The sequence below is a fragment of the Argiope bruennichi genome, chromosome 8 (assembly GCF_947563725.1).
Source record: "Argiope bruennichi chromosome 8, qqArgBrue1.1, whole genome shotgun sequence".
Taxonomy (NCBI): Eukaryota; Metazoa; Arthropoda; class Arachnida; order Araneae; family Araneidae; genus Argiope; species Argiope bruennichi.
This window is the reverse complement of record NC_079158.1, coordinates 59,320,191-59,464,369: the sequence shown is the minus strand read 5'-3', so window position 1 is coordinate 59,464,369 and position 144,179 is coordinate 59,320,191. Positions and strand designations below refer to the sequence as shown.

The window sequence follows — 144,179 nt, the reverse complement described above, 5'->3', positions numbered from 1 at the left end:
ATCGTTTAAAATAATCGGTTGAAAACAGGTTAAAAAAAACTAAAAAAACGATGTACTTAAAACTATAAGCGTATACAAAAAATATATAACTAACATAAATACAATTTAATTACAAAAACATACAACTAACCTAAAAATAATTTAAATCATCCGTTGATAATGGTTGTTATGTCAACAATCAGAACACAATGCGCATGCGTGAATTTTCAACGCCAGTTACCGTAACGCAAATGCGTGAGTTTTTCTACGTCAGTTGGGGTAACACTATATAGATTAGAAATTTTTAATTTCCTTTATTCTGTGTTATTTTAATTCAAAAGTACTTCAGAATGAATTTGAAAGATCGATTCATTAACAATGTTTAATTTTAAATGCATAAAACATTAAGAAAATAAACAGAATCGTTTGAAATAATCCGCCGAAAAATGTTAACCCTAGCCTCATTACTGTTGGGAGAAAAAAAAAACTGAAGCCTTATTCATTTGGCGGTGGGGAAAATGGAAGATTTTTTTTGGCGGGAAAGTTAGTTTTTAATTAATAATTAAAATTCTAATTAAAAATTCAAAAAAAGGGCTATCCTATCTTTTAAGTTAGATCAAACTGCACACGGTGTGCAAATTTGATTAAAATCGGTTAAGTAGTTTAGGAGTCCATCGCGGACAAACAACGCGTGACACGTAATTTATATATATATATATATATATATATATATATATATATATATATATATATATATATATATATATATATATATATATATATATATATATATATATATATATATATATATATATATATATATATATATATATATATATATATATATATATATATATATATATATATATATATATATATATATATATATGCATGTATGTATGCATGTATTCCACAATCTACAAAAATATCATGTGGTTTTAAAATTTCCAGTAAGTCCTTTGGCAATTATTATTATTTTTTACTATTAATACAATGATTTTCATTAAGAATACGAATAATAATTTTCACTAAGCAATACAGTGAAAAAGCGCAATATGCAAACCCGCAATTCGTGTCAATTCAGATTCTGTTCAAGTAACCGGAAGCTCCTTTTCGCTTTGAACCTTCAATCTAGTTTCTGCATGTATTAACTTGAAAACATTTTTTACAAACCATTTCGAAATCAATTACTTATTACTAAATTACTGGACATTTTTGCAAACGTTTATTATATTTAATAATTATTTCCTTTAAAAAACGTCTTTTTTTTATCTATGAAAGCTCTTTGCGGAAAAATGCATGCTGTTCTTCTGAAAAAAAAAAAAAAAAAACTTATTTCGCAGAGAATGAAGTGGATTGCTGTAGTTTCGGCATCTAAAAATGGCTAGCAATGTTTATAATCCAAGAGACAGACTAATAATATTTAGAATATGATCTTCTTAAAACTGTAGATATGTGTAGAATTTTAGACGACATCCATCAAAAGTAAATCTATCTATCCCTAAATGTGTAAATTAACATAATAATTCCAAGGCGCCATTTAGCTTATGGTTTTATAATAAGAAATACAAAAATATACCTTACAGATGATTGTTTGCCGATCTGTTTCTTTTTTGCTCATGCTTATGTTAAAGAGATGAATAAAAAAAACTAAAGATTAGAGCAAAGAATTTGGATGTCCAATTTTGATTTCAAAATCGTAGATCTGATGAAGTTTTAAAGCAAATACATTAAACGGTTGATTGTCTACTAGTCTGTTTATTCATTTATTTGTAAACACAATAACTAAAAGAACGTAATAAGCTATGTAAATGAAGTTTGGTACGTGTTCTTTTTACTAAATTTGTAGATCTATCTATGGTTAGAACCCAATCAATCGAAGAAAAGGTGTTAAACTGCAAACTCTATTCATTTCAGAATATAATGAAACTAAGCATAAAATATATCATGTTGTGAATGTATATGAGAAATCACGGAAAAAATTCGGTAAAATCACCCTCCCCCTTCAAAAAACAGAACAATCATCTTGAACTTTTACCAGTAAATATATTGTTACAAACCTATAATATTGCTACCCGGCAAGAATAGAGTCATCGTAAGAAAGACCGTTGTACGATCGGTCCTGTACGTGCTGAGATCAATGAACTTAGAGCTTGGCGACAGACTTGGCGAGCATTTGGCGGCTTGGCGATAAATTTGGCTAGTTTGGCGACTAAATGGATAATACCGGAAAGCTCGAGAACTTTCACGATCCATCTAGTAAGACCCGAAGTACAGCCAGGTACGCCCTGATTGGTCTGGAAGACTCTAGCCCCGCCTCCCGGAACTATAAAAGACAGGCACTCGGGAGTCGTGTGTTTTCAGAAGAAGAAGTGGTGTGGATCGTCGGAAGTCGTGTGGATAGTCAGAGGCGGTGTGTGGTGAGCAGTCGGAGTCTCCGACAAAATAAGGTATTGGAGGATTAGACAGCAAGGAAGCTGCGGAACTATAGCAATTAAATGTGCTGCGCTATTACAATTGATTAGCGATATTTGTTGTAGAAGAAAAATTTTGTAACAATATTATTTTCCAATAAAGGGGCTAACTTTCTACCACTTGCATTACCTGGTCTACGATTTATGAACCTTGAGCAAGGGAACTGGAGGGGTTGTGGGATAGGCCACAAATACCTTGCATGGCATTGGTGAACCTGATTTACGAAACATAGATCTTCGGCGAAAATCCAGAATTATCCCTGACAGGCGCCTAATGCATCGAATTCATGTTTCTGACGCCTTTTTCCAGACCGATTGAAACTAATTATGAAAAAGAATGACAATTGGTGTAACTAGCTCACATGACAGATTTCATGCATTTAAATTATTGAATTTTTAAATTAAAGCTTTTATATGCATGCGAAAGCACATGCAGATTTGGTGTTAAATTTGTTCAAAATCTAAATTTTAGATGCTTAACTTATAAGTCAAATTACATTTATCTAGCTCTTTATGTTTTGTAAGTATGTTCATTTGTACTCTGATAACCGGACATACAATCTTCCTTGGAATAGATTTCTCTCAAAATTTGATAGAAATCTTCGAATATGGGGTAAAGTTCTATATATTAAATTTCATCCGCTAGCATAAAGCATTTTTGAATTATTATGTTCGACAGACAGACAGACATGTTTCCAAAAAAAAAAAAAATGTTTTTTGGATTCGGAGAAGTATGAAAAATGGAGATTCGCCGAAACTTCGAGTTCGAATTTAGGTTTTAACAATGTTTTCTCTTTGTATATTGAATATACGAGAAATTAAAAATAAAAAAACTAAGGAGATTCGAGCCGCTAGTTTGAAGTTGTAACCGAATTTTAAATTGTAGTTTAGAATGCAGTTTGTATTTGTTTATGCATTTTAAATATACTATAATTAATGGTTATGGCAGTAATGACGTAGTATAAATATATCTGTTATATACATTTGTAAAAATTGGTAATAATTTTTTAAATGTAGTTAATATAAATTTAAAGAAGTGTAGTTATCATGAATATTATCATGCTGGTAACTATTTTTACTAGTTTATAAAATACTAAGTTCTTTCTGAATCATACTTAATGCTTCATTTAGAAATGGCCTTAATGAAAGGTCATTTTTGTATTTTCATTTTTATTAGAAACTGCAAGTCTTTTAACTCTTTAAAGGGCCATTTTTTTCTAGTCATATTATGTTAAAATATTTTTAGGCTTGAAATTAGAATAAGAAAAGGGATTCATTTAACTTATTAGATAAATTTAATTTGATTAATTAATTAATTTGGTTAATTAATAATTAAGTATCAAATCAAGACACATCATTTTGTCTGAGATAAAGAACTGAAGCATCTTAAGTTTCTGACTTACTAAAAAAATTGGTCAGAACTTATGCCAACCTACATAATTTCATAAAAAGATTGACAAATTTGGTGGGAAGCATACTTCCCACGGCCCTAGAAAGGGTTAAATATAAATTAAAGTATCACGAAATCTCAACTGCCAATAATTATTTATGGATTATAGTTTTTCAGATAAGGAGGAAAAAGTCTACGATCATACAATAACGACCAATGCTTTATTAGTCAATTGTTTAATGAGAATGCAGCATTTGTGAATACTCTGAAAACCCTTGTTTTTAATGTATAAGAATTGAAGGTAAGTTCATCAGTGATTGCAAAACTACACTGAAATTGCTTAAATGTTAATCTCAAAGCAATATTCTTTGCAATAACTGTATAACAATAAAACTTAATACTAATTTTTACTTTCTTGGATACGAAGTATAGAGAAAGAAAATCGTTAAAAAAATTCGAACCTGACATTTGGACGAATCTTTACTTTTTAGACTTACCTGAGTTCGAAAAACACGTTTTTGGAAAATGTCCGCCTGTTTGTCTGTGACAAAGGTAACTCAAAAACGCTTTGAACTAGACAAATGAAATTTGGTATATGCTCTTTACACCAAATTTACCGATTTCCATCAATTTTGTGTAAAATCTGTTTAAAGGAAGTGCGCCTGTATGGCCAAATTTTGAGCTAACGAAAAGTTAATTGTCTTTCTGTCTGTACTTTCAGAAACATGTAAATGCGATAATTTAAAAAAAAAAGCGATGACTTAAATATATCAAATCTGGTATGGGATTTTGTGGCTACAAGTGCAGTTTTATATCAAATCTTTAATTCAATCGGTTGAGAAAAACGTGTTTAAAACACTAATTCGAGTTTTGGATACAATTAACTAACTGCATGCCAAGGATTAATCGCCAAAAAATTCGCCAAAGATGACACGATAGAATCACTAAAGAAGCTGAATTCGCGTCAAAATATTTCTTAACATATTTGCTGCCACTGACGCGCTGGCGCGTCGCAGATAATATATAATTGTACCAATATTAGATGACACCTTCTCTGCTGCAGTTAAAAGATAGCAAAGAAGGGACCATCTAATTAGACAGAAGGCCCGGATATCAGGCTTGAACTGTGGCAGTGAACGTGTTAACTATTGTACGCCTATGCCATGGAAAGATTTCTCTGGCATGGCAAGTTTATTAGAGAATGTGTGTGAAGATTTTGAGGAGATTTTATATATTTGTATGTATACTTCCACTGATTTTATATATATGCAAAACATGATTTTACTTAAAGAGAAGGAGGGTTGGTTCTCTTTAACAATTTTTATTCTTCCTGATATTAAAGAAATAGTTTAAATTTTATTTATTACTAAGATTATTTTTTAAAAGCCATAACAAGCGCAGTTCAGTATACCAACTAGGAAGGCAGAAAGCCTTAACAAGAGAGAGTGAAAAAGCATTTTGAACTTATACTGCCGCAGAAGACCACATTAGTTTCGACACGTGTTCAAAAGTCACTATGGGAGAATAAAAGCTCGCGTATTTTAGAAGTTAAAATGAAAGAAAAACCGGAGTTCGAGTGAATTGGAAATAATTTTGGGGTAATAGATAATGGAAAATTATTGTAAATATATCAAATAGAAAGAAAAAAGAATTAATTTGTTTAAACGGGTTTTCAATTTTATTAGACTTATTTGCATGGTTATATAAGACTTAAATAAGTTTGTTCGAATTTCCAAGAGTGAAAATAAGCCTCTACGAAAATAAGCATATACTCTCAGTAATTCGGCTCTTCCTATTTCAATGCGTATTTCAGTGAACTTGACATGTAAACAATCGTATATTTAGAAATATCGTTTTGTTATATTTATTTTAGCTATATTTATAAAAGGAAGTATTTGTGTGTATGTTTAGATTCTCAACAAGGCTGATCGTTAGACCTAGAATTACCTAATTCAACACAAATAACTTAAAAAGGTGGAATGTGTAATTTAAAGTTATTTTATTTTTCAAATGTTAATTAGAATTTTAATAAATTAGAAATTAAGTAAAATTTTTGCATGCTTCCACCATAATTTTCAATGATATTATAGCAAATTTAATTTTTACATCAATTTAAAATTAAAAAAAAATGTTTGTTGATGTTACCTATTTAATTGCCATATAATATTCATTTTATTTTTTTTGGCAATTTTTTAAACATATTTTTTACATAATTTTCGACAGTCGTTTTCATTATCGCAATTAACTTTTAAGCCATTTTCATTGTTTCGTTAAACATTTAATGATTTTCCACTGTTATGAACTCAAGAAGAAAGATTTTGCTTATTATTTTTTGTCATGAAAATTTGAATGAGGAATTTCCAAAAGATGAATTACATTACCACAAAAGACTTCGGGTAATTTGAAATAGATCACTCAGACATTTAAGTTTTTAATAGCATTATGATGTATTATGGGATTCGACTTCATCTGGCAAATTCTTCCCTTGTTGAAAGATCATGAACATCAAATTTAAATTAACGTGAGTAGTGCAAAAATCGCTCTTATTACTTATCATCGAATGGCAGCAGTCAAATGTAAATACAGCTTCATATAATCGTTTCAGACATCTTAATTGAACAGTTCTGCAGCTGCACTTGATCCAACACTTATCTTAAGAGAACTGCAAAATATTATTCGAATTTATCCGATATAAACACGTTCAGCGTCTCCAAAAATTCCATTCAACCATATGTAAAAGTATATGTAAAAAAATGTCAGCATTATAGAAAAAGTCATCAAATTAAATTTAATCGAACGCGAAAATGGGCTTAACTGTCATCAAATGTATAATTGCTATGACTTGCCTATACAAATTGTTGTCCATATGTTCTGATCCTATTACCTAAAAAATGGGCTTTATATTAAAAAATTTAAACATTTCCTTTTTTTTACGATATTTATTTCATTTCATTCACAATTATTTTCACAATTATTTATCATCTGAATTCGATCTGAATTTATCACATTAATTATCAATCTGAATCAGTGCTACGATGAAATTCCAATAAAATTCCAATAATGCTTTTGCCAGTGTTAAAATTAAGATTAAAAAATTGCCTATATATATATATATATATATATATTTGCATTCCAGTAATTTGTAGAAGACTGATTCAATTAAATTCATGTTTCTCTCTCGTATCAAATAACACGTTACATTAAAAAAAATTTTTTTCCATGTAAATCGTTTTACTGCCTGAAAAAATCAATAATCTGGGAGAACCAGATGATTGCCAAAGACGGCTAATTATGTATAAAAAATTTAATTATAATAAAATAATCAGCATTCCCAGTAAACCAACAGGTCCTCAGGAGAGCCTAGAATTCTATAAACTTAAGCATAATTTAGAACATTTTGTAATATTTTGGGCAATAAACAAATTTTACTTTTAAACTGCATTTCTAAATGTGACTTCTACTACTAATCTAGCACTTTCATTAACCCGGCAATCCTTTGGCTGGAACTATGAACTTTGCTTTGATACTATAAATATATTATTTCGTTTCTAGTAAAATCGTAGTTTCAACGTACAAATGGAAAATTTATAAAGAAATGTGTAAAAATAATCACAAATCAGTTTTTAAGATTTTTATAAAATAAGCGTTTAAGAGTTCCCTGAGTTCGAAGAAGCACTTTTTGGAATTGCAGTTTTCTGTTTGTCGTCCTTTTGATAAATGATTTTATTTCGATAACTAAAATAGAAACAAACTAAACGATTGAAATTAGTAATGTAGACCAAAAATAAAAATTTAAACCAGACATAAATTTTAAACCAAAAACAAATTTTTGTGAAATTGCGATCAAAATTCGCCTAAGCAAATACCATTCCATTTATGTATCTACCTGTGTGTATGTGAATTGGACACCTTAAAAATATAATAAGCAAAATTAACGAAATTTGTAATGGGATATCGACGCCAAAATTATAGATGTGTTTCAAATTTTGATTATAATTGGTCAAATAAAAAAGAAAATCAAAATACATTTTCGATTCTACTCCTATTACGAATGGGATCACGAGAAATTTATCCATTGATTACAGAGCTAAATTATAATTAGATAGAATTTAGATACATTTTTTTTATTAAAATTGTAGATCGTATTAAATTTGTGATTAATTCCATCTCCTTCAATTCTAGTAAAATTGTTATCTGTCTATCATGGTATACTAGCCGCCTCTGACGACCAGCTGGTTAGTCTGGAATATTGATTGCGTTTACTTTTAATTAAATCTCTTATGTATAACTTAATATTCATCATTTCTCCAAAAAAAATATTTCTAATAATCAAATTATGACAGATATTAAAGCCGTTTTATTTTAATAGCCTTATATTTGTTTTTTACATCACATATATGAACCAAACTAAAAGACCCGACTTATATAACATCATAGGGTTATTAAAAAACTCTAACTGCCCCCAAAAAATCCAATTTCTAACTTTCGAGGCACTGTAACTTCACTTTGTTATTTGTCATGTAAATTATACAGATGCTAAACATAATCCTTCTCTCTTAGCTTTCAACAATGAAAAAAAATCATGCGATTAAACGCCAAATGAAACAATGGAAATAGTTTAAATTTCAGTGCAGCATTGTAATCTATTATTTAAAATAAGGAAAAAAAATGCCGAAATTCTAGAAGAATTTCAAATTACGCAACGTTTAAATAGGCATTATTAAAAGAAAATTTTAAAATAGTATCAAAATTAGTTTTATAAAATAATATTTTCAGATGCTATCAAAGAAAAGCGCCAAATCCCCCTTTAATGTTTAATTAATTCAAATTCTAGTTACAATTTTTTTAAAACTATCTCCAAGGTGAACATTCCAGCCTTTCCAAATATAAATATATGCCAAATTTGGTGGTTATAAGTGAAACTCTCAGTCTGTGGAGCGCCGAAACACACGCACACGCATTCATCTTAATTATTAATTGAGATAAAGATTGAGCGCCAATACCCCCCCCCCCTCATTACTCCCCTACACATTCTTATTTATAATGGTAGAAATATGCGCATGAAATCAAAAACACAAGCAGTAATATAATCTAAATTTGATGTGTGATTTTTCAGGATTGTGTTATCCAGTAGGCTTGTTAGGCTCTTTAGAGATGGATTTAGATTTTTTGCGGACCTAGGCAGTATACATTACGATTCCCTATTTCGAAGAAATGGTAAATTTATTTCACATTTCAGCACATTTTTAATGTGCTAATGATTTATTTTAGATTACTACATTTTGTGTTTTATTACTTTTAAAATACGTATTTGTTTTTTTTATATATCTATTTTGATTTATGAAAACGTTTGAACACAATATTATTAAAATAGATGCTTGGTTTTGTAAAAATTTTAATAACGGAATGCAGATAAGGAAAAATACCGAAACCTGACGAATTGTATTTGATAAATTGTTAATTTTATCCCAAGAATTTATCATTCATTGAATTTTTATTTTTTACAAACTTGTTTATTTAGCAAGTAGGAAAATAAAGTTTTTCAATCAACCAGCTTGCAACCCCCTCTCAGCCTAGCGACCTTAGACAGTTTCCTAGTTGAAACTCCATCGCTGAGGCTTTAGCCTAGGGAAGCTATTGGTTTAACAGCAGCTAAAAATTTATTTTATTAATTTTTTTAATTCTATGACAAAAATTCATTTAATTATAATTTAGATTTTTTAAAAGTGAAAATATGATTACGTTCTTCTATTAAGCCAGATTTTGTAACATAAAATAGATATGCATATAAGTTCAAAAACATTCATATAATTAGCATTCATAAGTCCCAAGTTTTACTATATGTTTGTACTATAGTATGCTAGTATTATAAGTAGAAGTTACTTGCATCATCATTGACAAAATATGTAACTGAGAACTTATATTTTATATTATAGCATTGCTTCAGGTTGTTTAATTATACTACAGAACAGTGTAATTATGCTATAGTTCTTTAATTACTTATCTAACACTCTATCATTATCCAAATGAATACAAAATGTCGACAATTTTTGACATTGTGGCTTTCAGTGCGTTAAAGAATATTGGATATTCTATTACAAATCGCTAAGTTTACTAATTTTATATTAGCCGCTTTAGTTCGCCAGCTGCTTTGCCATGAATATTGGCTAATTACATTTAATCCTTTATGCATAACTTGATGTTAATGATTACCTTAACAAAATATTAATAACATCACGTAGTGACAGCTATTAGAAAATGTTATTTTAATATAATACATCTGTTTAAATTATTGTGTACATCTTTCTAATGCTGTCCCATGACTTCATATCGGCTTAAAAAGGTAAATGTAACCAGGAAAAATGTAGCTATCCATGTAATCTTATCTTCTAGTAACACATCGTCTTTCACAGTACTGACAGTACTGTAACTTCACTTTCTTATTCCCCATTCAAAGTAAGCTGAGAAAACCATATATATATTTTTAATCTTTCAACCAACAGAAGAAACTCACACGATTGAATATTTGATTGAACAACGAAAACGGCCCACATTATGTCGCAAGAATGAAATCAATTGTTAAAAATTATGCAAAAATATTTTTTCAAAAAAAAAAAAAAATGCAGGAATTCGGGAAAAAAATTACAAAGTCTTATCTTTAAAAAGACAAATTTTTAAAAATCGGTTTTGTGCAACTATATTTTCAGGAATTATTCCGGAAAAAACACCAAAAGCTCGCTTACATTTTAATTAAAATTTCAAAGAAATCACTTCGAGGTACACAACCCACTTTCCAAAGTATATCCAGGGCAAAAATTTCGCACAAAAATGTGAACAAATTCATACTATATAATTATATTTAAAGTAATCAGTGATTTTAATAATTCAGTGGGTGCACATATTGTAGTTATAATAATATATAATCAAAACCAGCGGTAATGGTCTCCCCAAACGTTTCTCGCATCCTCTCTAATAAGCTTATTGTTCGGTAAATATCATAATCTAAATCTGTTAATAGACATTTAGCAGACGATTCCTTTTCAGACATTTTATAACTGTTACTGTTTTTATTTTGTTAAAATATTATTAAAAAGTAAAAGCAAACGATTTTTTCTTTGATAAATATATTTTGTTAATATTATTTCGTTTATTTTTTGTATAATAGCTGATGATCAGTCGTAAACCTTCTGGAATCTGGCAATGGTTGTAAAATACGCTGTTATGTTTAAAGGATAAACAAGCCGATGGAATTCTAAATTGCTTGGAGTATTATTTTAGCTTTAAGAATTTAAGATGCTCTGCAAGCTATATTTTGAAGCTTAAGAAAACGGGTAGTTTTCTAGAAAGCATGCAAAACTTATCATACCAAAGAACATTCTTACATGGCATCGGCGTACAATAATTACGAAATATTAGACTTTGGCTTGAATTTAGCATTTTTACCGAATTTATTGTGTCATCCTTGGCGAGTTATTTGTCAATCGATTCCTAGCATGTGTTAATAGTATCCAAAAATCAAATTCGTGCTTTAGATACGTTTTTCACAACCGATTGAAACAAAAATTTGATACAAAACTTCAACATTTGGCACAAAATTCCATATCAAATTGCATGAATTTAAGTCATTGTGTTTTTGAATTATCGCGTTTACATATTCCTGAAAATGCCGACCGACAGACTGTCAGTCTACAGTTGCAATTGGCTCAAAATTTGACAGATATCTACGATCTGTTAAATCTGTATACTTAATTTCATCGATTTTTCTTCGTTTTATAGTTATCATGTTTATCTTCGTTTTGTAATTATCATGTTTATTCATATTCAAACAGTCGGGCAGACGAACTTATTCTAAGCACATTTTGCTCTAAATTTGATAGAAATAAGCAAATTCGGTATAAAGACCATATACGAATTTTTAACCGTCTAGCTCAAAACGTTTTTGAGTTATCTTTGTCAAAAGAAAGACGGAAATTTTCCTGAATTATGCTCTTCGAACTCAAGGAGGTCTAACACGTGGTGATATGCCAAAATCTCGAGTTCGAATTTTTTTCACGATTCGTATACTTTCTCTATATTATGTATAGGTGAAAGTAAAAATTTAGAGAATTTTTAAGAATGCCAAATACATAAATTTTTACAAACTTATTTAATTCACAGCTAGGCTCACTGATCTACCTGTCCAATCCAGAGGCTCTAGGCAACTAGGCAGCTGCACACACGCATGCACACGCACACAACTCCTTTATCCTCCCTATTACTTTTCTTTTAAAGGTGGAGGGGCGATCTTTCCCACTGTTTGATTAAATGTGCAAGTAGTAATTTACAGTAATAAAAAAACAGAAAACATTTACCACGGATTAGAAAATAAGGGCATGCAAGGAGTGTGATAGTGACGAAGAATAAGTGAAGCATTCGAAAGAAAAGAAAACAATCGACGATGAAAGTGAGTTTTTTTCGTTGTTTTCTTGACCTAGTTGCTATTTTTATTTTTGAAACGATGAATGGAATTCTTTTTTTTAAGTGGGTTGTGCCATGAACTACGAGCAGAGTTCACTGAGTCAGATTTTTTTTTGAAAAGCGCTGATCTTAGTACGTGTTAGAAATATTCAATCCTGAAGTTTTGGAACGATTGCAAAATAAGCAATCACTTTCTGGACTGGTTTTAATCTTTCAAGCATATATGACTTACAATTTTTATTTTTAAAGTTACGGCTATTTAATTTAAATTTCAATTCAGATTAAAAAGTAGAATAAAATTTTGAAGTTGGATTACAGTATTTCAAAACTCTGCTGGTTACTGCATTTTTACTGATGAAACCCTTGAAATTAAAAATATAGAACGATCCCGTTTACAATTTTTTAGTTAAAATTTTACAAGGAAACGGGGGTGTAACAAATTGTAGTCGAAATGCAAATATTGCATACAAAAGAGTTGCTAATAATATGACAAACGATGTAAACAAATAAAGTAATTGGTCATTTCATATACAAAGTGGCAACTACAGTAGTAGCCAAATATAAAAATTTTCTATGCGCTTAGAAACAGGCAAATGCTTCAAACTGGAAAATTTTCTAAATGACATGAAGAATTATGTTTTATTAGGAGACATGTCCGTCTAGACGGACTGTTATCCGACTAAAAATATCTCAAATATGATTTCTTTGCTATGATAGGATGAATCTTTGCGAATATTCAAATCATGAACTATTTTTGCAAATTCTGAAATTACGAACTGTTCTTACGAACACTTAAATCACGCACTATTCTTTCGAAGACTCAAATCACGAACTATTCTTACAAACACTCACAATAAAATCTACACAAATCACTATAAGGGATATTTCAGACTGCTTTATTAAACGTTTTACAACTGCACTTGATTCAACGATTCGTAAATTAGTGGTACTGCAAATTTTTATGTGAAATATTCAGGAATGGGCTCACCTTGTTATCGAAAATTCCATTCAGGCAGAGGAAATAAGAAGCAAAAGAAATAAGAAACAGGCGTCAAACAGAAACTGTAATCGAGCTTGATCAAAATTAGCTTAACTATTTTCAGACGGGTAATCGCTATGCTTTACCTGTATTAATTCTAAAAATATTATCTTACAAAAATGGTTTTTGCATTCTTTAAGCCTCAGAAAATGACTTTTTTAATTATATCATTTTCATTTTATAACTTTTTCCTTTTTTTAATGATTTTTTTATATTTAATTTCATATGCAATCTGTTACAACTTTTTTTAAATGCAATGATGAAATTGAAAACTCATTCAATCGCATGCTTTTGTCAGCGTTAAAATTGAGATTAAGAAAAATTGCTTTCGTTGCACATTAACTCCGAAATACAATTTTCACTTCCGCTTTTATTTCGCAGAATAAAAGCTTTAATCTGCACTTGCTTTAATTTGCTTTAATCTGCACTAACTTTAATATTTGTAGCAGATTGATTAAAATAATATTTTTCAATTGTATCAAATAATTTGAAATTTTAAAAACATGAAGTCCGAATCTATCGTTTAACACCCTAAAACGTCAATAATATATATGAACAAGCTTGTCGCCAAAGATTATTAATTCTCTTTTATTATTAGAAGAGATATATAAGTAAAATTATTTTTGACCTTATAAATAACCTTCTAAAGTAGACGTATTTGAGAAAATATTCATTTCCCCCTATTCTTTTGCTGATCATTAAGCAGATGTGTTGTCATAGATTTTGTTTTGAGTAACCATGGTTCTACTCAGTAATGCACATGTGCACAATCGTCTGAAAACACCTGCCTTCTGAAAGAAAACAAGTATCCAAGTGGATACCGTAAACAGTGTTTATATTGCAAAAAGTAAAAATCTCTCGAAATTTCGATTCTTACCAACTGCAATCTGTTTTTTATTTCTTAACAACTGGAATAAATATTTTTAAATCACAGAATAACATAGTTTGTTTTGTGAAAGTGGACATTTGATATTGAGTAAATAGACGAAACGATTACTACCAAACCATGAGTTTACAATGACTCACTTTATATAGCAAGGTTAGAGAATGAAAAATGGATATAAATTTCTACTAATAATAAAGGAAAATCAGAGTATGTCTGTGAGTACTGATGCTCTCATGTCAAATCGTTTAACTTGGAGCTATCAAATTTGGCACAGATATGCTTTGAAGAATGAGAATGTGCAATTTAGAGAGAATTTTTTGAAATTTTTGCTAGAATTTTATTTAAAAATCAAGCGTTATTTTGTAATTTTTGACGAGAATTCTCGAAAATATTATTAAACAAAGTTTATTTTTTTAAATATAAGAAATCTATTTTTAATTGGACTAATTTAATGACCATGTATTTACTTTCTAAATTTTGATAATTAACAAAATTTTTAATTTTTTTTTACTTAACAGATTTTATTGCTGCATTGAGATTCAAATGGTTCTTTTCATTATTTCATCAACGACTTTTATTGCTCGATTTCTTTCTATTTTTGAAAGATGAAATAGTAACAATTTTACTTATTATTTATGAGACAATGACAGCTTACATGAAGAATCAGAAATTGGAAATGCATACTCCAAAAAGTCAAAACGCAATTTGAATTAGATAATACTTACACTTAAGCTTGTAATGACTCTGTGAACCCGCGAGAATAGTCTCTTTTAGGAAGGTTCAAGTACCCAATAAACAGGCATAGGTGGAAGGCTATTAAGATAACACGGCTTTAATATCCGTCGCAGCCTGATGTCTAAAAATACATATCTTAGTCATTCATGAAGATCAAATTATGCATAAGAGATTTAACTGAAAGTAAACACGACTTGCACCACAGCTAGTTGTCAAAGGCAGCTAGTAATATAACATGAAAGAGGAGAATACTTCTTTGGTTTCGTTTTGGAGACATCAGAATATTTTTTGTTATTATTTAAATCAATAAAAAATTTTAAATGATTAATAAAATATTATTAAAATCTGAAAGTCTAAAAGATTAGTTTAGAAACTTAAATTCCCAAGTTTCTTCCAAATATGGTACGACATATAACAGCAATTATGTGAAGCAATTCTTTTCAAAATAAAAACAAATAACCCTTTTGTTGAAATATACTTAATAACTTCCTTTTTCTTTTTATTTCTGTAACCATAACTCATGACTTTGAAAACAAAATTGATGTTTCTTACTTGATTATCTCACAAATAAAAATACCATTAAGAAGTGTGTCTTTTATAAAGACATTTTACACGTGGGAGACTCAATAATGATTATTTAAATGACATAATTCCATAATTGATGTCCAGTTTACCATTCATGCAAAGCTTTAATTGGCAGTTAGAAGCGGGAAAGTGCTGTTGATTTCACTAAACACATACCTCTACATATTCGTGCTAAAAACAGAATACGGCGAAGCGTTTTCATGATCATACAAGGAAGAAATTTTCTTCTGAAACTAGGTTTCTTTCATTCAGTTTCGTAAATATGAAAAAGAAAGTATTGCACTGATTAATTAAAATCAAGAAAAGGGGTCTTCCCAACACTTTCTCGCATATTCTTTAATAACGGTGTTGCCCAGGAAACCTCTTGCATGGAATTAGCGTACAATAGTTACGAAATATTAGCTTTTGGTGTGAATTAGGCGTTTTTATTGAATTTATAGGGTCAACCTTGGCGAGTTTTTTGGCGACAAATCCCTAGCATGCAGTTAATAGTACCTAAAAATCGAATTTGTATTTTAGACGCGCTTTACACAACCGATTGAAATAAAAATTTGACACAAAACTGCAATTGTAGTCACAAATTCCCATACCAAATTTGATATATTTAAGTCATTGCATCTTTGAGTTATAGCGTTTACATGTTTCTAAAAATACAGACCGACAGGCGGCCAATCCCTGTTGTTGGAGTAAATATTGGATTTGGCTCAACATTTGATAAGTGTTTAGATTACAGTTTGTCTATTTTCATTCTAATATGATAATTTTTAAATATTCAAACGATAACTCTAGGAACTATTTTATGTAAATAAAAATATTTTTGCACATTAGAAGATGAAAATTATCTATTCAATGTTGTTTGTATTCAATTTTCTAGTTTGATTATCATCTTTTTTTTCTGAATGACTCCAAATTTTAATGATGATTATAATAACTTACATCCAAATAACATTGTTTCTATTATGAACTGTCATGTAAATGAAAGCAATGAATAACAAAATATCTAGAACTATCTACCTTTGGCGAGCAGTTTGTTCGTATAAATTGTTGACTTTTTAGACAGTTAAATGATTAACATGGAATAAAATTTTTAAAAAATTTCAGCATGCTAATTGATACTGCTGAAACATATGTATTTAATTGAATCAGTCCACTGCAAATTACCGAAATACAAATTAAAAAGATAAATAAAGCAAAGGTGAAAATCCTACTTCAGAGATAATGTAAAAATGAGAATTTTTTTATATCAGTTTTAATAACGATAAAAGCATACGATTGAATGTTTTCATCAACAAGTTTCAATTTCATCATAGCATTATTTCAGAATGAAATCAAAGAAAATTTAAAAAAATAATGAAAATAAAAAAAAAAGTTCAGAAATGAAATTGATATCATTAAAAAACATTATTTGAATTTTAAGATAATGCAAAAACCATTTATGTGAGATAAGAGTTTTGAAAGTTACATGAGTTCACATAGATAAGTCATAGTGATTTCAATCTAGCGATAATTAAACATATTTTTGCACTCTATTAAACTTTGTTTGATGCTTGTTTCTGACATCTTGATTTTTTTATACGTCTTATCATCTCATTGAATGGAGTTTTTAGCCCACAACCGAGAATTTCTAGTAACATTTTGCAGCTCCATTAATTAGCTAAATGAAGCGCTGAATTCAGTGCAACTGTAAAAATTTTAACAAAGCAGGTTGAAACTTTTGTATGACATTTTGTTTACATTTGACTGCTGCCATTCGATAATAATTATTAAGAGCGATTTCTGTACTGCATATGTTTGCGTTTTATTACTTTCTCGTATACGTTATGAAGAGAAAGTATTGCAATCTAAAAAAATTCAAACTCGAGATTTTGACGGACCTCCACATTTTAGACCTTTCTGAATTCGAAAAACACATTTTTCGAAAATGTCTATCCGTTTTTCTGTGACAAAGATAACTCAAAAACGCTTTGAGCTAGACGGATGAAATTTGGTATACGATCTTTACATAGCATTTGTAGATTTTTAGCAAAGTTTGAGCAAAATCCGACCAAAGGAAGTCTGTCCTTCTATTCGAATATAAGCAAACACAATAAGTCCACATTGGAGATAGCTAGAGAAATAAAATTCAGTACACTTATTTAACATCTCTAGTGTCATCTATAAAATTTTGATAAAAATCTACATCTATAAAATTTTGAGTCAAATTCAACACAGAGTTGACCGTCTGTCGGTCTGTATTTTCATAAATTTGTAAACGTGATAACTCAAAAATAGAATGATTTTATGATATCAAATTCGGTATGCAATTTTATCACTACAAGAGTAGCTTTGTGTCAAATTTTTGTTTTAATCGGTTGGGAAAAACATTTTGGAAACACAAATTTGATTTTCGGGTACTATTAACCGCATACCAGAGATTGACTCTTGTTAAAGATCACATGATATATTCTGTAAAAATACTAAATTCACCTCAAAGATTTAAGATTCGTATTTCGTAGCTATTGTATGTCAATGCCAAGCATGGCGTTTTCCGAAATAACACTTTATTAGAGAGTATGCTAGAAAATTTTAAGGAGATCACTTCCGCTGGTCAATATAAAATGTTACATGACTGGCAACTCTCTGCTAACTGATTGTAACAATAAAAACATATTTTCATTCAACACGAAACTGTATCGTGAATGATAAAAAGAAAGTCTATTTGTTAATGTGGTTTACATTTTAGTATCGTTTTATCGTACAGTGAAGAAAATGGAATGTGTACCGTATTACTTCCTATTGAACTCCAGTTAAACACAACAAATATCATATTAATCGAATCTGGGAGGTGTTGTCCATGACTTGATTTGGTGTGGTGTGGAAATTTGGAGAGTGGAGGGGGGTGCCATCAGGTGTCATCCTCGTCATCTGACCGTGGCTCAAAATTACAAGGTACGTCTCAAAATAGCCCTAGTGTCGCTTTAAAACGGAACGTTAATGCAATTAAGCCAAACCATGACGATTAATATTAATACAGACAAAATCACAATAACATAAAATAAAGCTATAAAAACGAAATCATAAAGTTAATATTGATTTCTGGATATTTATATTTCTTCTTGAAAATTCTGCCGGCTTGTGTACGATAGAAATAGAAATAAACAACTGAAAAGGATGACACTAAAAGAAAGATAGAAAGCAGTGAGAAAGCTGATAAGTTATTAGATTTTAAATTTGATTAAAATAATTCGAATTATACTCCGAATTTTCACATTTAAAATAGATACAGATCAATAATTTAGAGGAGAGAACTTCATGCTAAATATCACTCATCTGGCTCAATGTATTATTATCGTATTCACACATACAAGGCCTGGAATTTTTATAAATATTTGAGATTCAAGCACTTTCATATATATATATATATATATATATATATATATATATATATATATATATATATATATAGAGAGAGAGAGAGAGAGAGAGAGAGAGAGAGAGAGAGAGAGAAAGAGAGAGAGAGAGAGAGAGAGAAAGAGAGAGAGCGAGAGAGAGAAGAGATTCAAACACTTCTCAGAGTTGAATGTACCAGTAATTGCAATACTTCTACGCTTTTTTCGTATTCGAGAAAATAAAAAGAAATACATGTTGGTAATGGAGCAGAAAGCCCCTTGCATCCCTTTTGCCTAGTACCCTTCTTTTATTTAATCAGTTGAGTGAACATGGATTGAATAGAGCGGAAAAATAAACAAACAAACGCAAGAATACTCTCTAGAATCTACTCTTAGCTTTTTTCTTAATTGTTGTCGGAATCGCTGATAGGGGTTGAATAGACTAAGAAACAAACAGATAAGAATACCAAAACAAAAGCCACAAATGGAAAAATGTCATTCTATAATATAATTATAAAAAAATATCTAAGAAAGGTCGACTGGAGTGACATAATTTGTAAAAGATGACATTTATTTGTAAAAGCTATCTAATGAAAAAGAATATGCACAAAAGAATGAAACGATAACAATAAATGTAAAGCGGAAAAGGTGTGAAATGGTTGGATTTCTAAAGAAACAAAATATGAACAATTAGAAATTTTTCTATGTTAGTAAATGCTACGATAGGCAGAACCCTGGAGTAATGAAGCTTGAATCAATGAATACCTGTGAGTGAATATATATATAATAATAATAATTTTCATACTGACTCATTTTAAAATCTTTAATTTCTTAATAATAGTCACAAATATTTAATTTTCTTGTCTCCTATAAAAACACCGGCTTAGGGCAATTTTCGGGAATTTCTTGCTACTTATCTATCAATATAAACTACATTGTTTTAGCCTGCACTTTTTATTTGACTTTCTCCATAATTGCTTTTGAGTGTAGTCACTTCAGAATTAGTCCAACCCTGTCTAAGCATCCGAGTAATCTGAATGATTGTCGTCGCTACAGCAAAAAGGCAAATGTTGAGTCCTGATGCCACCACCCGTAACCGTATAATACATCCCTTAAGTCCCGCCGTAGAAGTGCATCTAACTCGACCCTACAGTCAGGATAGAGAGGATCAACTGTCAAGTTTCTATCTCTATATCTGTATGTATTCTTGCTATGAAAATCATAGTCGTGTCTCAAATTTTGGTTCCACTCAGTTGGAAAAAAAATTGTTGAAATGAAACTACTTTAAAAAGTACAAAACAGTCATATGCGAATTTTGAAAAAAAATCCGCGAGAAAGTTTTGCGAGACTATTCCCATTGGTTTTTCTAACTGAAAAATGGGTTTGAATTGCGTGCTTTTAGCTTACATTACACACCCGAGGAAACAATCTACAATGAAAATCGAAAGTTCGGTTGTATAATTCTTATCCTACGTGAACGCAATTTATACATCACACACGCTACTACCTGTTACTCCATCACTGCAGACAACATTACCTGTAAAATTACCCCATTACTGAAACTGTATCGTTCTTTTTCCAATTTAAAGCACCAACACGTAATGGGGAACTAATACAAAAAGTCAGCTTTTTTCTGCACGATTGCGATAGATATTGGATTCTTGTTAATTCTGTAAATAATAGTTAAAAGTAAAAGAATACTTGTTTCGCTACTCGCTCTATTAGTCACGTGGCTTAACATACAAAAGAATTATACTAGATGTAATATATCTGCCCTTGAAGAAACTACTTCGTTACTAGGAATCGACATCGAAGCTTAATTTTTTTTTCTTTTTTTAAAACTTTGAATTAAAAAAAACATATTCAAAGGTCAAATTCAACAGACAGATTCAAAAGAGCAATATAAGAAAGATTACAATCCATGTGACTTTCAAAATAATCCATATAATTCAATATAATCTTAAATTATATGGATTATAAACGTGGAGGTACTTTCCTATATTAGTAAATGAATTATAATCTTCTTTGCGTAAATTATCAATATTTCTATAATTTTATGAATTTCAGTAGAAACCAGTGAGAATGATCCCCCCCAAAACTTCCCCACAATAAAGGTGTCACCCCGAGAACGCTCTGCATAGTATTGGTGTATAACAGCAACGAAGTATTAACTTTTGGTGTGACTTTGGCAATTTTACTGAATCTATCATGTAATTCTTGGCGAGTTTTTTGGCGATTAATCCTTGGCGTGTGGTTAATACTATCTGAAAATAAAATTTTTGTTTTAGATGCGTTTTTTCACTTGATTCAAACAAAAATTTGACCCAAAACTATACTGTTGTCACAAAATTCTATACCAAATTTTATGAATTTAAATAATTCCGTTTTTGAGTAATTACGTTTACATGTTTCTGAAAGTACAGACAGACAGACAATAAATCTCTTGCTGGATTTGGCTCAAAATTTGACAGATGTCTACACTATAGATGTTAAATATACATATCGAATTTTATACATCTAGCTCTCTTCGTTTTATATGTTTCGTGTTAACTTATATTGGAACAGACGGACAAACAGACTTCATATGAACAGATTTTGCTCAAAAGTTGTTAGAAATATACAATATTGGTGTACAAACCCGTTTACCAAATTTCATCCGTATATCTCAAAACGATTTTGAATTATCTTTGTCATAGGCAGATGGAAATTTACCAAAAATGTGTTTTTCGAACTCAAAAAGGTCTAAAACGTGGAGATTGTCAAAATTTCAAGTGACAATTACTATATTCCAACTATTCTACGTACACGAGAAAGTAAAAAAGAGAGAAAGAAATTCTAGAAACTCAAATCGTTTGCAAAAAAATAATATATTTTTTCTTTCTTTTGTAAGAAATGAACAAAAAGTTATTTTTTAAATCATCTAAAAAGTTGATCTCCATATTTTAGTGCCCTCCCCCAAGTCCAAAAATAACATTTTAATCCGATATCTGTCTGTATCTAAATATACTTAAAATTCAAAATGAAATAGACTATTGAAATTAGGTACATAATGCATTCACATCAGAATTATATATATGAATGCATTTTATGTGAAACTGTATACGTCTTTCCATCCACGCACCCATGAGCATGATAACTCAGAATCACAAAGAGCTAGATCGATGAAATTTAGTTCGAAATTTACCAATCAGAATCCTAATTTCAAAATTATTTAATGTAATTATATTTCTGCCTCTTGTCGAAGCATTCATAACGGTTATTGGGGGAGGGGCATTCTTCATTATTTTTAACCATGATCAGGTAACGAGGACGATACTTCATCCGACATCCCCTCAACAAACTTCCAAGCCAGATCAGCAAGCGGGTTGGCTCCGAGTGATTTAACATATATCAAAATTATTCATACTACATTTTTTTTTCTTTTCTGTCGAACCGAGTTTCGAAGTTGGAACTTTCTGGTCTATGATTTTCGGTGGTCAGTCCTACTTAGTCCCAAAAACCTTATTAAAATCGTAGATACCTTTTAATGATGATATAAATATATTATCTGGATGATTATTGGTATGTTTATGAAATGATGAAATGTAGTAAACGAGATACGTGGAATCTGTCAAGAGATCTTGACACAAAAATTAGTGAAAATCGAGGATAGAACTCGCCCTGCAGCTTATACTGAATTTTACGTGAGATAAATTGTATGTGGTTGTATTTAACAAGAAAAATATCATTTCCTGAAATTAACTTAATTTGTGATTTTTAACTGTCTTTAACGTGGAATATATAGTTTATGAATGGACAGAAAAGGAATTATTTATTTATTATTTGATGTACCCAGCATTTCTAGAGAATAAAATCCTTTCGTGTATACTATCTTTAAATTAAATACTATTTTTTGTATAAAATGTTATGATGTATAAAATCCTTTCATCATCTGAAATATTTTTTAATTAAAAGCAAAGTATCAATTTAACCAGACGATTTTTAAAAACCACCAATAGCTCACTTTTTCCATTAGTTAATGCTATTTATAATATTAATACTGCACATTTTGTTCACTAATTTGCAAGCATAAGCAAATTTGTTTTTATTTGAGCAATTGATTTAAGCGTAGTTTAAAAAAATAGTTAAATCCCTACTTTAAGACCAGTGAAAGTATTATCAAATTAATGAACTCATAAATTAATGAAATAATTATCAACGTATTAAAATAAAAGAGATTTAAAACCAGAGAGAGTAGTCTTTCCAAAATTTTCTCTTATACCCTTTGCTGAAGGTGTTATCCTAGAGAATACCTTGCATATCATTGGCTTACAATAGTTACGGAATATTAATCCTTGACATGAGCATTTTTAATGGATCTATCGTGTGATCCTTTGCGATTTTTTTTGGCGGTTTATCCCTGGTATGCGATCAAAAGTATACAACAATCGAATTTGGGTTTCAGGTACGTTCTTCCAAACCGATTGAAACAAAAATTTAACTCAGATCTATATTTGTAGTCACAAAACTGCATGCCAAATTTGATATGTTTATGTCCCTGCGTTTTAGAGTTATCGTAATCACGTATTTCTGAAAGTGAAGACTCACAGACGGTCAACCCTTTGTTGGATTTCGCTCAAAATTTGATATGCATCTATTCTAAAAATGTTAATACTAAATACTAACTTAGAATTTTATATTACTTTTCTGTTAGTATAACTAGTTATACTAACAGAATTTTATACTTCTAGTTCTCTTCGTTATGTAGTTTTATTCTAATAGCCGACAGACTTCATTTGTACGGCATTACTTTAAATTTAAATATAAATCTACAAATTTAATTTTAAGCGTGTATACCAAATTTCCTCCACCTAGCTTAAAATTTGAATTATCTTTGTCACAAACAGATGGAGATTTTCTAAAAATGTGTCTTTCGAATTCAGGAAAGTCTAAAACGTGGGAAATCATCAAAATCTCGAGTTCGAATTTTTTTATAATTACTATATTTTCTGTATTTGGTATACAAGAAAGTTTTTTGAAAAAATCAGCGTTGCTTTTTTTTTAATTAAGGATTCATTTTATAAATAGAATAAGTTGCTTACATATTTTGAAACTATGAAGTAACTGTTTTGAAATATTTATGTGTCATATGAATTTATCATTTTTATAAATGGTCCAATTATTTGAAAATGTTTTTCTGTACTAAACATCGGTATTTTAAATTATATGATTTTTACCTTCATCATTAGAGAGAGAAATGATAAGAGTATTTATTATATATGCCGTCTCTTGACTATTTTCTTGTCACTTCAAGAATATGTTTTTCAATTTGTCATTCATTTTAAACTACAAATTGATTTTAAATCAAATTTTTAATCTGCAAAAAGTTAGAATTCACAAAAAAAGTTAAATATTAACAGAAATTAGAATATTTAATGAACGCACAAAATTATTTTTTCCTAAAAAGAAAAAAAATTCAGGAATTTTTTTCTGTATTTTTTAATCAATTGTGCCAATACAATTGTTCGTTTAGAAAATTTAAGTCCAATGAAAAAGATGCCATTTAAAAGAAACAAAACCTTTCAAATATCCGAAGGTAATCTCAAAAATAATATACAGTATTTTAAATTTCGTTTTAAGAACCAAGTTTAAAACGCTTATATAATTTTTATTTTTTAAAACAAAAAATAAATAGATCAAAGGACTCAATCATAAACAACTCTTTCACATCACCACTCAAATAAAAAAAATTCATAACAAGGTGTAAGTCCAAGAAATAACGCACAAAATTTTCGACGCAACATTATCATTTCATCACAGTAATAAGCTCTTAAGTTCTAAAAGTCGTTCTTTTAAATGTCGCTACAGAATAGATCACGCGGTTTTTGACATATTCCCGCAGACTCAGTGAGATCAAGGTTTGCTGAACGCACATTGCACTCTGTAAACACTTTTCGTTTTCTGCATCGGTTCCCTTGAAGCAGATGTTTACTCTCGTTTTCGGAATTGTGTCAGCCACCGCCGAAAGTTCTAGAATGAAAATGAATGAACGGGTGAAGTGCGTTGCGCCCTTCGGTAACCGAAGCGACGCCCCCTCTTAAGAGTAATCGTTAAATAAAGCAGATTGCTGAAGGATGCGCAATGCGTATATATATAAAAATGCTTATAAAACACATAAAAAAAAGTGGTAATAGATTGTAGATGAAATTTCTTTTGAACTTGAATTGGACTGCAATTGATTAAAAACATATTATTTGGCTCATAAGCTAATAAATTAATTTGTAAAAAATAATAATTCTTTGAATTATAAAATAAAGTACCGTCTTTATAATATTTTACTTATGTCCCTTTCTATTTCAATACATTTACTTTATTTTTATAAAATTCATAAACATCCAGCGTTTGCTTAAATAATATTGCATACAAAAGTAGATTTTAGTCAGTTATAAATCTCTACCAATGTTAAAAAAGAATGTGTGTGTGTTGATGCTTTATAAGCCAAACCATTTGACCAAGAGTTACCAAATTTGGCACTGTATACTTTGGGCGGTAGAAGCATTCAACTCTGAGTAATTTTTTGAAAGTTTAAGTATAACTTTAATTAATTAAAATTAAGTGAGAACTTGAAGTTTTTCACAATAATTTTCGAAAATTTCATAAAAATAATTTTTATATCTTCTAAAAATTCAAAAAATTTTCTTATCAATGATACCAGTTTTGTGCCATATAATGTTTTTTGTTTTTAATTAAAATAAAAAATATATATTTTAGTATATTTTAAATAATATATTTAATTGCTGAATTGAAACTCATCGATCTTCAACTCAAATCTTTTTTAATTGACCTTTTCCCATTGTTGCTATTAATATATCCTCAAGTTTTTTTTTTTTTTTTTTTTTTTTTTAAATTTCTGATGATTAAGTTACGAAGATTTGGCCTATTTTTCCAGGCTGAATAGGCTTCAGTATAAAGCTTTCTATTGAAAAAGGCTTTGACATTTTGTTATACTTAAAATTTAATTGAAGAATCACATTTTTCAAAGGGTGCCCATTTTTAAATACTGTTTTTTCCTTTAATAACAGTGAATGCATAAAGATATTGACAGAAAATTAGTAAAATGCATTACACAATTAATAGAGAGACAAAAAAACTTCTAAAATGAGTAAATTATAAGCCTATCAAAATTTGAAGATCGGAAATTTTTGCTGAATAAATCAATAAGATCAATTTACACAAATATTTAATTGAAATTTTTAAAAATCGTTAATTGTGGCGAAACAACTAACTCCCCTCCAAGTTTTTTTTTTTTTTTTTTTTTTTTTTTTTTTTTTAAATTTCTGGTGATCAAGTTACGAAGATTTGGCCTATTTTTCCAGGCTGAATAGGCTTCAGTATAAAGATTTCTATTGAAAAAGGCTTTGACATTTTGTTATACTTAAAATTTAATTGAAGAATCAAATTTTTCAAAGGGTTCCATTTTTAAATACTGCTTTTTCCTTTAATAATGGTGAATGAATAAAGATATTGACACAAAATTAGTAAAATGCATTACACAATAGAGAGACAAAAAGCTTCTAAAATAGAGTAAATTATATGCCTATCAAAATTTAAAGATCGGAAATTTGTGCTGAATAAATCAATAAGATCAATTTACACAAAATATTTCATTGAAATTTTTAACGATCGTTCATTTTGGCAAAACATCTGACTGATAAAGACGTTGTGGTGGACTAAATTGACCTTTGGTTTTTAACTACAATTATTGAAAAAGGTACATCCAACATGCACTGTCTAGGGCTAAATCCGCCATTGCACCCATAACGCACCCTATTCATGGCTTTCATTATAACAATTTTCTTTATTTTTTGTTTACGTAAATAGAGAACGTATAGTGACTGTCAAAAAATTCAAACTCGAGATTTTGACGTATCTCCATGTTTTAGAACTCCTTGAAATAAAAAATAAATAATAAATAAAAAAAAAAACGACACATTTCTCGAAAACGTCCTTTTGTCTGCCTCTCTGTATGTGATAAAGATAACTCAGACCGCTTTGAGCTACACAGATGAAATTTGGTATGTGGTCTTTATAGCAAATGTGTAGATTTCTATTAAATTTTGAGTAAAATATGTTTAAAGAAGCTGCTTGTCCGGCTGCTCGAATGTTAGTTAATATGATAGTTACAAAACGTAGACAGCTTGATAGATAAAATTCAATACATAGATTTAACATCTATAGTGCAAATACCTGTCAAATTTTGAGCCATATCAAATCACGGGTTGACCGTCTATCAGTTTGTATTTATCCAAACATGAAAACGAGATAATTCAAAAGCGCAGTGACTTAAATATATCAAATTTGGTATGCGATTTTGTGATTACATGCCTAGTTCTTTGTCACATTCCTATTCCAATCGATTGAGAAAAATTCATCTTAAACACAAATTCGCCGACGACCGGGCATAGGGGTAGCATGTCTTCCCCGTGATTTGGGCGTCCCAGTTCGGGCATGGTTGTTCTTCTGTGAGGTGTGTGAATGTGCCGCCCTGTAAAAAGGTGGTGTGCAAGCGAATGTGATGCATGAAGTAGCTTAGCCCTAATTGGCGCATCTGAAAAAGCAAGAGATGCTCACTCGGGTTAAATCGCTGACAAATCTGTCAGCGGGCTTGTAAAGTTCCACAAGTAACAACAAAGCCGAAATTCGATTTTCGGATACTATTAACCGCATGCCAAGAATTAATCGCCAAAAATCTCGCCAAGGGTCATACGCTATAATCAGAAAAAATGCTAAATGAACGCCAAAGATTAATGTTTCTTAACTTTTGTACACCAGTGTCATGCAAGGCATTCTCTGGTATAAAACCTTTATTAGAGAGTATGTAAGAAAGTTTTGGTAAGACAGCTCCCTCTGGCTATATAATGGGCTATTGCTGATATTTTTGTGCTGAAAAAGATTCGAGTTTTAGAAATTAAAAAAAAAAATCTAATCTCTTAGTCCGTGCGGATGTTTCTGTTAGCGAAATCGGCTTGTCGGCTAAATGTTTTTGGCTGCCTATTTTCACCATCTGAAGTCCGTTATCATTTCTTTTCAAAGATTTCTCAAACCTAATGAAAATAAATGCCGGATGAGAAAGTGAAAAAGGTAGCTTGAGCAGTGAAGAGTGAGAGTGTAGCTTGAGCAGCTGATACTACATTTTATGCTAATATTACTATAAGAGTCTACAGTCACATGCTGTTGCTAATGCAAATGAATAGATTCTATCTTAAATTGCTTGAACAGTGGCAACCGCAAATTCTGTTTCTATGGCTATTAAAATATTTTAGCGCATTTCTGCTTAACTGTAGAAGGCCAGGCTGATCAATTATAATGACTCATGAAAGTTTTCATACCTTTTATGCACACTTGGATGATTTAATCAAGGATTTAATGGTTATTAATATCAAAAACAAAAGTTTTCCACGCTCAGTGAAGAGATATTTCTTTACCTGATTCATCTGTTTGATTTTTAATTTGACTTATATAACAACGAGGCAATTTTTCTTTTGCGATGTGAGAGGATTGTCACGGTGTGTTGAACTCGAGATTCTTAACCCTCTGACTGCGTAAGTTTTTAAAATCACTATTTAAATGCTATGTTTGCAAATAAGTTCAAATATTTTTTCAAACAAAGTGAACTGATACTATATGTTACAAGGTAATGATATGATATAATAAAAATCTGTAATCGTAAAAATAAACACACTAAATTGCGAAAAACGCAGAATGCAATAAAAAATGGACTGATTTCCAACCCCTCGGAAATCGTGGATTAACTTCCGGATGTAACAGGTGATTAGAGTAATAATATGGCAGTGAGATTTCTTAGTAAATGGTTATGGAAGAAAAACGGAGGGCTTACTTAAAATAGGAAAATTAATATCATTACTCTAGAGAAAAAAAATGAAGATCATTTTACATTAATAAATTTTCACAAACTGTCCAGAGTTACGACAAAGCTAAGGTGATGTCCTAGACATGCAGGAGCTGGCGATGTCATTTAGCATTCTTTGGAAGTGCTAGATCATATATTTCAATTTCCTTAAATGAGATGTTATTGCTATAGTCGATTTTTTCGAAGAAGCACTGTGAGAGTTTGTTATGGAAGTCTTGCACAGTTGTGACATTCAAGTCTTCTTGTTTATTTCTGACAAATCACGGCCTGTTGTTGATTTGCCTAACCGACACATTTTGATGTCTTTCTAATGATGTTATGTCCCACGACGGGGGGGGGACACCTTGTAACTGAGGATGAGAAGCTTCTGGTATAGTGGTTGGTTCTCACCACCCTTGTGGGTATACAAAAAGGTAGATCTTGCTCCTCCAATCGATGACGGGACGTACTTTCTTAGGGAAGGGTTGTATCGTGGCCGGTGATGACCCTTAGGACTTAAAACAGTTCCCATCAGTTTGCTGTCATTTCTGTGCCTGTCATTCAAGTTTTTTCGTGTGCCTTCTTCTGGTCAGAGTAGCTAGTTTGTGGTTCTAATGATATTATATGACTCTTGGCGGCGGTCGCTCAGGCGTGAGATTCATAAAAGATGAGAGGCCTGAGCATAGTCTTATAGATGAGTAACTTATTCTTTTGCAAGAGCTTGGATTTGAGATTAAGCATGGGATATAGTTTTTTTTTCATTACTACGAGCCAATTATCTGTTTATTCCCAGTGCATATTTTTATCCCTATGTCTATTCCAGATTATGTTATGTCTATTCCAGATATTATTAAATGAACATGGAATGGAAATTAGAATCGGTGTGTAAACAAGCCAAACTCTTTATTTCGGCAGAGGGGATGCACATTCCAAAGGTTATGTATTTACTTGGTAAATTTTATATTTTATACAACACTCAAGGAATTACCTTTATCAAACTGACCAAGATTGATCAGGTGTCAGCTAAAAATGCACGTTCCCAGTTTCTCTGAGAGCATAGCCCGCTCTCTTAGAGACAGGATGAGCTCCCAGAACAAAAAATTCGAAGGTCTGATACTAATAGATGGGCTCAGGGATTATGCAAGCTCTGAGACTGAGCCCAGAAATACAAAGAGAAATTCAAGATTATAGTTTAAAAGCATGTGCTTATTTATTTTCTAATTTCTGGGATAGCACTCATTTTTTTACACAGAAATGGGAAGGCTGAATTTTTTGATTCAAGAAAAATCTCGCCATTTTAGACTCCCCTGAGTTCAAAAAACACATTTTTGGAAAATATCCGTCTGTTTGTCTGTCTGCGAATACGATAACTCAAAAATGGTTTGAGCTAGATGGATGAAATTTGGCGACTTTATACCAAATATGCAGATATCTGTAAAATTTTGAGTAAAATCTGTTCAGAGGAAGTCCGTAAGTCCATCTGTTCGAATATAAGTTAACACGACAACAACAAAATGAAGAGAGCTAGATAGATAAAATTCGTTGCACAGATTCAACATCTATTAGGGTAGACATCTGTCAAAGTTTGATCCAAAACCGACAACGGGATGACAATTTGTCAGTCTGTACTTTCAGAAACATGCAAACGAGATAATTCAAAAACGTAATGACTTAAATATATTAAATTTAGTATGGGGTTTTATGACTACAAGTGCAGTTTTGTGTCAAATCTTTGTTTCAATCGGTTGGGAAAAACGTATCTAAAGAAAAAATTTATTTTCGGAAATTTTTAACCGCATGCTAGAGATTAATCGCCAAATAACTCGCCAAATATGACACGATAGATCCAGTAAAAATGTTAAATCGAAGTCAAAGTTGATATTTCGCAACTATTGTAAGCCAATATCATGCGAAGCGTTTTCTGGTATAACACCTTTATCAGAGAGTATGCGAGAAAGTTTTGAAGAGACCACTCCAGCTGGTTTCTTTTAATCTCAGAACAATGTAAAGAGCTAATTCTCAAATTTAAAAGACGTTCAAAGAATACTTAATAAATAATATGATTAGAAGAACATTCTAAAGAAAGATTCTCCTTTCGTCTGAAGAGTTGTTTGCAAACAGCCTTGTTTGTATAAACATTTATGACTCCACTTTTACAGTAAAGATCGTATGACCTTGGGCTTTCATCCTCACACGTTTTTAAATTACTTAACACCTTTGACACTTTATACCTTCATGTCCTTGAATTGATATGACTTTGACAGTTCAACGAATTTCTCTTCTATCCATTCTAGGAAAATAATATTTCTATACATAACAATACCGAAAAAGAAGGACGGCTTGTTACTATCCCGACAAGAAATGTCATCCTATTACTTCTACAATATCAGTACCTCTTTTCTGGAGAGCCCTCAAATCGAAAGATGCTCGTTTATCAATAATTCATAAGTAGTTTTGATTTTCGGATTATAAATGACCTTGCAGTAAGTTACACGGTAACAGGTTTTCTTCTTCTTCTTCTTTTGCAGGTAAAGCATTACATATAATGATTTTTTTTCAAGTCATGTTGTCCTTTCTGACGGTCAGTTAATGAGTATTACTTGTTAAATGTATTGATCAATCATGAATACGTGTTCACTGTTATTTGAAATGGATGCAAGCTTAAATTGGGGGTTGCAATAGAATCCTGTCAACAATATTTAAATCCTTGATATTAATTAAAATATAGTAATGGTACATGACTTATTTAAAAACCATTTTTAATTAAATATGATATTTGCTAATTAATCACAAATGATAAAATGATAACATAAATATTATAATAAAATTATAATAATAAGCATTATAAATTAAATTTTAAATAAATATTAATAATTAAAGTAATAAGAAATAAAAGTATTAAATTAAATAATATATAAGTATTATAAATTAAAATTTCGGAAAATCGTTCTATTAAAAGAAACATTAACATATTCATATATACATTCAAATGATATATTTATGTGCTTCAGAAGAAAATTATTGCGCTAGTTTTATAAGAGAACGAAAAAAAGTACCAGAATTCAGTTTATCCCATGTTGTATTTTATACCAACCATCTTTACCGATAAGCTGAACCATTGAGAATATAGTTTATGTTTAATTTCACCTATTATCATTAAAATCTCAACACAATTTAAACCTAATTAGTGTACTAATTATTTATTTTACTTTATTTTTTATTTCAGTAACTTTGCAAAATTGCAAATGTTTTTATTTGCTTACTACTCGCTGGGGGATTAGTTATATTTATTTTCAGTCAAATCGTTTAAATATTAAATACATGTCCATGATTCCATCAAAGTATGACATTAAAACTGTATTATTTTAATTGTCTTACATATGTTCTTTCCTTTGTGTACATGAAACTTTCAGATGGATTCTAGTGCCCTGACATCATAGCCCAATAAAAATCATAATTATCCTGTTCATTTACCTTCAAACTTTCACAATGTTGAGACTTCATTTGTTTATTCGCTTTATAAACGACAAGATATTAGACAGAATCATTCTTTAACATTCAGGAAAAAAAAGTTACACGATTAAATATTTAACAAAACAATGAAAATGGTTTGCATTTCAAGACAATTATATAATCTATTGTTGGAAATCAAAAATTTTTTTTAATTGCCGAAATTCGAAAAAATTAAATTAGTATCAGTGAAAAGATAATTTTTTTTTAAAATTTAAGATGTCATAAAAATAATTTTTGTATTGAAATTTTGGAAAAATGTCAAAATTTTCCTTAATTTTTAAGTAAATTTTTTTTTTTTTAAATTTCGCTCCGAGGAGCACATTTTCATTCTCCAGTACATATATATATACCGAATTTGGTAGATTTAGATCAAATAATCTGTTAGAACGTCCACGCACATACGTTCATTTTTATTATTAGTAAAGTTAAAGATACCTAGAAATTCAGCAGCATTTACATTTATACTCAGCATTATTTAAACCTATAAAATTCTATGTTGAATATTGTAATAAGTGAATGGATTGAGATTGGAACGAATAATTTATAGAATTCATATTTTTAGAAGTTCGCATTTGTATTTTTTACAAATTTATTTATTTGCAACTAGGCCCAATTTATTTACCAGGCAAAGGGTGTAGAGTCTGTGGGCACTAATCTCAGATGCAGTTTTGGAGGCAAAACATTATGTCATTTTTATAGTATTAATCAAATAAAATATTTATGTCAGCTTTTAAAAAAAATTATGATGAGAAGGCGAATTATATTAATGTTTCGCCCAATTTCCTATTTATACTTTCTAAGTCACTGACGACAGCTAGGGGTCACTGACGACAGAAAATAATATCATGTCCGAAGTGCCACTTAATCACGTTACGCTACAGCCTACCTGTGTTAATAAAATGCTGTAAAAATTATTTCTATGCGACGATTCCCATTTTTTTTTATTGTTCTATTATACTCCAGCAGTTGAGATGCGGCCTGTAGTTCGATATATTAGAGAACTTTGGCCACTTTCTAAAAGCCGATTCTATTAAAAAGGAGAAAAAATATAACCACCAATTACGCTTGCTAAGTAAGTGATGATAAGTAGGGGGACAAAAAATTATATTCTCCTTTACTTACTCCCGCTACGCCACTGATAAGAATTGCTTCAATTAAAATGCACTTTTTAGAAATATACTATTGTTAGTTGATTTAATAATTTTGCACATGAAAAATAAACTTGGAAGCGTATCATTTTTTTTTTAATATTTTACTTAGGAGACAGATTAGATTATTAAATAGCAACTGACCAAAGGCCCCGCAATTTTAAGATGCTTCGAGATTTTTTTTTCAGTATTTTCAAGGCAATTTTATATTATGCTTTTATTTGATATTTACGCGAGTAGTGTACTCATTTTTATTTAAATTAAAAACAAGAACTGTTTTGAGTATAGAACTTAATTCTCAGAATTTTTTTCTTTTTTCATATTTCCAAATTTGTCAACAGATAATTTTTCTCTAATTTACTTGCAAGTTAAGGACCTTCGTAAACTTTGTGTTAGATTATTTGAAATGTATAAAAAAGGTTTTGTAATTTTTTTACTAATAGCAATTTTTTGCTTAAAATTATTTTTAAATATAAAACCAAAAAGAAATTATATGTAATATAATGTAAACAACTCTTCTGAAGGCGACGCTCAATTAAATCTTTTATTATTTCAATTTATCATAGTATTTATTATTTTTATAAAAAAAAAACTGTTTAACGAAGGTTGAATTACAATATGTGAAAAACATCTGGTTTTGTAAATTGAGTGAAAGTAAAGAGGAGTTCTTGCAGAAGAATCCCATGAGTGCATTTGGTTCAATGTGAAAATAAACTTATGCAATTTCTATTATTGCAACCTTTTTGTTTCATTTATTTGCGTATGTATTAATTTTTTTTTTTTTTGCATTGAATGAAAGTCACATAAAAAAAACAAAACGATAATAATTCCTTGAGGATTTAGAAACAAGAATCTGCAATTTGAGTCAATTAAATGTTTTGAAAAATTTATTTTACTTTATTTTATGTAATTTAGATTTTTAATTTTTTTTTTTGTCTATTTTTGTTTAGAAATAAAATCTGGAAAAAGTAAGAATACTAACTCGGAATATCATTTCATTTATCATACTCGGAATATTATTTCATTCAATATCTTTTAATCTTATTTTTTATTTCCGATAGATGTCTCTAGCTCAATTGAACGGATTCCAAACAAATTGAATTACCATTTTATTTGTCATTTAATTTAATTTACTTATTTTTTTATTACTGATGCAGAAAATGAGGGCACCAATCAACAGAATTTAGTTTTCCAAATGTTATAAAACAGCGCATATTTTTTTAAATTATTATTATTATCGAAAAATAAAAATACTCCTTCGGAATAAATTAGTGTGCATGAAAATTTATTACCTGAAACAGAATTGTATTAATCGAACAATGAAACTCATTTATAATATCAATCAATATGATTTTTAACTATATTCATTTTCATGCATTTATTGATTTTATTGATTTATTTGATTATGCGCTTGCGCATAATTTTGTACAAATTTTAAAGAAAGCGGAAAGATACTCTAGATTATAGCTGCGATTTCTATATTTATAATTCTTTAAATCTTCGATCGTTATTTAAGTTCATATTTTATTCCGCAGAACTTGGCAGATAAAAAAAAGAAAAAGGGGGAAAAACCCCCATACATATTAGTATCTGCTTTTACTACTACTGATTTGAAATGTAAATATTGTTGGAAAAAGGGTAAATTAAAACAAGCTTTTTGTAGAAAAGTTCAATATAATTAAACATGAGGAGTAGTTTAAATAAATTTAAATATATTACGTAATGATTATTTATTTCAGTTGCATATTTCATGAGCAACAAAATTCCTTTGTGATTCATTTATGCTTAGACTTATGTTGTCAGTTTGTTTTGGCAACTCTACTGAACAAAACCATCATGGCTGTCTGCTTGGACCCATCAGAAAATACCGTTATTTATAAATTATTTTGTCCTAATGATGATGGGGATTATAATTTAATCAGTACGGAAGCATTAGAATTAACAGCAGAAAAGTATTTATCTCAAATTTCTGGATTTCTACGCCGTTATATTTGGCAAAATGATCCTTTTAATCTGCGAGTTGTGGATTCTTCAACAACAGGTTTTTCTTCTTCTTTTTTATAATTATTCTTTAACAAGAATACTGTTGTAATCTTATTTTATATTTTACGTGAGTATATATATATATTTTGAGATTTGTTTGAATGCCTTTTCATTTGTTGCAGGTTTCCCGCCACATTTAGAAGGAATAACATGTTACGAAGATAACGATGAAGACGAATGGTTTATTGTTTATCTTTTGTATTACCTTTCCGAGAAGAATAAGAATCTAATTATTCAGTAAGACTTGCAGAAATTCTTTCAAATTCTTTAGAATAAACTTTTATGAAGATTTAGCAATGAATAATTATATAATTTTTTTTTCTGCATTTCGCCTCTTTAGGATACAAGATGAGGATGGCGAATTCTTGCTAATAGAAGCTGCTGACCATATACCTAAATGGTTGAATCTTAAAACCAGTAAAAATAGAGTAAGCGAAAATTAAAAAAAAATATGCTTTTTATATATATATATAATCTTTATGATTCTGATAATTGCATGTTATATTTATTATTTACTAAACATTTTTTATGATTCTAATAATTGTATGTTACATTTATTGTTTACTGATCAATATTCAAAAATTGATGTTTAATTATAATTTTTATTACTAGTGGTGCTTTTTTTCTTAATTTTATTTACATAACAAAGTAATGTGCAAATAATTTTTATAGTTCTGATGAATCAATCTTGTTATGATTTTACTGCTGATAATATATCTTATACTGAATTGAAATAAAAGCTCTAACTATTTATTCTAAAGTTACATGAAGTCTATAATGAATATCTTTGAAACATAACAAACAAAAGGATATGTTGCATAATTATTATAAAAAGTCTGTAGTTTAATTTTTAAAATTCATAATTATAGTTAATAATTATTTTTATATTTTGTAAATAGTTATTTAAAAATGATTTTTTTTTTAAATCCTCATGACTTTTTCTATAAGTATCCATGATTTTGTATCTATCAGTACTTCATCATACATGAATGAAAATAATTGAATACTAATGCTAATTTAGATCTGAAGATAGCTATTATTCTTGGAAGTTAGGATGACTGAACTTTTCAAATATATTTTAGACAGGATATTAATTGTTCCCTTCTTTTGAATTTCTTATTGATGCAAGCAATTGTATTATTTATAAAAGAAAATACGGCTCCTGTCAGATCCAGAATTGATGCAATTCACCTTGGATCAGTTTCAAATCATTATTTAAAAGTAAAAGCAATGGTATCTGATAAGGATGCTGCATGTCAAAAAAAAAAAAAAAAAATTTCAGGCATTGTTTTTTTTGTTTTTTTTTAATGTTGTGATATGTTTTTGCAAGTTTTTTTTTTATGATAATATAAATCTTGACATTGCTCATTTGATGTGTGCTGATATTTGTAAATGATACTCTTGATTATGCACTTTTTTATAAAACTGTTGAAATACACTTCAATTAATGAGAGTATTCTAAAACTATGAATTGTGACTTTGAATTTGGTTGTAAAACTGTAAAAACTTCTGTAAGATTATATGGAGTCAACAAAAGAAAATAAAAAAAAAAAGAAAGTCATCTTCAGCAGCAAAATTCCTTCAAAAATTTCTAAGTTTATAAATTTAAATAATTTTGTTTATCAGAAATAGTGCTTAGTTTTTTTATTTTATGCACTTACTTATTTGCACATTGGGTCTCGAAAATATTTTTTTTGCAGATTGGGTTACAGAATAAATTTGAAATCAAAATGTAGTCTCAAAGTTTTCTGTAAATAGGTAAAGCATAGTAGAATTTAATTTCCTGCTTTGAAATCACAAAGTAATTTAATTTTTCTTTGTTCATGAAGAAAATATCTAAAAATTAAAATCTTATCAAGATTCTTTATTGTATTTATATGTAGAATGATTGTTAAATTCATTTTAAATCCTTTAAATTCAAAATGGTGTGTCATGTAGCCAGAAAAATGGTCAAGAAATACCTATTGTAAATTGATTATCCTAAAGTTATAAAGATAAGATTGCATCCCTATTGGTAAAATAAGGAAATTACAAAAAGTAACAAAAATTAAAAGGCGATTGATTAGAAACTACATTTAGAAAAGTGTTTGCTATACCATAATAAAACATGAGAAAAGGTTTCATAGTGCTATAGATAAAATCGGCTTAGATATATTACAATTAAAATAATGAACTTTTTGCGACTTGAAAAGTGTTAATCCTTAAGTTGAAAAAAAAATCTATTTTCTGGTATTATCGTAACAAATTTTAAGTTACAGTAAAATGAAATTTTAGCAGTGAAAAATAAACATATTGTAGCATGCATATTTTTAATTAGACTCTGGCTAATCTCCAGTATTTTTTATAATTCCTTATTTTACTGCTAGCAGCACTGTTACCTGTATCAAAAGATTTAATATAGTCACCTTGCTACAAGTAAGTACACATTACTTCTTTAACTATATGAGACACTGTTTTGAAATTAAAAGATTTAAAAGGACTTGACCAATCACTATGTATATTCTTAAATTGTGTAATATGTAAATAAATGTATATTCTCATTGTGAAATATTTTACCAATACTCTGGGTATTCTTAAGCAATTAATGTGGAATATTTTATCCTGTTATTGTCTTAAGCTAGATTAGTTTTAGAAAGGACTTGATAATAGTAAAGCAGATAATAGCAAATAATTATGCCCGGTGTTATGACATGATGTTAAAAATCTTAACTTTTTCCAATTCCTTGGTTCAAATCATTTTTATTCAGCTATAAACAGTTTTCTTCTTATTCACTAATGATACATTTTGAAACAAGAAATGTTGTGTATTTTTTCTAAATATTATAATAAAAGTGTTAAAATCCATAAATATAATAATGAATCAAATGAATTCTTCCAGGTTTTTATTCATCAGGGAGCACTTCATATAATCCCAAAAGCCTGGACCCCTAATGACGCGATTCAGTTACCAAAAGGTGTTCCTTCACTTTCAACTGCAGTCTCATTTGTTCGTCAGTTTCCTTCCATTACAAAAGCCTCCTCATCTGTGCAAGAGATGATAAGAGATCGAATTAAAGAGTAAGCAGTTTTTGTGTTAATTAATCAAACTGATATAGTTCTTTATGCCTATCCATTACAGTATGTATAATAATTGTCTAATGTTAAAAATTTAATTTATATTTGTATTATTCTTTGCAGATAATATGAAATTTTTTGTTTTTATTTGGAAAACTTCAGTCACATATATTTTTCAAAAACGTGATGCCATTTTCTTTTTCATTTTGCAACTACTGGTCATGTTATCTAATTGGAAATAGGCAAATTTTAAAGACTTCAATAATAAACTTTTTCATTTTAGGATCATCTTGTTCCTTGTGATGACACGATAATAGTACTCTAAAATTTATTTTTATTCATTTCTGTTCAGTTGTTTATTTCCTAATCATTTTTAAAGTACCTAATCATTTTTAAGTTAATCCTCACTTAACAAGCATTTCACATAACAAATAAAATAAAATATAAAAAAATTGTCTTACTTAGTGAGTAATGTTTTGCACAATAAGAGGCAAAGAGATGCTGCGACGTTACATGTTGGATTGCCTGTATCAGTTTATGTTGAATGCTTCTTGAAGAGAAACCTCATATTTACATGGAAGAAGTTTTTGCTGGATAGCACTGTCGACTGCAACTCCAAGGAATTTGAGCAAATGCATATGGAGCTTGAATCAGTGGTACTGTGTGTCTGGCAAAGATTATGGGATTAGAGGCAGATGGTCTTCACCAGATACGCAATACCACTGACTTTAGAATGACATTGATGAGCTGATGGAAGAGCGTAGGCAGAAGAACTAATGGAGCTGCATTCTACCTCAGATAAGTTTGCCTGGGAGAGGAAGAATTAATGGATACAATAGAGCAACAGCCTTTCAGTGAAGTAAAGGAAATGCTGAAAACATGGGAAATCGTTGCATTGTAAATTAAGAAGCATCATCTTGATAAGACAGTAGCTATGTGTGCTACAAACTCGTTTAACAATTATACTGTGTCTCATTTATGACAAATTTTGAAGTGTAGCCAAAAACAAATATCATTAGACAATTTTCTTGTAAAGAAAAGCGTGCATCTTAAATAATTTATTTTATTGTAAATTTGTGTGAATATTTTTTATTGTAGTGGAATGCATTGTCCTATTTTACATGGATTCCTATGGGAAAAAAAAATGTTTTAATTAATCAGTGTTTCACATTACAAGTAAGATTCATGAATAATTTGTACTTGTTAAGCAAAGTTATTAAGTTACCAGGAACATAAAAAAAACTCAGATAAAGTTATTGCATCGTAGAATAGAAGTTAACTAATTTCTTTTAAATTTGTGTTCATTTCTTTTTGTCTTCTGTCAATTATAAGATATTTTATAATGTATCTTTTAGTTTAAGTAGTGTTTTTTGGCTTTTTTACAATGTGAAGCCAAAGATCTGCTATTTTAAAATTGTTTAAGCAAGGAAAATGACAGTGTGAAATCATTAGTTAGCTTAATGTGTCTTGGCAAATGGTGTCTGGTGTATTCTGTTATTTCAAAGAGTTTGGCAATGATGGCCGGCTTCCAGGAAATGAATGAAAGCGTACATTAAACACTTTTAATAGCTGTAAGGCCATCAAAAAGTGATTCAATGAAATCCGAGAGTTTCCATGAGAAAGATCACTCGTGAAATGGGAATAAGTGACCGATCAATGTGACGAATAGCAAAAACGGAGCTTGGACAAGCCTTAGAAGTTCCAAAAAGTTCAGTTTCTCACTGAAGAAAACAAACTCATGATGACTCCAAAGATGCAGAAAACTTTTGAGATGGGCTGCAAGTCAGTGCTGGGAGAGATTCTTTTTCACTAATGAGAAGCTCATTACCATCCAATGAGTTCATAACACCCAGATTGATAGGATCTGGTCTGTAGATGCTCCAGGCACCTCAGCAATTGTTGAACATCGTCAACATCCGAAGTTGGCCATGGTCTACGGCAGAATTTGTGCAAGTGGCATAACACCTCTGGATTTGGGGAATGAGAACTTTAAAATAAAGTGTACTGGCGGGACATTTTAGAAACTATTGTACTTCTGTGTACTAAAAAGCACTTCGGCTATATTAACTGGATTTTCAAAAAGATTCTCACCAGTTCACAAGGCCCAAAACAAACAAACAAACAAACAAAAAACACAAGAGTGGTGCATGGCACATTTTCTCGACATGATATCATTTGGAGAGTGGGCACAAAACTTGATGAATCTCAGTTCCATGGGTTACAGTGTGTGGCCCATTTCGGAGTCTAGAGTTTGCACTAATCCACACAAAAGTTTGGAATTTTAAAGCAATAGCTTCGGTGGGAATGAGATAAATTAAAAAGTAGAAGACTTGTGGCCCATTGCTGGAAATTTCAATAAGCATTTGCGTCTCTACATCGCTGCAAAAGGCGGACACTTTGCAGGCGGCGGTAATTAAATTTATTTATCAGTAAATCTCTACTCTTATTATTATTTGTTATATTTTTTTATTTATTAATTTTTAATAAAGTTATATTAAAAATTGTTTGTTGCCACACCCTGTAGGATTATTTATTTCATAAAACAGAAAGTAATCTTTTTTGATTATAAAATTTGAATATTTGGTACTTTGTTTCAATTATATGAAAGCATTCACTGTTTTTGTATTATGTGCTTTTGTTTTAAATTCACCCATTGTGGGCCAATGAAGGTGATAAGAAATTTTCTGAATATATCCTATTGAATTTTTCCTTATGGGACTCTATTAGAAAAAGATTTCTTATCTCATGGACTGGTAGAGATCTTTTGAAATTTGTCTTTCCTTTTTTAAGTAATTCTGTACTGAAATTTTACTGCTGATGTTTTCATCTAGCTCTTTAAATGGATTTTAATATAGTTGAATTATTATTGTATTAATAAAATAATGACATAATAAATTTGTATTCTGAATACGAATATGGGATTTTTTTTTTATTGCAATGCTGTAATTATGCTACAATGAATATGTAAATGTATTATTATATTATTTTTAAATGGAAAAGAATGGTATTGACATTCTTTTGGTGATGTAGACCTAAATGGGTAACATAATGTTAAAGCACTCTGCAACTTGTACACAACAGATCGTGCCGTATTTAGATAGTCTGGTGTTAGTCTACAAGTGGTGCCTGTGCTTCTCAATTGCTAAGGGTGGAGTCACTTTATATTACCACATTACTGTTCCGTAAAAGTGTATCTATTTGGTCTAGGGATTAATTTGTGCGGTTTTTAATAAAAAATTAAAGCTTTATTTCAAAAGCAAAATACATCAATACGTTATCAAAAATATTGTCCATCGCTAGCCACTACTTTTCCCCATCTTTCAGGCAATTTATGAATTCCGTGTTGAAAGAATTCCTCACTTTTTGAAGCGATCCAATCAGAGATCCATTTTTCAATATTTTCTGAAGAAGTGAACTGCTGTCCAAGCAAATCTTTATTCATGCAATCAAACAAGTAGTAGTCTGAAGGAGCAATGTCTGGTGAATACGGTGGGTGGGGTAACACTTCCCATCCGACGTTTTCCAAATATGTTTTGACTAGTTTTGCAACATGTGGTCGAGCGTTATCATGTTGAAAATAAGTTTATTATGTCTGTTATCCCATTCTGGTCGTTTTCTGGCCAGAATTTGTTTCAAATGCATCAACTGAAGTCGATAACATTTTCCATTAATAGTTTCACCAGATTTCAGAAGCTCATAGTACATCACACCTTTCATATCCCACCATATACACAGCATAACCTTTGCACAGTGAATATTTTGTTTCGGTTGTGATGGGCCTGGTTCACCCGTCATTACCCTGGCTTTTTTTCGTTTAGGATAATCATAATAAATCCATTTCTCATCACCAGTAATAATCCGATGGAAGAATCATTTATTTTTCTGTCTTTGAAGCAGCATTTCGCAAACGATTTTTCTTCTTTCAACGTCTCTTTCTTTCAATTCATATGGAACCCAATGTGACATCTTTTGAATCATTCCCATTGCTTTGAGGCGTTTGGAAACTGTTGTTTGATCAACTCCTAATGATTTTGCAAGTTCTTCCTGCGTTTGACACGAATCCTGATCGAGCAATGCTGTCAAATTTTTTTGGCTGTCCAGGTCGTTATTGGTCTTCCAAGCCGTAATCACCACTTTTAAACCGTGCAAACCACTTCTGACATGTTCGCTCAGCTAGAGCATGGTCATTATAAACTTCCACCAAAATACGATGACTTTCGGTAGCACTTTTCTTCATGTTAAAGTAATGTAGAAGAACCTCATGCAAAAACACTTTATCAGGCACAAAATTTGATATTTTCAGTTGAATAAAAATTATTGTTGTTTACGCTTAAACCAAATGGAACATACTAGGCTAGATGCGCAATAACAGTAGTTTTAAATAAATGCATGTTTGAAAAAACGAAACTATGGGACAATAAGCTAATTACGCCGTCTCTTGTAAAACCACACGAATTAATTCCTAGACCAAATAAGTATAAGGCTAGCATATATTGAAAAATGGATTACATTTGACAAAATACCATCATGCATTTTTTCTAAAAATATGTATATAAAATTTAATTTAAAAAATTGTTTATATGATGCCATACACAAAATCTTCTTAGCATCTTGAGCTTTACTTTTAATTGAAATTTGAGTATCAATAGTAGTAAATGATTTTTATAAACTGCCCAAAACTTTTTTATAATTTATGAACAACATATAAAGAATGATTCAAAATTAAATATTGTGAAGGTAAGAGAAAATTTATTCAGCAGTTTAAATATCTTTTATCATGTAAATTATTTATGTATTTTCAGTTTATTATTATTATTTTTTTATTTTTAACAGGTACCCAATGAGGATTGATGAATATAAGCATAGAGCTCATTGCTGTGTTCCATGCCCTGTTACTGCTATCTTGAAGGAAGACCCAAGCTTGTTGTCTCAGGCTGTTAAGGCATTCTACTTAAGAGATCCTATAGACTTGAAAGTATGTATAAGTCTTTTATAATTGGAGGGAAAGGGGAGTTTGTTTAGGATTTTCTAATGTTTTATTTGATTTTCAGGCCTGTCGTGCTATGAGATATTTTGCACCAGAAACTAAAGTTATGTCAGAGGTAAAAAACTTTTCTATTCCTTTTATGTACTTTCTATTGCTTGTGTATTTATAAGTGTAAAGAAATACTTACTTGTGATACATTTCTTTGAAATTTAATGTGAGAGATTCCACAAAATATTTTAAAGTTATAGTATTTAATTAACACAAAAGAATAGACAAATATGTGATTTAAATTTCTGATTCAGAAGTAGTTAGTGAATTCTTCTTACAACCTAATATACCTTCACGAGGATTTAATTAGAAGCACAAAGGGTATCAAAACAGTTCTAGATTTCATGTTTGTACCATAGTGTCTTCATAAAGGTTAAATGAAGTAAAATTTTAATTTAAAATAAATTTTTTAGTTTTTTTTTTTTTTTTGCTTTAAATCATTAATTTATGCACATGTGACAATACATATTTTCATGAGGAGTAACTAATTCTAAGGATTTTTTTCAACAATCTTCCTTTTCCTCTGGGAGGAAAAGGAAGATTGTTGAAAATCTTTTCCTTCCTTACCTATATAAAAGTCATTTGATAATAGACTTTTTATAATGATGTACATGGAACAAATTTGATTAATGCATCTCATCAATTATGTAGTTTTGAAATTGTAGAGATAGTTTGAGGGCACTATGTATTATAATTTTCTGGCTTTGATAATATTAATAATTGTATTATCATTGGTCATGTAAGAGTAATAATTTGATTAGATGTTTTATTCTACTTTTATATGGCTGAAAGGTTTTATAAGAATATTCTTTTAATTATTATCTTTAATCTAATGTTATAATTCATTTTGAATCATTTTTCGTTTTCAGTTTCAGTTGTGTAATTATTTGTGTGCAACATCTTTTTTTTAAGGTTACTTTTACACGTTGTCTGTATGCACAATTATCTAGTCAGAATTATGAACCAGATAAAATGACAGGGTGGAATTTGCCTCCAGTCAACCATCCTGATAGAAAAGCACATGAGCTCGGCATGAAATTGGTAATTATTTATTTATTGCTTGTTTTATGTATATGGGAAAGAGAGATTGCTAAATTTTATGAATATGGACTCATATTTGTATTTAAAAATAAAATGTTAAATTGAAATACATGTTCCGAAGAATATATAACTGTTTGCAGTATTAATAAATATATTTTTACGGATGCATCCGGGTTCTTTCAAGATTTGTTGGTTGATGAAGAACTGTCCTTCAGTAACAGATGACTTTTATTACACACGATGAAACGAATGCACTGAGATGACAAATATATAGCTGAGACAAACACAGGCAACACACAGCAGCACACTACAACAAACAGTAGCCTACAAGTAATAATTGATAGTTAAAACAACCACAGCACACAAAGCAGACAGATAGAATTCAGCAGGAGGAGGAAATCTGCGTAGCTTCACTCTATGGTCTCTCCAAATATCTGCAATTCTCCACTGTCTCCTCGCTTTAGCTGTATCCAACTGCCAACTCACTGCTACTTAACTGAATGCTGCACACGACTTGATGCTGCTTCTACAATAAACACCAGGACTCGGCACACAGCTCAATTCAGTAATCGCTTGAGCTCCACACAATGCTTACATTTCGCGGACTGATCCAACTATTCCGCCGTCTCTTTCCATGACTCAATATACGATTGACTTCAGTTTGTGACTGCCAAACTTTTATAATTCCTGGAGGCGGGCAGTGAAGGTTCTGGAACAGTCAGACATATCTCGGTTCTTATTAGCTCAATCACTAAAATTCTGGAAGTTTCTAGTATTATCTATTTTGTCGCCAAGCTCTGGGATTACTGACATTGCACATGATGAGCATCCAACAGAGCTGATAGAAAAATGGTCTTTCCAGCGAGTGATTGAACTAACTGCGCCGTGAAGCAAAATTATATATTTGTAACAATATATTAATCGTTATTTTAACAACCTGGAAGCATTTAAAGTGCTGATGAATTATTAGTATAATAGTGATAAATTTGCTTTTATTCAAAAGTTGTTATTTATTTCCAGCATATAAATTATTTTAGCAAGCATTTAGAAGTTAAAATACTGTTATTTTAAATGAAAACTGATTTAAAATTATGTGAAATTTATTTTTAAGTAAAATTGAAATTGATTAGAGTGGTTATAGTTTTTAAGATTTATAAATTAAATTTATAATTATCATTATGTAGATTTAGCCTTATTTTATTTAAATTTTGAATATCTTTAGTTTGGATTATCTGGATTTTTTCTGGCGCAAGAGCCATGGTTTTGTGTATGCTGTGCAAAACCAGAATTAAAGTCATATCAATGTAAAATAATAAAAACTGAGTAGTGTACAAGAATACTTAAAATTGTTAAGAAAAAGATAATTTAATCGTAATTATTATTACCTTTTTCGGTTAGTTTTCCTAGCCAAAGTTCGAAATGTACGCGAAAATGCCTACATAAACAAAAGCATAGTTTGCTTCTGTTCTTTCTTGAGAAATTGTTTCTTTTAATCTTTAAACATATTCATCTCGTAAATAATAAATTATCATAATCTCGTGCTAATTTAATATTGTCTAAGATTAAACTATTTTGATGCAATCATCTGACTAATTAGCATAAGATTTCGGTATTTCTGATTCGAGTCGTAACTACTGTGCAATATGCAAATGTAAATCTGTATGTACATGTAAAATCACGTGATCGCCATGAGATCATATAAAAGTGGATGCCAGCTTTTGTAAGGGGATATATCCGAATCCATTCTCCCGCTCTCTGGCTTGCTTTTCGCTCTAGCGACGTTTGTTTGCTACGCGTTTCAGAAATGTCTGAGAATAGACACTATAATACTTTCTGTGCTTTTAAAATTTTGTAAAGTAACTTCTTGATTTTATATTTTCTGTTGAACCTTAATGAATAAATCCCGTTGATGTTTTTAAAAGGATGTTGATCTCCAACTTTTGAATCCTTTGCATCGTAAGTAGTATTAGTATGCGATTAGATGAACTTTTAGACCACTGCGTGATATTAGAGTTTCTTCATAATTAGATGCAGCCAATGCTACTCGTCATTTCATAAGAAGAAATTTTAACAAAAATTGCAAACAATATGTGAATGAGTGGAGAAAATTTTATAGACTTTAAAAAAAGTTGAGCCTGATATGTCTTGTCAACTAAGAAAGATAATGGAATGTTAAGTTTTTGAAAAGAATTGGAAATGTTGGGTTTTGAATTTTAGACTCTCTGACATGGTGTGTTGAACCAATATTTGATAATCATAGTTCAAACACAATGGTGGTTGTTCACCCAGCAACAATTAAAGATGAGTGAATCTGGTATGCAGAATGCATGAACAAGTTAATATTGCATCTACTTTTCAGTTCAATAATGAAGGTGAAGGCTTTACATGAGGTATGATAACATGGTTGGTTAGTTAGGATTTTGTGGTGCAAGAGCCATATCTCGCTATGCCACGCCAAACATTTGGTTGAAGATAAAAAATATACAATGAAGTTCTAAAAAGTGAAAGTAAAATTTGCAAAAACTAAGTAATGTGGAGGTAAAATTGTTTCTAGTTAAATAAAATGGAAAATACCAATTTCTTTCAAGAAAGTAAAAATATTTGAATGGGGATTGATAATATGAAGTTTGTTGTTAGTTTCAAGGTCCCATTGAATCCACCATTTAGAATAAAGAAACATTTTTATGTGCTTCTCTATGTCTCTCCCAGGGATAGAAATGGTCCTTGTAATATTCATCTATTTGGTAGCTTTGTCTGCCTCCTCATTGTCTACAATTCCCACTTGAGATGGTATCTAACACAAAAAAAATAATAAAATAATGTAAAGTCAATTTGGTAAAACGATCAAGAGCCTTTAAAATCAAAGGATGGTTATGAGGATGAAAATAAAATGATTTTATAGATTGCAAAATACTTAGAGAGTCTGTATAAATAATAAACTTTTTCCTTGATCTGTCAGAAATTTCTTTTGAATATCTTTAACTTATGTACAAATCTCATATAATATATTCCTTTGAGATGTTTTATTTATTCTAATGTTATTTTCTCTTTTCTTGAATTTTTGAATAGGCATGTGGTTTCGAAATTCTTGCTTCCAATGCTGAGAAAAGAATGGAAGTTGGAAAAGATGATGCAGAATATGATTTCCGCAGTGATGTTCGATGGAAACGATTTGCAAAAAATTTGAAAGACAGAGGTTATTTTAGGGTAAGAATAAAAGTGCATATTTAATTTGATGATATTGAAAATTGAATTTAAAAGTACAATTACTTTACATGTATTAATGATTTGAAGAAAATCTGTATGAAGAATAATTTTTTTAAGTGCTTTTGCATTTTAATATTTGAGTTTGTTTTATATAGAATCTTTTATTGGATCAGTTAAATCATTTTTAATATTTCAACATTAGTTTGAAATCATAAAGAATATTTTGCAACTTTTGTTTATTTATTTATGCTTAATGATGATTTAGTCTTTGTAATATAATGAAGAAACTAAGTATTCATTTTGGACCATTTCCTTTAAATGATTTGTCTTAAACAACTTAGGCACACAACTACAATTTTGTTGATAAGATCATATGCAGAATTTCATTTTCTTGTTTTGCTTATTTGTCAAATCATTGACTGTTTATGTCCAAACTTGGATGAAGATTTTTTTTTTTTTTTTTTTTTGTCGTGTTTATGACATAGCCGAATTAAATGTATTCATGAGTTCTGATTACTGCTTCTGCAATTTGCTTGATGTTATCATCATACAGATCTATCAACGACGGCAAGACTCCCATTTCTTTCAGATTAACACTCATAGCCGGACACTCAAAGATGTGGAATGGTGTCAGCTGCGTATCTGGGCAGTTATCACTGTTCCTGTAGACTCTTCTGCCCTCTCTGTCGATCTTAATGCCTCTGCGGTGGTTGGTTCTCAGCCTAGCTATAGTTTTTGTAGTGGACCTATCTGCATTTATATTACAAATCGTGTTTTGTTGGTATTGATTTTTCTCTTAGTTTAGATTTAGCTATTGCATTTGCATCTTGGATGGAAATGTTATAGTCGTTAGGGATGACGAATATTTTAAGAGCGGTTATTACGTAACCAATATCAAAAAGTCACAAATACAAGTGATCAATACTTTTCAAAGAGGGGTGTGATTCAAATCCTTGATACGATCTTACTGGTGATATTTCGATTACAGGTTTTGGATCACGATAGAAAGTAAAATTGATACGATATCACTGAAATTTGCCAGAGCGGTGACTTCACTGGAAAGTAACAATCGATACGATCTGTCCAATGGAAGCTCTCGAAAGAAATCTGTGATTGGATTGAAAAGTGAACGGACCGGTTTTTGGAATTATCGTATCGTATCATTGAATTGCATATCACTGAAATTTATCGGAATGGTGATTTCACCGGAAAGTGCGAGGCTTCACTGGAAAGTGCGAAGTCACTGCTCCACTTTACGGGAGTGACCGATATTCGTATTTGATGATGCGCTATTCCATACAGATCATTTTTAATTGCTTGTGACATGATTGACTTTGATTACATGTATTCTGTTTACTGCTGGCGGCATCTATTGGTAGAATATAGGACTAAAGTAAACATTCTAAAGAAATGACATATATTTTTAACTCACCTTTTTCAGAAAATGGTTCACTCTAATAAATAAATTAAATAAATAGTTTTGAGAAAAAAAAATCTTAAGAAGTAAGCTGAAACAGATAAATTAATTCAATCACAGGTTACTTAAATTAGTAAATTAAGTATTAATTACAATTAATAAATTTTATATTTAATATTAAGTAATAATTTTTAATTAATAATATGATTGAAATAACAGATATTTGGAACGCATATTTAAAAATAACAATAGCAATATTATTTGTTATTCAAAAAATCGAGGATTATGCATCTCTAATAGTCGTTAATGTTGAGATTTCTGGCTTCCTTGGCTAATTTATCTGCATTTTCATTGCTTGCAATGGCAATGTGTGCAGGTATCCACTGAAGAGTACAGGTTTTGTTTAAATCCTGAAGATCATGAAGATTTGAAATGATTTCTTGGGTATAGAAGAGTCCCCTTTTAAAATTGCTTTGAAGATCTATTATTTTTTATGATTAAACCCTGTAATAAATCTTTCTTTGTAATTTTTAATTCTTTTGAATTATTGTATTCACATGTACATTGATGGACAGACATATTTCTCTTTTATATATTTCATTCAAAATTTGATAAATTCACATCTTTGGTGTAAATATCACATAGCAAATTTCATTTGTCTTACTCTTTATGTTTTCAAATTTTCAATATTATTGGCAGGCATTATTCTATAACTGAATTTTTATAGACTTGAAAAGCTCTGAAAAGAGTAGATTCTTCTAAATTTCAAAATCAATTTTTTTTTTTATTGATAACAATCTATGTATATAAAAAAAGTATAAAACTTACACAAAATATTATTTTTTGGCATATTATTTTCATATTTTTGTTATTCCTGATAGGATGAAGTAGAAGGCTCCAAGATGCATAATACACTGATGCTTAAAGCCAAAGAATTCTACTTATCATCTTTAAATCGTGGGGCAACTGCTAGTTCCGGGACACCTGCAAGTTCCTCTCCTGGCGTTCGTGTTTTGAAACTTTTGAAAACTGTCAATAATAATTATGAAGAGATGAAAGAAGCAGAAAAGTCTTTAAGGCCTCCAGATGGTATGATGTCATCAATGAATCATGTTTTAAATTTTTCATTTGTTAAAGATATGTTTTCTTTCTTACATGTTTGAATTTAACGATTTGTAAAATGGATGGGATGGGATTGTATTTAACTATTTCTAATTAACTTTATACTCACTTATGGTACTAAAATTCAGTAATTTCACGCACCTGTGTTTTTCCAGTGACATGATTTCTTAATATAAATAAAGGTCATTATAACTGTATATTTATGTTTCCCACATCTTCTAAACAATAAGATGGAATTCATCCAAATTTCGCATGCTTGTTGCTTAAAACAAGAAAAAAGAACTCTGTCAACTTTCCAGAAATGCTAAAATTAATTGAAAACTCAATTATTATTATTATTATTTTTTACAATAACAGGTATAAATCATCCCCTCAGACTATTCTTTCATCATTTTGAAATTCAAATGGCCGAGGTACTTAAAATATAAATATTAAATGTTTTAATGATACTCTTTCCAGCTCATTTGTATAAATGTAAATAAGTTTTATTAATTTGTATCTGCCTCTTGCATTTGCCTCCTTCATTCTGACTAGCATTGTTGAAAAGTAGGGTTAGAGATTTTTCTGGATTAGTACTCTTTTAATGAATTTTGTTTCAACTAAAATGTGATATGTGCATCTAGTATTAGTTTTTGTGAAAGCATTTAGTATAACCATACATTGGCTAACAGTGATGGTGCTTGTTTTGTGATCTCAAAAAAAATTATGAAAAGTAAGTTTTATTTTATTAACTGAAAGATGAATATAACTGGTGTTTTTAGTAATCATCTCTTAAACATGTCAAAATAGTAAACAAGAAATAAGGGGGAATTTAAAAGTTAATGGGAAAAATATTTGATTTAAATTTATCATTTACATTCTTATATTTGAAATGTACAATTTTAAAGCCCTTGAATTTTCTAGAAAAACCCTTTGAAAATCCTTGATTTAAAAAACAAAACAAAATAAGAATAATAATCCTGTAATGACATATTTTTTAATTGATTTTTCAACTCGTGTACTACAGTTTTGCAATTTTATGCCTCTGTTCACCAAACAATTTTTTATTATATTTAGAACCTAATTATCAATTAATTAATAGATTAAACAAATTTTAATCACCTGATAGTAAATTTAAAAAATGGATTTCAGAATTCCGTAATATATGTATATTCCATACTAGCTGACTCACCGAACTTCGTACCACCTAACAATCAATGAACAGTTCAGCTACACCATTTATAACTCAAGAACGGCTGTTCCGATTTTAATCATATTTGACTTCTTATAATAATATATGGAAAAAAAATTCAATAAAACTACAAAAATAAGTATTACAATGGCTTGTCAGAAAGACATTTGAAGATGGATAATTGGTGACTTCGTCTTTGTTTGTTACACAGTCAGTTTGTTGATTCTGAATTACGAAGTTTAAGTCATCCACATCTTTGTTCTTAGCCGCCAAAATTGCTAATTTCAACCACTTGTGATTTTTGTGGTTATCAGTAATGTTCGGGAACACTTTGTTGATGAGCTCATCTTTCGAGGAAACGAAATTCCGAGGAAATGAAATTAATCCGCTCGATTCGTCGACAGGAACACGGCTATTACTGATAGTCAACAATTGCTTGGAGAAATCTTCAGCAGATGGATCGTTCAGCAATGCAACTCTCATGTTTGTTGTCAGTTGAAGTTTTTTTCACATAGAGCCACACATTTGAAGCAAGCATTTATTTCATTGATAGCAGTCGATCTTGGAATGACTGGCAGTGTTTGGCAGAAATCGCCAGATAGTAAAATCATTGGGCCTCCAAAGTATCTCAAGTCATTGTGCAGATCTTTCAATGTCTGGTCAAGTGCTTCTAATGCACATTTGTGCGCATCGTGCATTCGTCCCATATGTTGATTTTAGATGCTACTAAAATTTTGGCCATTGCAGACTGTTTCGAAATGTTACATGTCCCTTGTTCAGAATTTTGTAGGTTTAACAGCAACTTTAACGCTGAATGAGCCGTACAGCATCCTTCCAACAATGTTGCCGCTATGCCAGAAGAAACAACTGCTACCACAATGTCCAATCTCGCAGGAACAGTGGCTAAAGCAATGATATAAGGAATGTCTTCCTAGTTCCACCAGGGGCATCCAGGAAAAATAAGCCACCATTTCCATCATTAATTGCCTTCATTAATGTTATCATACACTTCCTTCTGTTGGGGGTTCAGCAGAGGTACATTCATTTGAACTGATTGATCTAATTCATGTCGATCATATTCACGTTCCATTTCTCAATTAAACGCGTCGTTCATTCCACAATCTGGCGCTGGAATTCCTAACTTCAGTAATAAACTGCCTCACATGAGGTAACACATGTCTTCAATCAACAGCAAAGCCTGGTTATGCATCTCCTCATTTACCTCAATATCGAGGTTTCTCGAACTTACATGAATTCGATGTAAAATGTCTTCTGACATGTTATCCTTGTATGTTCCACAGGTCACGTGGATTGGATGGGAAGCATGTCGAAAGGATGATAGCAAATAATGTGTTTATCTGACTTGGAAATGCAGAAATAGTTGCTTCAGCCATTGTCGTGTTTCAAGGATTATCATTTTCAAGCAAAATGAGCTCTTGACATGAAGCACGAAATGTTGGGCACACTATACCATTAACAGTTCGTAGTGATTCGAATGATGTTGGGCCTCGAATATTCACCAGTAACAACCGCAAATAGAAGCATTCATCATTCTTCGGATGAACTCTATAAATACGGCCAAGAGCATCAGTAGAACGCACATCCGGATTACCAGGAACCGCATCCCCTTTCTTCCGACGTTGAAATTTCTTCGATGAAGCATTCCAAGTATAATAACGTGGCTTAATCTCTGAGTAAGGCAACGTTCGGGCAAATGGATCGCTTTGGCAAGTCGCAAAGAAACTCGTCAGTTTTGTCGCCAAAGGTGCTGCAGCTCATTGAGCAACAGTCGACGCGATGAAATAACCTCGTTGCCCATTCTCCAAATGTACAACAGTGGAATGATGTTCGTGAATAGGGAATGAGAATATACGTCAAATAGCCTCATTGCAGTTCACATATTGACCAACTTGATAGCTGGTAATTTCATTGGTGGTTTGGATGCCAAAAGATGCCATACCGTGGCAGTTCAAGATTAATTTTTTTTGCTTGAACTTTTATGTTATTTAATGGCTATTCTGTTATTCAAGGCTGAGACAAATCCAAAAAAAACAAAAAACAAATATTAAAATCGGTACAGCCGTCCTTGAGTTATAAATGGTGTAACTAACATGATTTACAACTTTGTTTTATATATATATAGATGAGTTCTAAATTAAAAACTAAAGATTAATGAATAATTAACTCAAAATATTTTACTTTACGATGTACAAATAAACATCTGTTTTTAAAAATTATCTTTATATATGTATATATATATATATAGCTTTGAGTGATGCTGATTTTTATCAGTGATTACATTGTTTATTTCTGTATTAAAATGTATTCTTTACAAATAAATTACTGTATCATATCAATAATATTTGAACTTTGTATTTCTCTTATTCTTGAAAGATGCAAGGGGTTAGAAGTATGTTCTGATTTTATCAAAGTATCACATTTTTTTCTGTGTTTGAAGACGGTTGATGGAAAAATTTTGCCCTGAAGTTACTTTTAGAAGATATATTTAAATGCATATTCATTTTTTCATACTGGAACTTAGTTAATTCGAATATTTTTAATTTGAATTTGTCACAAACTAGAATTTTTACTCTGGTCCCTTTAATTTCATATTAACATAAACTCTTATAATAATAAAGGAATGTATGTATTTGTTTGAGTGTTGAGCTCTACAGGCTGCACTATTTGACTTAAAGTTACCAAATCAGGTACATGTATGATTTGGAAAGTGATAATGTGCAACTGAGAACAATATTTTTGAAATTTTAATTAAGTATTAAGTAGAATTTTAGCTTTTTTTTTAACATGATACATTCTAACAATGATGCATTCTTTTGTTTATCTCCCCCCTGATATTGTGCAATGATGCAGTTTGGAATGAGGATGTTGATCAATGATAATGTATCTAAGTGACACAAGATTTCATATGCAATTACATTTTCGAAATCCAGTCAATGGTTGCTAGAGAGCTCATTTGACATTTTGTACATATAGATTGGACTGTAAAATAATTTTTTTGAAACTTCTTACAAACATAGAGAGTGTAGGAGGGCTGATGAAATTAATGATTTATCTAGAGATCATAAACTTTTGTATGAATTAAAAATTAGCGAGATCAGACCAGTGTTTGGAGCTGTGTGACTAGTACATTAGTTTTGCTTATTCTTGATAATATATTAATTTATTAAAATTGTTAAATATTATAAATCATTATCTTATCTTGTAATTTTTCTTTTGCTCATTCTTAAACCTGTTATTTGTAATTCAAATAAATTGTATTTTTACTGTCCTCATGTCAAATTTTTATTAGTAATATAGTTTTTCTTTTCTATTTCTAAAGCAAACACGTGTTTATCTTTTCAGATGACAGTTGGATGGTCATCACTCCCGAAATTTTAGATTCTATGCTGGAAAAGATGACAGCTAAACCAATGGATGCAACTACTGCTAAAACTATAACTGATGGAATAAAATCCTTTGTACACAGTTACTCAGATATTGAAGGTGTTGAGCCGCCTATCCACAACTCGAACAGCAAAAAACAAAAGATAAATTTTGATCCAGATGCTTTTAACGAAGCAGTTAGTAAAATTCTAGGTAGGAATTGTAAATCCTTTCTATAAATATACTGTTAATAATTGGGGATTTGTTTATATATACTACAAGAGTTTTTACTTCCACTTTTCAATGCATAAATTTAATCATTTATTTAACATTTGAGTGTATTATCTAAACCCAGGAACAAACTAATCTTTTTATTTGCTAGCCAAAGAACAAGAAACAGAAAATAATTTTTGTTCCTACACTTTTTAAGAGCTATTGCTCAGATAAGAATTGTATATTTTTTTCAAAAATATAGTTATAACCAAAGGTGACTAACGTATTAGTACAGCAGAACTGCAGCTGCCTTCTCTTTTTCCAATGCATAAATTTAATCACTAAATTATTTAGCTTTTGCATGTATTATCAAATCTTACAATAATCCAATCTTTCTATCCATCTATCTTCCATTGAATTGTAGGAAGAATTACTTAGAGGAATTTTCCTTTTCTATTGTCTCAGAAAAGTTTTATCCTCTGCATACTAAGATTTTCCTTGGTCTTAATTCTTTCTGTTGAGCATGGACTTATTAATGCAGTACAATCTTGTTCCCAGTAAGGTATTTTAACTAAGAAAAGTATTGCAAGTCTAGTAAAGCCACTACAGAAAAATTGTTTTTTTTTATTGTAGAAAAATGAAATTCTTTTAAATGAAATTTGAAAATAATTAATAAAGGGAAAAGAAGAAATAATTAATAAATTAAACAAAAAAAAAAAATGCATCAAAAATTATTGTAGGCAAATTTCAGTAGCCCCCCACCCTCTTTCTTTTTTCACTTTTCTTTTTGTATTCAAACAATTTTCTTACAGCATTTTATTTAGAAATGTTGAAATATCTGAAAGAATTTGCAAAATTTCAAAAACTCCAATATTATTCTGTACGATCCTATTTAAATATGGAAAGAAAATACTGTGACTTGGACTGAGAAAAAAAAGAGATGGGTAACTTCAGGGGATACAACTTTTTAAAGAATAACAAATACTACAGTTATGATGCCATATATTTATACACTGAGAATAAAATGTAGTAAGTTTGAATGCATGAAACTAATAAAAGAGAATGAGTAAATGTATTTTCTTTGGGCAGCATCAGAGTGCACATAATGATAGATATAATACCATAATATCACTTTATTTATAGAATTTCTTGTATTCTAGAATTGTCAATGTTCAATCTTGAGATTTGGAGATACCTCCACGTTTTAGAACTCTTGGAATCCATCCCCTCAAATAAAAGATTAGAATTATGTCAGTATGCCCATATATATGTGAACATGATAATGCTACAATTAAACAAGTTAGAAAAATGAAATTAAGCTAGTTATAGTAGCTTTGCTGTCCATTTAAGCCCATCCTGATTGCTCTTGTCTATATTTAAGAATGTGAACCTCATCACATGGGACAAATACACTTCAGATGTTTTCTTACCAGGATGGCAAAAAATTTCATAGACATCAATCATTAATACTGGTTGAAAATGGATTTGCTATTATCTGTTTCAAATCTGATGACATTAAACGATGTAGTGATATACCAAACACAAATTTTTGAGTGCATTTGAATATGGTGATTTAGGACAAGAAGATTTTGATAATCTAAAGTAAACAATAATCTTAACTCAATTACTTTAAGCATAATAATTATGCATTAAAATTCTAGGTATGGCTAATGCAGTAATTTAATAACGTTATGTGTGTATTTATTTAGATTTCCATATACCACACTCTGATGACGATGAATCTAGTTCATCCATGAGTGGCTATTCTGATGATGACAATGATGATGTTGTTTTAGGAGAAGGAAGAAGAGGTATTTTTTAACATCTGTTTTTTAACTTTTCATGTTTGTGAAAGAGTTATTTTTTAATCAATTTTTTTAAAACTTTCTTTCTGTTAAACTAAGTTTGAAATTTTCTGCATTATTGTATTCTTGTTGGCAATGCATGCTTTAATATTTCCAAAACCTAATTAGCAGTTATTGGATTAATTTAACTGAATTTTGAGTTTGTGTGAATATAAACACTTTGTAGTGAATTTGAGAAAAGATTGATTTCAAGATTCCATAATTTTGTATTAATTGTGATTATATATATATATTGATAACAGATATAGTTTCAAAATTATGAGTTAACAAAATTGTGATTCTAATATTAGAATATAATTATGGACTTCTATCCATATCTTTAGAATTAGTATAGTTATTGACATAAAATCTTTTTATTTTAAAAATATAATTTTTTTTTTCAGATTTCCTTTTGTCCTTTCAATTTAGAAGTAATTTTTAACAATAGATTAGCAAATTTTTAAGTTTTAATTTTGAAAATTAAAGATTAAGAATTTTTTTAATTGTAACAAACTAAATTTTGAAAGCTATCAATGATGATGGCTATTTTAAGTAACTATACATAACTTTCAGTTCATTTCGATGAAAGGATTTTCTAGTACATTAAATTTTCTGTATTTCTTCAAAAAGATTGCACTTAGAAAAGTATTAATAAATTCAAAAATACTTGCAGCTTCTTTTTATGTTTGATCTTTTGGTGGTGCAGCTTCTTTGGTGTTTGGTGCATATTGAGCATTCATTTTCTTGTATCAAACATTGCTTTCTTCACCATTTTCATTCAAGATTATGTAAAACTAGAAGCATTGTACAGTATTAAATTTTGAGCATAATAAAAGATCATTCTCAGCATTTTTATTTCTTGAGGGGTAGAGGGAATAAAAACTTCAAAAAAAATAGTCTGCCAGGGCATTATGTTTTATTAATAATCTCTTCTTTCCAATCTTATCTGGAGTCATCATTCTTATAAAAAAAATGAATATTTGTTTGTCGGCTCATAAAATGTACTGTTCGTTTCAGTATTCTGAGATGACCACTTAGCGCATTTCCGGAATTCCTCATATTTTTTTATTTTGATTTTCGCCCTATTAGATACCTTTTTGTTCAATTTTTTTCATGTGTCTGTGAATATTGTGTCATTTCTGACCGTATCATTTTAATTCAGTATGCAAGTAATCTGAGTTTATTTTTATTGTTAAATGTAAACATCCCCTCCTTTCATCCTTCCTCTCATCCCTATTTTGATTAATTAAACCCATCCTAACGCATGCTCAAAAGCGCAGAGGATTTTAGAATCCATTGTCAAACAATAATTCATAGAATGAAAATATATATAAAAAATTTCAGTGCATTAATGAAAATGTGTCTCAAAAACTATTTTTATTTAATTTATTTTTATCATTTTAAAATGCTTTAAACCTGTGCCTTGACATTTAAAGATAAACTTTCATTTTCTTGAATGTGTTTAATGTGATGGAATTTCTTTTGAAGTAACCTGTAAGATAAAAGAAATTAGGTTTAAAATCATTTGTTTAAGAAAAAAAGTATTATTTTTTTAAACCATTATTTACTTGGCTCATGGATCTGTGAATGTAATTATTAGCAGCAGAATTTTTTTTATTTATTATTACTTCTTTGTGTATATATAACTAATTACAGAATTTTAAATTGATTGTTAATGCTAAGTATTTCTAAAAATTGAAAAAAAAAAAAAAAAAAGATTAATAGTTTTTTTTTAAAACATAGTTGTGGTAAATTATATTTTATTTGAATTGTTAACTAATATTTCATCTTAATATCTATCTGATACAAAACTAATTATTAATAAGTTTAATCTTAAATCTTAGCACAATCTTAAATTTTTTATCCTTCCTTCATCCCCCCCCCCAAAATTATCAAAAATAATTTAATACTACCAATTTAATTAATTAATTTGTAACCCTAAATACTTGGAATACATAATATTTGTTTGCTAATATTAAACCATTTTACTTAATTGAAGAGTTTTGATACCTCAAAATTCAATGACAGGATCCCATTTGAAATTTGAAGAGAACCTTGGTATAAATATTACTTTAAAGGGGGGGGGGAATTAATAATTTTAAATTTGTAGTATAATAAAAATAAATTTTTAAAAATCGATCTGTTTTTAATTTTTTAATTAAAACAGATTATTGTTATAATTAATAACCTGTTTTATTTACAAACTATCACCTAATGATCTGTAATTATAGTTCAATTGATTTTTATATGCACATGCATGAAATTTTTCCTTTTGTATTCTTTAGGTAAATATAATAGACGTAGCGAAAGAGTAAAAGTTTTCAACGAGATGAATGAGTACATGGATCAAATGGATCGAGAACTTGCAAAAACCAACGTTGGTCTCAGTTTTGAAAAAAAGCTACCTCCGAAAGCTTCCGTAGAAGAAGAAGCGGTAAGTGCTTCGCTTCTTTTTTAATTAGGAACGAAATTGGTTTCTCTTCACTCAAGTGGAATTTCATTCAAATATTTGTATGCTACTTGCTAGTATACCCATTATGATTTGGGATGAAGAAAATTTCGTTTGCAATACATTTTCAGAGTAAATAAAATATTTCATACTAGCTATTACTCGCGACTTTGTTTGCATAGAAATTTTGATGTATATGCATGAAAACTGACCTATGCATCTTGCACCTCAATCAATATCTAAGCTCCGTTAATGATTAGGCCATTGTGAGTGCCATCCAGCCTATGCAGATATCTTCTGATAAAGTGTTCTTGCATTTATCCCACTGCTGGAAGGCTTTTGATAGTTCGAAAGTGCTCACTAAAATTGCAAACAGGTCATTGTGAGCAATAAGACAATGATGCCCATCGCCACCTGGTTGCATCCTATGTCCTGCAGCCCGCGGTTTAACGCCTCTAATGCATGCTTGTGTGATATTGTAAATTCGTCCCATAATATTAACTTGCACTGCTGCAAAAGGACTCCCTGGCCGCTGTTTTCAGTGATGTTGCATGTTGGGGTATCTTTGCTTGCAAGATTAAGCGGTAGTTTGAAAACAGAATGTGCCGTCCGGCCACCATTAAGCAAAGTTGCAGCAATGCCCGAGGAAACTACAGCCAGAGCTATGTTGTGGATTGGGCTATCAGAAGATTCAGTACAAACATCTTACCCTTATCACCTTTTGCATCAAGAAAGAATAATCCCACCTCCCTACTATTTACTGACCTAAAAAACAATGTACTTGAAACTATAAGCATATACGGAAAACATATAACTAACATAAATGCAATTTAATTACAAAAGCATTCAACTAACCTAAAAACAATTTATTTACATTGTGTACCTGAAATAAAACAAAACAGCAAATCGTCAGTATTTTTTTAAAATTAAGTTATTTTATTTATCGATTGAGATTGAGATAGCTACAACAATATAATACACATATTTTTTAACTTTTAATTTAAATGAAAATACAGTTGTCAACAATAAGAACAAACTGCACATGCGTGAAATTTCTAAGTCAGTTGGGGTAACGCAATGCAGATTAGAATTTTTTAATTTCCTTTATTCTGTTTTATTTTAATTTAAAAGTACTTCTGAATGAATCCGAATGATCGATTAATTAACAGTGTTTAATTTTAAATGCAACAAACACTAAGAAAATAAACAGAATCGTTTGAAATAATGGTTCGAAAATATATTAAGCCTAACCTCGTTAGCGTGGGGGGAAAAAAAGACTGTACCCTTACTCAATTGGCAGTGGGGAAATAAAAAGATTTGTGGCGAGAAAGTTATGTTTTAATTAATAAAAAATTAACCACTCAATTAACTGGAATAAATAGTAGCCTATGTCCTATTCCAAACTATAATCTATCTCTGTGCTAAATTTCATCCAATTCCGTTTAGCCATTCTGGCATGATTGACTAACAAACAGAGGTAAACAAAGAAATGTATCGCCTGTGCATACCACAGCTCTTGCTATTTGCGTGTGCACAATTTGAAGTTTTCGCACATGCGCGGATAAGTCGTTTATGCATGTGCAAACGTAGTGTGAAAATAATTGAGATCACAATTATTAAACCCCTTTTTTAATTTTGATATGATTTCAATATAATAAAATCTTTTCCAATAAATGCTGTTCAAAATTGTACAAATATCTCCAATATCAGTTTAATATTTCATGAGTTTTTTTAGTTCAAACATACAGACGCTTTCAGGAGACTTCATTTTATACTATGTATTATGTATAAATAGATAAAACTAGCTACCTTTGGCAATTAGATGATTTGTTGGGACTATTGGAAGTATTTAATTTCATTTATTTCTTATAAGCATAATTTAATGTTTATGATTCCTTCAATGAAGTATTTTCGAGCATCAAATTGCAATAGACATAAAAATCACATTTTTATGGTATTGCTGTTTTTCCCTTCACGGCACAGTGTTCCACTACATGGAGCACCTAACTTCGCTCATTTTTAAAATCGTTGAATTCAACTTTAAAAAAATTATGTTTGCAAATCATTTGAACCTTCTTTTTAAATAATAGATGACAATTTAAATGAAGTTTATCCATGATTTTGATATATGGCATGCTATGTAAAAGCCTATCTTTTTTTTTAGGAATTTTGTTGATTTTTTTCTGGTAAAAAATAATTGTTAGAAAAATAATTATAATGTTATTTTGTTGGTTGTACTTTAAACTGTTGATTCTATAACTATTGGTATATTTTTTAATTTTTCATGGAGAAAGAATACATAATGGTCCAAATGTTTCTGTTTGGTCCCTGTAAATGTCTAGTGAATATGCAAGATCAATTCTGGAAACCAGACCATAGTTACTTTTTTGCCACTTATTTTTTTTCCGCTCTTCTTTTATTATTTTAATTATACAAATACTCGTTTATTAATGAAATTATATATTTCTATACAATTGTTGAAATATTTTCTATTGTTTATTAGTTTTTTGCAATTAATTTATAAAATTAATATTGAAATAACAAAGATTAATAAAAAATTATTATTACACAATTTTATTTTATACATATGATCATCTCATTTGTCCAGAATATGTTTTCTTATTTGTTAAATTATTAATTTGGAATGTACATATATTTAAAATTATATCTTTGTTGTGTGACAAGCTTAAAAAATATGAAATTAACTTTGAAGTTTAGGTGAGAATGAAATATATTTTTCTGTATTTGATTTTAAAATATGGCATTTTAATAAGTTTTTTTTTAAACTAATTATCAGTGTATAGCAAAATTAACCAAGAAATTAACAGGTTTGAAAAGTTCGAAATAACCTGGGTGGGAGACGACAGGCCAAAAAAAGAATAACAAGAAAATATTTAAAGACAACTAATAAAATTTTCTAATTAATATATTTTCTTAAGTATATATATATATATATATATATATATATATATATATATATATATATATATATATAAAAGTTACCTAATTTGTGATGATTGAGAATTCAAACTTAAACTTAACATCTGTAATATGTTTGTTATCAAATTATATATATAAAAAAAAAAATACTTTTTAAATTTATGTAAGAAAATATTTAACTATATGAAACATATCGAAATAAGTTAAAATTCATTCGTGTAACATCAAACTGCAGGTATGTGAAAATTTGCTATGGTTAGTGCAATCAACAAATGAAAGGAAATAATATTAATCATAGGTTTATTAATAGGAAAAAATAATTTGATTAAAAGTGTAATAAAATATTAAAATAGTTAGATTTTTATATAAAATGAAAAATATTGTTGCTAATCTTAAAAGTTTGTTGAAATTATAAACAAAATTATTTAGTTATTAAATTGGTATCATTAAAAAGTTTCCTTTTTTTAAATTTAAAATGGTGTAAAAATTATATTTTTGAGTTAATATTTTTGAAAAATATTGTAGAATTCAATGCTTTTCATTCCTAAATACATAATGGACACAGAGTTCACACACTTGACGACTGATGAATTAATTGTTTGCTCCTTTCCTATTGTTTATAGTGAAAATAATTTGAGCAAGCAGATCACAAGAGATTCGTAAACACCTCAATTTTTCATTGCGTGCTCTATCTTAAAAAAAAAAAAAAATTACATAATGAATGTTACTAATAAAATCTTTGAAATTTTTTGTTAAAAATAATTTTAAGTAAACAAATAAATTAAAAGAAAATCTTCATCTTCCCTTATGATAAGTAATCTTCAATTCAATTTTCTCTCAGGTCTAAGTAATTTTCAATTTTCTCTCAACTTAAAAAACTTTTATTAAAGATTTGACGCAACTTTGTAGCCATAATTGTTACTCCCATTGTTTTTATGATACTTAAAATAAATTGTTTAAAAATCATTTACTGGAATTTGTCTATTTAATTATTTTTTCTTTTTTATATAACAACTGAAATTTATGAACATATATATAAGATTGTATTTATAAATATTCATCAGTTTCAACCCCTTCTCAAGCATAATTTCAAGTACTTTTTTATTTGTATGGCCCCCGAAGCTTTAATGCCAAGCAACCAAGATATGTATAAAGGAACTTGGAATAATGTGAAAATCACCAAGTAAAGCCAGGAATCATAAAAATAAACAAGCACGCTATTTTGCAGGTTTCGATTTAGATTAAGATTCATTACTATAATTTCCTTAGTAACGAAGTCTTTACTTGAGGTTTCCAAAATTCAATTAGAATTTTATCTAATTAGCATTTATTATTATTAAGTGTAATGATTTGGCATTTTTATTTGCATGTTAAATTGAAATTCTGTTCCTTCTTTTATAGGGTCCATCATCTGACATCAATGATGAGGATGACGGCTTCCAGCCAGTTGATGTGAATCTTACTGCTTTGAAAAATCTTTTGGAATCTTATTCCAGTCAACAAGGACTTCCTGGACCTGTTGGTAATATTTTCTCTTCCATGGGCATGGAAGTTCCAGACAATTCGGATCCTTGAATCTCCAGCCATGAGGATATCGCTTCTTTCAATTCCATTTCTTTTATACATAGAATATAGTACCTACTTTTGCACAATTTACAAATTCTTTGCGGCCATCCTATTTCTTTCTTGGCTCAGATTGAGAAATTTACAAGTGTTCTTTACTTCCAAATTTTCTGGCTGGTTTCTTTTGGGAAAGGTAGGGTATCCTCTTCAAGCAGGTCTGTATGTGTCAGCAGCTTTTACAATTAATGCATGTTAGGGGTTCCTCTCTTGTTCTCGATTAGACAATTTCTGGTGGTGTGAAATTCTCTGCATCTTGTATTTGGTAACAGTTCTTTTGCAAAGCGTGAAATTTACCCAGTTGTAGCAGATGCTGGGAGAATATTTTCTTCTAGGAGATTCAATTTATTTTTCAGGCAGGAAAAGTAGTTGAAAATATTTTGAGAGTACTAAATTTCCAATGGCAGCTGACTTTTTGTATTCTCAGCAGAGCAAAATTTTTTCAAAGCTTGTCAAAGATTCATTTTGCCAGATTGGATGCCAAAAGTCTCACCAAGAAGTTTTTTTTACTTACAGATTATAATATTTTTTTTTTTTTTTTCATATCATGATATTGGAATTCCCTTTCATAGCTATAAGTATTGTTTTGATTTATTGAGATATAGATAACTTGTTAATAGATGTGCAAATTGGAATTATTTTAATGCTTGGCTCTCATTTTAAAATGCTTATATTGTTTTTTGATAGACAGCTGTGGGGTGCAACTTTTTGTATATTAAGGTCCTAAGAAAAAATATGAAATTGAACCCTTCGATAAAAACCGAATAAATAAAAATATTTATAATGTTTCTTGTAAATACCCTAGTCAAAATGAATAGGTTCGCTCTTTTTTTTTGCAATCAGGATGTTTAAATGACTGTATATAATGCAACATTTTTCATGTTAAATTTTATTGCAGTAATAACTTAACATTTACTTTATTCAGTTACTATGTTTACTTCTGATACTATATAGAGAAAAAAAAGTGGCTAGTACAGTAGTAGCCACTTTTTATAGCACATACCTTTTATAGCACGTAACCACCTTTGTTATAGCACGTACACAAGTAGCTATAGCAGTTTTTGATCTGTGCATGTATATATATATCCTTACATATATATCCCAATATATATATCCTTACATATACCCAAATGATCAATTAACTGCAACACATTTGTGTGTGTGTGTTTAAGATCTGAGTTTATTATAACAGGAAAAGAATGAGAAGTATTATTTCACTGTTGAATTAAGTTGCAGAAATTTTATTTTAATGATAGTGCAAACATCTTTCAATTCAACTGAAGAATAAATTATCAAAATGATTGTTATTTATTTTTTCTCTATTTAATTTGTAATATAGATTAACAAAAAGTAATTCCAATTTATTCAAATGGTGCAACAAAAACTATTGCATTTTTATTTAAAAATTATCTGTATAGGTTTTGTAATTGAAAATATTTTGTTTTTTAATGTCGAGAGCTTTAATCAAATCTAGTTACATTACTCATGTAAATGCTTATGAAAAACCAAGACTGATTTTTTTAAAAATATTAACTAGTCCTTTTCAGTTATAATTCGGTTAGTATTTTTCTTAATAATGAAGATATCTATAGTCTTGTTAGTGCCAAAAAAAAAAAAAAAAAAAAAAAAGCTCAGTTTTGATGAAATTATTCCTAGTCAATGAGACATTATTACTCAGGTCTCTGAATTGATTTAATGAAATTAAAATGAGTTAATTAGATGGGGGACTAAGCTGTAATAAATCAGGCTTTCATACTGAGTGACTAAAGAAAATAAAGATCATAGAAATTTAACATTATTGTATAATACAAATGATCATTCATATAATCAAAATTATATAACAAATAATCCCCTCATAACATTTAGTTTAATTTCCTTAGACACTTTAATTTTAAAATCAAAGTTCATCCTTGAACTAATAATTAAAAAAATTAAAGGTACAAAAACCAATGACTTCATCTGTAATGCCAATATGTACTTAAATAATTTTTAGAATTAGTAGATGCATTAATTATGAACTGGTACAAATAAAACTTGTCATGTATGTTTATTGCGAACAATTTTTTTTTGTATATCATTTATTTTATATTGGTATTTGTGATATTTGACAATTTTGACGACTTTATTTTACTGTATAAGTGTTAGACTTAGTGTGTCAGTATTAGTATGTCACAATGTATCACTGTTTTCATTTTTTTAAATCTTTAGTATTCTATTTGTTTTTCTAATGAATAAAGCTATTGTGAACAAAATCTATATTGTGACTTACTTTCAAAGTGAAAATAAGTATACCTAACAGAATATTTTACAAGTTATAGAAGTTTTCTAATTAAGACTGATAATAAATAAAATGCTGTATTAGAATTAAAAAAAAAAACTCAAAATGAACTAAAAGATTAGCAAGTTATAAAAGTGAATTCAATTTAAAATTTATACAAAACAATTAACTTACAATCGAATCAATTATTATATAGAATAATTTCAAGCAGTCAGATGTTCTTAAATTTGAAATTTTTTTTTAGTACAAAATGAACATGGTGGAAAATTATATTATTACCCACTCTCACATTTTGGAGATAATGTTCCAATTTTCAGAACATTGACATTTTTAAAATGATAATTATCGAGATTAATTCCCCTTCCTAACCCCAGATGGCAAGGTTGTCTTGAAAGTTATGCAGAAAATATTTCTTGTTTTGCTTGTCAATCAAGTAGTAGACGTTCACCAGGAATGTGAGCGACGAGTAGCTCTCGAAGAAAAGCAGACCAAATTTATTTTACCGATCATCTAGAAACCCAGCGAGTTTCTCATGAAATTAGTATATAAAGAAAATAATTTTTATTGCATTTAAGATATATTCATAACTGTGATATGGAATTGCTTATCAGAAATTGTATCAAGATAAAGTGTGGTGGCTCGATGTGAATAAATGGATGACTAATAAAAAAAACTTTCCTGATTTTTCTTGCATGTAGAATCTTCTATTTTTTGCAAATAGGAGTACAAGGTATGTGCTCAAGAACAGCGTAGATATACTTTGTTAGGGAAATGTGTCCTATATTCAACAATGTTTTAAAAACTTTTATCAGAAATTTTCAATACGCTGTGCTAATAGAAATGCAGTTGAAATGGAAATATTTAATGAAGTGAATGACTTTCAGAGGGAAAACAGGGATTAAAATAAATAATTTATTGGCATCATAATTCTTCATGGGGTAATGGTGTAGTTAGTAACTGATGTTGAGGTTTATCAATCTGCATATGGCTGTCTTCTCCAGCAGAACTTTGTATGGAAGAAAACCCTTTCTCTGCAGCTTTTTGCAATTGTTCATTGGCATCATCAACAGAAAAGCCATGAGGTTTCATCTGCAATGAAATATATTGAAAACAAATATGATTTCCATTGCTACATATATGCAAATTACTTTTTATGACAATTTCAAATTATATAGTTGGAAATTAAAATGATAATTAAACATTTAATTTGCTAATAAAGATAAATGTAGATATTTCAGTGCTCTACAAGCCAGATCATTTAACCTACAGACACGGAATTTGGCACATATGTACCTTGAAGAGTAGGAATGTGCACTATTTTGCAATTTTAAAAAAATTAATTAAGCTGAATTTTGATGTTTTTTTCACGTTAACTTCCATAAATATTATTTCACAAAAATGAATTTTAAATCATTTCAAAGTTTTAAAAATTTTCCATTTTAATAGTTACGAATTTTCCCTGAATTTTGCCAATTTATTAAAAATGCCTTTTACAATCTAATTTCAAAATATATATTATATTGTTGTTCTGAAATTCAAACAGTTTTCATTGTTTCGTCAAATATTTCATCACTAATTTTTTTTTCATTGTTAAAAGCTACAGAAGAAGAATTCCGTTTGACATTTGTTTAATTTACAAGAGAAATGGAAAATGAAGTCGCAATACTGCGAAAGTTAGAAGATAGGTGAACTGCACATTTATGTTTTTAATAGCACTGCGATTTAATGGAACTGGTCTTCATTAAAAAAATTTATGTATGTAATATAAACAAAACACATGCAGCTTTAAATTTTTTAAAAATATATTACTTTTAGAGAAAACTACAGTTGTAAATTTTACAATATTTAGGGTTATTCTTAATTTAGATTGATAATTTTTAATTGTTTAAAAAGTATTCTCTGAACTAAAGTACAATTTTTTTAAAAACTTTTATGAATAAGATTTTAAACTTAAAAGCAAACGCAGAAATTATACCTACATCCTTCAAAGTTTAAGGATATTACTGTTTTCTTTGACAAATATATATGATTGGTGCATTTTTATGCATTATTCCAGATTATACATTTAGTTGACAAATGTTTTTTAAAATGTCTCTCAGTTTTTTTATATTTAGAATAGTTCAATTAGAATTTTTCAGTTAATAAGTATAGGAACGAAGCAAACAAATGTGTTTTTCAAGCAGATGAATCTTTGTGACAAAATTTTCCTCTTCACACATTTAGAATGATTTTCTACTGTGAGCCCTAGATCATGATGCTGCGTGCATTTCTGTTATATTCAAAATTCTGAGTTTTATTTTATGCATTTTTAAGGCAACATATTTGCTGTCTTCAGGAACTCTGCTCAACATTTTTATTTAAAAATAACAAATGGTAGCAGAATGTGGTTTCTGTTTTGTTAAAATTTTGTGTGAAAGACCTGTGAAAATTGAAACAAACTTTCAAAATCAATATGTTAAAATGGACAAGATAAATGTGCCAGAATTAAATGGAATAAACCATTTTAATTGGGAATCAAAATCTGTACTGCCCTGATCTTAATACTGAACTTTCTGATATCACAGATGAAATCGGAAAATCTGATGAACAGATTCTATAGATAAGATTACAAATTATCTATTAAGATATAACTTTTTCAAAAAAAAAAAAAAATTCTCAAGTAAGATAGAAATCTGTCAAGTTGATGCTGGTAATGAACTAAAAAATCAGCAAATGATTATATTGCTAGAGCTAGAGGAATAGTGACCAAGTGTCACTATCATGTATTTTAGAAAGATCATGTACTATACAGTATATGGTTTAAAAGGAAAATTTTTCAAATTGTCAGATATTCTAAAAAGTCAATGTAACAAATCAAAGGATGATTGATTAGAAATTCTCCATGAGGTAAATATATACAGTAATTTCCTAATAAATGCTTGAATTGATAATAATAATAATCACCTGCAATAATATTTTATTTAAAGAATAATGAAAATCCAGATGCAAGACATTGTTGTAGTAGCAGACAATCAAATCACATGGCTAAGGATTACTTTTATAGAAATAAAAGTGGAGAAGTAATTCATGTAAATAATAAGAGGAAAACATATCACTTTAATTAAAGAATAAAATGGTACAAATTCAGATTTTATAGCTTCTTCTTTCGTAAAAATTAGCTGCTGTCAGATGTCATGTCGTCAAGGGTAGTATGTGGTTTGAAAAAGGAAGACTTGAGATAAAATATATTTAGCAGATGCAATTAACTACGTTCCTCAATTAAGATATAATTTAATGGACAAGTATTGAAAAATTACAGCTGATAATAGCTGTCTTGTGATATCTGATGTAGATAATAAGTTAGTTTCTAAAATATATAAAAATAGCAATACATTATTTTACTTTTTTTAATCAATTTAATAGTAATTATGAAATTTCGCATAGCTTAAATAAATCCTAAGTATATGCAGAAGATGAAAGACTACATTTATGTTGTTGATATTAATGATTTTAAATATGAAAACTGTACAATAACCGGAAAAACCCATCATTATATTAACATAAGTAAAAAATTCTTTAATTGCTTTCGATTGACATGTATGGTTCTATTCAAACTGAATCATTGGGTGGTGAAAAATATTTTGTGGTGCTGATTAATGATTTTTATGGAATGTATTTTATCTTCTTCTTTAAAAAATTTAAATAAAGTATTTATTTTCTCAATTCAAAGCTTAAAATGAAAATCTAACTGATAATAGAATTAAAAAATTCACAATGACTTAAAATTTGTCAACAAGCAATTTATCTTGCTAACACACTTATATTTCATGAAAAAAACCATTCCATATCATATTGAGCTTACTTTTAAAACTTCAGTCCAAACCTATTGATTGTAAGAATCAGGTGTCCAAAGGGTAAAATACCCTTGAAATTTTGATAAATACAAAAAGATCAGGATTGGGCTTTTCATTTCTAATATTTAATAATTGATATAAAATTATCAATGTTTTTTAGAGTTATATTTTGACTTTTTGAAAGTTGAATAAATTTAAACAGCAATGTCTATTTTTTAAATATAAGAAAAATTGCTTATTAAAAGTAAACTTTCTATAATGAAATAGTTCATTATAATACTGAATATGGGAAAGATACTTAAATATGAAGAATAATGACAAATTGCTTAACATTTATGTTTAAGGTAGTAGAGAGAAATAATTTTAAATTTTGAATACAGCTGTATTTCAGAGCTTTAGAAGCAAATATTTAAGTTCATTAAAATGTACTTTTGGTTATTAGTTTTGCAGAAGCATAGCATTATAAAATTAGTAACAAGTATTAGCAAATATTAAATCTTTAACTATTGTTAGCATACTTTACAAAAATTCAGTCTACAGTGAATATTTTTAATTCTTATGAAAAAAATAATAAATGTTCAAAAATGATCAATTTACTCATGATGTATATAGAGTCAATAATTAAAATTAAATTTATTACAAATAAAAGAATACATTGCAAATGCAAAAAATCCTCCCCCCAATAAAGTAGATGATTTTAATATCCCCATTTGCAAGAAAATCTTATTTAAAATTTGATCGTTACTCTTATTCAAATAAATATAGCATTTCTAATTTCAGACAATTATATTAATTGGTTTTAAAAAATTCTAAGGAATTATAAAAAACAAGCCTACAAACAAGAGGGTTAGATAAAAAATGCAGTTACTTGTATACATTATTGACTTTTGAAATATATAACCATCTTTTAGTATTAAGCACCAAAATTACCTCACTATCTTTGGTAGGTCTTCTTACACCTTCACAAGCCTTAATTACTTGATCACAAAATTTTTCCTGTAGAGGTAAGTTTTCTGCAGTCTTGAACTTCCGGTAGTACTCAATCAAGTTTTCTGCAAGCTCTTGTCTGTGTGTTTCTGAAGAAAAGAGAAAAAAAATTAAAGGCAATTCAAAATTTTAATCCTAAAACCACAGCATTTGATTTATCTGTTTTGTTTTCTGGTTTGATCACATCTGTTGTTGCATTTTATGTAGTAATTTTTACATCACACAATTAACAGAAAAAATGCCAGCTCAAAAATATCATGTTGAAGAAGCATCTAATATTTTGAAATATGTTAAACTGAATAATCTAATAGTAGTTTTTATATAGTGCATGAATGTCATTAAATTATTCATATAATTAATAACCTTGCTATTTTTTGCATGAAACATACAAAAGGAGAGCACTACTACAAAATGGTATTTTAAACTAATTTTGAAAATTTTGCTAATTTTTTTTTTAAATGCAGATAGGGTTAGCTAATAAAAAAAAGAATAATGTGCTTAATGAAAAGCTAATTTTTAAATGGTATCCTAATGCTAATATTCTATGTTTTAAATTGTGTTAATCTAAAGTTATGAATATATCTAATGTTTTGAAATAAATGAAGAATATATAAAAAATTAATAAAAAGAAAGAAAAGAGTTATTTTCTTATAAAATTCAACTATCTATAATGAATTGTATTTTTAGCATTTAACCTTTAAAGGGCCATTTGTTTCTAGTCATATTATGTTAAAGTATTTTTAGGCTTGAAATTAGAATAAGAAAAAGGATTCATTTAGCTTATCAGATAAATTTAATTTGATTCATTAATTAATTTGGTTAATTAATAATTAAGTAACAAATCAAGACACATCATTTAGTGTAAAATAAAGAACTGAAGCATCTAAGTTTCAGACTTACTAAAAAAAATGTGTCAGAACTTATGCCAACCTACATAATTTCCTATAAAGAGTGATAAATTTGGTGGGAAGCATACTTCCCATGGCCCTAGAAAGGGTTAAATCACTTTATAATAGAATATAAATTTACACTCACAATTTAATTTTATAACTTGATGCCACCTCAATACTTTGAAATCAAAGCTTAACTTTAACAAGAACAGTTTTAAAACATTCAGTTCATCTTATTTTTATATATTATAAATACCTCGATACTATAAACAAGCCATGAAAAAAATGCGAGTCGACCAATTAAGGATGAGATAGAGGAAAAAATTGAATATTTCTACAAACAAATTAAAGGACTTTCACAAATTGCATTAATCCAAATATTTATAGAAACTGATTAATCAAATTCACTAAATAATTAAAATAAATATACTCACCAACAATGTAATTACAGGCTTTAATCATTTTTGGTGGGCTGAAAGTATATGAAACAAAATTATTTATTTCGCACAGCCTTCCAAGACTTTGATTCACTAATTTTTTACGCCCAGATGAATCTCTGAGCATTTTGTGCAGTTCTGGGGGAAAAAAAAAAAGCAAGTTAATCAATATAGCACATATTTAATATCACAAAAATCACAAGTTCAATTTCAGCTTATAATTTTATTAATGTCCTTCATAACTTTATAATAATTTATGAATATCAAAATTTATGTAAACACTTTCAACACAATATTAAAGTCAAAATTACTAATTTATTTCTGATTATTATAAATGATGCAAATATCAACCATTTCTTTTTTTTATTTATTCAGTAAAGTTTTTGAATTATTAATAGATAACAATCATTTCAGTATTAACATATGTATGAGTCTAAAAGTAAAGAAGCTGATCATTCTTGAATGCATTCAAATATTTGTAACTGAAAATACTAACCTAAAATTTCCCTGCAATGAAAAGAACTAAAAACATTAAATAAAAGGATAAAGAGTTATTACATCTTATACTTTTTAATACAGTAATTTTCCTTTGACATAAAACTGTTTCTTCAATAATTTTGAATGCAATAAAAACCATTTCCTAGATTTCGAATGAAGTTATTTAGTTGGCAAATAATGTTTGCAGTTCTGTAAACAATATGTGATAGAAAAAATGTTAATAAATATTTCACAGCTTATTTTTTAAAGTTTATAATAACGTATATAAGTTTTAATCTAATTTCCCATAGATTTTAAATCAGTACACAACCATGTATAAATGGATGGGACTGAGAACTAGCACAGTTTATATTTGAGGGTAAAATTCACCAAAGTTAGGATGCCTAGTTATTACAAGGGTTGCAAATATTTGATAACCAGGTTCAAAAATACTTGAAAACTGTTGTTCTTGTATTTAGAAATACTTATAAATACAAGCAATTATTTGTAAAAGAAAATAAGTCACATAAGAAATCCAAACTTAATACCATTTGCTTCAAATAAAATTGAAAATAGTCACAGTAAATAAGACAAGTCTTGAAGATGAAAAGATATAATAGAGAAAATATGTCATATCATTAAGAAACCATGGTTTCCTTGATTTTATTCATACGGTACTTTTGAATTAAATATGCAATTCTTCAAAAATTAGATTTTTTTACAGCTTACATTTTTAGACACAATTTATTTAAATCATACTAACATACTTGGTACAGAATATCCATGTGACATATGGAATGTCTTTCCTTTTTTGGCAAGATATGAATTATTTTAACATTATGCATACTTTCCTATATTATGAAATGCTATTTAAGCTAAATATTAAATGAAAAGAACAAAATAGGCCTTTGTCAAAATATAAGCATCTCATAAATTTACAGTTGGGAAATCAAATGCAATTAAATAGTAAGTAAAACATTTTCCAGATAAAGATTTAAACACAAAGTATGAATTCCTAATTTAAGATTAGTATTAAAAATCATATGTCATATAACGCAACATTAGAAAAGGCATTAACGGGAATACTGAATGCTTTGTAGGTTTGAAATATCAATCATTTTGTATTTTGCCACAAAAAAAACAAAAAAAAAACAACTAAACTTTTAAAAAAAAATGTATGCTTTTTATACCTTGTTGGTGAGACAAACATAAAAAAAAATAATAACAAAGGATTATTTTTATTACAAAGAAAAATACTGAAAATATAACTTTCATAATTTCCCTCTCATTTCAATCAGATCTAAAGTAGATTTTCACCGAAAACTTCAAAATAATTTTATTCTCCATAAATAACCTCATCACTGTCATCATTATTAGACTTTTATATAAGTATTAGATCCAAAGAAATCATTTTTCTAATAAATGGTTCCAGATTGAATAGCATTGCCTTTTTATTTTGTCAGCCATCTTTAATGACCAGTTATTTCTCTATCATCTATATATTTAAAATAACTGAAAAAAACAAACAAAGAATCATCTCTCCAGCCACAAGTACTCTCTTGATTATGACTATTTCCATTCCATAGGAAATTACAGTCATTAGTAGTTATAAGAATTTCTTATCACATCAATAGTGCTCATCTTGCAAGCTTCATCCATTTCTCGGAAACATTTCAAAAGTGTTACTTCATTGTACATTCTCAACAACTCGGACAGAGTTTGCTAGTTACAATCACTAAATAACATTTTAATGTACAGATTTTACAAATTTATTTTGTACAAAACTTCACAATCTCTATGTATGGCATCAAGAGTTATCTGCAACCCCCACTTCATGATATTGAAAAATTATGTTTAAATCGAACCCCCAACATCAACTGGACCGATTGCACCAATTTTCCTCCCAATCAATTGCAAGACTTTGCAAGCATACTCAAAGTTTAGAATGCTTTGTCATTATTATGCAGTCATAATTTAAAATAGTACTTTTTTTGTTTTGATAAGATACAATTCAATAAAATTAGTTGATTATATTAATACCATTAATATGGTTGCCAAAGATGGATTCTCTTAAAAATGATGGATGGTGGAAAACAAACAGCTTCTGATAAAAAATCTAGAGATCATGAAATTTCATATGAAACCACTTTTTGTAATTGATTAGATAGGATGAGCTATTGAAGATTATTGCAAAATTTTCCAGAGTGTCCTGGTGCTTTTTTAAAATTAATTTTTAAAATTTTTTTTAAATGGAAGGAGGAAAAGGGCAGGCAATTTTGGATGGTTTATGAGTTTTCATATGAAATCAAAATTATTAAAATCAGTTCCATGGTTTGGGCTGGCAAATACTGATAAAAGTTTTCTCCATACAGAAGGTATTGAGAAGTTTAATTTTTTCAGTTTCTCTCAAAAATATGGGGAGGAAGAGGATAAGTGGCCCTTAATGATAATTACAAGTCAATCTTTTTTATAAAATAAAAATTATTAAAATTGGATCAGTGGTTAGGACTGAATGACAAGCTTATTGAGTTTTCTTATTATTTTAAATAGATAGATATCTAGATAAAGAAAAATGAGCTTTATACCTTTCTTTTAATAAAAAGCTACAAGATAGAAAAAAAAAATTTACCCTTCAAAACAGCAACACAGCCATGGCACAAAAGAGCTATAAAGAATAAAAGAAAATAATTGTAATGCTGAAAACCATTCATAAATTATAACTGGATCTTTTAGATTTGTGTTATATTAAAAACATTAGATATATAAGGAATTAAAAGATTAGCTACTAATAAATGAATAGTACATTTAATATAATTACTTAGTTATACAATTTGATGATGAAAATGATTTCACATTAAGAATGTTAACAGCTCATTATAATAAAATGTATACAAAGATGAAAAATTAATTTACTATAGAAAATAAATTATAGGTGCATTAATTTATATCTCCTCAAACAAATAAAATAATCAAAGTCAACTTTTTATTACTACTTATTGTAAAAAGTAATTAATTCAATATAAAACAGAATAATTTTGTTTCATTACCAAAACTGCTCATAAAATACTGCTGCCCTTTACAGATGATTCTGTATGATATTATAAGTAATTGTGATTACAACAGAATCGTAAAATTTAAACTATATAAGCAAAAAAGCATAATCAATAAATAGATATATATTCAAAAAACTTTTTATGAATAATTTAGTTTTAAAAAGGCAAATGTCTTGTATCATGAATATTTTCCATGCTTGCTACAGATTAATTATATTTTGTGCATAAATATTAAATTATTATTATTTTTAACAATAACGCATGCTATACTTACGTTGCCCAATTTTGGCAGGTTCAGCTGTTAGGGAAATGTCGCATTTCAAGAGAAGGAAACATAGGGTTAAAAAGATGTAAAAGCGCATGTTGACTATACACCGGTGCTTTACCAACCAAGTAAACGCCCTTTAGCAAATATGCCATGCTTTATAATTGTGTCACTTTTAGACTCTTCAAACAGATAAAAGAAGACAATCGAAACAAAAGATGAAATCAGTTATACTTCACATTCAGACCTGATAACAAATAAAAACGGTTAAGAGGATTCAGATTGAGAGCATGATATGACGTTGACACTGTGTTTATCTCTTTGCTCTAACTGCATCGTGTATTCTTATGTGTTACTTCGTTCATCTCAAACATTTTCCGCAGATCCGAATCCATAAGGTGAAAGAAAGGATTTGCTTCCGATTAGATCAAGATTGTAGGCATAGCCAGAATAAAGCAGGGGCACTTGCCCCGGGTCGCCACATCAAAGGGGGGGGGGCAAATCGAATAGAAAGTTTATTTTATGTTCCTTACGAAAAATGCCATAAAAATTGCCAGAAGTAAGTTCTATGCACGTTTCTTCGTTACTGAAGGATGGAGCAGAGGGAGCTCCCAAAGAAGTTTTTGCCCCGGGCCAAATTAGGCTTAGTCGCGCCCTGATTGTAGGGATCCTGGCCTGGAACAATAAATGATTATGTATAGCTTAAATAGTACATATTGAAATAGTTTATTTGTTGTTAAATCACAAAATTCCCAATAATATTGTTATGATGTCTTTACAATTTCATGCGGCCCATGGAATATTGGTGTCGTGTACTCGCCTATGGTACACGGGTTCTTTTACTGTGATTGAAAAAAACTACTCTACTTGAAAAAATAACTATAACATTTATTTCTACGACAAGACAAGCTATTCTATATACATATTAAGTTTAAATGACTGCATTTCCGAAAGTAAACAGTTCAGTATCTTTTCAGCTGCTGATCACAACGCTGTTCCGTTTTTCAAGTTTTTCCAAGTTGTTGTTGTTTCAATCCGGAGTTGAGTTGTTACTCGCTTCGTCGAAGATTGCGGATTCACGCTACACTCCCACCTTTTGGGTTTTTCTTTTCAAGAAAACTCAAAATGTTCTTTAGTCCAAACAGTTCACAGGTCCAGCCAATTGGGAACTTGAATCTTTCGGCCGAAACGGGTTTTCATGGTATTTAGATTTAACAGAGACGTTTCGTCCGATTCTGGTAGCTCAGGATGTTCAACATATTGCTGTTGTACTGCCTCTTCTTTTTCATCTTCAACTCCAGATGCTCTCTTCTCTAGTAGATTCTCTACTGAAGGCGTTTGAACTTCAAGTGCGTAGAGACGCTGTACAGGTCTCAGAAATTCACCTTTCTTTGCTTTTACTTTCACAAGACGAACTGAACCGTCCTTACCAGGGAATATTTCTGTTATTTTCCCCAGAGACCAATTCAGACGTTTTTGATTGGTTACTTCGACAATAACCACTTCTCCCACCTTGAAATCGTGGGTTTTTATCATTTTCTTAGTTTGTTGCCTCAGCTGCCACAAGTATTCCAGTCGGAATCGATTTCTGAGATCTTCTTGCAGTTTACACCTATACAGTCGCCATTTGCAAAAATACTCAGGAGATAGTTCCAAGTGGTCAAGATCTGGAATTCCATTTTCTCTACGTTTTCTGAGGAATGGTGTTATAGGTTCCAAATCATGGTGTTCAGAAACGTAGGTAATGGGTCTTGAATTTACGATGTCTTCGCAATAGCATAGAATCACATTCAATTCTTCGTAACTCAGGCATGCTCGGCTTAGAACTTTCTTCAGAAGGTATTTTACTAGGGCAATAAGGTGCTCCCACCATCCTCCCCACCATGGAGCTGATGGTGGTATAAATTTCCAAATATTTTCCTTCTTTTTCCCTTCTTCATTTTGACTCAGCTTCATCCATCGAGGTATTTTGACCTCTGAAAGATTCTTTATACTCTTCAGCCAGTTCCAAAATAGTTTCGATAGACCTTCTGGCAGGGCATCATCCCATTTAAGTCCAAGATTCCAGGATTCTTGAAGCATAAACTTTGGAATGATGGTTACAGGAGAAGATATACCCAAAGGGTCAAATATACTCTGAGCCAAAGAAAGCAGATCTCTTTTAGTAAGAACCAGATTTTCATTTTTCGGACAGTTTATGATACAAGACAGAGTATCTTGTTTTAGGTCCCAGTTTAGACCCAATAAGGATACAGTTTGGTATTTGTCGGGTTGATCGATAATTTCAAGTGAAGCATTTGATTCCCAGCCTCGTAGATTGAATTTTCCTAAAGACATCAACGCTTGCGATTCAGCTATAAATTTATCTGCTTCATCTATATTCTTCAAACTGCAGACACAATTATCCACATAAAATGAATTCTTCAAAATTTCCGCAGTATCCAAGAGCTCTTCAGGTGCTTTTTCCAGATGGCAATTCAAAGTTGCCGCTAAAAGGGATGGACTGCAGGTGACACCAAACACAACTCTACGATGTCTGTAGATTTTCATTCCCTTGTCTTTGGTTTTCCATAAAAATCGCAGATAATCCTTGTACCTCTCTCTGATTCCGATCTGAAGAAATGCCTTCTCAATGTCCGATGCTATTCCAGCAGGAAATTTCCGGAGACGATTCAGTAGGGAAGGAACAAGTTCAATTAAATTAGGACCGCTTTCTAAGTAGGCATTCAGTGAGGGTGTACCCTTTATAAGTGCGGATGCATCGAAAACTGGCCTCACTTTCTTAGTAATGCTGTTCTCTTTAAATACAGGCCTGTGAGGGAGATAGTATACATTCAATTCCTTTTTATCTTCGATTTCTTCAATGACACCGTCAGCAATCCATTTTTTAAAGATATCTGCATATACACCAACTATCTCGGATTCTACAAGTATTTTATAAACAGAAGAAAGTTGTTTCTCGGCCATTTGTCTGTTGTCAGGGAGCCGGGATGATTCTAACACCCAAGGTAAGGCGACTTCGTACCTCCCTTCCTCATCAATCGTCAGAGTGTTTCGAAAATAATCTGAAGTACCTTGATGCATTTCAGTCTTCTTTTTCGATTCAGTAGGATCTGTAATTCCAATGGCTTCTAACTTACATAAGTCACTTATATTACAATCTTTTATAAGTAAGTTTGTCACTGTCATGCTTATAGAGTCTGAACTGCTTGGTGCTCTTCCCATAAGTGTCCAACCAAGCAAAGTCTCAGTGGCAGTTAATCCACAAGTTAAATTGAGGATTTTTCCAGTCATCAATTTTCCTGCTATGTCAGCACCAATAAGCAAATGGATTGTTGATGAAGAACAAGATGGTAAACATTCTTGATCCGTTAGATGGATTCCATTATCCTCTAGTTCCTTTGACCAAAATCCGGTTGGTATCTGACAAATTTCGGCACAGATTTTCTCTTGGTCAAATGCGTTAAAAGTGCAATGATAATTTTTGTTAAAATCACTTACAAAAATCTTGTATTCTGAATGTTTCTGAGGATTTTGCATCCCTCCAAACAAAGTATGAATAAGAGTTGTTTCTTTTAATGCAGGATACTTCATTTTCTTAGCAGCTTCTTTCGTAATATAAGATTTCTGGCTTCCAGTGTCTATGAGGGCCCTCACAGCAAAATCCTGTGTTTCTCCTCGAAGAACCACGACCAGGGTTTGTAGAAACACACTTGTAGAACATGTGGGATTGGTCAATGTATTGAACTGTCCAAAATTGATTGAACTTTCCGTTGCTTCTTGAGAGTTAGAAGACTCAACGGTCTTTCTATCAGGGCACATCACAGCATGATGTCTTTGACCACAAATTCCACAATTCACTTGGACCCTGCATAGCTTTGACACGTGACCGTTACTTAGACATCTGAAACAGCAACCTCTTTTCTTCAATCGGTTCATTTTCTCACTTAAATCCAAATTTCGAGCAACATGACATTCTTTGGATTCATGATTGTTCTTGTCACAAAATGCACACTTCAAAACAGATTTTTGGTTTCCTGAAAAAAGTCCCGCAGCTGTGGGCAAGTCTCTTTTAATCTTTATATTTTTGTTATTTTCTTTCAAAGAGAAGCCTTCCATAGCAAGAGCTATCCTGTCCTCATTTTCAACTTCGTTCTTCAAAAATTTCATCAAACTTTCCAATCGAGATTCTTTTGTGTCATCTTTTTTATCCAATCCTCTATCATTTCTCCGCCAGGCTCTTAAAACTTCTTCACTTAAACAAGACTCAACCAAGGGAAACAACATGGCCGCATACTTTGCTGTAGTAACACCAAGAGTTTCTAATGATCTCAGCTGGGTTTCAAGTCGATCATAAACAGTTGATAATTCAACATGTTTCTCTTTTAGATTAAATGCGAGTGTCAATTTTAACAATTCTCTAACGTAATATTCAACCAATAAATCATCTCTGCCGAATCTAGATTTCAGACAATCAATCGCCTTGCAATAATTTCCGGAGGTAGGGGGAAAACTTTCAACTAATTCCCTCGCTCTGGAATTCGGGATAGTTGCTTGGACTAAGTATTGAAACTTGTCGGTTTCATCGATATCGTTGTCTTCATCAATTTTTACGAATTGTCCCCAAAACGGCAGCCAATCTTTAATTTCCCCGCCAAATTTCTTCAGTTCCAAACGAGGCAGCTTGAATTTCCGCTTTTCACCGCCAACTGAAGATAATGTATCAGCGTTAACAGCGGGGTTAGTTTTTCGATCCACTAATAAACTCATCCTTTTAAAATTGAGTGAATACTCATCTGCTGAACGAGATTCTTTTTCAATATCGTCTTCATTTATGTCTTCAGACATCAACAAAAGATTCAAAATATCTTCATTTAATTGCAAAAGTTCATTATTTTTCTCGCCAAGCAGCTGGAAGGTTGCCAAACAATCTAAATCATCTGCAATGTTTACTTCCGTTTTCGCTGACTCATCTAAATGATTAAACAATCTAGTAAATGCAGATCTAACTGTTTTTCGTTTAAGCTTTAAAGCTTCCATAATTTTTCTGAAACAGTTATTCTTCAAAGTATCGACAAATTTCTAATAACAAATAATTTATCGTCAAAAAAATTCACTTGCCTTTCGAATCGTTGATTTCAAATCACAATCCTGTCGCGGACGCCATGTCGTGTACTCGCCTATGGTACACGGGTTCTTTTACTGTGATTGAAAAAAACTACTCTACTTGAAAAAATAACTATAACATTTATTTCTACGACAAGACAAGCTATTCTATATACATATTAAGTTTAAATGACTGCATTTCCGAAAGTAAACAGTTCAGTATCTTTTCAGCTGCTGATCACAACGCTGTTCCGTTTTTCAAGTTTTTCCAAGTTGTTGTTGTTTCAATCCGGAGTTGAGTTGTTACTCGCTTCGTCGAAGATTGCGGATTCACGCTACAATTGGAACACATCATGGAGCCATCGGAGATTAACGTATGCTAGTAGGGGAAAAAGGCTTTGTCTTTATTATTTCTCCCAACTTCAGCCATTTTCTTAATTATGATCGATCATTTTATTAATACTTAAAGAAATTTATAAACATTGATAATATTATGAAAATTTTGATAAATGTTCCTTTGATGTGAGCCATTATATATTATTTTTTATTCTTGTGAGTCAAGAAGAAAGTGTTTTTTTCAGAATTCGTGCCATTCCTATTGAGTAACTCTTGTAAGCCGTACACACTGGTTTTCCGAAGAAATATTTTTCAGTGTTATATAATGTTAAATCTATTTTAGTTTAAAAAAAGCACTCTGAAATTTTACTAACTTACCAGTTAATTTATGAAATTAGTTTCATAAATATACTGACTAGAGTGATAATTCAAACCTCATTAGAAGCGGTAGGTATTCTTATAATCAAGCATTAAGTTAAGTCATATTAGACTTACCCCGCCCTATTCGCAGATATACAGACATACCAAATGAACAGGAAGACACGATAGTACTGACAGGAACTATAGTTGGGCCCTAAAGGCCATCAGTGGCCACGGTATAATCCTGGAAGAGGCATGCCTTGTCATAGACAAGAGGTAACTCGATCACACGTCATTACTATCAGGATGACGAGAACCAATCACTAAACATCTCATCCCATTTTTGAGATACCAATTAATTTATGTAGGTGGATAAGTATTAAGGGTAAATGTATTTTAAAATGTTCAATGATAGATATGATAAAATGATCATGGTCATTCAATTTTTTAAAAAATTTAAAAAAAGTGCTGGCATTTTTTTAACACAAAGTAATAGAATTTCTATGAAATAAAAATAATTGACTAATTGCAAAATTTAATATACTCTACAATTTTTGTGTCAAGACTACTGGGCGGTTAAATTTAGTGATATTAATCACTTTTTAAAAAAAAGACTTGTTCAAAATTATAACCAATGCACTAGTTAATTTTAATTGTATCTTCTCTCTGATTAAATTTGGTTAAAAAAGTAACTCATAAACATTACAGCGTGTTTGTTCCTGAAAAATACAATACTTTTTACAACTCGCTAATTTTTGGGAAACAGACTTACACTACTGAGTCTTTAACCCATCCATATGTTAACTTTCCTTCATCTAGAATGTTGCACTTTTGAATAATCTTTTTCATATGCATACAGACAGAAAGACAAATAGACATTTATCTTTCTAACGAAATTTATCCAAACTTATACATAGATTATATACAGTTTCCTTAATAGGATATCGAATCTTCTAGAAAGATCTCATTTTCTTAGAGATAACACATAATTCAAGTATTTTCGAGAACCTTTTTATTCCGCCAAGATCGAGTTACTGGATATACTACGTTATGTACATGATATTAAAATTTCCATAAATTGGAATGGTAAGTAAAGTCAAAACTGTTCATATTCTATTAAGATCTCAAAGAAACATACTTCCATCGCAATATTTTCTCTATCGTTCAAAGAATGCCAATTACATAATTAATTAAAATTATTTAAATATCTATATGTAATTGTCAATTTTTGTATTTGTCTCTGGAAGAGATATTTGCAAATGTATTGTTATGAATTTGTAATACTGCTTTCTTGCAATGATAGTATCATAGCTAAAAATATAGATTTACAGATATTCTTAACGGTTGCGTCAATGACCATCGACCTTGACGGCAAAAATGAAGTTTCTTGGAAATACAAGAATTATGATGACCTCTTCTTGGCGCTATAATGTGTAGACTCTTCTACACAATTCGAGTGTCACGGAGACTATATAAGCTGATGCACTTGCACGAGCAATTCAATTTCTCACTTTCAATTCTGATCGTGCAAAGAGTTCTCAGGGTGAATTCAAAGAGTTATCATGCTGTTGCTGTTTAATAATGATTTGTTATTTGTGTAATGTGCTGTTGATTTCTGTAGGTCTGTCTATGTGTCCATTTCAGCAGTGTTCCGTGTTTTCTTGTGGAATAAAGCTTCGTTATATATTATCGAGTTTGATGGAGTTTTCATTCTCATTGTAACCTCAGATATGAGAATGAAAAGTTCTCGGCACCGGAGTGGAAAGAGAAATAGTGTGGGGTCGGCTACCTCTTATCGATGACAGGACTTGCCTTCTACGAGAGGGATTTTACCATGGTCCATGATATCCGTTAGGACTCAACCTCAGTTCCTGTAATGCTGTCGTGGCGGTAGGGTCTTTTAGATTTATCCGTGTGCCTCAGTGTGAGTAGGAGTAGTCAAATTGTGATTCGCATCGTATCTCATCGAGTGATCGTAAAAATATTCCTCAGAAAAGTATATTCAAAGAAAAATGATGACCATATATAAAAAAGCATTTATTTATCAGTTTTCACAGACATATATTTATCATCTCAAACCTGAATACAATTTAACATTACAATAATATAAAATAACAAAAACTGTAGATAAAATACAGAAATGCTGATACATATACAATAAGAGTTAATTAAAAAATCAAATACAAAATACAACATTCATTACAAAATACAATTTTCAAGCTTTCAATGAACACAATCTCTCACAATAGTGGATATCAGGTACTAATTTCATTCTTTACAAAGTTGTGAAAATCAGCTTCATTTCACTTCTTATGTGGTTGAAACAGCATTCTAAAAAATAAAATCCAAATGAATTAATTGGGGAAAACGATTATAGTTTATAATGCAATTGCTCTTTAAAAATCAAAGAAGTTTGCATTAGAATTGTGAACTGTGTTTCATAACAATTTAATTGGAAAGGTTTAAAAGAGATGAAATGTAAAAATATTTCCTATAACTATTGATAGAAATTGGTGATTTCAAATTTGCATTCGAGACTTTTATTGAAGCAAATTTGTATCACATTTATAATATACATTACCTGACCTCCGACTCCTTTACATTCGTAAATGGACAGCAAAATATTTCAGCAGTTGGTGGCCGTAATCACAAAGGAGTATCCACACCCTTCTTTAAACCCGGGCTATCTGAATGATCATCATTGCTAAAATACAAAGATGGGAATCTGTATTTATCTTAACGGCTATCACTTCCGAAGGTTCAAAACCTTGCTTAGGAGATATGTCCTGTTATTGGAGTGGAGGTATTTCGACACTACAACATTTCCTTACCCGCCAGTAAAGGGAGAGGTCACCGATCCCAGAATCTCTTTCAAGTTGTTATTAATTAGTGAACGTCGTCGCAAACGTATTATTCACACATGATAGTAATAATAGGCTTGATAAAATCGATCAGATGCGAGAACGCTATTCCAGTCAAGATCAGCCGTGGGTTTAGATTACATTAAACCTAAAAGGATGAAACGCCTCCCTGTTGATGTAATTTGGAAGATTATCACTCATTTTCTGACTCGGAAACAAAATTTTAAGTTTCATCCTAAGATCATCCTTGAGTAACTTTTAAAAACGAGGTTTTACTCTTAGTTTAAAAAATTAAAACATCATATTTAACATAAAGTCTTAAATTTAAAGTGTAATTAAATTATTCTGACAATCATAAGTAACCCAGCAGAACTTTCCTTTGCACTGTAACTGTTGTATTCAAACACAGGCAATTCAAATATGTATTTGAATTCTCACAATAGTGGGTAGTTTTCAATTTTCACTCGTTTTCACGTGGTGCTTGTCAAGTGTATCTTGCAAATTTAATTTTGAAATCCAATGCGTATTTTGCATGAAGAAAAAACAATTTTCCCCTTGACGGGGGTATACTTCCACAGTATGGTGTGTTTTGGATTTAGCTTCGTCATGTAGAAAAAAGAATCGAATAGTAGAATTTGGAAATAATGCATCATCGATACAAATGTGCAATGTTGATGTCAAGGTTCACATATCAAATTTTACTTAACTCGCTGATGTGTTTTTCTGTTATCATTTTTCCAAACACAAGAACCTTCCGAAAGATACTCGGTTAACTCGCAGATAGATTCGATTCCCTCGACTGATATAAATCTACAATTCTAGGAATAAAAAAATGTTGTCCAAATTTCATTTATCTAACTCATTTTTTAAAAATAATCTTCATGCACAGATGGAAAGCAAATAAACATTCTGTTCCTGTTTGGCGGATATCATTCGAAATTTGGTACACACATTAGATAAGTTTAGGTACAAATCTGTTTCCGTATCTGAAAGAATTTGAAATCTAGACAAATTTCTTTTGCTTAGATCATTCCATTTCTGAGTTACCTTATCAAAAGACATAGTAATTTGTTTTCACTTTCATGGTAGGCACAGTAATGATGCGAGATTGAGTTACCCTCTCTCCGATGACGGGAAGTACATCTGTGTGGGATGGTGGACAAAGAGGTCATGCTTTAATGAGGTCATTTTGAATTTACTAGATAGCCCATTTTAACTTTCGGGGTGACTCGGTCATTCAGATATCCCAGGTACTATAGCTGGGCGAAGGTAGCTGTGTTTTTGAGTAAAATGTTCACAAACAGGTCGAGAGATGCAATACAAAAATATTTTTCTGGAACTCGTAGAGTTCTCAAACAAACATGACGATTCATAGAAATCATGAAATTGAGCTTAAGATAATGATCACAATATACAAAAATATGAAAAAGTTTCGGCATCACATTACATTGTAGTCAATTTATCATGTGTCTGTAATATCACGAAAAAATGATTCCATGAATTGATGATAAAATATATATAGATGATTTACTTGGCGTTACTCGGAATTAAAATGCTTTTAAACAGAATATTTTAAATATAAAAATTAATTTTGTATACATTATAATTATACACACAATCCTTTCATTAAACCATAACACTTGGCTGACCACCCTAGTCTTTTGCCCTTGTAATCGTTTGTCGATATGAAGGATATATCAGTTCATTTAGGTGCCGTTACATGATTAATTCAAACTAACAAAAATTTTCTAGATTTCAAAAAAAAGAGGAAGATGAAATCAGATTCTTACTTGTAGCGTATTTCAAAATCGTCTGCATTAAATTTTAAAAGGATCAATAACAATTGAAGAAAAAAAAGACATTTTTATCAGAGTAAAATCAGAGTAAAGATGAATTTAAAATAATTTTCGTAAGATAAGTTGCTCCGAAGTTACTGCAAAAAATTAAGATTAATTTCTAACTAACTGAATATTTAATCAACTTTTGAAAAATTGCCTTAAAGATACGTTTGGTTGATGTCAACCTAGACGTTTAAAAAGGCTGTGCATGTTTGAGATTCGAACTCGCAACGTTAGGGTTCATAGCCGAGTAACAAAGCCACTAAACAAAAGTGTACACTCCTCTCCGGAAGTTGTTATCTGGCTTATGATGTTACCACCACAATAGTCCCCCACCAGTGAGTCGGTAGAGTTTATCGCGCTAGTTATGGCGAGCGACGAACGTGATTATCGCGCCAAGCGTTATGGCGGGCGACGACTAGCGTGTGTGAGTGGTTGCTGCCGATAGATGGAGCCACGACAGCTGAATGAAGGATGCGGTTATTCAGCACTAGGGTCACCAATGTGCATGTTTGAGATTCGAACTCGCAACGTTAGAGTTCATAGCCGAGTAACAAAGCCACTAGACAAAAGTGTATACTCCTCTCCGGAAGTTGTTATCTGGCTTATGATGTTACCACCACAAGGCTAGCATAGTAAAGCATGCATATTTTCTGTTCGTTCCAGTATTCCGAGAAGACCACTTTCCGACGATTCTATATCACTAAGGGGTGAGACACGGAAGGAGGTGGGCATTTCCGGAATTTACTTTATTGTAAAATGTAAACATCGCTTCCTTCATCTTTCCTCTCACCCCTATTTTGTAGAAAAAACTCATCCTAACGCATGTGCAAAAGCGCTGAGGGTTTTAGGATCTGTTGGTAAACAATACATAATAATAATGACTTCTATTTATATTAAGATAGTCTCTTGAATGATATAAAATAGTGTCACGTCTTACCTATTGTCGGGGAATGAATTTTAAATTCAGAGGTTTGTCAGGTACGAAGGATAACCGCATGATAGCTCCTATTTCTGGTCCGTCATATTCTACTCGAAAATTCTGGATTATCTGTAAGAAAAAATATACAAATGATATATTAAGCAGTTATAATTATTTCAAAAAATTCTGAAAGTTCTGAGCAAATTATTAATAGAATACCGATTTTGTCTAATAACCTATACCCTGGGGTATTTAAGAAATTAGATGTTTCTTAGTTATATTTCTATGAGAAAAACTGCGGGATTAAATCTTGTCATTTTTTTAAAACCAGTTCATCCAAAAAATTTAACGGAATATTTTAAGTCACAATTATCACATTGTGGTTATATGTCTACAAGGAAGCTTTTTTTTTTTTTTTTTTTTTTTTTTTTTTTTTTTTATATATTCATAAAATGAAAGAAAACAAATTTCTTTAAAAAGTTTGTATATGGCTTATTTCTTGTTCTTTCTAATTTCAAGCAGCTTGGGACATTTCAAAGTTTTGATCAAAAAAAAAACCAGAACATTTTTGAATATTTATTTTAGATCCATTTAGAAAAAGTTAACTAATTTGAAAAGTTGATTTTTGGCGGAAATATCAACCATTTTCTTTCTTTCCTAATTTTAATATTTCAGATGTTTTCCTTATAAAAAAAACGTTTTGTTTTCAATTTCATTCTTTAAGAAATTACATTCATTTTTATATTTGCATAACATATGTCTTAATACAAATTTGCTTCTCTAAATGCTATTTTCACTATTTATAAATTTTGGCGAAATCTTCGAACAAAAAAAACTTTACTCATAAATTAAAATCTAATGCATTTGTTCGAATTTGATATGATGAATTCTTAATAAGTTTTGTAATTCCTGAATTACAAAACCAGCGGAAGTGGTGTCCCCAAAACTTTCTCGCATACTTTCTAATAAAAACTTGTCATGCCAGAGAACGCCTTACATGGCACTGGCATATAATAGTTACGAAATATTTTTTTAGCGTGGATTTAGCATTTTTACTGAATCTGTCGTGTTATCTTTGGCGAGTTTTTTGGCGATTAATTCCTGGCATGCAATTAAAAGTATCCGAAAATCGAATCTGTGTTTCATACGAGTGTTTCCCAATAGATTGAAACAATAACTGGTCACAAAACTACATTTTTAATCACAAAATCTCACTTATTTTGACCCCAGATTCCGATAGGGGTAGCAATGGAAGCTACAGATGACAATTTAATACACATTTGAGTGCTTTTCTCTTCATTCATTTTCGAAGGGTATGGTAGTTTTATCTCTCCTTGTCTATTTGATGGATCTGGTCTGATAGAATATCAGATAGGACTGTTGCAGATATAGTTAGTGCTGCTTTACAGGACTTGGGTGTAATCATAGAAGAAGACAAAACGTATGAAATAGACAGGATGAAAATTAGAAGAGCAAGATCAACAAATCGAAGAGTTCTCATTAAAGACAATCGTTATACTCAGATAACCGAAAACCGAGGATTGTTTTTTGATGGGAAGAAAGACATAATTGTTCAAGAAAAGAGAGGTAGTAAGTTCTATAAAAATGTTAGTTCAGAAGTGCACGTTTCACTAATAGAGGAACCAAACTCAAAGTTTTTAAGCCATGTAACACCTAAATACGGCAGCGAAAAAAAAAAAATAGCAGACATACTGGAATTTCTTAAAGATAGAGAACACAACAAACAACTTTTGAACTTTACTGCTGTTGGGTATGATGGAACCGTTGTAAACACTGTGTATAATAATGATATGATTTCTTTGATGGAAAAGGAAATAGGAAGACCTTTACAATGGTTAATCTGTTTGTTCCATAGTTATGAGCTACCATTGCGACATCTTTTTGTCATTTAGATGGTAAAACGAAAGGACCCAATGAGTTTAAAGGCGAAATAGGTCAGCAGCTAGAAAATTGTGCTAGGTTACCTTCTTGCCAATTGAAAATAACCTTCCTCTTCTGGGAGACAAAAATGATTTAAGTACAGATCAAAAATATTTATTGGATATGAGTCTCGCTGTATCAAGTGGAAATTGCTCACTAGATTTATTTTTAAGAAATCCTGGAAAATTTGCTTACTCCAGGTGGTTGGCATTAACCAATCGCTTGCTTCAATTGTATGTGGCAACTGAAAATATTAGGACTCTGGCTGAATACATTGTGAAAGTGTATGTGCCTGTGTGGTTTAATATTAAGTTAAACTATCATGTATGTATGGTTCCAAACATCTGTTTAATCTTATCTCATATTCACGCTATCTCTCTGACGATCTCAAGAAAGTTATAGACCCGATTATTCAAAGAAATGGGTACTTTGCTGCTTCAGAAAATATCCTTTTATCCATGCTAAATGATGAACTTAAAATTCAAAGAGAACTTGGTTTGAAACGTGTTTTAAAAGCAAGAACAGAAAGTAGAGACATAGTTAGGAAGTTCAAAGTTCCAAAGATGGCGATGCAAAGCATTACATGGCCATGATCTCATGGTCTGAAAATGACGCAACTGAGCCCCCCTCCCGTATTAAAACATGTTTCCAATGATTCTCTCAAAGACTTTATACTGAAGGCATCTGAAGTTGAACCAAATAATATAGTGGACTCGGTTATCAACTTTCTCCGGCTTGCTTGTCACACGCAAGCTGTGGAAAGAGCTGTAAAACTGGTGACCGAATCGGCTCAAAATGTTTGTGGTTCAGTTGAAACAGAAGGAAACATAAAAGCAAAAACTGACTCACGTGTGAATATGTCAAAATTTAATACAAAAAAAAAACAGTTTAATGTGGCAATGAAGCAGAAGAAAAGATTTTGAACTGAAGCATTTGTAATCATTAAGGATACAAAAGTAAAAAACAAAATTTAAAATTTAATATATTTTTTTTATTAATATATGTTACAATTAAGAATTTTTCGAGTTATAGTGCTTATATATGTATTTAAAACCATCTTTTGTAACATCATATCCACGAAAAATTCATAAAATTCTTTTTATCAAAGTTTATAATTTCTCATTTTTTACAAACTTTAAGTTCTTTGCTACACCTCAAGATGTTATAGTATTGCAACCAAATTTTTAAAAAAATGTTTTTGTACCTAAAAGGCACCTTTTCCTCTCTGTTACCAAACTGAAATAAAAATAAATAAATTTAAAGGCGCATTTTAAAATTTGTCAGTTTTTTTTCAATTTTTTTTTTTTCAAATTTTAAGCTTTTTGCGGCACCTAAAGATGTCGCAATAATGCAACCAAATTTTCAATTATTCTTTATGGACATAAAATGCAACTTTTCCCCACTATTCCCAAGCAAAAATCGAAAAAAAAAATTTTTTTTTAAGGCAGTTTTTGTTCCACCCTAATGTGCAATCAGTGACTTCAATATCTTTGCAACATTGATTGTAATTTGTTTCCTATTTCAGAGAAGCTCACGACAACTCAAACGAAACAAAGGAAAAAAACCCCAAGCAATTCGATTCAAAAACGGGCTCTATCAACATACTTTTGCTGCTTCAATCTATTTAAATAGCCCTATATTCAAGCACATTTCAAGGTATCATGCATCAAATGTTTTGGATTTAAATAAATAAAAAAGTGCAAATATACCTTGAGAACACATAGATTTACTTCTTGTTCTGCTATCCTGAATCCCACGCATTTCCGGCGACCAGTGCTGAAAGGTGTCAGAGTGTAGGGATGATACTTTTTCTTTAACTTGCTGTAATCTTCGTTTAGCCATCTTTCTGGTTTGAAATTCATCGGGTCATCAAAGTGCTCTTCTTGGCGACAAATAATAGGTTGCATGCCAACGCACAGCACCTGAGGAATCACATAGAAATGTGTTGTCACAGCAAAACATGATCTAACAAAGAAAATTATGTTTCTATGATCTGTACTATCATTACGTATCACTGTTCTTAGAGAATATGGGAGTGGTATGGTGAGAAATCTAACAAGGTCGTTAACGAATAACAACGATTTATTCCACACAGGTCCCACAAAAAAGTCGAAGTGTACACAAAAACAGTGCTTGTAGAAATCAACAACATACACCCAATCAGCTAATCGTTAAACACAAAACATCGGGTTAAAAAAACTAGAGAGATCACTCTGCGATCAATACTCCAAAGAGAGAACTGACACTTCATATGACCGCTTCGCTTTTTATTTTGCCAAAAAATTTCCCCTCGCTTCTAATGCTGTTATAAAAATTTCCATATCGAATTTTTTAATAGCAGTATTGAAAACACGGTCTAGGTTCCTAATAGAAATCTCGCCATATTTTTTTTTAAATTTTTATTATTATTATTATTTATTTATTTAATTTTTTTGTATTTTCGAGAGCTTTAATTTTTCCACCAATTTTGTGACTTGATATCCAATCAAGTATATGTTAAAAACTGTAAATCTCTTTCTCTCTAAGAGGCTGAATATGAGAAAGGAAGTAGTACTACAGATTCGTAAAACAATGTGGCTTAAGAAAGCATTCATTAGTGAGACATTTTAATATCCCATGAGACAAACATAAGACATGATACCACCATGTGATCCATATCTAGTCTCCTTTTGAATAAGAGAAACATTACATAGAACAGATACTGGAGTTCTATGAAAACATATTCACAACGCAAAGAATTGAAAGAAACGCCCAAACGCTTATTATAGTCGTAGCATCACATTTGAAATAAATTGCTATTAGTAAATTCACTTGCATTTGCTTACGTTACTATAAATTATGATAAAAATAATAAATTTAAAAATGATTTCACGTATAAATATTATGACTAGAAATATAAAAGACCATAGATTTTGTTTCCCCTTTTCTCGTTTTAATGAAGCTTTTTTTTTAAAAAAAAACGACGAACAAAACATATAAAGACTTGAAACATTGTTCCGATTTCAATAAGGAATAAATAATTGAAGTGATATTTTTGTTTTTTTTTAAATTAGTTTGGGAGGCTGGTTAACTATTTTATTCCCAAGATCAAATGTATTCATGTACTTCAGAATACTAGACCTCCCGAGTTTCTCCTTAAAAGACAAGACAAATTTTGCATCTTCTCAAAAATCGCAATGACAGCGAATTAGAGTTGTTATATAAAAAAGGATTTCATTTAATTGATATCTACCAAGCATATATATATTGAGCATCCTTTAAGAATTCAGAAATAAGTTCTCTGTCCGAAACGTTCAAGTAAAATTCAAAATAAATGCAAGAGACTTATTTCAACATGAAGAAAAAAGTGAAAGTCCCAGGTATTAGAAAAGTCTGGTCGCATTAAAATAATTCATTCCTAGCAGCTCATTTCTCTGTCTCGTACACAGACTAACCAAGTTCATTATGAATTTCATACAGCAAGTAATACATAAAACATACAGCCAACTGTGACCTAATTGTGATTTCTCTCTGTTTATCTGAAAAGAGAATCAAAATCCTAAATGATTATTATCGGGCATTATGATTTGTGTATTTCTGTAAATAAAATATATCTTACATTTTTTGGTATGTGATAGCCCGATAGAGTTTTAGGCTCAGTCAGTATTCTAGCAATACTGCCCGTGGCGGGTGATAATCTGGAAAGATACAAAATGCGAGTAAGTACGTAAGTGTATTAGCATGCAAGCATGATGAAAGATATATGATTAGTTAGGAAAACATAGATGTATTATTTACTTAAATTCTTAAATAAAGTTATAAATCAAATTAATATTTATCATGTAAATGGATTAAATAAATTTCTTTTAGGTAAATGTAACAAAAATAACCTATATTTAGGGATTGTAAATGGATTTGCGCAATGTTCACAAGTAATCAATTGCAAAAAATTATTTAATTTCAATAATGAAAAAATAAATATCACTTAAAATATATTTTATATTAATCCAGTTTTATTTACTTATAGCTAGTCATGTTTGGCGACTAGCTGAGTCGACGGAGATATTGGTAATAATTACTTTTAATCAAATCGTTTAGAAAAACATGTCCACGATTCTGCCATATTGCTAGACATTGAAGCCATTCTATTTTAATACTTTTGCATATCTTCTGTTCCTTGTGTATATGAATTTTTCTAATAAGATTCATTCTTTGACATCATAATGATATTTTATTCGGTACGTCTATTTTCTGAATTTAACGTTATCATAATTTTACTTTTTTATTCGTTCTGTAAAATACGTAGTAATTAACCAGAATTCTTTTTTAGCTTTCAACAATGGAAGAAAATCCCACGATGAACTATTTAATGTAACAATGAAAACGATTTCAATTTCATTTACAACAATGAAAATATTGTGAAATATACTTAAAAATATATTTAAAAGTTAATAGGATCTAGACTAAAGGATTTAACAGAAATTAAATTGGCATCATTGAAAAGATAATTTAAAGGACTTTGGAGCAAAAATCATTTTTGTGTGGAATATTTCCGGAAGTTATCGCGGAAAACATCGAGATCTAGCTTTTATTTAATCAAAATTTTTAAAAAAATTACTCTCACATGCACCATTTAATTTCCACCATTTAATTTATATCTGTGAAAAATGTGGCAGCTCTAGGTAAAAAAGGTCTGGCTTGTAAAGCGCAAGCATGCACGAGCGTGTGCGTCCACACGCACGGACACACACACACCTTTATTATAAGTAAAGATAACAAGAATTAAGTAAAAGCAGTATTCCTTATTTTAAATGCTATTTATGTTTTTATAATGCTAAACTTAACATAAGATATAGCTATTTTGTGTTTCAATTGTTATAAAATAATATTGATTTTTTATTCCTTCTTGCCTGTATAATTATCTAATTTAAACATATATTAATAAGAAATTATCCCTTTTTTTTAAGAAATTAAAATGAATAAAGTTACCTTTGACACATAAAATAAAACAAATGCAACCACATAACCATAGCTAACTATATCTATGGAAACTGGATTGGTGTCACTCTCATAATCAATTGCTACGCAATTTCTTTTATTGGTCAACTTTAAACTGCACAAAGTATTGCCTTTTTTTTAAAGATATTAAATATTTACTTATGAATAAAAAATTTACACTAAATTAATTACAAATTAGGTAATATCTCTATTTAAATAGACTTACACGATTTTTAAAAGAAACGATCTATATGTTTATCTGAAAACACAGCATAAATTGTTGTTTAAGTGAATGTTTTCTTCCTGACATTTCACTACTATCTAGCTTCTCTGGTGGGCCAGAAAACATTCACTGTTGGCTGCGATTTTGACACTCAGGTTTAACACTATATTTGTACCATAATTTTTTTTATACGGGAATTGAAAATTCAACATAGACATAAGATAAATAACAATGTTTAAATTTTTACCTGTGGGATTCCAAGATGCAAGCTCTCAGGTACCTCACCTCATATAATGACTCAGCAGTCAGGCCTTCCGACACACCTTTTTGAATTTGTTCATAAAGTGTTTCTTGAACATCCGGATTCTTTGCCAGGTTGTACAGAGCAAATCCAATGGTATTTCCTGTCTAACAGACGAATTCATGCTTTTTAAGAATATCGTAATTCTAATTATTCATCCATTAATCTTCAAGATAAATATTTAAAAAAATTTTAAACATAATTTTTCATTTAAATTAAAACGAGGGCAGAGTTGTAAAAATCTCAGACGAATTCTTAAATGGCCCATCTAGCTCAAAGGGTGTAGGAATGTTGGGAAATTGAAACTTTTATTTCGCTATAACTTTCTTAATATTGAAGACAGAAAAATAAATCCAATTAGCCAAATGAGCGCCTCATTAAGACGAACAACTTTTGAGTTTAAAGGTTTTTGATAACTGCAATATCTTAGAAGTTAGGGGCTGAAAAAAGATTTTCAAGCTCCAATTTTGACTGTTTCTAACATCGACAATTTCTGTTGCCAGATAGTAACTTAGATGTAAAGGAATCTATCTTTGCCTTCCAGTTTGCAGAGAGGATTTTTTTATATAACAAATAATGCTGAAGTATAGAATACTTCTTTATCGATTAGAATTATTGTTATTCCAAATATATAATATTTTACATATATAAAATCTTATGTAATTGGAATAATATAAGAAATAGGTAAAATAAAGATTCCATTATATACCGTATCGATACCAGCAGAAAAAAGTTCTGTCATCAGAAGGCTGATATCTGTTGGTTTCACAGTTTTATCTTGGAAAAGACGTCTCAGAAGTTCCAGAGAGCCATCGTGCTTGTAAGCTGGATCTTGGAGTTTTATTTCCGCTTCTTTTGTGCATTTGGCAGCGAAGCTGAAAGGAATGAGAGCGATGCGAAGTATTAGAGATATTCCGATACATCATTTATTTGTAGGAAATGAATTATTTATAGCTTTATTTCTTAAAATTATAATTTTCGTTTGTATGATTACTATGCAACTTTAAAATAATTGCACTTTAAAAGAATTATGAAGATTAACAACTCATTTTAAACATAAGGTAGACTGATTCATAGCTCAATTGATACTCTACCTTCCGCAATTTTCCAAAGAGTCATGAAACAGCTGTCATCCCAATGATTTCGTTATTTTGATGAAGATATATCTTACTTGCGTCGCAATGATATATTGCGAGATATATGTTAGTCTCTGACTGAAAAAATATAAATCGTGACTGTAAAATTTCATCAGATAAGTTAGGTGGTCTTCATAGTGTTCCGTTTAAATGAAGGTACTCTAAAACTTCTTGAGGACAGGCTTTCAATTCATTGAGAATCATGTCCAAAATACTACAAAGATTTTTAGAATCATTACCAGAAAACAACAGCACCCGTGACAGTCACGGTCAAAGAATGACTTAAACACTTAGAACCATGATTAGAAGACAATAATACCTGCAACAACTACAATTAAAAGTGGTTGCGACATTTGGAATCATGGTCAGAAGACAATGACACCTGCGAAAACCATAGTCAAAAGATAACAACATTTGCGACAATCATAGTCAAAAGATGAACATGGCCCCTTGATCAACTAGATGCAAAAGATGACGATAGTTGAATTAACTACTATCAAAAAGGCAACATTTGTTAGAAATATGGTCACAAAACGACTGCGACACTTATAACTATTTCCAGAAGACAAAGAATCTGTCTGTTAATCTAATTATCTGTCAAAAGATAAGCTATTAAGAATCACAACCAGAAGATAACGACACCTTAGGCAATTATGGTTTGAAAGTAAACAATAACACCTGAGAAGACACTGACTGTTTCAAATCTCTACACCTCATAAGAGAAATTATTGATTCTTTTAGGTTTAACATACACCAAGACCACATATATCAGATTTTTAATGAAATTTTTTTCTAGATCTTGCGACTCTCCAGTCAAGAAGGAAAATGGTCATTGAAAAATTTATATAAAAAAGAGTAAGGATTTAGAAATTTTCCCAGATTTAAATTTTCAGCAATACTGAGAACATAGGGCTTTCCTATGTAATATTATGCACTAGTGGAGTTGTTAATGTATTATAAATTAATTTTGTATTTGTGATTGAAAAGTAAAAGATAAATGATATCCTTCTTCAAGAAGATAACCTAGATTTGAAGCACGCAGCTATCTATCTTTCTGTATGTCATTATTTATAAGAGGAGAAAAATTCTTTAAATATCTTTTATGTCTAATATTCAAAAACTTTTACTAAAACTTTACAATATAATCAGCAATCAAAAGATTCCTTTTGTAACAAAATTTTTGTGCTCACTTTTGGAAGAAATCTTGAGATCGGACTAGCGTCTTATAAGTAGAAGTTGGAAAAACCTTCCACCAAGGAAATTCCAGCAAACTGTCTGCCATGCTCTTCAATGTGTCTTCCGAAGCTTGGGTAAGCTGTTTGCTGAAATCTGTCTCTGCATCTGTTCCCGAGTTCAGGGACAACAAGCCAAGGCGCTTGCCAAAACATAGTAAACCTACAGCTGTAATGAAAAGACAAATTTAAGACTCATTTTTTTTATCCCATTTGTTAGCCGAAACATATAAAAGGAAATACCCTGGATACCAAAAGTTTAAGTTGAACAATAACGTTTCAAGAAATATTGATTCCATTAGTGGTTAATTTTAGGTACGGTCTTTCAGTGGCATTTGAAATAATTCATATAATAGATAAAATCATGTATCAACAATCATTGTAAAGTTAAGCAAGCAGGTGTTCGCTCTTCCTCAGGGTATAGTAATGGTTTGAGTATGTACTTTTTGCACCCGATCGAACCTGCCAGAGATGGCCCGGTCCCATGAATCGACCTTTAATTCCGTATAACGATCATTCACCTCGTTATCTAGGCAAAGTCGAGATAGTTCTATTGTGGTTAAGATTTATATTGTGTCCACTATAGGATCGAATTCAAATATATGACTAATTTTGGATTATTCACATGCTATTAGATTTGCACAAAATTCAGCAAAATGTTGCCAATGGATGAATGAATTAAGATGGATCCCCTGGGGAGAGGATATTCTAAATGTCAGTATAGTGGACCTAAAGCTTCGGAGGCTTGCTTTGGTTTGTCCTTTGACAGTCTATGGTTCATTTCTATGTCCTTACTCTGTAAAAGATTGCTTCATAATTACCCATCGATTGTACTTGATGGCTTTGGCATCATCAAGTAGGGTACAATTTGCATACATGCGAAGGTGAATACGTAAGAGAGTTGCTGACTAACTAAGCGTACTTTCACTTTCCTCGGAGTACACCTTCTAAAGAAAGTTGGACCCTAGTTGTTGATGGCCCTTATGGCTTTACATTCAATTCCTATGTAATGATTGTTCATTACCCCTATCCCCTATCTTAAGCGAAACTGAAATAAATCTGTTGTAATTGTGGTGGAATATGGTGTCTATTATATGGCCTTAAAAGATAACACTTAATTGCCATATAATATATTTATAATATTGTAAACATAATTTTGCAGATGCGAGGCTGAAAAGATAGAACTTTTGAGATTAACAATTTATTTCACCACAAGAGGCATAATTTGTACACGGGGAGACCGTTGATAAAGAGACACATCTGTTTACATCTCGACGTAAAAGCAAAATGACAAAAAAATTTCCATTTAGTAATTCTACTAAGAGATAGACTCTGATAGAAATTTCTTTGACATGTGTCGACTTAGGAAAGGGAATCTTGCATATCTTTGGAAGAAACGCGTAGATGTTAGGATTTTTATTCCTTCACTCGCAGTGAGGGAAACAAAACATTCAGCAACTTTTTTAGAGTGCGTGTTAGAAATAAATAAATAATGCGGGATTTGGTTCAGGAAATAAGATAAAATTTTAGAATAAAGTAGCAAGGCCTAATTTAAGATGAAAAACTGGAAATTAATAAAGATTAAATTGTATTAACAGATATCATTCCATACATATAGATTTACATGAAAAGTAGATTTTAAAAAATTCCATGTGGTGGAAATCTAATAATAAGACTTTACCTTCTTCAGAGAATCGATATAAAACCTTCAAAAAATCTGGCACAATTCCTTGTGCGTCTCTCTTCTGGTGAATAAAACGAATGAGATCGTCTGCTATATCAACGTGATGAGGGAAGTAAATCTTCGGAAAACCAGGATTCATAATAAACTGGATCGGTTTCCGAATTCGCCACCATTCTTCGCCATTTCTGAAAATAAAAATACGACATTGGAAGAAACAAAATAATAATAATAAATATACTAGCTGCCTTTGACAACTAGTTTGCTCATCTAGATTATTGGGTTTTAGGCTGTTAATTATTAATATAAAATGCATTTCTTTAAAAAATTTTCCTCATGTAATTTGATACGATTAAAACACATGAATTCAATTGAAGTAGTTTACTGCAAATTGCTAAGTGTATATATATTACAAAATAAAAACTGAAGTGAAAATCCTACTACTGATTTAATGATTGGTAAAAGCACGTGTTTTTATGTTTTGATGGAGAGTTTGAATTCCATCATAGCATTTAAAAGCATTGTTGGAGATAATACATGAAATTGATTTTAAAATATTATCAAAATTAAATGAAAAACTGTACGAAAATGAAATTTATATACTTAAAAAGGCAATCTTTTAAGTTTTAAGGTAACAGAAAAAGCATTTTTTAAAAATATTGTTTTAAGAGATAAGAATATCAATTTCAATAAGTCAAGTCATAAAGATTACGTCTAAACTTAAGATTAAAATATGGACGCCAAAATTGAAACATTTGGGAGCAATTTCTCGCCAAATATAATCCTGGCAATTTTTAACGCAATTTTAAAAGCCGTCAATAATTTTAAAACTCTAATATATGTGGCACAGAAATCGCTTTTATTACTTATTGCCGAATGGCAATAATCAAATGTAAATAAGTCATTATACAAACATTTCAGACTGCTCCATTGAATTTTTTTATAGCTGTATTTAGTTAATGAAACTGCAACTTAGAAATGTTTTGAATAGGATATATAAAAAATTACTCACTGAGAGGAAATAATATGCAAAGAAAACGCAAAAATATACGACCAACAAAGATTAATCGAGCATGAAAATAAGCTTAACCATTGTCAGATGAGTAACTGTTATGAATTACCAATGGAAATTGATGACTATATTTAAAAACTATTATCGCACAGAAATAGTTGTTGCATGATGCTAAAATTAAAATACTTTTTAATTATATCAATTTTATTTCTGTGCAACGGAAGATCAATTCACTCCAATTTCACACCAAAATAAAATACCAAATTCTATAAACGCATACGCAGTAAAAAAAATTACAATACAGCGTTCGGTCTTATCAAATAATAAGATGAATTTTTTTAAAAAGCAACTATGCATTCCAAATTAATATCTACCAGCTCAAGTAGTCCATATTCTGGGTGAACAAGCTGATCGCCGAATGCAATGAATACTAATAATAATTTGCTTCAATACGTTTTCATGGTTTAAAATATGAAATTTATTAATTTTTTCTTAATGATATTTAAGTCATTTTGCCAAAAATTCTAGTTTGTTAAACTGAGCAGAGTTTGGTTAGTATATTTCTATTTCTAACACGTTGTTATTAATAATTAAAAAGTTTTCGTTATCTTTACAAGTAATAGTCCGATTCATTTCAAAATGTTTGATACTTAAAATTTTAATTTTGAATCAAAGAGCTAATTAACTTTTAAAGAATCATGCAGACATACTTAAATATTTCAAGTGCCTTTAACGTTACTATATACAGTAGACTTCCGATTATCCGAGGGCGGGTTATCCACGTCTGCCGCACTAAGTTTTTTTTTGCTTCCAAGCAAAGAGAAAATGCTTCCAAAGCAAGAAGCAAACGCAAATGACCGATTTCTTCAAAAAGGTGTAGTTTTACAGTTATGCTTTTGTAATTATTAATTTTTCTGTGTATCCTTGACGCCTCTCGTAAGTACAAAGCACTTTTCTGTTTTCTGTTTAACAAAATGCATTTTAGGTTAGTTTTGAGTGATATACTAAAATATTAAGCGTTAATTAAACATTTCCTGCTGTTTGTTTTACGTTTTATTTTTCCCGTTTTAGCTTTTATCGGATTATCCGCGATTTTTGTTATCCGCGGATAAAGTGTCTCAATTACGGTATCCTATTTAGTTAGGACGGGAATGGTTAATGCCATTTGAACTTATTTGAAAATTTTACTTTCGATTTCGGAATTAATTCTATCGCGCTTAAGAAAAGGAAAGAGCTGTAATGTATTTTCTTACTTATTGGCTGTCCTTCTGTTAAGCTATAATTATAGAAGTCATTTACTTAAAATTTCATCTTGAGATTTAATAAGATGGAATATGTATTAAATGGAATTTGTCTACTATAAATTACACCGCCTACAAATTAAAAAATGTATAAACAACGGAATAAAAGTGCAAGTGGTAATCCTACTTTTGCAGAAGATATAAGAGTCTTCCTTATTGTCACCAAATAGCCGCCAAAAGCGGCGTTATTGACTCAGCATCTATTCAACGATTACTATTATATCTGTAAAACTTCCTTACCAGATGACTTATTGCTCAGGAAAGCAATATTACAAATTCGCAACAATATAATACTGAGAAAAAAAACTTACTCCGTAATCAGTCCGGCACAACTGTATACATCCTTTCTTTTCAATCTGTAATATTTCAGCGCTTCAAACAGCGGACGCTGAGGGTAATGTTCATTAACGAAAAGCTTTTTGATATCCTCGGGACGGAAAAGCAACAGCATCTTTATTCCCACGTCCAAACGGATGATCGGACCGTATTTCTGATAGAGATCTGCGTAGGCATCGTTCAACCGCTCGAAAGTATATGGACCTGGGAAGGAAAACTAACATTATTCTATTGAGTGCGCATTTAAAGTTACAAACATGAGAAATCAATGATACTAAACGTTATGCTTTTAGAAAATACTATTAATGGTAAAAAAAGTGTCAATTTATATTTAAATATCAACTAGATTAAGAGGGCATAATATAATCATGAGGAAAAGCCTACTAGCCACAGTCAATATCAGGTGAAATGTGTATGATATTTGATAAAAACAATACATTTATGAGGGTGTGATGAGTTTTAATGCATCAGTCCACTTGAATAGGTTAATCGTTTTATTTCTTGATTAACACAGATGACTATGATGATTTTTGCAAATGAGAATTCAATGACGAAGAAGGAATTTATATTACATGAAGAAGGGCATGTGATGTTGTCCATAATGATTTTCTCCACCTATGCGTGATACATTGGACATTTATTGAGGAATTCTTCCATGAAAGAACTCCAGTTGCTGCTTTCTCAGAGGACCATCTCCTTTCGAATTGCGGTCCAACTCTTCTCGGCTAACATCTCTGAACTCTGGATGTTAGCTGTCATCGAAAGAATGCAGAGCGCCCTCTCGTGGAGGGAAATTAAAACATTTATAAAATTGCATACTTTAATTAATAACTTGAGAAATAAAAAACATTTAATCTATTTATAAATTTGGAATAATAAGAAAAAAATCAGTGTCCCAGTCATTGGTTTGATTTCGTCGATCCCTCCCCCATAAGTCATCCATGGTCGCCTGCTCTCCAATTTTTTATTTTAGAGATAAATCTTAAAAACTACATCACTGTACATTCTCTTATAGGTGGTTACAAAATTTCCACTTTAATAACCATAAATATAAACACATCAATGTCATTACAGCATATTGATATATGTGCTGTAATGACATTGACTGCAGGTTTACAGACTGCAGGTTTGCCATCACAAGAAATACTGTATTGCTATGTTTTGGCGGCCTACAAATTATCTCTTCTGCCAATACCCTAACACTGATACTCCTAAAACACCTAAAAATGTCAGAAAATGCTTACCAAATCTAGAAAATAAATGCAAATGTCCAATCACAGGCAATTTTTTTGGTCCTGGAACGGAAGAAAAAGGTTTCGACTCCTCTTCAATCGCATCTGTGTTGTTACTGTCAGATGTGGTGACAACTCCGCGCATACTTTTCACAAACAAACTGTCCCATTTCAGTGCCGGTGATTTGCTTAAAAACCGGATCATGGCTGTTTTTGGAAATTCTATTTATATTCACAATTCAAACAGATCCATCTGAAAGGAAAGTAAACATAATAAATGGGAGATTAATGCTATCCATATATATATTTCAAAGTAGATAAAAAAATCGTTCATTTGAAAAATAATCATACTATTTAAAATAATTAGAAAAACCGAAGACCTTGTCCTCCAAATTCAACTAAAAGGAAAAGTTTCGTCAATTTTAATGTCATATGAAGGTTTATGATTCCTATATAAGTCACCATTGGCCAGTTATCCCCTACCAACACGCATTTTCGAAAGAAATTTTAAAAACAGTACTTACATTCTCTATAAAGATGGGGGGAAAAACCAGAAAAGAGTCCTCCAATCCTACCCTCTGCATCAATTTCTCAAATTTCTGCATCATATGAAGCTTTCTTTTGATCAATAGAAATAATCTGCATCATAAATGGGCCCCTGTCTCCCTTTATTTCCCATCAAAGAGCCTGTCCTCCAGCCCTAATCAATGGTTTAATCTCATCAATTTTAATTTCATATAAAAGCTCCTGATTTGGAAATAAATCACCACTGGTCAACCACCAACTCACATTTTCGAGAGAAATCTCAAAAAGAATTACTTACATTCTCTCTCTCTCTCTCTACATATATATATATAAAGAGAGAGAGAAAGAAAACAGAACAGAGTCCCCCAACCCTAACCTTTGCACCGCTTTCGCAAATTTCTATATCATATGAAGCTTTTGATCGATAGATACAATATAAATGAACACTTGTCTCCCTTTATCTTCCATCAAATAACCAATTCTTCAGCTCCAACCAATGGATTGAATTTACCAATTTTAATTTCATATGAAAGCGTATGATTCCTAGATAAATTAACAATGTCAACCACTAACTCTCATTTTCGATAGAAATCTTAAAAATTTTATTCACAATTTTTATAGGGTAAAAACCCCACCCTCAACCTCTGCACCAGTTTCGTCAATTTCTATTTCATAAAACAGTTTTTGACCCATAGATGCATCATAAATGGATGCATGTCTCCTTACAGTCCATTTTCTAGAGCTATTCGCAAAATTATACTTTAGCACAGACCTCAGTCTCAACAACTGGACTGATTTTTCCAATTGTTTATTTAATACCATCACTCTACATGCATATCTAATCAATCTGAATGTTCCATGTTTAATGAGCAAATATATTTTAAAATTAGATTTTTCAGTTAGTATGATAAGATATAGTTCATCAAACATCATAATCCATAAATGATATCACGAGATAGATGAATCATCTGTAGACGATCCATAGAGATATCCAAAGGCAGCTAGTAATATAATTTTTAAAAATTAAATAATTTTATAAGAATAGAAAAAAAATAGAAAAATATTTATCAAAAATATTGACATCGAAATAAAACGTGAGGCATTGATGGAAAAATTCCAAGCAAATTAGAATTTTACTCACGTTTTAAAATATAATTTGATTTTGTTTAAAATATAATATAAGATGCTTAGATATTTTTCATAGTATGATAAAAGAATTCTTCATTGTTGGTTAATTTCTTTTTAATATTCCTTTTAATACCTCAAGCTTTTATAATTTTGTTTTAACCTTCATATTTTTGATTAAAAACCTTTTCTACATTTTAGTTCATTTATAAAAACTTGAATTTAAAAACACTCATTTGCATTATTTTTCAATTTTTCAGACGATTTATCAGTTAAACGATTTATTTAAACTAAAGTTAGAATTCATATTAGTAGTGCCATCTGATAGTGAATTTGAGAAATTATTCAGTTAAGATTTATAACAGAACAAATAAAATCTTATATAAAGCAAATTATGTATTAACGAAATAAATATTTTACAAAGAAGATGAAGAACGTTGTATTCTTTATCACAAACATTAGAAATCTTAAATCAATATTTTCTCAAATTCATTTCTAGATGGCAGGACTAATATGAAACCTAACTTTAGTTAAAATAAATCGTATAAATAATCGATAATAAAATGCTGGAAATATAAAAATTTTGTATTAATATTGGAAATATGTACATAATTTTATTTTTGCAAACATGAAACGAGTGAAATTAAATAAAAGCATATAAAAGGGGAAAAAATGGCGATTTTTTAAAAATATACTTATAACGTAGTTTCAAATCCCAATAGTGTTTTTAATGCATCATTTATTTCATAACTACTATAAAATTTAACTAAATCCAATATGGATTTATTCTTGTAAGAGTTAGTTGTTTAAACTGTTTATTATTATCTATACAATAAAAAGCACAATGCTAATTGTCAATTAGCGCATAAATGTGTTGTACAAGTACAAGACGCCCCCTTCTAGATTGGCTGTTAACAATCTCAGACATGATTGCCATAGATTTACTAATGAAAGTTTTAATAGAAAATCTCCTGCGCATTGCCAGAGTGCTTAAGAAATTTTTTTAAAAAAAATACTGTTTCAAGTACATTTTAGATATAAATATACAGTAAAATTAAAAGTTTCATTTCCTTTTAATGGGAATTTATCTATAATATTCAAGAACACTAAAATTAAAACAAATAATTAAAATCGGATTAAAATCTATAGCGATCCACTAACAGAAGAAAAAAAGTGTGAGGATAAATAAAAAATAAAAATTTTGAAAGAAAATATTAGCAATAACTTCCAATGAATCGGAGTAAATATAAAATTTTAAAAATTGGAGACCTCAGCTCATTGAACTTTGCTATAATCCAGCATAAAAAATGTAAATAAAATGAGAAGTTTATGATAACATATTTAATTTTCATGCATGTTAAAGTTTAATCGCACATTGATCAATCAATTAACTTAAACATTAAAAAATGACAACAATAAAATTGCCTTTGCTTCACGACAAACCCGAAATTAGATTTGTATATCCATAATGACACAAACCAAATAGTATATTCTTAACTCTATACAGTGTTACAGATTTTGATTGCTTATTCTATTCTAGATATTAAAATGGTGTTAGAAATATTGTAATTTTACTATATTTTGGTCACAGATAAATAAGTTTTAAAAAAACTTTTAGACAGTCGATTTAACCCTTATCGTGGCAAGGTTGCTTTTTTGAAGAAAAGCAAAAAAAAAAAAAAATGTATATAGGTATGTATATATAAAAATGTGTAAGAACAAACATTTAGGCATGTGTATTTTATAATAAACATACATATTTAGGGGTACAAACATAAAAATAAAATAAGTTTAGTTTAGTTATATTAACGTTCCGTTTGAAGCAACACAAGGGCTATTTTGGGACCGACCTCGTCATTTTGAACCGCGGTCAGATGACGAGGACGACACCTGAGATGGCACCCCCCTCTCCACACCACACCAGCGGGAGGACGTTTGGTCATGACGGATTTAACGTGCAACAGACCCCCTTACACGACGGTTCTTCGGTGGAATAGGGTCTCGAACCTGAAACCCTCCGGCTCCGAGCCGAGACCTTACCACCAGGCCACCGCGGCCCATAAAAATAAAATAAAACTTATCTTAGATAAACCTGAGCGGCGCATTTTGACGGTTATTTTTCACAACTGATATAAAATTATGACAGATAAACTACTATTTTTATTTTTGAAGTATAAACAAACGTCGAGAAATGTCATGCGTTTAATAAAACTAAGTTAAAAATTATTTTATAGTGGTAGTATATTTTTATAAAGTTGTATGTATGGTATACTGTACAAAATGAACATAAGGGTTAATAAACTAGATGTTTTTAAACTGAAATGTTTGCATGCAATAGCTTTTCGAAACCTTTTTGTTTGTTTGTTTTTTTGCAGAGAATATGATGATTGAATAGAATTTTATTGCAATTTCATCCTGGTTCCTTTAGGAATTTTAACAGTTTTTACATAGATATTCGAAAGAAAAGAAAATTACTGTTAGTTTCAGAACCCTAACGTTTATTCTTCAACAGATTTAAGAGAAATTACAGCCAATAAGATTTCCTCTGAAATAGGGTAAATGCTGCAAGAGATATAGGAAGATACTTTTAATACTTCCTGATATATAAGAATATATATCAAGACTTCCTGATATATAAGTATATATATCAGGAAGTCTTGATATATATTCTGCAAAGGGTTAATATTTTCTTCCTGATATATATACTTATATATACTCACCTAATATAAAGACTTGTTTATTGTTCACCTAATATATATACTTATATATACTCACCTATATAACAAGTCTTTATATTAGGTGAGTATATATATCAGGAAGAAAATATTAACTCTTTGCATTCGAATAGTGCCTTTCACTTACCATTCAAGACGTTGCATCATTTTGGCGTTTTATTTATTTATTTTTCAGTTTTGATTATTAAAAACGCCTACAGAATGGCGAAAAGATGTAGATTAATTTTTCAAAGAAATTTGACTTAAAACAATTATGTGTATTTATTTTTGTGAGCAATAAACAAGTCTTTATATTAGGTGAGTAATTATGCATCGAATTACTTTTCCGTGTGCAAAGGGTTAATTGTATCACTACAAGTATCTACGAGTTATTTCCAAAGTGTACCTGCTGTTTATATAAGGGTCTTTCAGTCTATATATTTGTATATTCTTAAACGCGGTAACTCAGAAATCCATGGACTTACATAAATGAAATTTAATATACGATATTATTACTAAAACTGTAGTTAAGTGTGAAATTTTGCTTTAAATCAATAAAAAAAAAGTATCCATAATAGATATTTAATTTTCTCCACTAAACTACGAAGCACAAAACGCTCACGTGCGGGTCTCTGAAGATAAAAATCTGAGCAATTCGTGTAATTCTGTCCTTGATCCAATATTCACAATTTTTATTTGGAGAAGGTGAATATCCTCTTAGGGAAAATGAGAAAAAGTTTTGGATTAACTACCTTCGCTGATTAGTTATCGATAAATAAGAAATTTATTTCTTTACAAGTAGATTTATTCGATCGTACCTTACACTGGTGAATCTCTTTACTGCCGCTATTGCGTGTATTTATTACATCCAATCCATCTTTCTTTACAAAATTATTATTATTATTATTTTATTTTTATTATTATTAATTTTTATTTTATTATTATTATATATTTTAATTATTATCTTACATCTATCTTTCTTTACAAAGTTTTTATTATTATTATTATTGTTATTTTATTTTTATTATTATTAATTTTTATTTTATTGTTATTATTTATTTTAATTATTATCTTGCATCCATCTTTCTTTACAATTTTTTATTTTTATTTAAATATTTAAAAAATAAAATAAATTTTTTTATTTTAATTTTATTTTAATTTTCTTTACAAAATTCAATTTTAATTTTTTTTCTTTAAAAAAACTCTTTATATTCTTTACAAAAATAAAGAATGTAAGAAAAAATAATTTCACAAATTAATTTTTAACTTAAAATTTTTAATTGAAATTAATTAATTAGATAAGCATACAGTTTTTATCAAAATGTAATACATATATTACTTTATTAAAATAAATTTTTCAAGATTTTAAATGTGATATTGTAAATGATGCAAATAGTCAGCGTAGCATTGAAAAGATATAGCAATGCACTATATCTTTTCGTTCTTGTACGTTTCTTTTATGGAATTACGTCACCACGCACGTATCTTGCAATCCCACAACATATATATACATTAGAGAAAACTGAATTACAATTATTTACTGAATTATCAGAGAAAGCTGAATTATCAAACTCTTTCTGCGAAAGAGCGCGAAAAACATTCTTCATTCATAATCATTAATAATAATATAAATTGTTAGCATCATTTTACTGCATTTCTAAAACCACACAACCCAGTGTCTTTTCAAGCAAACAGTACTTCAAAAATACAAAAAAAAATCTTACCAACTTAGCGTCCCGAGGACCCTTTTGTTCCCCTCTTTCCCTCCCCTCAACCGATCTCGACGGCTACGCCTCAACCCGTTCTATAAGTAGATTATTACGTCATGTACTTTCAGAGCGCCATCTGTCGGCTGACCTACTTTTACTAAATGATTCATAAAACCATCTTGAATCAAATTGCCTATTGACAGAATCGGCCGCAACCCAGCTGGCCTATAGCATTTTACTTTCTTAAATAATAGAAAATATGAAATTTAATATGCTGGGTGTTTTTTTTTATCACTTTTCATATATGACATATACAAAGTATTATAATCGTCAAAAAATTGGAACTCGAGATTTTGGCTAATCCTCACATTTCCGACCACACCGAGACCGAAATTTTTTGGAATTATGCCTGCCTATGAACGCGATAACTCAATAACGCTTTGAGCCAGATGGATGAAATTTGGTACTTACAGTCTATTCAAAATTTATATATTTCTATCAGCTTTTGAAAGAAATCATTTAGAAGAAGTCTACTAGTCTTGTTATCCGAGAGCAAGACAGTTCGATATATGCAAATGTAACCAGCTAAATAGATGAAATTTGGTACGCAAGTTTAGCATCTAAAATGTATATTCTTATGAAACTTTAAAGCAAATTTATCAAAAGATTGATCGTCTTTCGGTCTTTCACATGCATGTGAACATAATGAACAAAAATAAAATGACGTAAATAAAGGAAATTTGGTATGCGATTATGTGACTATAACTATAGTTCTATGTCAAATCTTGGTTTTAATCAGCCGAAAAAAGAAGCCAAAGTGAATGTACTTGTATATTAACCGCATCCAAGCGATTAATTGCAAAAATTGCACTTTAATAAGCTCTTTTGTAATAACTATTGTAAATCACTAGCATATTGCTAACTACAGTACACTCCCGATTATCCGTGGAATCGGGTGGCGCGGCCGCCGCGGATAACAAAAATCGCGGATAATCCGAAAAATGCTAAAACCGGGTATAGCAAAAGAGAAAACAGTCATCCCAACTTTGAAAAATCGTTTTATGTACAATAAAACGTAAAATAAACAGCAGGAAATGTTTAACTAACGCTTAATATTTTAGTATATCACTCAAAACTAACCTAAAATGCATTTTGTTAATGAAGACAGAAAAGTGCTTTGTACTTACGAGAGGCGTCAAGGATACACAGAAAAATTAACACATATGTATTGTTTTAATACTGTAATGTATTATGTAATTACAAAAGCATAACTGTAAAACTACACCTTTTTGAAGAAATCAGTCATTTGTGTTTACTTCTTGCTTTGGAAGCATTTTCCCTTTGCTTGGAAGCAAATAAGAGAACTTAGTGCGGCAGGCGCGGATAATCGGGAGTCTATTGTATGCACAAAGTTATTTATTAGAGAGAGTACATGAAAATCTGAGGACAATCAATCACTGCCGCTGGTTTTTTCTCTTTTTAAACCGTGACACCGACAGATTATTTTTACCTTCTCATGTACGAAATATAGAGAAAGGATTGTAAACGGCTAAAAATTCGAACTCGAGTTTTTGAAAAATCTGGAGTTCTCATCATTTTAGATCTCCCTGAGATCCGAAAACTCATTTTTGGCATTTTTTCCACTTGTCTGTCTGTGACAAAAATAATTCAAAAATGCTTTGAGCTTGATGGAAGACATTTAGTATATGATCTTTACACCAAATTTGTAGCTTTCCATTAAATTGTGAGCAAATCCTTTGAAAGGAAGTGTGTCTGTCCAGCTATTCGAATATAAATTAACACAATAACTGCAAAACGAAGAGACTAAATGAATAAAATTCCGTTTACAAATTTAGTACTTATAGCGTAGAATATTAAAATAACCTATCACATTTTGATTTAAATCTAACAAGGGGTTGACCGCCTGTTGATTTGTACTTTCAGAAGCGTGTAAACGCAATAGCTCAAAAGAAAACAGATGACAAAAACGCATCTGTCTCTAGAATGACAAAAACACACTTAAATGTGTCAGATTTGGTATAAAATTTTGTGACTACAAGTATAGTTAATTGCAAATTTTGATTCAATCAGTTGCAAAAAAACTTGTCTGAAATATAAATTCGATTTCTGGATACTATTAATCGAATGCCAGTGATTAATCGCCAAAAGGCTCTCCAAGGATAACACGATAAATTACCGTAAATATACTTATTTCGCATCTATTATACTGTATCTTGCAAGGTGTTCCCTGTATTACCAAAGGTCTATAATTTTTGGTGGGGTTAGGAGTGGGGGTTAATACCTTCATAAGAGAGCAGGCAAGAACGTTTTAGAGAATTCACGCTACCTGGTTTAATCGCTTTACAATTGCAGCTAAGGCGGGAACCAACTTAGTTCGATAAATTTCATAAATACAAATGTTTCTTATTGATTTTGATTTAATCTCTGTATAATCAATAAAAAATGTTGTGACAAACTATAATAACGAAACATTTCATTGCTGGTCTTCCATTGTTGAAGACTAAGGAAGAAAGGTGTTTATTATCTGCACTATTTACATAAGAAATGAAAAGGTGAAATTACATTACCGAATAAAGCTTGGAATTTGAAAGAAATTATACAGGTTCTTAAATTTATAATGGCTTTACGATTTCATATCTGGATCAACTTAATTAAGAAAGGTCCATGTACTTAACAAACAGTGAAATAAAACTATTGATAAACTATTGAATACAATTATAAACACACCTTTAATATCTCTTATAATTTGGTGTTTAAAAATACCTTATTAAAGGAATCATCACTTTTATTAAACGAAATGAAAACAAATTAAGCTTAAAGATTTAATTGATATTAAACAAAACTTCATTTCTCGGCAAAAATGTTGCTGGCCAAAAGCACTAGTAGTATTACATAATTCAACAATACAATCATATAATACAATTCATTTTTATTAATCTATAACTGCTTAGTCCGCGAAATTTCTATGTGTATTGGGATGCGATTCTTACATGCCTAGTTCAAGAAAGTAATTAATTAAATTATTTAGAAGATTACTTTAACTTGTTGAAGAAAACTTAAAATTAATACCTGACTCAATGATATAATTCAATTTTACTTACTGGGGTTCCACTTCATATTTGTGTTTATGTCAGCAAAATTTATTATTATTTAAGTGAATATCTGTTTAATGTATTGATTTAATGTACAATTTTATCGATTCATCGATTATTTCATGACATTGATGTGTATTTTCTGACATAACTGAATTTACACTTCGATGTTTATAAATTTATGTTGTAAAACTTCTTATGAAAGTTGTTCAAAGGATCGCTTTAGAATGATGCTATATAAATTCTTGGCCCAAAATGCTTTAATTTAGATGCATAATATAATGGTATTATTGATTTATCTTTTTAATATATTTCACAATATATTTTGTATATTATTATATTGATAATGTCAAATGACATCAATAATTTTAAAATTAAAAAAAAATGGATTATTTGAGACATTGAAAAATATTTAATGGTAATTACATTGTTTTTTTTTGTTTTGTTTTTTTGGTTAATAACATATAGAACGCTTTTCTTCTGTATTAAACATCTACTACAATGCATATAAAAAATTAAGGATCATTTTTAGATGTATTATTATTTATTTTTATTGGGATATTTTAGATAATTTTATAACAATGAATGGAAATTCAAATCCTTATATTGCTACTGAAATAGCCGTCTTGATTTTTTTTCCCTTCGTTTTAAAAAAGTTTTCAAGAAGTTATTCAAATATCAATTTACTTTTTATAAAAGTTATGTTAATTTTAATTGTCGTGAGCTTCGATTTCGGATTAGAATCCAAAATTTCAATTAAATCACTATGAAATTAATTTAAATTCTTAAAATCTTTTCTTAATTCTAATTAATTCTTAATTGAAATTCTTTAAATCTTTTATCTTTTTAAGCGATGAATTATCAAATATCTGCAACATTGTAAAGCTTTTCATAATCCTTGAAATAAATAGGAAGGAACAAATCAATACTTTGTTTAATAATTATAAATAGGACCACTAGAATCTATTTACAATTATTAGACAAAGTAATACAGAAGTTTTGAATATTAAAGCAAAGCGAAAACAAAAAAAGCAGTAAAATTTGGAATTCTAAAATTTTAGTAGCTTACCTTTTGTAGGCAACGCGTTCTAAGACTGAATAACAAAATGGACTACCAGGAAAATATCTTTTTGTGACTAATGGATTTTGGTGATCGAAAACTAGTTTCCTAAGCCGTTCGGCTTATCGGAGTATTTCGAAAATGCTTTTAACCCTAGGAAAAGAGTGGTTGAATGTCCTTGAACTTCGAATACTGAACGCCTTCGTTTGAGTTACATTAATTAGCTTTCGTTCAGATAAAAAGCAGATCCTTTCCATTTTGGAGATACTTGAAAATTTGAAGTTTAAATTGGTTTGGATCTGCGATCTTGCTTAAGTTAATAAAAAACACGTTTTTAAAAACTGCAGATGATATTTTATATTATGTTTATTTGGACAATAGAATGAACTAGATTTTTATGAATTATAATTTTGTTGAAAAGAATAAAATAAAAACTTATATTCTAAGTATTTTGAAAATAAAAATGTTTTAAGATACTAATAAAAGATTTTTTAAATTTTGTAATTAAATGGTACATTATTTTGAAACAGCGTGACTTATGTTTAAAATTATTCGCTACTTGTGTTTTTGGAACAAATTTTTAATCATCTGTAATTGGATTCATTTATAAGATACATCGGTATAAGTGAATGAATTTTAAAATATTCAAAAAATTTATTTTATTCATGTTAATCTATCAAAATTTATAAAATTACCGATCACGTTCTTTATTTGTAATATTATTAAGATGTAATAAATAAATGTCATTAATTTGAGGTAATCACAAAATAACATCTGAAAAATCAATTCCCAAATGTTTGAAATGTTTTGGCTTGTAAAATTTTTTTCTCCTTCAATTTTAAATGATGTTTGTAAAAAACTGCTAATCCTTTTTTATTTAATTATTTTTTTATGTTTAAAAATATTGTAAGATAATGAGTCAAGGTTTAATGCAAAAATGAAAGTTGGCTAGCATTTAGCGAAGAACATGGGAATTTCTCGCCAAATACACGAATAAAACTATTAAAACAATTTTCATTATCATAGTTCCATCTGGTTTGCTAGGAAAAATATGATCGTAATTTTTGTTTGAAAGGAGGTCTATTAGGAAATGGAAACTGCTAAACGTTTGACTTTTGATTAAAAAAATACTGTAAGAATGTAAAGTTAGAAGTATATTTTATCACATAATAAATATATTTTTTTTGAAAGAATAATATACATTATTAATACACAAGAAGCAATAGAACTTCACCATGTTTCCATATTATTTCTAATCCCAGAATTTCCCCATATACGAAGCGGAAAAAAATATGGTTATTGAAATATTTATGGTAATTTCTAGAAGGTAGTTGTTGATCGAATCGAAGTGTATGGTACTAATTTAAATCTTGTTGAAAAAGAATGTGAGGAAGTTACTTTGCTTTTTCTAATAGAATACAATGGATTCCGATAAAAAAATTAATTTATCTTGTTTGTCAAAACACTGGAATAGAGCATTTATTGTGTTATATAAATTCAATTCATAATGCTGTATTTAATACTCATAGAATATCAAAACATCAAACGACGCTTAAAAGTATTTATAATCAAAATCCTACTTGTATACACATAATTCGCATAAAATAAGAAATATACCAGTAGACAGTATAAGTATGATTTTTCAAAGTTTTATGATAAATAATTTAAAATTTAATTTTCATTTTCAATTCCACATTGCAATTTATATTACTGCTATATTTATTACTTTTAAATGAATTTTCAATATGAACATTAAATTTATTATAATCAAAGCTATTCATAAAATTTTGATGGTATATCTTTTCTATATACATCGTTTTACATTAATCCCTCAAAAGGTGTATAAATGATGCTTTGTTTTTTAGATTATGGTATGCTATAAAATTTTTTATTGTAAATACGAAAATAAATTTTAATCATGTACTTTTATTTCAAGAATTATAGAAGCGAAACGATGACAAAAATCGAACCGCTGTTGAATTTTTAGCTTTTATTTACTTATCTAAAAAAATCGTTTGCAGCTAATTAAAAAAAGAAAGAAAAAGTTATACAAATATTATTCTGGGAAAAATTTTCACCCTTCTTTTTAAGCAAGAATTCGTAAAGTAAGTTCGTTCCGTAAGAACATAACTTTTTTTAATATTATTATTATCGAAGCGTGCTTAGTTTTTCTAAATTCATTATTAAGCTTGTTTCTGCTGAACAGGCAGTAATCACGTGTCCTTCAGTTCTTATAAATCAGTGGTGTTTGAGAAACTTCTGAAAGAGAATTATCAACATGTTCTGCACACAATTTGATAAACTTATTTCAGACTAATGTAAAAACTGTTTTAACTTGATAAAGTGTTTAAACTCGTATATTATCAGTAAAGTGGACTACAAGAGATGCATGATTAAAATCGTGCAAAATCCTCTACATGGCAAATCGTTGGTTCTACGACTTCCAAATTTGATATTTTCTTCTTGGATTGTAGCAGGTGCTGGCTATAAAAACGATTTTCAATATTTCATCTAGGTTTTAATTTTATTAAATTATTTAATATATTTATTAAATTAACGTTTTAATTAAATTTTTATTAAAAAATTTTAACGTTCTTTTTTTTAATAACATCTGAGCATAAAATCACGCAAAATTCCTTTTTAGTTACTTTAAAATTTTAAAAAATTAGTTTTTTTCATTACCAGTCCGATTTTGTTTCCCGTCAGTGGTCTTTCTAATTATATAAAATTCTTACTTTCTCGTAATACGTGGTATAAATAAAGTGTAGTAATCGGCAAAAAATTGGAACTTCAAATTTTAATAAACTAAATATTTTAGACCTCCGAAATAAAAAAACATTTTTGCTATTATATCCGTCTATCTGTCTATGACAGTGATAACTAAAAAATGCTTTGATCTAAACGGATGAAATTTGGTATATGGTTTTTTTACATCAAATATGTAGGTTTTTATCAAATCCATTCATAATTTGGTTCGAATAGCAGTCTATCTGTTCTGCTATTCGAATATAAGTTAACAGTATAGCTACAAAACGAAGTGAACTAGAGAGTTAAGACTCGGTTCATAGATTTAACATTTATAATATAGACACGAATCAAATTTTAAACCAAATGCATCTACGGGTTGACTGACTATCGTTATGTTTCCTCAGAAATATGTAAAAGCGATAAATCAAATACGCAATACTTTAAATATGGTGATCACTCCCGACGTTTGAAAATGTGCTTACGTTTGTTTTATTACAGTACTTTTCAGTGTTTTAGTGATATGATTTATATATTTGTACGTTGCTACGATATTATATGCACTTTTATTGTGCACTGTAGCATTGTTTTATAATTAACCTCATCGCATGCAAAGACATGTCAAGCGAGCATCATATTATTGAATTTTTAGTTTAAATCTGCAATTAAGTGAACTATTAAGTAAATTAAGATGCAAAAATGAATTGGATACTCTCCAATATTTCAAATGTCTCTTATATTATTATACGAATTAAAACAACAATAAATGTTCCAAATAGAATGTGTCATTTAATTAAGAAGTTAAATTCATAGAAAAAATGAGTAAAGAATGAATTTTTTTTTTTAAATATACAAAGATAGACTGAATAATCATACAACATTATCATTGTACAATATTTTGGGCTGAGATTCGAATTACCTCAATTTATTTATTTATTTTTTACAAAGGGAAGGAAATGGAATTTCCTACACATCTTACTAAGCGGGAAAATGAAATCATTGAATTATCGAATTTGAGTATTAATTGCACAAAATAATAAATAAAATCAAACAATCTGGGAATTATTTCGCAGATTTCGACAAAAATCATTTAAATACAAATCACATTCTCGGAAGGATTGCATCTCCTGCTGATGTGGTGCGGATGTTAGGAAAGAGTGGTGCCAGCTCTGGTGTCGTCCTCGTCATCTGATCACAGTTCAGAATTACGAAGTCCATTCCAAAATAGCTCTAGTGCTGTTTTAAAACAAGATGTTAATATAACTTTACTGAATAATAATGATAACTGAAAGATTGCATAAATAAATGTCCGCTAACTTCCGAGCTTCCAATGGCCATGTGTAAACTGTGCTTGAAAAATTTATGTTATGAATAAATTTTGACTTAAAATACAAAGAACACGTTTGGAGATATTTGACAGTTTATATTTTCGATATAAAAGGATTTGTTTCTAGATTCAGATAAACTTTATGCTTGCTCGTAGGAGTCAGTATTAGATTTCTTTTTATGTAATATTTTTAAAAGTTATTTTATCTTATAAAAATTTATTTATATTTTACAATCGAGTACATTTGATGCATACTGCACTGAAATTTTCTGCAAAACTTTTGATTATATATTTTATTTAATAGATTGCAAATGCTGTCAACTATCCGTATTTGAAGACCAGCTGGTTAGTTCATCAGAAATATTGGTTGAATTTTATTTTAATTGAATCTGTTGTGCAAAAATTGGCAAAGATTGATGTCCGTGATTTTTCAGCAAAGCATTTTGTTAAGATACAAATTGTTACAAATATTTCAGCTATGTTATTCTAGTATCCATTCCCTTTTTCTACTTTCTCGTATACGTAGTATAGAGAAAGTATAATAAACGTCGAAAAATCCAAACTCGAGATTTTGACGAAAATCCACGTTATAGAACCACTGAGTTCGAAAAACACACTTTTGGAAAATAACCGTCTGTCTGTCTTTTGTTACAAAGACAACTGAAAAAACGCTTAGAGCTAGACGGATGAAAGTCGTATTCGGTCTTTACACCAAACTTGCAGATTTCTATCAAATTTTGAATAAATTCTATTTAGAGGAAGTCTGTCTGTCCGGATGTTCGAATATAATCTCACACGATAGATACAAAACGAAGAGAGCTGGATGGATAAGATTCGGTAAGCAGCTTTAACATCAATAGTGCAGACACCTGCCAACTTTTGAGCCAAATCCAACAAAGGATTCACTGTTTGTCCATTTGTACTTTCAGAAATATATAAACGCGATTATTTGTTTTATGAAATATATAAACGCGATTTATGTTGAGAAAAAAGTGTCTAACGTACAAATTCGGTTTTTGGAAACTATTAACGCATGTCAGGGATTCATCGCCAAACAAAACTCCAAGGATTGGACGATAGATTCAGTTCCCACGCCAAAGTTACGCCAAAAGTTAATATTGTACAACTATTGTACGCCAATGCCATGTAAGGCGTTCTCTGCTACGGCAAGCTTATTAGAGAGTATCCGAGAATGTTTTGGGCGGACTACTCCCACTGGTTGTGTTCATGCAGTGGTAAAATCCTGTCGAGGTGAGAGCTGCGGTGGCCTAGGAGTAACGTCTCGGGCTTAATGTTGGGGGAGTTCAGATTCGAAATTCGTTTCCAATAAAATTTCATGATATTGACAGGACTAATGCACATTAAAGTTGATGTCGTGATAACATTTTTTTATAACAGTGATGCCGAAGTCTGGAAAGAGGGTACCAACTCAGTTGTCTTCCTCAACGTATGACTGCGATTCAAAATTACGAGGTCAATCCGAAAATAGCCCTAATACTGTGTTCAAACGAAATGTTAATATAACTATATTGAACTTCAATCCAGGTAGATTAGATAGCTGTCAAGAACCACAAGCGGCTCATTTAAAAAGATGTTATAATCCTTGTTGCGAAATAAATAAATTTGTAAAAATAACAAATTTAGTGATTTATTTTTGGAACTTGTTCAGTTATATTCAAGTATTAATATTATATTATCTATTTCATTACGTTTATTAAGCTATTAGAGTACTTATGAATACTAATTTTCTGTTTAAGTGACAGCAAGTATAAACGCAAATGCTTTGTATTCAATGAGTAGTAATAAGTAAATAAAAACATGTCTTTTATAAAATTACTAAACTAAAAAAATTACCCTAAAATAAATCATTAGCGTGATTTTATATTTAAAAAAGATATTGAAATACGAAACCGAATATTTCAGTTTATTAAAATCGGGGGCTCATATTGGACATTACCTAGGTGCCACAAAATGTCTGAATCCACCACTGTGTGCTTGAACTTTTCAAATGCAATCGAGTCTCGTGACATTATATTAACATTAAGAATTTAAGTGTCTGAGCAATCTAACTATCCTTTGTTTTGTGCAGCAAGGTAATGCAATTTCATTTTTTGATTTTTCTTATAAATCATAAATGATAAACAGAGGCTTTCTTCTTTAGCAATGAAAGAAAATCATGTGATCGGAAATTGCATGGGACGATGAAAACAATTTTAACTTCATTGTAAAAATGAGATCTGTCATTAAAAATACAGCTTATAAATACTTACGGTATCTTATTACATTCGGCAATTTTTTTAATACTGATATTTGAAACACTATTTTTTCACTTTCAAATGATATTTACAGAAAATACTTCATATATCGTAAAAAAATATTTAATAATTTAAATCTTTTTTCAAAAAATTGAGAAAAGTTAGATTTTTTATGACCAAATTTGGTATTTTTTTTCAAATCTTTTAAGTAAAAAGCAAAATGATCAGAATGATGCATCCTTTGGTATATATATATATATATATATATATATATATATATATATATATATATATATATATATATAAAATCTATGATGAAGAAAGGATTGAAGAAAAAGTTTAGAAATAATTCATAAATCATGCAAGTTACAAAATTTTTAGTAAAAAATTGAATTTTTTTTTTTGAAATTTTGGCTTTTAATTTTCAAGTTTAAAAGATGTCTGACATTATAATTACTCATTCCCGCAATTGCATTTAGGTATACAGTAATATAAATAAAATGTATGCCAAATTTCAGGCTGATGTTTTAAATAATATTTTAGTTATCATGTTTAATTTTTTTTTTCTTTTTGGAAAAACTACATTGTGAAAAAAATGGGTTTAAAGTTTTTACTTTTAATTTTCAGTAAGATAAAGAAAAGGATTTTCTTAAAACTTATTAGATTGGTAAGTTATTCCTTCTTTTTCTTAAACTAATTCGCTTTTTAAAAATTTTCAAGTTCGGATTTCTTTTTTCTGTGTTGAAATGTGCATTTATTATCATCTACTATAAAACTAGCAGCGGTAGATTTTCTTGAAAATGCATGTTAATTAGTCTGGTGATATTGTTATCAACTAATATAATATTAACTAAAACTTATAACTTTGTCATAAGTACCATTTAAATGACTTACTTTCTATGTTTATTGCTAAAATTTATCTCATTATACAGAGTGTTTTTAAACTTTATGTAAAATTTTTTGCTGGAGAAATATCAAGAAACCAAATTACATAAAGTTACAATTACAAAAAGTAAATCTTAGCTAGTAATAAGGCTAGTAATAAGATGAATGGGTGTTGCTGTTCTACAAGTCAGACTACAGTCTTAGAGCTAATAAATTTTGTCAGATATATACTTTGGAAAATAGAAATATGCACCTTGGAATGAATTTTTGGAAATTTTAACAAAATATCAATTAATTAAAAAATAAGTTAAATGTTGATGTTTTCTGTCAATAACCTCTGAAAATATTTCCGCTCAAAAATGAATTCTACCTCGTTTTAAAGTTAAAAAGAAATCTTTTCAACGATGCTAATTTAGTTACAGAACTTTTTTTTTGTCTGAATTTAATTAACTTTTAACGAATTGTTAAATATATTTCACAACAATATTTCATTGTTGTGAATGAAACCCAAATCGTTTGAAAACAATCGAGCATATGAAATCATTGTTTGATTAAAAATATGATATCGTGCTTTTCTTGCATTCTTGAAAGCTAACGAAGGATTCCGTTTTATATATATGTAGTTACAGGATGAATAAAAAAGGGAAGTTATACAATATCGCTAAATTTAGAAAGATATACCGAACATAATAGCGCTATGAAAACATGAAAATGGTCTCAATTAGAAAATACAACATTAACGAAATATGTTTAACATAATTAATATAACATTACTTTAATGCCTAATAGTTTGAAAGATTAATGGACATGAAGTTTTATCTAAATGACTGAAATTAAATTAAATATAACGTTATCTCCGGCGAACTAACTGATCACTAAAGGCGACTAGTGACAGAGAAATGAAATAGAAAAAGATAGTTAGTTATTTTAATTAAATAAAAAAAATCTTATTTATTATAATGTTTACAGTTCTGTTTTTAGCTATTAAAGTCTATTAAAACATCTTTCATTTCAGTTTTAATTATCGCAAAATGATTTAAATTGCAAATGGTTTAGAGAATGTGAGATAAAAGCCTTTAGGGAGGGGGGGGGGAAGACCTTAAAGGAATTTAAGAAAGGAATGTAGGCTTATACCTTGAGAACATTGATTTAGTTTGTAGAAGAATTTTTCTTTAATCGGTGATAATCACCATATTTTTTTTTTAACCTAAGGAACTGATATTAAAGCTAAATTTGTAATTCAATTTAAGGACGGATATTATTATTTTAATTTGGTAGTTTTTTTATAGACTGGGATACTATCTGTAAATTGCAGCATTTATGATGTGACAAATATGATTAAAAAGTGAGCAAAATGAATTAAAGCTCTTGGATAACAATCATTAAAAAAGTTTTTTTTTGAAAATTTGAATTAAATTTTTGATCACTTACTCACGCTAATATCAAATTAAAAGTAAAAGATAGTAAATTTAATTGTCTTTCCGTAAAAACATCTGAATTATTATGGCATAAAAAGTATTTTTTGCCGCTTTAAATTAATAAAAAATTAACTTTCCCCCGGCATTAAATTTATTTCGAGAATTTTTTTCCATTATTATAATAAGTTTAAAAAAATTATTTTTAAGTATATTTTTTAAAAAAATCATTTGTCTTTGATTTAGAAAACCCAAACATGCATTATAATAAAATTAAATAAATTTTCTGTGTGCCTTCATCATCACTATTAAAAGTAATTGAAAGACAGAAGAATCAATCCTATAATAAAAATCTTAACAATCATTGCTTACTGTGTTTCGAACTTGCTGTTTTGATTCACCTCCTCTCTCCATCTAACTAATGATCAAATGAATTAGTACTCAAAAAGAATTGACAAAAATAAATCAGTAAATAAAATAAAAAAATAAGTATTCGAAATTTTTGTACAAAAGATAGAACTAGTTTGTGCTTATAGGCAAAGCTCAACTTCACGTAATCAGATATTAATTTCTGCTTAATTTTGTGCGTATTTAAATCAGATAAAAAATAAACAATAAGGTATTTCTCTGTTATTATTCATAAGCCATCCTCTGAACTTCACGTTGTTTAACAAAATCACGCCAATTAGCCGTCATTATTTTTTTTTATATAAAAATTAGTTTCCAGGATACAAACATCTCTACTTTGACTGCAAAGATATTTGTTTTGTTTTTCAATTTCGATCGTCCGTTATTGTTTGATTGATTTATAAGCCAGTATAAAAAACAAAAGTAATACTTATATCTGGGTGTATATTTTTTATGAATATTATGAAACCCTTTCATGCTTAATATTTTCGAATAAATGTTGAAATTATATGTATGATCATGATAATTAAAAAGGCATATAAATCGAATTCTAAAATCTCGTAACTCGCACGACATAAAGATACTGTGCAATATTGTCAAATTAAGATTGTTGATATTCTATATTCAGTAATTTAATTCATCTTGGAAATTAGATTTTGAAGAACTTAATTTATTTAATCTTTTTTTGAATGAATATCTTGAATTGACGAGATTACAACTTTTGAAAGATTTGGAATTTAAGCAATTACATTTTAAATGTGGAGTTTTATACAATATATTAATTGTTAATTATTGTAATTGGATATTGTGGAATATATATCTGCTACTTTTAAACACATTTAGATTATATTCAGTTTTTAATTGTTGTAATGAAACATCTCATATCTTTCTCATAATTGAAAGTTTGAGTTATTATTGATTATGATATTTTCATTTTTTTTTTTTTTCTCTTTTGTTACTTAGCTACATTCAAAAGGATTTTTTAACTCTTTATTGAAATGTCTGTTCAAGACAACTAAGGTGAACCTTAAAACATTTGTGAAATTTCACTATATCTGTTCTCAGTAAGATTGGATATTATGAATACCTAAGGCACACTCTGTGTTTTCAAAAGAAGTTTATCCTGTAAAGTTAGAAATTTGGATAAGAGCTTATTTTTTTCCATGTATGTTTCTCTCTAATGTCCATCTGCTAAGGGGAGCCCTTTTATATATTTTATAATATGAATATGGGCTGTCATTTTTATTTTTTGATGAAAGTAGATGTAAAATAGTTTCAGATGTTTTTGATAAAAGAAACTCGGATGTTCTAATTTTCTGAGGTCACAAGGCTTATAGATAACAGAGGAGAGATTTGCATTTATTTTTGACGAAAGTTATTTCCTTTTTATTGCCTGTGATAAATTCTTTTGTCTTGCTTTTAATTTAGAAGCTTTAATCGATATTTAAAAAATATTTATTATGTAAATTTAAACATTATTATTTTATTTCACTATCATTTATTTAATTTTTCAAATTATTATTTAATTTTTAATTGTAATAAATATTTTCTTATCAACAGAAAGCATGTCAAGTAGATACAGAGATAGTGGATGTCCCCCTGATTGCAAGGTTTATGTTGGAGATTTAGGTAACAGTGGAACAAAGCATGAAATAGAAGATGCTTTCAGCTATTATGGGCCTCTCCGAAATGTTTGGGTTGCTAGGAATCCACCTGGATTTGCCTTTGTTGAGTTTGAGGATTCTCGTGATGCTAGGGATGCAGTTAGAGGGTTGGATGGAAAGTAAGTTCTCAAAAATATATGTTATATAAGTGCTGTACAATACTATTAATACTTTTGTTATCAATATCATCTACAAGAGAAAAGTTTATACTTATTTTAATGCAAATAATAATGAATTGAATCAGATATAGCCACGATATGGTAAAATGTTACCATGGTAAGATATCATCATGTTATTAGATACTTTGAATAATTCCAAAATTTGAATTCACATCTGAAAAACTATAGCTGGGGCAAACAAACAGTCATTTACATTATTACTGAGAATCTTTCTTTTATGAAAAAAAATGCATTATATACATGGGTACAATAAGTAATTGTACCAGATTTCAAATCCATGGTTTTCTTATTCTTTCTGATTGAATATAAAAGATCAACTGTATGCCACACTAATTATTTGTTGTTGGATTTATGCTGTTGTAACATCTGTGCATGCAATGATATGTTATTTTAAGTCCACCAGGAGAACACTTCCAGCCAAATGTCTATGTTTATGGCGGTTGCTAAAGAAACAGGTTACTTTAGGAAGAGTTAATTTACCATAGGTTGAAGTTCATTCAAGTTTCTTACATTGGCACATTTAGCACCAAATTAGCAATATTTGGTATTACTACATTTATTTTTTGGAAACAAATTCGGAATTTTAAAAATATCTTGATATTCCTGCCATATGTATATAAAGAACAACACAAATCAAATAGAGAAACTGAATAACGATTGCACAAGAAGAAAAAATATCAATTATGAAATCTAAAATAGAATCATGCATGACAAAAAAATTAATCATCTTCATTTAATTTGTTTTAATAATTAATATCACATTCTCTGTAATAAGTAAGAAGTAATCTATCTGACGAATGATCAAAGCTTCTTATTTCAAATTGATGCCAAGAAAAAAATATAATCCCTAGACTTCTGTCGAATTTCTCCTATTCGAATTGGATCGGCTGTACTGAAACCTGTTTCTATAACGCCCGCTATAAACATATACATTTGGCTGGAAGTGTTCTTGTAGTGACACACAGTACCTTTCCTATAGGTAATGTGTACACTAATATGATGCTTAGAATTTAACTCTTTTGAGGTCAATAACAGCTTTTACAAACACTTGGTATTAACTTTTAATATAACTTTAATTGTGTTTTTTTTATTAATGTCATAAAAAAGGAATGATAAAATATGTTTTACTTATACCTTAATTTATATATATTTTTTTAGTGATCTTTCTGTCATTTTTGAAACATTATTATAAAACACTTTCTTAGATTTTCAAATATTTTAAGCTATGTTAAGGATTATTTATTTTGTTTGTATTTAGTAATCCTTATGCACACAGTGTGTTTCCCTACTAAGTGATGTATTTTATTTTATTTTTATTTCTTGTTATTTTCTCAAATTTTTACCATTTTAAGCTTTCTCCCAATATGTGCAATGCTGTAGTTTTTCTGCTGCAAATTCAGCATATTAAATATATGTAATGTATTTTTTAAGTTATAAACACAATTAAACAGACTAAGTGTAGAAATAATTACACTTTAAAAAATTATTTCTGTATAGTAGCTAAATTAACTATTTTGGTAATACAGATATTGTATATGAGACTGCAATGCTATGTGCAGTTAAAAAAAATGCATTTTTTTTTAAACCAAAGTACATATATTTTGCAAAGTGAAAAGAAATTTATACATTTAAAATACAAGATCTTTTGAAAGCATAAAATTTCCTCCGATTCAGCTTTCTTTTCTGTTAGTGAAACATATATGGAATGATATAAAAGCATAATAGATTGGCTAAAATTAAACTGTCACATGTGTTTAAGTTTGTAAAATTGCTTATTCCAACTTTTAAAAAATATCAAATTTACAAAAATAAAACATCAGACTTGCTGTTCTACTTTCACTGAAACATTAGTAATAAATTTGTTCAACCATTGTTTTGAATAGTGATATTTACTACACATTTATTATGATCATTAGCCATTCTTTATCTTGCAATTATATTCTGTATTTATGATTGTCTCCTAAATTTTTAATATAAAATATTTTTAAAAAATAGTTTATTTTAATTAGATTTTTATGATTCATTTAGATTACTTTGTGGCCGAAGAGTAAGAGTTGAACTATCCACTGGACGTTCTCGAAGTTCTTTTAGAGGGCCGCCACCTCGCCCATTTCATCCAGATGATCGATGTTATGATTGTGGGGAACGAGGACATTATGCAAGAGACTGTAAACGTGTTAGCAAGAGGTAATAATGAATTCTGTGCTTTTTAATATTATAACACAATACTATTCTTTTCCTGACTGCTATGAAAAGAAATCTCTATTTTGTAATCTAGTATCGTCAAGAAGAAATCTTTTCATATTTATTATGAATGGACAATTATTTTGTAACATGAATTATAGTGAATGATTCATTTCTTTGCCAACAAGAAAGATAAAACATAGATGAAATCTTTTCATGGAGCATTAGAAGAAAACTCAGAAATGCTAAACATAAATTTTATCTGCAATAGCCATATGTGCTGTTTTATGTTGTGAATACTAAAGTATAGGGATACATTTAAATATTTTTAAAAGTAAATATTGATTCAGATTAAATTTATTTACTATTTTTTTATAGTGGGTGGAGGTTTATTTCAAAACAATTCATTTTTCCATAAAATTAAAAGATATATTTTTATGCTGTTTAAATAAAAACCAAAGCATAATTTTTAAAAGAAAAAGTATTATATTTTATCAATTTTCTAAATTTCTAATGACTTAATTGCTGTTAGAGTCCTCATTATTATACTTTTTATTTATTTCATTTTTTTTTTTTTTTTTAGAAAATCACTAAAACTACAATGCTTATTAGAATTATCCACGGGAAGCATTGTAATAATTTTTTAACCATATTTTTTAGGCTAAAACTGCTTGAATCACGTAAATTCGGCTAGATACATCCTGATGCTTCAGTAAACGATACACCGAATTGAGCGCAATCTTCGAGATCTGCTCTTCACATCAGGAACATCTAGTCGTACTGCATAGACTTCGCCGAGAAGGCCTATGAATTCTTCCTGTAATTAATGGTGAACTTCGAGATAATGTCACCGTCTCAACATTAGAGTGCCCAGTTTCTAAGCGACACTCTCGTTACAACCTGAGACATGCTTTGAGCCATCAATAGCACTTACGACTAGTGATCGACGATCTTCTCAGCATAGAACTTCAATATCTTCAGTGTCCATTTATTCCATTTGAGCTCTCAACACTGCTACTAGTTTTTCCTTGACACATTCAATGATAAGTTTTATTTGCTGAAAATTTGTAAGTAATAAAGTTTCATAATAAATCAGTAGCACTTGCAATCCAATGCACTTAGCATTGTTTGAAAAATATGTGGAATTAATTGGTATCTGAAAATTGCATATTATGATAGGAAAGCATATACGGATTTTTGTGCATAGTAAATATTTATCTTATTTTTATATATTCCCTCTGCCCAACTTTAGTTGCCTGATTTGCCATTTTCTAAAAAATTCAAAGTAGTAATCTCATTTAAAAAAAGCAATGTGTCTACTATTTATTTATTGCACAATCTTATGTGAATGTACTAAATTATAATAATTTGTTTTGTATTCCATATTAAACCTAATAAGTAATCTCTTAACTGCCGCAGATATGTATGTATTTTGTGGAATATATATACTAATTGCCACAATCATATATATATATATATATGTGTGTGTGTGTAATGATATTTCAAAATCTAATTTTAATTCTAATTAATTTCAAAGTTTTATCTTAATTTAATCCATATTAACTTCATTCCAAAATATTCTCTTATTTCCTGATCCAATTCCTCCATTTTATTTAATTAATGCAACAGAAGCTCTGTAAAATTGCTGACATCGACAAGTTCCCATACTCAGAGTAAAGGGATAAAAATTTGTTGAGATAAGACATTCTTTTAAAAGATCCCCATAATTCCCTTACCAAAATCAACACATGTAAAGAATTCCCTGTCAAAATCTCAAGAGTATAAATAAGTCGGGAAAAATATTTTCTCTCCGTTTTGTTTTACTCTTTTCTGTTTCTTGTTCTGCAGTGTGAACAGACGCTAGTCTGTTATAGCTTCTTGTACATAAATTATGCTTCCTGGGATTGAATAAAAGTGAAGTTTAAAATTCAAAGTGTCTTCTCTGTCTTCAGCCACGATTTTGCTTAGAAAAATTATGGTTACATATATATATATATATATATATATATATATATATATATATATATATATATATATATATATATATATATATATATATATATATATATATATATGCCTTTATTTGTAATTAGTTGTGAGGTATGTAGCTGTTTCCATTGCTTTGGAATGCAATAATCTGACTTTGAACAGGAATTTACCTAAGATAGGCCTTTATCTTAGAATAAGGAGTTAGAATGTTACTGTAAGGTCATTAAAGGCCATATGTGATCTCATGATACTGGGAAATGAAAGATATTTGATTACATTGGCAGATTAAAAGTTAAATGCACGAGTATGTGCATGTAGCACTTTGACACTTGATTGTTGAAGGGAGTTGACCATTTCTTTGCAAATTGTGTTTTTTGCAAATGTGCAAATCCATCATAGTTCATTAAAGTCCTTCTTAATTGACCAAAACTTATTCTTTTAATTGATGGTTGCATAAGTAATTTAAAATTCTTATACTAATATATAAATATTTTAAAATCGAAATTGACCTATTCATGACCTAATTTTCTATTTTCAATAAGAAAAGTAGATACTGTATATATACATTCAAAGGTATAAGATCAATAATCTATACCAAAATGTTCAAATTTATCTTTTCTTAATTTGGAGGAAAATGGGAAATTGGACAACTTAAGTGAAATTGGAGAGAATATTTTCATATTTTTGACCAATTTTGAAACTAATAACATCTAAAAAAATTGTCAGTAAAATTGATGTTAATATTTAGATTAATAGAAAATAAAAATTACACTTAATGTAAATTTTATATTGAATGTGTCATGGAAATAATGCTGTAAGGTAAGTTTGAAAAGAAATAGGATACTTGTTTTAAATGTAAAAACTGTGTGTTTTTCTTAAGGAATGAGAGCAGTAATTTAGATTTTGTGATGCTGTTTTATAAATTTCTCCTTAGAGGCATCGTTTTTACATTGGTTTTCTTCCTTTCTCATTGATCTAATTGAATCTCTAAACAAATTAAAAATGTTTCTGTTGAATATAGTTAGTTCTTTAATTACTTCAAAATAATTCATGGCATGTATTTTTCAGATTGAGAAAAAGAAAACATTATTAGAATATATTCTAGTTTAAGGATCTTTTATTTGATTTCTGGAATACTTTTGGAACTGCGTATGAACATTTAAAAACTGTTGTAAAGATTGTGGCTCTTAGTTCATTTATATTTTCACTATTTCTGATTGGAGGAGAGATTCTGAAAATGGTCATCGTTATTTATTGATAAAATTAGGAATGTCTTTGATGAAAAAGCTGTTTTTTTTTTCCAGTATACATCACTGAAAAATTGAATTTAAAATAAAAGCACTTTTCATGCTTCAGTTTAGTGATTTTATCATTGTGTGAAGTTACTAAGGAATGTATAAGTGGATTGATGAGTCTTTTTCTGTCTTTATTATAGTGTTGCTTTCTTTAATTTTAAGGCATAATTTTTCAGGATGAGAAATTCTGTTTCTTTTCCATTTTCATCTGTTTGCTTGTATGTATTTTGTCGCAGTTTACAGTCATACTCTTAGATATTTTCAGATATATTGTTGAGAGTTTTACATACAGCTGCTGATAAATCTATATTTATGATTATTTTATTTGTTTGAATTACTGAATTTCCATAGAGTAACATGACTTCAGGAACTCTAAGAATTTTGTGGCTGAATAGGTGTGGAGTTATTGACAGTATATTAACTGTAGATCAAGTTAATAAATTGCAATGATTTGAACTCAATAATTTGCAACTCAATAAATTGCATGATTTGGGAGGCAATTTAATTAAACAGTTATTTTTAACTTGAATAAGAATTAAAATTATAAATTACATACTTAACTTGCATTTGATACTAAAACTTAAGTAACTTTCTGATGAAAAAACATATCAAAAAATATTTCTAATGTAAAATTTTATTATGCGACACTAATAAACTCAATAAAATTACTAAATTTTAAAAAAATAAATTGTATGTTATATACCATGCAAATTATGTGATTAAAAATTTAAGAAAATAATGTAATAGTTTTATACATTTTGAGATGAATATATTCTCCATAATTGAATGTTGTTTTGTAGAAAAAAATTCTTTTATTATCTCTGCACTTTATTAGCTATTTTTGCATGCTTATCTATATTAGTTAAATCAATAGTTATTTGTTTTAATAAATCTTAAAAAATCTATAATTTCTATGTTTATTTTTTATTTTCATCTTACATTCTTTGCTTGAATGTTAGGAGCCGTCGAAGTAGATCTCGGTCTCGAGGTCGTTCTGCTAGTAGAAGCCGTTCTCCAAGCCATTCTGCAAGCCGGAGTCGCAGTATCACTCGAAGTCGCACTAGGAGCCGAAGCAAGTCTCTGTCTAGAGGAAGGTAAAATAGCTTATTTTTATTGAAAATTGCTGCTTATCAAATTTAATTACCTTTTCCCCTGCAGATTGAATTAATGTTATATTAATAAGAAAATTTTGTACTTCTGTCTTGCACGTAGCTCACCATTAATTAAGTATGTAAGTAATACAATTGAAATATTGTGAATAAGTAATGCGACTGAATGTAAATTAAAGAAATAAATTTGTGCATCATATCCCCAATTTGATTTTTAACTAGTATTATTCAAAAGCTAATCAACTAATGTCTGTTTTAATAATAAATTCCTTACTACAGTTAGTCAGCTCTTGAATTTTTTTTTTTTTTTTGTAAAACATAAACAGGGTTGCTATGCCACTGGAAAAACAGAAAAAACACAGAGAATTTAAAAATCGTCTAAAAACCCAGGAAAATGCAGGAAAATTTGAAAAATTTCATAAAATCAGGGAAAATACAGGGATTAGGGCACTTTTTTTTCCCATCTAAAAAATGCCAATTTCTATAAATTGGAAGAATAAAAGATGGTAGTCATAGCTTCTAAAAACGAAACAATTCCATTCCTGATTGTGTAATGCAGAAACTTGTCCTATTTTTCTCTCCCCTATTTTTTGCATAGATCATACCAGTTTTGATTTGCGAGATAGTTCTTTTTCCATGAGATACCAGTTTTCCGAGTTACAGCTTCTATATGCGTAAAACTTCTGTAAATGCGTGAATGAATAAAATACATTTCTCTGACTGAATTAATAACATTCAATCTGTGGAAGCAGTACAGTGGTGTTAAGTCAATCATACTTGAGTTTATTGAATGGTTTGCTTATTATTTCAGGAACTGTGAGCTTATTCATAGTAGATTAGAGAATTTTTTTTAAATAACGAGTTTCTCGAAATTTGTATTTAATATGAATTGGACGCATAAAAGAAATCAATCATGATTTTCCTGAATACAGCTGATAATTCCATGAAAAATCTGCAGAAATTTATACCCAAATGCTTGAATTGGCATAAATGAATAAATAAAAAAAGTAATTTTGTTTTGTATTGTTTTTTTGTTAAGTAATCAGTAAATGATTTGTATCTTGACAACAAAAATGTTTTATGTTTTATTTCTCCCAAGACCTTAATTTTGTGTGACTTATGGTTGTAAAACAAGAGAGGTAATATCTCCTCCTTCCCTTAATATATAAATTTTGTTTTGCTCAATTCTAGATAATAAATAATTTTTTCTTTGTATAAATATAAACCTTTTTTTAACATTCTATTTCGAATAATGTTAAATTGTTGCTTCCTTTCCTTGCTTTTTCCACTCCATAAAACCATATTCCATTATAACTGGCACATGAATGCAATATGTGCATTTCCTTGTTTCTTGAATATATGTACAGGGGGAAAGAAAAAAAAAAGCAGGGAAAATGCAGGAAATTTTTTTTCTCCAGATTTGAGTGGCAACCTTAATTAATTTAGGCCAGTTTTCTCTGAGAACATTCTAGAGAGGTTCCCCCTAACTCATATTGGAGTTAAGTCAGATTTCTTCATTAGTCTTTTAATCTACCAAAGGTGCCACTTTTCACATCACTGTAAGTCTTTTGATTTATGAATCTGATTAAATATGCTAATCGAAGTAGGATTAGAAACACCATCACATTAGAATATCAAAGTATTATTTATTCTGGTGGACCTTTAATCAGATAGTTTTTTTTCCTTATCCTATTAAGTCACAGTATGTGCAGCTTTACTTAGAATAAATACAATTATGTGCAGCAATATAACCATGATTTATATTTTGATTAAAGAGTAGAAAAATAGTAATAAAGTTGCTTTGACTAACAAGTATCAAAAGTCTTGGAATCATATTTTATACTTACTATTTATGAGTTTTAAGGCATAGGTAATTAAAAAATTTTTTTCTTTCAAATTATGCTTGTAAATATTATTAAGTGTAAGAAATAATTTTAAGTAATGTTTTCAATGTTCTAAAAATAGAGGATGATTTTAATTTTGTTAATTTGCTAATTTTTTATTCAGGATTTCTTAGTTTGCTATATTTTATTTCAGGATTTATTAAAAAGATTGAAATAGCTTTGTCATATTTTATGATAAATACTTATAGAATGCACTTTGAATTTCACTTAAATATGGATAGTGTGAAAGATTGTAGCCAACATTTAAAGAATCTAGATATTTTTCTTTTAAATTTTATCCATTACTGATTTTATTTAAATATGAATGGTTTATTACCAATATGATTTTTTTCTTTTCAGAACATGATCTGGCTGTCAGTTCCCTTTCATCATAATTTACAATATTTGGAATATTATTAAGCATTTATTTTAAACTGTAGGCTATTATTTTTTGTTTTTATACTCTAGACATGATATATTTTGTTTCATCCAAGAATTTTCACTTGCCACTTACATGAATTTCATTAGTTTATCAATGATATATTGACCTTGCCATCAAGTTATTTCATAGTACATGGTATTTCATATATATATATTCAAGGTATTTGTTGCAATGTTTTCTTTTTATCCTTTATTATCAGTTTTGTGTACTTTTAGCATGTTTGTTATGTAATAATTTAAGTGCCAAAGGCCTTTGAAACTTTTTTTGCCCTGACATTACTTTCTCTATTTACATAAAAAAAATATCTTGATGTACATCTTTTATTAAAACTACTGAATTCTTTTCTATGCTGCTTTGTTGTTCAACAACCCCTCCAATAACTGCTTATAATATTTCTTTTAAATAATGAATATTTTGCATTATAAGGGTAGCTGAATCAATTAATAAATAAAGTAACCTTAGTAAATGGCAATTCAGATTCGAATTTAATTTTAAATGTAACTCAATTGAAAACAAATATTCGACTCTACACATATTATAGAGATGATTGTATTTTTCTCTGTAGAAAATATTCTATTCTTAATGTAATCAGGGCTTCCCAGTCTATCAATGGAGTAATTGAATATGTTGTAAATATTGTTTTTTCCTATAAGGTGCACAATGGATTTAAAAACTGTATGCATTTTACTAATATATATATTATTACCTATATTCATTACTGGTATCTCTATGAATTAATTGTTATACATTAATTGTCTCGATAAAGGATTGCATTATTTTAAGAATAATAATTTCTTAAACAAATTATTAGCAGTAAAAAATAATTTCTGATAATTTAAATAAGCATATCCAGAAAGAGCCCTTTATCTTTGATAAAGATAAATGAATAGTTGTATTATCATTAAATATAACAAAAGGAATCCTTATTTAATAATTCAACTGAAAAACTGATACATAGTTAGGTTATATATATTAAATATATATTCAGTTAAAAAATATAGCTGAAATTAAAAAAAAAAAAATGCATCTTTGGCAATGAGGCAGGGCAATAATATTCAAATATTTTTTGTTCTTTCTTTGCATTATTATTCAAAATAATGATTTTTTAATTGAAATTATAGTTATATTTTTTAAATATATATTCATTTCAAATAATATTTTGTTTTGGGAGAGGGAGAATTTGAAACCATTACAATCAAGGAGTTTCTAAAACTTTTGAGAAAAATGTTTTGTGAAAGCTAATTTCATGAAATAATTGAGTTATAATTTAAGAATTCATTTTAACTCTTTGATATTGTTTGTTTACATCATAGATAAACTTATTTAACACCATGCATAATTTTAAAAGTTTCTATTTTCAGTGACCAAAGAATAAAGGGCATCTCAAGTTTCATTTCTTATAGGCCCAGTGATTATTTTTAGAATGTTTTTTTTTTTTTTTTTTTTTTTTATTTGTTGATGTCCATTTTATAGCATATAAATATTTAAAAATTTATTTTTTGATTATTGTGACTTTCATAAAGGCCAAACAAATGTTGATATTAATAATCAAAATTTTATTTGTTCCAATATGCTTTCTTTGCTATATATCAATGACAAAAACAATTTTATAATGTATATAGATTTTTCTAACACTGCAATAATTTGTAAATATATTCATCAGTGATTTTGGCACTTAAAATCATAGAATTTTCATCTTAACACAATTGCAATAAGTTGCTCATCAATTATATTATGATAAATTTATCAACACTTTTGGGTAATGAAAAAGTCAGTGATGCAATCTTGCACTTTAACAAATGCCTTTCCACCAGGAAAAATAAATTATTCTGATTTAACAATTTTACATACCCTATATGATGGTCTTAATATGAATATTTTAATAAGTTCATTGTTTAATTATAAAGTCAACCTACTACTTAGTTTCATAACCAAGTATCAACATCTAGTTGATGGTTGTAAAGGCTTTTATACTTGTTTTAAATTTGTAATGACTTTTCTTAAAAATATATTAATGTGACTATTATATAAGTATTTTTTTTTTTTTAAATATCAAAATTTTGCAGGTAGGAGATTGTAACATCAGTTTTGTACAATAACTGGATTTATTAGTTACGTGTTGAAACAAAAATAAGAAATTGCATCTGCTGACTAAGTGTTAAAATCGCCAAATTTTAAAGAATTGACAATTTTTAATGAAGCAAACGTTTAAAATTAGTTGCTTTTTATTACTCATTATGCCTTTTTTTAGAGAATATCTGCATTTAAACATATCCATTAATTGAAACGTCTACCATTTTATTAACTTCCCTGTTTGTGATCTTAGATTCTTGAGATTTATATTCTTTTTTCTTTTGCATTTTCCGATGTTAATAAAAAGTTTGAAAATGTATATGTTTCTTCTGCTTAGAAATTTTAAGAACTAGTTTGCCATATTTCAAAGAGATATGTAGCTTTCTTGTACATGAATATTATATATATATATATACACTTATATAAAGCTCAGTGTGTGTGTGTGTTGGCACTCTACAGGCCAGACCGTTTGACCTACAGCTACCAAATTTGGTACATGTATATCTTGGAGGGCAGTAATGGGCACCTGGGGTCCCTTTTTTTTTGAATTTTTTATTAGTTTTTAATTACTAATTAAAATTCTAACTTTCCCGCCAAAAAAATCTTTCTCATTTTCCCCACCACCAAATCAGTAAGGCTTCAGTTTTTTTCTCTCACTCTAATGAGGCTAGGCTTAAGATTTTTCGGCCGATTATTTCAAACGATTCTGTCTATTTTCTTAATGTTTAATTTTAAATGCATCAAACATTGTTAATTAATCGATCTTTCAGATTCATTGTGAAGTACTTTTGAATTAAAATGAAACATAATAAAGGAAATTAAAAATTACTAATCAGCATTTGCGTTACCGTAACTGGCGTTGAAAATTCACGCATGCACATTGTGTTCTGATTGTTGACAATTATTAACAACGGATGCGGACTGGATTTAAATTATTTTTAGGTTAGTTGCATGCTTTTGTAATTAAATTGCATTTATGTTAGTTATATATATTTTGTATATGCTTATAGTTTTAAGTACATCGTTTTTTAAAGACTTTTTTTTAACCTGTTTTCAACCGATTCGTTTTATTTTCTTGGTGTTTGATGCATTTAGAATTAAACATTGTTAATTAATCGATTTGGTCATGATTAATCTGAGAAACTTTTGTTGACAGATTCTTGAAATATTACATAAATTAAAGATATTCTTTAGTGCCCATAAAGTTGAAACGCTCAGTGACTCTGTTTTCAGTAATCATATCACAAAAAAAAAAAAAAAAAAAAAAAATACTTTGTTTCAGTAAAAAATATTATTAAATTAATTGCAGATTAATCCTTTCCACTTTAAATTAAAGTATAAATTCTATGGGAGCTAACAGAAAATTAGAGAGATACATATTATGTTATGACTGATGGCCTTTATAATATTATGAGTGAATTAATTATATGACTATCAAAATTTGAGGTTTTAAAATATTTTGATGAAGAAGCTATTAAAGCAGGAATTGCATAAAATATTTAATTAAAATTTTAACGGACATTAAGATTGGCGAACCGCCTGGTCGCCATAGGCGGCTAGTATTTATATAATGTAATATAATAAGGAATAGAGGCTGTTACAAATAACATTAGAAGTTAGTACTAATTTTAGAATACATTTGAATTAAATTGGATCAGTTCATTAGCAGTAAAAAAAAAAAGTAATCATGAATATTAGATAAAATGAATAATAAATGTAAATTTTAGGTGTTATCTGATAACATCTAAGAACTATGACAATTTACAGAAATTAGTACCAAAATTTTAAAGATATATCCACAAGATTTTTTTTGTATTAATATTTCCTTTCAGAATTATTCTGTCAGCAAACACATTTTCTAGCATCATTTATGTTTTCCAAAGAATCGTGCACATTGCATAGAAGTGGGTAGTAAAATTCCTAATTCAAATGTAAAGATAGTTCTAAAAATTTCAGAAGTTAAATAAAATCCATAATAGCATGAAAATTATGATAAATATTTATTAATTAATATCACAACCATGAATATATATACAATATGCTCATATAAATAATCAAATGTTATTTTTATATATTGGTGTCCCAATGTCTTCACTTTTAGCAAACCTGTAATAAAAGTAAGATAAATGAATAATTATTTAGCTAAGATAAATCAATTATCTAAACAAGTTTGTAAAATCTAAAACATATTAAAAACCAGTTATTTCTGATATGAACATAGCCAATTGCATTTTTAATTGTTTACAATAAATGCAAATAAAGTGGAAGTTAATTAGCATATCCATGCTTATGAATTAGGAAATATCACTTTCATAAAACATCTTTTATGTGTGTCAATCAGGTGAATTCTTAAATTTTTTTATTTTGCACTGTAACTTGTTTTGTTAAAGTGCTAATTTGTATTTGTGCTAAAGCTTTTATTTATTAAATCATTTTGCGATTAAATTAGAAGTTGAGTTACATTAGCTATAGATAGCAGAAAAGATAGAATATTATATTGGAGTAGAAGAAGAAGAATTTGTTTCATTAGAAACAAATTCTTTTCTTTCCTTTTATAAGCCATAGTGATTTTTTTAAACCTTTATAGGCTTTATGCATTGTATTGTTCAAAATCTTTTATCTATTTGCTTGAATAATAATAATAATAAAAGGATTTCCTACTGTTTTCATAGAGGCCGGCAAATTTAAATAGTATTTTTTAAGTACAAAGAACTTCTTATTACTCTATAAAATTACAGGCAGCAAAAATCTCAAAATACTCTTGGGAAAATTGGATTTCATTGGAGAAGCAAAGCTCCTCCCTCTTTTCACGTCATTGGTGGATAAGATAATTTCTTTCATTTCTTCATTTGTAATTAATCTATTCATCATACATTTGCAGATTTGGTAAAAGAACGTAATATATGATTCATATCACACAGGCATGATTGGTTGGTTTTAGTTTGGCAAGAATAATTTCTTATATTATGCTAAATAAGCGTTATGACTTCAAATAATAAAACAACATGAGATTAAAAAATACAGTTTAACACTATGAGTTCTAATGAGAATATGACTCTGGGAAATCAGACTTAATTCCCCATATAATAAATAAAACCTATGTTTATATGAGTTATCATAGGAAGAACCATTTTCTATGGGATTTAAAATTTCAATCATGGGAAAGTCGAGTTGAAAACATTCAGGGCAAGAATGCACATCACATTATAATGGAATGAAATGTTTTAAAAATTTGCATATAAAATTAAAAGTGCTAAATTTTTTAATACTATTCAAAATTTTGTTTAATAATCTTCTAAAGAATAGTTTATAAAACTTTATTGTCTTTATATATAGGAAAATAGTAATTTAAATGCATTTTTTCTTTGGTAATCACAGGCAATGCTAAAAATGTGATGAAGTTTTTACCTTCATCTTCTTTCTCGAGAATAAGATCGATTTCTTCTATCTCTGCTATATCTTGGACTGCGGCTTCTACTTCTAGAATATCTGGATCGGCTGCAAAGTGAACACATTTAACATTTTTTTTAAACATTAAAAAAAGCAACATTAATATAATTTGAACATTCTTGCAAAATTTTTGAAAGTTTTCCATTATAATTCATTCAGTATCTATGTATTAACACTACTACAAAATTAAAGAAAACAAAACAGGATAAGAATGGGGGAAAAAATTATAAAGGCTGTGGATAAGTTTTAATCCTTTGTACACTGAATGCAGTTGACCACTAACTTTAATAAAGTACAACTACCATAAAGTAACGATGGCGAAAAGGAAGCAAGGAAATAAAGTGAATAACCTTTATTGAAGCATGTTGATCGGGGTGTTATAGATGAGGAATATGGTAGGAGGGAGTATGAGAAAGCTGTGGTGGCAGCCGCCGGATATAATTTTCAGAGGTGGAACACGCGGATTCCTGATGGAGAGCTATGCTAGTAAGCTTGTTCTTTCAGGAAGGAAAGTGGATGAGCCGCAGTTATCTGTTTATGTAATTGCAGTTGATAGATGTGATGTCTTCGTTGCGATGTTTCGAAGAGTGGGTGGTCCTAAGCAGCCATATTTTGATTAAATTGTCGCTGGGAAGCACGCAGCACTGAAATTTGCGAATGAGGCTGGCTGCCTTGCGAAGTAATTGATGAGAATGCCTGAAAGGTTTTCATTAAGTAAAATTAGCATATAAAATTCTAAAAAGGAAACAGATTAGGACTGGTCTGCTAAAATACTATTAAAAAAATGGACATTTTGAAGGTATTTCTAAGCCCGAAGCAATGTATAATAATTTCAAATTCAAAGGATTTTAGCACAAAATGTTAAAAATTTTAACAAGCATATCCTTTAACAATAATTTATCACATTGAAAATTAGATAATAAATATAATTATTCTAACTATTCAGATACATAAATTGAAAACAATATAATAAACTATAAGACACATCAATAAACAATTAAATTATTTAAACTGTAAATTTCTTGAAAGTACAGTTAGATCTCATTATAATGAGGAAATAATAAAATAGAGTTTACACCTAAATTTTATAAAAACACTAAGTAATAATTAAATATTGTCAAAAATATAAAAATAGATTTAACATAAAAGATACAATTAAAATTATCTTTTCCCATCAAAATTAATATATTTAAATTATCTAGCAAAAAATATTTAATATTACAAGTAAACTTTCAATCAACTAAAAATTCAATTTGTCAATTTTTCAATCAGTAATAAAAAAAAAAGAGAGAGTTCATTAACAGAAATTCTACTCTCGTATTTTGATTAAAGAATCAACCATCACTTTCCTTTTTTTTTGTAACAGTAAAAATTACATTAGTATTATTGCTTCTTCTCATTAGTAAAGTTATTTTAATATAAAAATTCCTTTAGCAGAACCCATTTAAAATAAACCAACAATGAAGATTCCATGAAGGAGACATTATCTCCTGAGAATGATTACAATTTTGATCATGATACCTGATATCATAACTTTGGAATAATTTACAATAAAGAAAATAATCTAAAAATTATATAATAGAAATTTAAACAATGAAAAATTTGAAGAGGTTATTCCACTTTTTTCAGACACAAAGTACTATATTCTAAAATTTTATTAATGCTTTGAAAACAGTGAACTCTATTTGATTAACAAAGCTGTATTTAATCATTAACTGATATAGGGAGGATTAAATATTTGAAAAATTCTTAAACAACAATCTGTATGCATATTAATTTTACAAAATAAGAAATGTATTAATATGTGATGTGGATAAATGTTTAATAAAAAAAAAAAATGTTTTCACAACTATGAAGTAATAATACACAAGTACTATCTGTGTTAGTACATATGTAATGTTATAACCATCTTTATTACTTTTAAAATGAAATATTAGATTTTTGATATATAATTAGGTAAAATAATTATATATTAATAATAATAAAATATAATATATTTAGGTAAAGAAATAACTGAATTAAATTTTCTTTAATAAAGCTAAAAGTCATAATGATCAGAAGAAATATATATGAATGTTAAAATGTCATTTTGGTAGTGATATTCTTCATCATTTAATCATCATTGTAATAATATAATATTTATGGTCCTCTTGATAAATGGCTAACAAATGAAACCCTAACGAACAATCTTAGGATTTTCTACAAAATGGAACTTGATTTAATCTGAAAATTGCCACGTAAATTGGTGCCATAGATATTAAAAAGTTCCAATAGCTCTTGTGTTTGAAATGACACATTAGTAGAATGTCTCAACAAATCCTTGAATTTAAAATAAGCATTAAGCATAAGCAAAATTTCAGCAACAATGAACATTTCTGATTCCCAGATAAATACTTTTTTTAGCTTTTGAGCATTAAAACAACAAAAAATTTTAATTAAAAAACTAACACATTTTAAATAATGTTCTTAAATACAAAATAAATAATCTAAGTTCCTGAAAATGGGAAATCAGCTACTATAAATAATTTCCAAACAAATTTAATGCAAATATCATAAAATATTTCATTGTCATCATTGTTTAAAAATTTAATTGGAATCTTGGATATACTTGGATGGACATTAAGCATAATCTTGGATTTATAGGATCTCTTAAATAATCAAGAAAAATACTATATTAACAGTCAAGAAAAATACTGTTTAAAAACTATTAATCGAAAAAATTAATTAAAGAATTCATATAAATTATTTTATCCATTCTTGATTGTTAACATCATATAAGCTCTCACTTTATAGGCTGTTGAAATTTATTTCCTTCATTTTTTATTAAAAGGGCCCCAATCATCATCAGACTTTAAGAATGATGAATGTTGATGCTACTAGAATCATACATCTATTACCATCATCAGATATCTTATATATGCATGATTCTGTTAGCGACAACATTCATCATTACAATTTAAAAATGAGTATTATGGCATATTTCTGTATGGATCTTGTTCAAAATATGGTACCATTTTTTTTTATATAATGTAGTATGTAATTATTGCTCATAGTTTAGAGGAAGTTCTGAAACCAATAAAAAATCTAAATTACAAATATTTATCAGAAAAATCTATCAGTTTTATCAAATTAATGATTATTTCAACCTCTATTTTCTGTGTACTTATAATAGATTTCAAAACAAAAGAAGCATTCAAATTAATAACCGAAATCTATAATAAATAGCAGACATTTAAAATCAAGATTATCTTCATAAATTTAAAAAACTTTCATAATGTTTTAGCTTTAAAATTTTTAACTAACCGGGCTGGTGAGCGACGACTATCACTTCTTCTGTCCCTTCTAGTTTTGCCATGTGACATCTCAACTCGAATTCTTTGTCCACATAAGCGCCTTTATACAAGAAAGCATCATTATTAATTGCTGGGTAAAAATAATTATTTCAATAATGTAGGTAAAATAGATATTTTATTGAACTAATAAGAATGGAAGCTTACGTTCCATCAAGTTCAGCAACAGCCTCTTCAGCATCACGACGGTCTTCGAATTCGACAAAGGCAAATCCTGGTGGATTGCGAGCAATCCAAACATTTCGAAGTGGCCCATATCTTGAAAAAAGTGATTCAATATCATCTTTTGTAGTCCTGCTACTAATACTTCCAATGTATACTTTACATTCCAAGTCCCAATCACTAAATCTCCTTGACATTCTACAAAAATAAATATGTATACAGGAGAATGTATATGTTTATAAATATGTATACTGGAGAATATGTTACTACAGTAGATTTTTGTTAACCCGGCACAAGCTAAGAATCCGTTCAGGAGCATACGCCGGAAAACAAACCTCATTCCTTCCTTTCTTGTTATTACAGTTGATAACGAAGAAGTAAAAATGCATTTGATATTACATGATATAAAGTAAAACAAAACTAATTTTGTTATGTAAGATTTTCCTCGTGTCAACTGCAGAACAAGAATTTTGACAAGCAAAACTATCAGATGCATTAATAAATAATTTAATTAAAACAAGTAGTTAAGTCTTTAAAGCTGACATCTTACATTGAAATAACTTTTTTGGAAAATTCTTTCAAATAAGAAAAAAAAAAAAAAAAAAAAACAATATACATCAGATGATATAATATGAATAGTTTATGCCTAAACAAAAATACAGACTTTTGTATTTTGGATAGATTTTAATGTTTGCAAAATCACAGATTAATTTTTAGGAATGAAATCAATAGATAAAAATATATGGACTGTTAATGCTGAAAATGGTCTAAATCCATTAAAAAATGATATATAATATAATCTGTGATTAATTCAGTGTAAAATTTTTAATAATAATTAATTAATATTTAATAATGTTTTTATCAATGTTTTATTTAATTTAAAACTGATCAATTAAAGAAAGTGAGTAGGATTGATTAAAAATTTTTCTTGACACAAGGAAAAATAGACTTGCATCACTTTCAAAATTGACACTGAAGCTTTTCTTGGGCTAGAAATTTTCATTTCATGTAAAGTAAATTACACCATAAAAGAGAAAATTAAGTTTTAAAATTAAAAATAAACACATTCAATCTATTTAAAATTTCTGTGATAAAAGATAATAATTTTAGATTTCTTATTGCTATGCATACATATATAAACTTATTTATATTTTTTATAAGAAATTATTGCATTTTGCTGAAAATTATAAAAATTTCATAATTATATTATTATATATCTTATGATCTATCAAGAATATTTTCATTAATTTTTCAGAGATAAATAAGAGAGATATTTTCTTATAAAATTTTAATAAAACGTTAGAAATATTCAACATATTTTTTAACGATAAAAAAAAATTAAAAGTGGCATATTTTTAATTCATAAGTTTTTAAATCTTAATTTAAAATTATTGATGAAATTATCACTTTTTTTGTAATTATAAATATGAGTGTTCCCCCTAAAAAATTTATTAATTTCAATAATTATGATTTTCAAGTTTCTGAATGAAATACACATTATCAAGATAAATATTCTGCCTGAATTAAATGAAAAGCACTTAAAAAATTTTAAAAAAATTAGCATAAAATAATCATTTTGATTTCAGCATTCATAACTTAAATTCCAAAGTAATAAATAAAAAAACAAGAAAATAAAAATACCTGAGATCAGCAAATATTTCAAATTAAAACTCACGGCAAATTACAAAAAAATAACGCTGCTCCTTTATAAAATATGAATAAAATGATAATAATTCCTTCGAGAATAATAATTAATCTGTTAGCGTACACTCTGCTGCGAATAATAACTTGCGCTCAAACTTATTCTATTTTTGAACCGACTTTTGAGTTGTTGCCCAAATCTGTTTCGTTTTTGCTACGACACAGGTGTATGACGCAAACATTCCTTACTCTCGTCCTCTGTTCTTACGATTATTTACCTGCCTTGATCTTGAAGGGAGTTACTGGAATATTTGGGTTTGAGACTATACAGATGCAGCTGTTGGCGGGCAAAACAAACAGATCTACTGTCGTAGAATGTTTATGTAAGTACTTTTTTAACGAACAATGCCTCTTTTTAGATTGTTTGAATTATATAATTTTTATTTTGTAATATACATA

General features: G+C 29.3%; 6 protein-coding genes across 8 annotated transcripts; 2 read left to right on the top strand and 4 right to left on the bottom strand.

Moving 5' to 3' along the window:
* The first annotated feature begins 35,259 nt into the window (after window positions 1–35,259).
* Window positions 35,260–64,996, top strand: LOC129980997 (protein ecdysoneless homolog). The gene is made up of 13 exons (XM_056091572.1): window positions 35,260–35,504; window positions 35,629–35,743; window positions 35,847–35,934; window positions 38,385–38,563; window positions 43,394–43,535; window positions 43,612–43,662; window positions 44,508–44,636; window positions 47,706–47,843; window positions 50,142–50,349; window positions 54,917–55,150; window positions 56,860–56,961; window positions 59,280–59,428; window positions 63,785–64,996. Exons 1-13 carry the CDS (start codon window positions 35,300–35,302, stop codon window positions 63,956–63,958), a joined length of 1,914 nt encoding a protein of 637 aa, XP_055947547.1. The 5' UTR covers window positions 35,260–35,299; the 3' UTR covers window positions 63,959–64,996.
* A 2,183-nt stretch (window positions 64,997–67,179) lies between these two features.
* Window positions 67,180–77,011, bottom strand: LOC129981727 (uncharacterized). Its single transcript, XM_056092685.1, has 5 exons — window positions 76,233–77,011; window positions 75,535–75,570; window positions 72,426–72,566; window positions 71,045–71,190; window positions 67,180–67,370 (listed from the first exon to the last, which is right to left on the bottom strand). Exons 1-5 carry the CDS (start codon window positions 76,318–76,320, stop codon window positions 67,203–67,205), a joined length of 579 nt encoding a protein of 192 aa, XP_055948660.1. The 5' UTR covers window positions 76,321–77,011; the 3' UTR covers window positions 67,180–67,202.
* Window positions 77,012–77,369: 358 nt separating this feature from the next.
* On the bottom strand, window positions 77,370–81,071 carry LOC129980639 (uncharacterized). Its single transcript, XM_056091019.1, has one exon. The coding sequence runs from the start codon at window positions 81,069–81,071 to the stop codon at window positions 77,370–77,372; it is 3,702 nt and encodes a 1,233-aa protein (XP_055946994.1).
* A 3,015-nt stretch (window positions 81,072–84,086) lies between these two features.
* On the bottom strand, window positions 84,087–113,401 carry LOC129981265 (cytochrome P450 302a1, mitochondrial-like). 2 transcript variants are annotated; one of them, XM_056092036.1, is made up of 11 exons: window positions 113,274–113,401; window positions 103,031–103,271; window positions 101,762–101,990; window positions 99,138–99,325; window positions 97,415–97,625; window positions 95,798–95,963; window positions 95,035–95,195; window positions 93,186–93,264; window positions 91,297–91,509; window positions 87,665–87,775; window positions 84,087–84,356 (listed from the first exon to the last, which is right to left on the bottom strand). In XM_056092036.1, the coding sequence occupies exons 2-10, from the start codon at window positions 103,221–103,223 to the stop codon at window positions 87,665–87,667; spliced, it is 1,551 nt and encodes a 516-aa protein (XP_055948011.1). In that variant the 5' UTR covers window positions 103,224–103,271; window positions 113,274–113,401; the 3' UTR covers window positions 84,087–84,356. The 2 variants fall into 2 exon arrangements, with proteins under 2 accessions (XP_055948011.1, XP_055948012.1); XM_056092037.1 differs by lacking the exon at window positions 113,274–113,401 and adding an exon at window positions 109,107–109,184.
* Window positions 113,402–122,643: 9,242 nt separating this feature from the next.
* On the top strand, window positions 122,644–135,406 carry LOC129981113 (serine/arginine-rich splicing factor 7-like). The gene is made up of 5 exons (XM_056091790.1): window positions 122,644–122,722; window positions 123,860–124,082; window positions 126,171–126,329; window positions 130,570–130,704; window positions 132,963–135,406. The coding sequence occupies exons 2-5, from the start codon at window positions 123,865–123,867 to the stop codon at window positions 132,967–132,969; spliced, it is 519 nt and encodes a 172-aa protein (XP_055947765.1). The 5' UTR covers window positions 122,644–122,722; window positions 123,860–123,864; the 3' UTR covers window positions 132,970–135,406.
* A 1,694-nt stretch (window positions 135,407–137,100) lies between these two features.
* LOC129981815 (RNA-binding protein 1-like) lies at window positions 137,101–143,923 on the bottom strand. Of its 2 annotated transcripts, XM_056092842.1 has the most exons (5): window positions 143,721–143,923; window positions 142,065–142,277; window positions 141,871–141,960; window positions 138,526–138,615; window positions 137,101–137,223 (listed from the first exon to the last, which is right to left on the bottom strand). In XM_056092842.1, exons 2-4 carry the CDS (start codon window positions 142,274–142,276, stop codon window positions 138,528–138,530), a joined length of 390 nt encoding a protein of 129 aa, XP_055948817.1. In that variant the 5' UTR covers window position 142,277; window positions 143,721–143,923; the 3' UTR covers window positions 137,101–137,223; window positions 138,526–138,527. The 2 variants fall into 2 exon arrangements, with proteins under 2 accessions (XP_055948817.1, XP_055948816.1); XM_056092841.1 differs by lacking the exons at window positions 137,101–137,223; window positions 138,526–138,615 and adding an exon at window positions 138,622–139,263.
* Window positions 143,924–144,179: the final 256 nt, after the last annotated feature.

Bases quoted from the DNA above. Each gene is read 5' to 3' on its own strand.
- LOC129981815 (XM_056092841.1), bottom strand. From the start codon at position 142,276: ATGTCAAGGAGATTTAGTGATTGGGACTTGGAATGTAAAGTATACATT. The intron at 141,961-142,064 runs GTAAGCTTCCAT...TCTTGTATAAAG, and splicing joins GTTGCTGAACTTGATGGAAC to GCGCTTATGTGGACAAAGAA. The intron at 139,264-141,870 runs GTTAGTTAAAAA...AAAACCTTTCAG, and splicing joins AGTCGTCGCTCACCAGCCCG to GCATTCTCATCAATTACTTC.
- LOC129981727 (XM_056092685.1), bottom strand. From the start codon at position 76,320: ATGCGCTTTTACATCTTTTTAACCCTATGTTTCCTTCTCTTGAAATGC. The intron at 75,571-76,232 runs GTAAGTATAGCA...TATTCTTTATAG, and splicing joins ACCTGCCAAAATTGGGCAAC to CTCTTTTGTGCCATGGCTGT. The intron at 67,371-71,044 runs GTAATTTTGGTG...ATTTCATTGCAG, and splicing joins GACCTACCAAAGATAGTGAG to ATGAAACCTCATGGCTTTTC.
- LOC129981265 (XM_056092036.1), bottom strand. From the start codon at position 103,223: ATGATCCGGTTTTTAAGCAAATCACCGGCACTGAAATGGGACAGTTTG. The intron at 101,991-103,030 runs GTAAGCATTTTC...TTTCCTTCCCAG, and splicing joins GCATTTATTTTCTAGATTTG to GTCCATATACTTTCGAGCGG. The intron at 95,196-95,797 runs GTATATAATGGA...TTCGTCTGTTAG, and splicing joins TTTCTGCTGGTATCGATACG to ACAGGAAATACCATTGGATT.
- LOC129981113 (XM_056091790.1), top strand. From the start codon at position 123,865: ATGTCAAGTAGATACAGAGATAGTGGATGTCCCCCTGATTGCAAGGTT. The intron at 124,083-126,170 runs GTAAGTTCTCAA...TGATTCATTTAG, and splicing joins GTTAGAGGGTTGGATGGAAA to ATTACTTTGTGGCCGAAGAG. The intron at 126,330-130,569 runs GTAATAATGAAT...CTTGAATGTTAG, and splicing joins TGTAAACGTGTTAGCAAGAG to GAGCCGTCGAAGTAGATCTC.
- LOC129980997 (XM_056091572.1), top strand. From the start codon at position 35,300: ATGGCTGTCTGCTTGGACCCATCAGAAAATACCGTTATTTATAAATTA. The intron at 43,663-44,507 runs GTAAAAAACTTT...CTTTTTTTTAAG, and splicing joins AAACTAAAGTTATGTCAGAG to GTTACTTTTACACGTTGTCT. The intron at 44,637-47,705 runs GTAATTATTTAT...ATTTTTGAATAG, and splicing joins ATGAGCTCGGCATGAAATTG to GCATGTGGTTTCGAAATTCT.
- LOC129980639 (XM_056091019.1), bottom strand. From the start codon at position 81,071: ATGTCTGAAGACATAAATGAAGACGATATTGAAAAAGAATCTCGTTCA.